The 129056-nt window shown below is 54.2% G+C and overlaps 9 protein-coding genes, 6 non-coding genes and 2 pseudogenes across 42 annotated transcripts; 4 read left to right on the top strand and 13 right to left on the bottom strand.

The window, feature by feature from the left end:
• Positions 1-12565: 12565 nt before the first annotated feature.
• RCN3 (reticulocalbin 3) lies at positions 12566-26662 on the bottom strand. Its single transcript, XM_024351565.3, has 7 exons — positions 26550-26662; positions 25858-26105; positions 21830-22032; positions 19029-19201; positions 17064-17124; positions 13476-13675; positions 12566-13096 (listed from the first exon to the last, which is right to left on the bottom strand). Exons 2-7 carry the CDS (start codon positions 26097-26099, stop codon positions 12989-12991), a joined length of 987 nt encoding a protein of 328 aa, XP_024207333.1. The 5' UTR covers positions 26100-26105; positions 26550-26662; the 3' UTR covers positions 12566-12988.
• A 1619-nt stretch (positions 26663-28281) lies between these two features.
• On the bottom strand, positions 28282-42147 carry FCGRT (Fc gamma receptor and transporter). 3 transcript variants are annotated; one of them, XM_054672793.2, is made up of 8 exons: positions 42018-42132; positions 41186-41272; positions 40515-40766; positions 40162-40437; positions 36129-36233; positions 29838-30107; positions 29041-29157; positions 28282-28605 (listed from the first exon to the last, which is right to left on the bottom strand). In XM_054672793.2, the coding sequence occupies exons 2-8, from the start codon at positions 41256-41258 to the stop codon at positions 28496-28498; spliced, it is 1203 nt and encodes a 400-aa protein (XP_054528768.1). In that variant the 5' UTR covers positions 41259-41272; positions 42018-42132; the 3' UTR covers positions 28282-28495. The 3 variants fall into 3 exon arrangements, with proteins under 3 accessions (XP_054528768.1, XP_024207330.1, XP_063658158.1); XM_024351562.3 differs by lacking the exon at positions 36129-36233 and having other exon boundaries at positions 42018-42147; XM_063802088.1 differs by lacking the exons at positions 28282-28605; positions 29041-29157; positions 36129-36233 and adding exons at positions 32796-32914; positions 38428-38513 and having other exon boundaries at positions 29844-30107.
• Positions 42148-52192: 10045 nt separating this feature from the next.
• Positions 52193-52399, top strand: LOC107969788 (cytochrome c oxidase subunit 6C-like; annotated as a pseudogene).
• Positions 52400-53405: 1006 nt separating this feature from the next.
• Positions 53406-54576, bottom strand: LOC134809118 (uncharacterized; annotated as a pseudogene).
• On the top strand, positions 53974-54056 carry MIR150 (microRNA mir-150). Its single transcript, NR_035683.1, has one exon. It is a non-coding gene; the product is annotated as a microRNA mir-150 (primary transcript).
• A 578-nt stretch (positions 54577-55154) lies between the features above and the next one.
• On the bottom strand, positions 55155-58585 carry RPS11 (ribosomal protein S11). The gene is made up of 5 exons (XM_001173045.7): positions 58371-58585; positions 57518-57649; positions 57247-57322; positions 56796-56925; positions 55155-55332 (listed from the first exon to the last, which is right to left on the bottom strand). The coding sequence occupies exons 1-5, from the start codon at positions 58383-58385 to the stop codon at positions 55209-55211; spliced, it is 477 nt and encodes a 158-aa protein (XP_001173045.1). The 5' UTR covers positions 58386-58585; the 3' UTR covers positions 55155-55208.
• On the bottom strand, positions 57036-57122 carry LOC112206491 (small nucleolar RNA SNORD35). The gene has a single exon (XR_002940851.1). It is a non-coding gene; the product is annotated as a small nucleolar RNA SNORD35 (small nucleolar RNA).
• A 3983-nt stretch (positions 58586-62568) lies between the features above and the next one.
• RPL13A (ribosomal protein L13a) lies at positions 62569-67371 on the bottom strand. 2 transcript variants are annotated; one of them, XM_512821.9, is made up of 8 exons: positions 67223-67371; positions 64945-65017; positions 64569-64634; positions 64290-64391; positions 64002-64087; positions 63767-63826; positions 63329-63451; positions 62569-63147 (listed from the first exon to the last, which is right to left on the bottom strand). In XM_512821.9, the coding sequence occupies exons 1-8, from the start codon at positions 67235-67237 to the stop codon at positions 63061-63063; spliced, it is 612 nt and encodes a 203-aa protein (XP_512821.2). In that variant the 5' UTR covers positions 67238-67371; the 3' UTR covers positions 62569-63060. The 2 variants fall into 2 exon arrangements, with proteins under 2 accessions (XP_512821.2, XP_054528783.1); XM_054672808.2 differs by having other exon boundaries at positions 64955-65017; positions 67223-67292.
• Positions 63606-63691, bottom strand: LOC112206492 (small nucleolar RNA SNORD35). The gene has a single exon (XR_002940852.1). It is a non-coding gene; the product is annotated as a small nucleolar RNA SNORD35 (small nucleolar RNA).
• Positions 63892-63962, bottom strand: LOC112206488 (small nucleolar RNA SNORD34). Its single transcript, XR_002940849.1, has one exon. It is a non-coding gene; the product is annotated as a small nucleolar RNA SNORD34 (small nucleolar RNA).
• On the bottom strand, positions 64167-64251 carry LOC112206486 (small nucleolar RNA Z195/SNORD33/SNORD32 family). The gene has a single exon (XR_002940847.1). It is a non-coding gene; the product is annotated as a small nucleolar RNA Z195/SNORD33/SNORD32 family (small nucleolar RNA).
• On the bottom strand, positions 64819-64902 carry LOC112206487 (small nucleolar RNA Z195/SNORD33/SNORD32 family). Its single transcript, XR_002940848.1, has one exon. It is a non-coding gene; the product is annotated as a small nucleolar RNA Z195/SNORD33/SNORD32 family (small nucleolar RNA).
• Positions 67372-68634: 1263 nt separating the features above from the next.
• Positions 68635-80784, bottom strand: FLT3LG (fms related receptor tyrosine kinase 3 ligand). Of its 23 annotated transcripts, none has more exons than XR_010153925.1 (11): positions 80658-80750; positions 80267-80336; positions 79036-79146; positions 78638-78691; positions 78305-78448; positions 75830-75968; positions 74390-74568; positions 74246-74314; positions 72789-72979; positions 72585-72706; positions 68635-68902 (listed from the first exon to the last, which is right to left on the bottom strand). XR_010153925.1 is itself a non-coding variant. In XM_063802104.1 (9 exons), exons 5-8 carry the CDS (start codon positions 78398-78400, stop codon positions 74267-74269), a joined length of 462 nt encoding a protein of 153 aa, XP_063658174.1. In that variant the 5' UTR covers positions 78401-78448; positions 78638-78691; positions 79036-79163; positions 80267-80336; positions 80658-80783; the 3' UTR covers positions 68635-68851; positions 74246-74266. The 23 variants fall into 23 exon arrangements, 14 of the variants coding, with proteins under 14 accessions (XP_063658174.1, XP_016792032.1, XP_063658171.1 ...); XR_010153926.1 differs by having other exon boundaries at positions 68635-68851; XR_010153929.1 differs by having other exon boundaries at positions 75830-75914.
• A 3574-nt stretch (positions 80785-84358) lies between these two features.
• Positions 84359-100774, bottom strand: ALDH16A1 (aldehyde dehydrogenase 16 family member A1). The gene is made up of 17 exons (XM_001172647.6): positions 100496-100774; positions 95345-95447; positions 94847-94973; positions 94085-94263; positions 93027-93104; positions 92522-92703; positions 92286-92438; positions 91565-91750; positions 90988-91083; positions 90677-90813; positions 90417-90522; positions 90177-90307; positions 89034-89201; positions 88656-88857; positions 86373-86558; positions 85953-86075; positions 84359-84639 (listed from the first exon to the last, which is right to left on the bottom strand). The coding sequence occupies exons 1-17, from the start codon at positions 100583-100585 to the stop codon at positions 84478-84480; spliced, it is 2409 nt and encodes an 802-aa protein (XP_001172647.3). The 5' UTR covers positions 100586-100774; the 3' UTR covers positions 84359-84477.
• A 699-nt stretch (positions 100775-101473) lies between these two features.
• On the top strand, positions 101474-107645 carry PIH1D1 (PIH1 domain containing 1). Of its 2 annotated transcripts, none has more exons than XR_010153924.1 (9): positions 101474-102442; positions 103079-103145; positions 104294-104473; positions 105883-105944; positions 106037-106118; positions 106478-106607; positions 106846-106921; positions 107151-107394; positions 107522-107645. XR_010153924.1 is itself a non-coding variant. In XM_016936533.4 (9 exons), the coding sequence occupies exons 1-9, from the start codon at positions 102353-102355 to the stop codon at positions 107561-107563; spliced, it is 873 nt and encodes a 290-aa protein (XP_016792022.1). In that variant the 5' UTR covers positions 101991-102352; the 3' UTR covers positions 107564-107645. The 2 variants fall into 2 exon arrangements, 1 of the variants encoding a protein (XP_016792022.1); XM_016936533.4 differs by having other exon boundaries at positions 101991-102442; positions 107251-107394.
• A 4654-nt stretch (positions 107646-112299) lies between these two features.
• On the top strand, positions 112300-124426 carry SLC17A7 (solute carrier family 17 member 7). The gene is made up of 12 exons (XM_016936532.4): positions 112300-112508; positions 117031-117283; positions 118546-118664; positions 118950-119064; positions 119143-119230; positions 119786-119872; positions 119964-120106; positions 120872-121021; positions 121182-121314; positions 122378-122488; positions 122684-122811; positions 123014-124426. Exons 1-12 carry the CDS (start codon positions 112447-112449, stop codon positions 123305-123307), a joined length of 1683 nt encoding a protein of 560 aa, XP_016792021.3. The 5' UTR covers positions 112300-112446; the 3' UTR covers positions 123308-124426.
• An 893-nt stretch (positions 124427-125319) lies between these two features.
• Positions 125320-128038, bottom strand: GFY (golgi associated olfactory signaling regulator). 2 transcript variants are annotated; one of them, XM_001157010.4, is made up of 3 exons: positions 126856-128038; positions 126166-126339; positions 125320-125688 (listed from the first exon to the last, which is right to left on the bottom strand). In XM_001157010.4, the coding sequence occupies exons 1-3, from the start codon at positions 128036-128038 to the stop codon at positions 125489-125491; spliced, it is 1557 nt and encodes a 518-aa protein (XP_001157010.1). In that variant the 3' UTR covers positions 125320-125488. The 2 variants fall into 2 exon arrangements, 1 of the variants encoding a protein (XP_001157010.1); XR_001711879.2 differs by lacking the exon at positions 126856-128038 and having other exon boundaries at positions 125595-125871; positions 126166-126249.
• Positions 128039-129056: the final 1018 nt, after the last annotated feature.

The raw sequence follows: 129056 nt of genomic DNA, 5'->3' as shown, positions 1-129056 counted from the left end.
ACGCCCCCACCTGTGGCAGCCTGAGGGGGAAAGGAAGAGGAAACCGCGAGTGCAAAGGCCCAGAGGCAGCAACGCACTTTGCAGATTTAAGGAGCAGAGGGCGTACAGGGGAGAGTGAGGGAGCCAGGGCAGAGCGGGGACCAGGAACCAGCCCGGTGGCGTCAGACTTGACTGGGAATGTAGGGGCTGTCCTTAAGGCCTTGTGTTTAATAACCATTGAGTCACAAAAGCAGCTGCTGGGCAGTGTGAAAAACAGCACGGAGACAAGCAAAGATTAAAACAAGACAGGCCGGGTGCGGTGGCTCACGCCTGTAATCCCAGCACTTTGGGAGGCCGAGGCGGGTGGATCACGAGGTCAGGAGTTCAAGACCAGCCTGGCCAACATGGTGAAACCCCCATCTCTACTAAAAATACAAAAATGAGCCGGGTGTGGTGGCCGGCGCCTGTAATCCTAGCTACTCGGGAGGCTGAGGTGGGAGAATTGCTTGAACCCGGGAGGCGGAGGTTGCAGTGAGCTGAGATCGTGCCACTGCACTCCAGCCTGGGCGACAAAGTGAGACTCTGTCTCAAAAAACAACAATAACAACACCACCAACAACAAAAAACACAGCATTCCTGCCTCGCAGAGCAATGCCACCTAGGTTCTGTCCTTCCTGTTCTTTATGTGAGTACACATGAGGTTTCAACCAAAGTGAATCACAGTGCATGCACCATCCTGTTCAGTGAGTAATACTTTTCCACTCCCCAGGCTGGAGTGCAATGGCATGATCGAGAAGGCACAACTTGAGCAAAGTCACACGTGCTCGAGGGAGTGACAGAAGCCAGGTTCCCCCAGGAGCCAGTTTCCTCTGAGACACCCCCAGACTTTGTCCTGGACTTCCCCCATCCTTCATGCCCTCCCTCCCCTAGAGACCCACTGGCCTCTCCACCTCCACAAGCTCCCACCCCATCCCTCCATACCCAGAGTTCCATGTCATACCCTTTCCTTCCACATCCCTAATCCTTGTCCTCTTTCCCAAGACCTCTCAACCACCCGAGTCCTTCCAGCTTTCTCAGCCATCTAAGAACCCCAGTCTTGTTCATATGTTGAACAGATCACCGGTGCCCCCAGTAACAACCTGAAGGGTTTCTAATCTTGCACCTGTGTTTTCCCAAAGGAACCCAAACACCACTCTGTTCACAGACTCTTTGTGCAGTGCAGGGTGGGGAGGTCAAAGTCCTGGCTCCAATCTGTTCTGTCATTTTTTTTGTTTGTTTTGAGATGGAGCCTTGCTCTATTGCCCAGGCTGGAGTGCACTTGCGTGATCCTGGCTCCTGCCTCAGCCTCCTGGGTAGCTGGGACTACAGGTGCTGCCAGCACAGCCAGCTGGTTTTTGTTTGTTTGTTTGTTTGTTTTGTATTTTTAGTATTTTAGTAGAGATGGAGTTCCGCCATGTTGGCCAGGCTGGTTTTTTTGTTTGTTTGTTTGTTTTTTGTTTTTTTTTTGAGACGGAGTCTCGCTCTTTTGCCCAGGCTGGAGTGCAGTGGCGCTATCTCGGCTCACTGCAAGCTCTGCCTCCCGGGTTTACGCCATTCTCCTGCCTCAGCCTCCCGAGTAGTTGGGACTACAGGCGACCACCACCATGCCTGGCTAATTCTTTTTTGTATTTTTAGTGGAGACAGGGTTTCACCGTGTTAGCCAGGATGGTCTCGATCTCCCGACCTTGTGATCCGCCCGCCTCGGCCTCCCAAAGTGCTGGGATTACAGGCGTGAGCCACCGCACCCGGCTATCTAGGCTGGTCTTGAACTCCTGACCTCAAGTGATCCACCCGCCTCAGATTCCCAAAGTGCTGGGATTACACATTTGAGTCACCTCACCCTGTTCTGTCATTTAAGGTTCTAAAGTACTTGGAGAGGAAGCAAGAGCAGAACCACAGCTTCAGCCGTAGCAGAAGAAAGAGACGGGAAGTGAGACAAATCTTGTCTTTTTTGAGCAGAGTTTCCTTAGACACTGGTCTAAAGTTTAGAGCAAGACCTGGGCTTGGTGGCGCTGATGGCAGGCGTGCCTGCCGAGGGCTCCAGTTTCAAGAAGCTCACAGGCAGCGCGTCCAGAAAATTACAGTTACTTGTAAAGATTTAAAAACGGGCCAGGCGTGGTGGCTCACACCTATAATCCCAACACTTTGGGAGGCTGAGGCGGGCAGATCATGAGGTCAGGAGATTGAGACCATCCTGGCTAACAGGGTAAAACCCTGTCTTTACTGAAAATATAAAAAATTAGCCGGGCGTCGTGGCATGCGTCTGTAGTCCCAGCTACTCAGGAGGCTGAGGCAGGAGAATTGCTTGAACCTGAGGCAGAGGTTGCAGTGAGCCAAGATCGCGCCACTGCACTCCAGCCTGGGTGACAGAGTGAGACTCTGTCCCAAAATAAAAATAAAAATAAAAAAATAAAAACGGGCCAGGTGCAGTGGCTCACACTTGTAATCCCAGCATTTTGGGAGGCCAAGGTGGGTGGATCACTTGAGGTCAGGTATTTGGGACCAGCCTGGCCAACATGGTGAAACCTCATCTCTACTAAAAAAAAATACAAACTTAATCGGGTGTGGTTGCACAGGCCTGTAATCCCAGCTACTTGGGAAGCTGAAGCAGGAGAATTGCTTGAACCCGGGAGATGGAGGTTGCAGTGAGCCGAGATCGCACCACTGCACTCCAGCCTGGGCAGCATGAGCGAAACTCCATCTCAAAAAAAAACTAAAAACTAAAAACAGGACGATGGCTGGGCCTGGTAGCTCACACCTGTAATCCCAGCACTTTGGGAGGCCAAAGCAGGTGGATTGCCTCAGGTCAGGAGTTGGAGACCAGCCTGGTCCACATGGTGAATCCCTGTCTCTACTAAAAATACAAAAATTAGCTGGGTGTGGTGGAGCACCCCTGTAATCCCAGCTACTCAGGAGGCTGAGGCAGGAGAATTGCTTGAACCCAGGAGGTGGAGGCTGCAGTGAGCTGCGATAGCACCACTGCACTCCAGTCTGAGGTACAGAGCGAGACCCCATATCAAAACAATAGAAAATAAAAACAGGAAGATTTATTCTGACACTGCAAAGGCAAAACTATACGAACCAGGAACAAAGCTTTGGTTGCCAGAGTAGGGGAAGGAGTTGACCGCAAAGTGGGGAGTAGCAAGAGAGATTCTGGGGGGGTGTGAAGGAACAGTTCCGGATTTTGACTGTGGTGGTTACATGACTCTGGTTTATCAGAATTCAGAACTGTTCACCAAAAGGAGTGGATTTTACTGTATGAAGTTTTCAAATGCAGAAAAGGAGCTGGGAGATTTCATGTGAAAAACTAGATTTCCATTTCTCTTTTTTTGTTTTTGAGACGGAGTCTCGCCCTGTCGCCCAGGCTGGAGTGCAGTGGCCTGATCTCGGCTCACTGCAACCTCTGCCTCCTGGGTTCAAGCAATTCTCCTGCCTCAGCCTCCCATGGAACTGAGACTACAGGCGCCCACCACCACGCCCGGCTAAATTTTTTTGTATTTTTAGTAGAGACGGGGTTTCACTTATGTTGGCCAGGCTGATCTTGAACTCTTGACCTCGTGATCCGCCCGCCTCGGCCTCCCAAAGTGCTGAGATTACAGGCGTGAGCCACTGTGCCTGGCTAATTTTTGTATTTTTTAAGTAGGGAAGGGATCTCACCACATTGGCCAGGCTGGTCTCGAACTCCTGACCTCAAGTGATCCACCTGCCTCGGCCTCCCAAAGTGCTGGGATTACAGGCTCCATTTCTCTTTTTAAAGAGAAATGCATGGCCGGGCGCGGTGGCTCACGCCTGTAATCCCAGCACTTTGGGGGATTGAGGCGGGAGCGGATCACTAGGTCAAGAGATACAGACCATCCTGGCCTCAAGTGATCTGCCCACCTTGGCCTCATGAAGTGCTAGGATTACAGGCGTAGCCACCATGCCCGACCAAGGGTTAATTTTATGGCCTGTGAATTTTATCTCAGCTTTTAAAATATCAGAAGATCTGACTTCGTTAGAAGCTCCACCTGGCTCTTTGCTCCCAGCGTGTTGTCAACAGCATGGGGATTTGATCTGCTGATCTGCAAGTGGGGAGGTCACCAACGGAAGAACTAAAAGCAAAAACAGTTCAAAAGTTTATTCTAATAAGCGTTAGTCAGGATGTGGAGAAACTGGAACTTGTCTACAACGCTGGTGGGCACGTAAACTGGGGAAATGAATTGGCAATATCGATTAACGCTAAAAATGCGCCTAGCCGGTGCTCCACTACCTCACTCCTGTGTGTGTACCCCAAAGACATGCGACGATGCTCAGCAAAACACGAGCTAGAATGGCTGGGCGCAGTGGCTCCTGCCCATGATTTCAGCACTTTGTGGGACTGGGGTAGGAAGATTGCTTGAGCTTAGGAGTTTGAGACCAGCCTGGACAACATGGTGAAACTCCATCTCTATTAAAAATACAAAAATTAGCTGGGCGTGGTGTTACACGCCTGTAATCCCAGCTACTAGGGAGGCTGAAGCACGAGAATCGCTTGCAGCTGGCTGAGATCAGTGAGCTGAGATCAGTGGAGTGCAATGGCACAATGTTGGCTCTCTGCAACCAGAGTGCCACAGTACTCTGGCCTAGGTGGCAGAGAAAGACTATGTCTTAAAAAATGCGGGCCAGGGCCAGGCGTGGTGGCTCATAGTTGTAATCCCAGCACTTTGAGAGGCTGAGGTGGGTGGATCACCTGAGGTCAGGAGTTCAAGACCAGCCTGGCGAACATGGTGAAACCCTGTCTCTACTAAAAACGCAAAAAGTAGCCAGCCACAGTGGCCGGCACCAGTAATCTCAACTACTAGGAAGACTGAGGCAGGAGAATCTCTTGAACCCAGGAGGCGGAAGTTGCAGTGAGCTGAGATTGAGCCGCTGCTCTCCAGCCTGGGTGACAGAGCAAGACTCCATCTCAAAAAACAAAACGAAACAAAACAAAACACACACACACAAAACAAACAAACAAACCAAAAAACGCGGCCGGAAGCGGTGGGTGACACCTATAATCCCAGCGCTTTGGGGGGCTGAGGAGGGCAGATCTCGAGGTCAGGAGTTCAAGACCAGCCTGACCAACATGGTGAAACCCCCTCTCTGCTAAAGATACAAAAATTAGCAAGACATGGTGGTTCACGCCTGTAATCTCAGCACTTGGGAGGCCGAGGCAGCCGGATCACCTGAGATCAGGAGTTCGAGACCAGCCTGGCCAACATGGCGAAACTCCGTCTCTATTAAGAATACAAAAAATGGCTGGGCGCGGTGGCTCACCCCTGTAATCCCAGCACTTTGGGAGGCCGAGGTGGGGCGGATCACGAGGTCAGGAGATCGAGACCATCCTGGCTAACACAGTGAAACTCGTCTCTACTAAAAATACAAAAAAATTAGCCGGGCAGTGGTGGCGGGCGCTTGTAGTCCCAGCTACTTGGGAGGTTGAGGCAGAAGAATGGCGTGAACCCGGGAGGCGGAGCTTGCAGTGAGCCGATATCGCGCCACTGCACTCCAGCCTGGGCGACAGAGCGAGACTCCGTCTCAAAAAAAAAAAAAAAAAAAACACACACACACACACACACAAAATTAGCTGGCATGGTGGCCCGTGCCTGTAATCCCAGTTACTCGGGAGGCTGAGGCAGGAGAATCGCTTGAACCTGGGAGGCGGAGGTTGCAGTGAGACAAGATTGCACCACTGCACTCCAGCCTGGGAGACAAATCGAGATTCGTCTTCCAAAAAAAAAAAAGACTATTTGTACATATTTGCTTAAATCTGTGTAGATTCTCCATGGAAGGAAACACTGGCTGTCTGTGAAGAGTTGAACTTAGTGGAAGGCGTTGTTTTTAGCTTGTAGCATCCTGTATATTTCGGGTTTTGCATCCTGTGAGAGTATGGCCATTATTTTAAAATAAAATATGCAAGAGTATTTTAAAACTAAAAAAATTCTGGAGAGAAGCAGTAAGTGTGACAAGATGCTGGGCAGTTTTTCACCATAAACTGTTCTGTGCAAGTAATTTGTTGCTATGTGTGGGTATTGTTTTCGATAAACAATGTTTCCAAACATGCAGCCCTCAGAGATTTACCAATATGCCCTTCCTCCCACATAAACCAGTTCTCCACATCCAGCCACTAGAGGGCAGTATGTTATCATACGAAAACGCTTGGAGTCAGACGCGCTTGGATTCAAATTCCAGCCCTCCCACACAGACAACAGCTATAAACCCTGGAAAAAACGTGGAAAACAATTACCCAAAGGCAAGGCACTGGAAGGTAAACAAAAGCAGACAGAGCAACTGGAGGGAACTTGACACTCAGAAAAAAGAAAGGCGAGTTTCTTATTTGTACAGCTTTTACTTGGGGGTGAGTTCTAGTTCATACCATGACTGGCAGCTAAAACACCAGAGGGAAATCCAGTCTTCCTAGCTTGAAGAACTACAGCAAAAGGAAGGTGAGAAGATAAATCCTGGAAAAGAAAAGCTGGAGAGAGGGTACCTGGAATGGTTTCTATAAACTCTACTCAAGTATCTTTTTTTTTTTTTTTTTTTTTTTGAGACGGAGTCTCCCTCTGTCGCCCAGGTTGGAGGGCAGTGGTGCAAACTCCGCCTACCGGGTTCACGCCATTCTCCTGCCTCAGCTTCCCGAGTAGCTGGGACTACAGGCCCCCACCACCACGCCCAAGCTAATTTTTAAAAAATTTTTAGTAGAGACGGGGTTTCACCGTGTTAGCCAGGATGCTCTCGATCTCCTGACCTCATGATCCGCCTGCCTCGGCCTCCCAAAGTGTTGGGATTACAGGCGTGAGTCACCGCACACGGCCCAACTCTACTCAAATATCTAGCTGACCCTGAACCACATCTGGCTGCATGGGTACACTCCAAAAAGCCCAGGTAAACCTAAAAAAAAAAGTGAACTGGCCAGGCGCGGTGGCTCATGCCTGTAATCCCAGCAATTTGGGAGGTCGGGGAGGGCGGATCACCTGAGGTCGGGAGGTCAAGACCAGCCTGGCCAACATGGTGAAACCCCGTCTCTACTAAAAATACAAAAATTAGCCGGGCGTGGTGGTCCATGCCAGTAATCCCAGCTACTCGGGAGGCTAAGACAGGAGAATCGCTTCAGTCCGGGAGGCGGAGGTTGCAGTGAGTCAAGATCACGCCATTGCACTCCAGCCAGGGCGACAAGAGCAAGACTCCATCTCAAAAAAAAAAAAAAAAATAGCTATTGGCCAGGCACAATGGCTCAAGCCTGTAATCCCAGCACTTTGGGAGGCTGAAGCAGGAGGATCATTTGAGCCCAGGAGTTCAAGACTAGCTTGGCAACGTGACAAAACCTTGTCTCTATTAAAAAATGCAAAATATTAGCTGTGCCCATGCCTGTAGTCCCAGTTACTCAGGAGGCTGAGGTGGGAGTATCACCTGAGCCCAGGAGGTTGAGGCTGCAGTGAACCATAATTTTGCCACTGCACTCCAGCCTGGGTGACAGAGTGAGACCCTGTCTCAAAAAACAAAAATAACTTTTTAAATTTAAAAATAGCCATTGATAGGGTGGCTGCAGAGGCTCACACCTGTAATTCCTGTACTTGGGGAGGCTGAGGCTGGAAGATCACTTGAGTCCAGGAGTTCCAAGACCATCCTGGGCAACATAGTGAAATGTCTTCTCCACAAAAAATTTAAAATTAACCCAGCATGGCCCGGCACAGTGGCTCAGCCCTGTAATCCCAGCACTTTGGGAGGCCAAGGCAGGTGGATCACTTGAGGCCAGGAGTTCGAAACAGCCTAGCTAACATGGCAAAACCCTGTTTCTACCAAAAAAGTACAAAAAATTAGCTGGGTGTGGTGGTGGGCTCCTGCAGTCCCAGCTACTTGGGAAGCTGAGGCACAAGAATCGCCTTAACCCAGGAGGTGGAAGTTGCAGTGATCTGAGATCATACCACTGCACTCCAGCCTGGATGACAGAGCAAGACTCTGTCTCAAAAAAAAAAAAAAGGTCAGGCGCGGTGGCTCATGCCTGTAATCCCAGCACTTTGGGAGGCCGAGGCAGGTGGATCCTGAGGTCAGGATTTCGAGACCAGCCTGGCCAAGATGGTGAAACCCCATCTCTACTAAAAAATACAAAAAAATTAGCTGGGCACGTGGCGGGCGCCTGTAATCCCAGCTACTCGGGAGGCTGAGGCAGGAGAATCGTTTGAACCCAGGAGGTGGAGGTTGCAGTGAGCTGAGATCACACCACTGCACTCTAGCCTGGGCGACAGAGCAAGACTCCGTCTCAAAAAAAAAAATAGCCCAGCTTGGTGATATGCACCTATAGTCCCAGCTACTCGGGAGGCTGAGGTGGGAGGATTGCTAGAGCCCAGGAGATCAAGGCTACAATGAGCTGTGATCTCACCACTGCATGATGCCTCACACACACACTGGGGCCTCACACACACACAAAGCTATTGTAAGAGCTATTATAACTATACTCAGGAATCTGAATGTTTATAATGCATAAAACGACAGGAAATGTCAGTGAATAAATAAAATAATAAAAAGGGATAACATGGAAATTCTAGAACTAGTAAGTACATTTGGCAAGTTCACAGCATATGAAGTTAATATCAAAATAATTCTTTTGTTTGAGATGGAGTCTTGCTCTGTCGCCCAGGCTGGAGTGCAGTGGTGCTATCTCTGCTCACTGCAAGCTCCGCCTCCCAGGTCCACACCATTCTCCTGCCTCAGCCTCTGGAGTAGCTGGGACTACAGGCTCCCGCCACCATGCCCAGCTAATTTTTTGTATTTTTAGTAAAGACGGGGTTTCACCGTGTTAGCCAGGATGGTCTCGATCTCCTGACCTCGTGATCCGCCCGCCTCGGCCTCCCAAAGTGCTGGGATTACAGGCGTGAGCCACTGCGCCTGGCCAATATCAAAATAATTCTATTTTATATATTGGAAGCAAAAACTTGAAATATGAAGTTAAAAAGCATTTTTATTTGCTGTAGCAGAGGAAAAAACCACGATACTTAGGGATTAATTTAACAACAACAAAAAAAAACTGAAAACTACAAAACATTGATGAGATAATTAAAAGACTTAAAGCAATGTGGAGATATACCGTGTTTATAGATTGGTAAACTTAATATTACTAAGATGACAGTTATCTCCAAGCTGTCTATAGGTTTACGGTCTAACCCTGGGTTATGTCTATCTCCTTTCCCAAGAGGGAAAAAAAATCTGTTAAATACGAGGGGATGGACCTATGGGACTTTAGTCTTGCAAAGGAGATATTTTTTCTTAGTTCCTTATGATTTTTTACATTAAGGAGCCTTAGTTTTAGACCAGTTTAGGTTAACAAAGAAGTGAGTAGAAAGTATGGAGTTCCCACGTGCCCTTGGTTTTCCTTATTAACATCTTGCATTAGTATGGTACATTTGTTCCAATCAATAAGCCAATATTGATATATTAACTCAAGTCCATGGTTTAGAGTTCATTCTTTGTGCTGTACATTCTATGAGTTTTGTGTAATATATAATGGCATGCATCTATCATTACAGTATCATACAGAATGGTTTCACTACCCTAAAAAATCAGGGGGATTTTTTTAATGTAATTTTTTTGTTTTTTTTGTTTTTTTTTTTTAGACAAAGTCTCGCTTTCTCGCCAAGCTGGTGTGCAGTGGCACAATCGCGGCCCACTGTGCCTGGCCTAATTTTTTTTTTTTAAAAAAAGACAGAGCTGGTGGCCAGGCGCAGTGGCTCATGCCTGTAATCCCAGCACTTTGGGAGGCCGAGGTGGGTGGATCACGAGGTCAAGAGATCAAGACCATCCTGACCAACATGGTGAAACCCCATCTCTACTAAAAATAGAAAAATTAGCTGGGCATGGTGGCGCGTGCCTGTAATCCCAGCTACTCGGGAGGCTGTGGCAGGAGAATTGCTTGAACCCGGGAGGCGGAGGTTGCAGTGAGCCAAGATCGCACCACTGCACTCCAGCCTGGTGACAGAGTGAGACTCCGTCTCAAAAAAAAAAAAAAAAGAGTCTTGCTCTGTCACCCAGGCTGGAGTGTAGTGGTGCGAACATGGCTACAGTCAGCCTTGACCCCCTGGGCTCAAGCAATCCTCCCACCTAAGCCTCCTGAGTAGCTGAGACCACAGGCAAGCACCACCACACCTGACTAGTTTTTTCAATTAAAAAGTAAATTTTAGCCAGGTGCGGTGGCTCATGCCTGTAATCCCAGCACTTTGGGAGGCTGAGGCAGGTGGATCACCTGAGGTCAGGAGTTCGATACCAGCCTGACCAACATGGAGAAACCCTGTCTCTACTAAAAATACAAAATTAGCCAGGCGTGGTGGTGCATGCCTGTAATCCCAGCTACTCAGGAGGCTGAGGCAGGAGAATCGCTTGAACCTGGGAGGTGGAGGTTGCAGTGAGCCGAGATTGTGCCATTGCACTCCAGCCTGGGCAACAAGAGCAAAACTCTGTCTCAAAAAACAAACAAACAAAAAAGTAAATTTTGAATTGAATTCTATCATGCATAAAAGGGCATACATCACATGTGGAGAACTGAATGAATTTTCATAATCTGACCACCCCTGGGAAGCAGTACCTAGATCAAGAATAGGCTATTTTCCAGCCTCCCTCTCCCAATAAGAAGCCCATGAGGTCCATTCTGGTCCCTCCCCCGCAAGGGTGAACAACATCCTGAGTTCTAATCCCCAGATTAGTTTTGCCTGTTCTTGAATTTCCTTTTTAAAAATTAATTAGTAAATTAATTTTTTTAGTAAATCAATTTTTTTTTTGAGACGGAGTCTCGCTCTGTCTCCCAGGCTGGAGTGCAGTGGCGCAATCTCGGCTCACTACAAGCTCCGCCTCCCGGGTTCAGGCCATTCTCCTGCCTCAGCCTCCCGAGTAGCTGGGACTACAGGCGCCCGCCACCATGCCCGGCTAATTTTTTGTATTTTTTAGTAGAGGCAGGGTTTCACCGTGTTAGCCAGGATGGTCTCGATCTCCTGACCTCGTGATCTGCCCGCCTCGGCCTCTGAAAGAGCTGGGATTACAGGCGTGAGCCACCGTGCCCGGCCATAAACTAATTTTTAAATAGAGATATGGTCTCTATAAATGGCGTGAGCCCGGGAGGTAGAGCTTGCAGTGAGGTGAGAGTGCGCCACTGCACTCCAGCCTGGGCGACAGAGCGAGACTCCGTCTCAAAAAAAAAAAGAAAAAAAAGATGCCATCTTTATAAAAGATCATCCCAGACTGGTCTTGAACTCCTGGCCTCAAGCAATCCTTGATTAATCCTTGGGATTACAGGTGTGAACCACTGCGCCCAACCCGACTCTTAAATAACTCAAAGCAGTTTATAATCCCTCCTCTGCTCATGACACTCCAGCGACTCTCATGTCACTCAGAATAAATTCTGTCTCTCTGGGTCTCTATCCCCATCTCTTTGGATCTCTGTCCCCCTCTCTCTGGGTCTCTGTTTCCCTCTCTCTGAGTTTCTGTCTCCCTCTCTCTGGGTCTCTGTTCCCCTCTCTCTCTGGGTCTCTGTTTCCCTCTCTCTCTGGGTCTCTGTCCCCTCTCTTTCCAGGTCTCTGTCCCTCTCTCTCTGGGTCCCCATCCCCTTCTCTCTGGGTCTCTGTCCATCCCTGTCTTGTGCCACCAAACAGGGACCACCATGACCTGCCTGCAGGGGCCTGCACAGTCTGGCCACTTGCCCCATCTGCTCTCAGCTCTGACCCTCTTCCGCTGGCTCATTCCCTTCCAGCCACTCTAGCCTCCTTGCTGATGCTGCCACACCAGGCCCACTCCTGCCTCAGGGCCATTTTACTTGCTCTTCTCTCTCCCTGGAATGCTCTCCCTCCAGATCTCTCCGTGGCTCCCTCCTTCACTCCATTTACCATTGAGACCTTTCCCAGCCTCTCAGTCATCAGAACATTGCCACACTGCTACACGCTTCCCCTGCTTCACAGCGTCTGTTGCGCCGTGCCATATTTTAGGTCGCTGTCTCTCTTCCTTACAGAACTGGAGCTCTGAGAGGGCAGGGCTTCCTGTCTGGTTTGTGCGCTGCAGAGTCCAGGCTTTTTTTCCCTTTTTTTTTTGAGACAGAGTCTCCCTCTGTCACCCAGGCTGGAGTGCAGTGGCGCCATCTCGGCTCATGACAACCTCTACCTCCCGGGTTCAAGCGATTCTCCTGCTTCAGCCTCCAGAGTAGCTGGGATTATAGGTGCCCATCACCACGCCTGGTTAATTTTTGTATTTCTAGTAGAGACGGGGTTTCATCATGTTGGCCAGGCTGGTCTAGGACTCCTGACCTCGTGATCTACCCGCCTCAGCCTCCCAAATTGCTGGGCTTACAGGCGTGAGCCACCGGGCCTGGCCCAAATTTTTTTGTTTGTTTGTTTTATACCGAGGAACGCCCTCCAATCCCTCCAACAGCCAGCACCCCTCCTTCAAATGCCTGGTCCCCTATTGCATGTCTCAGCCCCCAACTCCCAGTCACAGCCCCCAAACCGTCTCCAGGGCCCCCTTACCCTTCATAGAGACAGGCAGACAACAGACAGACACAGACACAGACACACAAGGTCCCGGCGCTGGCTTTTATTGCCTCCTGGCAGAGAGGAGGTGTCCCAGGCCGGGCCAGGCAGGAGAGGGCTGGGGCCAGGGGAGTTTCAGTCTATGTGGTGGAGGCTCAGATTTGGAGCTGGAGGGGTTGGTGGCGGTTTAGAGCTGAGCTTGGGGCCAGGGTCCCCGGGTCTGGGCTGGGAGACTCAGTCAGAACTAGGTATTGCTTATCCTCTGGGACTATGACAGCCCCTCCCTGGGGTTGGGGGTGTGACAGGGACAGAAGCCGACCCAGGGGGTCCCTGAGAGCCCAGGGGCAGGAGGATGCCTGGGACTGCATCTGCCTCCTGCGGGGCCTGGACAGGGAGGGGGCCAGACCACAGCGGCCCCTCCTCCGGTCATTGTGCGGGCCTCTGAGGCTGTGGCAGGTGCGCGGGGCTCACAGCTCGTCGTGGTGCCGGGTCAGGTCCTCGCCATAGTTGGTGGCCTGACTGCCCACAAACATGTTCCAATTACCCAGGATTTCTGCTTTGCTCAGCCGCCCGTCCTGGAGGGAGGGTCAGGGTTCAGAAGGGACAACACGGCCCTGCTTTCAAAAGCCCTCCCTGCATCCAAGCGTGTCCCGAAGTCTCTGGGACCCTTGTTCTCTAGGCCTCTGTCCCTTTCTCTCTGAATCTGTCCCCCTGTCTTGGTCCCTGTCCTTCTCTCTTTGGGTCTCTGGGTCTCTGTCCCCCTCTCTCTCTGGGTCTCTGTCCCCCTCTCTTTCTGGGCCTCCGTCCCCTCTCTTTTCCTCTCTCTCTCTGTCCCTCTTTTTTTATCCCACCTAAAAGGGACCCTGAGCTCCAGGCCCAGGTCTTGCTCCTTTCTGGAGTCTGGCCCGCAATGCCCACCCGCTCCTCGCTCCTGCCGAGGCCCCGTCACTGCACCTTGTCCGTGTCGCTCTCGTGCAGCAGGTGGTTGGCTTCCACCAGGGGCTGGTCCTGGGCAGGGGGCAGCACCCAGTGGCCCACCTCACTCCCGTCCAGGTGCCCATCCTTGTTCAGGTCCCGGAAGTCCCGGAACTGCTGCCTCTCCGTCTGCACCCACGCTGGTTCCTCCTCCCCGGGCTCGGCTGAGTACAGATCCGCTGGGGGCCAGGACAGAGGGGACAAGGTCAGGGGCAGCTCTGGGGGTCTAGTGGAGCTGGGGGCTGATCCTGGCTCTGATACTTCCTGAACCAGGCCCTTGAGCAACTCACTACCCTCTCTCTTGCCTCAGCGTCCTCTTCTGTTTCGATGGAATTAGTAACAGAACCTGACTTATAAGCAATCATTTGTGTTACAGGTGAAATTCATTTGATTGGTTGATTGCATGATTGATTGATTTCATTGACACACATGTGAAGTAGCGTGTGCATTGGCCAAGGCAGTGCCTGGCACATAGTAAGCAATGTCTATGCAGGAGGAACGTGCAAGGATGTTTCTGGCCAGTTAGCAGGTGACAGAGATGCCAGGTGCAGTGATGACTGTAATCCAACACTTTGGGAGACCCAGGCAGGAGGGTCATTTGAGGCCAAGATTCAAGACCAACCTGGGCAACATAGCAAGACCCTGTTTCTACAAATTTTTTTTTTTTTTTTGAGATGGAGTCTCGCTGTGATTACCCCACTGCACTCCAGCCTGGGCAACAGGGCAAGACCCCACCCCCTTTTTTTTTTTTAAGATGGAGTTTCGCTCTTGTTGCCCAGGCTGGAGTGCAATGGTGCAATCTCAGCTCACTGCAACCTATGCCTCCCAGGTTCAAGCGATTCTCCTGCCTCAGCCTCCCAAGTAGCTGGGATTACAGGTGCGTGACACCACGCCCAGCTAATTTTTGTATTTTTAGTAGAGGCGGGGTTTCACCATCTTGGCCAGGCTGCTCTCAAACTCCTGACCCCGTGATCCACCTGCCTCAGTCTCCCAAAGTGCTGGGATTACAGGCTGGAGTGCAGTGACACAATCTCAGCTCACTGCAACCTGCACCTTCTGGGTTCAAGTGATTCTCCTGCCTCAGCCTCCCAAGTAGCTGGGATTACAGGTACCCGCCACCACACCCAGCTAATTTTTGTAGTTTTAGTAGAGACAGGGTTTCATCATGTTGGCCAGGCTGGTCTTGAACTCTTGACCTCAAGTGATCCACCCGCCTTGGCCTCCTAAAGTGCTGGGAATACAGGCGTGAGCCATGGCGCCCACCCCAATTTTATACATTTTGATATGTTACTGGTTGGGGAGGAGTTAAGAAATAGGTGCCAGAGCCCAAACACCAAGGTTCAAATCCTAGCCCTGCCTCTTCCCATTGTCTTCAGCAGATCCCTTCAACCCCCCTGGGCCTCAGGTGTCATCTATATAATGGAGGATAGTGACAGTGTCTGCCTGGTAGAGCTGAGGAATGGAAGATGAAGTCTTAATGGGATGAAGTAATTGAGAAGATAGGCTGGGTGCGGTGGTTCGCGCCTGTAATGCCAGCACTTTGGGAGGCCGAGGCAGGTGGATAACCTGAGGTCAAGAGTTCAAGACCAGCCTGACCAAAATGGTGAAACCCCGTCTCTACTAAACATACAAAATTAGCCAGGCGTGGTGGTGCACGCCCGTAATCCCACCTACTCAGGAGGCTGAAACAAGAGAATTGCTTGAACCTGGGAGGCGGAGGTTGCAGTGAGCCGAGATCATGCCACTGCACTCCAGCCTGGGCGACAATAGCGAGACTCTGTCTCAAAAAAAAAAAAAAAAGAGATGGGGACAGCTGCTGGCATCTGGGGCCTGTGACCTCCTTGTTGTCAGGGTCTGTCCTGTGCACCGGAGAATGCTAAGGAGCATCCCTGGGCTCTATCCAGGAGACGTCAGTAGCATCCTCACCCCTCTAGAAGTGACAACCAGAAGTATCTCCAGAGGCCGCACTGTGCCTGGAGTCTCAGCTACTTGGGAGGCTGAGGTGGGAGGATCCCTTGAGCCCAGGAGGTCAAGGCTGCAGTGAGCCAAGATCACCCCACTGCACTCCAGCCTGGGCGACAGGGCAAGACCCCATCTCTCTTTTTTTTTTTTTTAAGATGGAGTTTCGCTCTTGTTGCCCAGACTGAAGTGCAATGGTGCGATTGCAGCTCACTGCAACCTTTGCCTCCCGGGTTCCAGAGATTCTCTTGCCTCAGTCCCCAGAGTAACTGGGATTACAGGCTCCTGCCACCAGGCCCGGCTAATTTTTGTATTTTTAGTACACCATCTTGGCCAGGCTGGTCTCGAACTCCTGACTTCATGATCCATCCATCTCAGCCTCCCAAAGTGCTGAGATTACAGGTGTGAGCCACTGCGCCCGGCCCAACCCCATCTCTTAAGAAAAAAATATAAAAATGTTCTCTCAGCCAGGTGTGGTGATTCATGCCTGTAATCCCAGCTCTTTGGGAGGCCAAGGTGGGAAGATTGCTTGAACCCAGGAGTTCTAGACCAGCCTGGACAATATAGTGAGAACCTATCTCTATTTAATAAAGAGAGAGAGACACACACACACACACACACAGACAGATAGAAAGAAAGAGTGACAGAAAGAAAGAAAGAAAGTGAGAGAAGGAAAGAAAGAAAAATGTTTTCTCATGTAGGATGTGGTCAGAAAAAAATAAAAGAATAAACAATGTTTTCAAACTTAAAAAAAAATTCCTGGCCGGGCGTGGTTGCTCACGCCTGTAATCCCACCACTTTGGGAGGCCAAGATGAGCAGATCACCTGAGGTTGGGAGTTCTAGACCAGCCTGGCCAACATGGTGAAATCCCATCTCCACTAAAAATACAAAAATTAGCCAGGCGTGGTGGCAGGCACTAGTAATCCCAGCTACTCAGGAGGCTGAGGCAGAAGAATCTCTTGAGCCCGGGAGGCGGAGGTTGCAGACAGCCGATACCACGCCACTGCGCTCCAGCCTGAGCAACAGAAAAAAACTCTGTCTCAAAAAATAAATAAATAAATAAATAATTCCTTGTTAGCATTCTCCTTGACTAAATTTTTTGCCCGCTAGGGGCAGGGACAGTGGCAGGGGCCCAGGGAGAACTCAGAACTCAGGGGGTATTGTGAGGATCCCCCCAACATCCCATGTAACAGGAAACAGTGTTTGCTGTGCAGACGCAGCTTCAAGACCAGCTTCCTGACCCCCATTCTCAACTAAACATAGCCCCTGAGCCTTGATTTTGTAGAAACTCCAGACCCCCAAGAAGGGATTTGTCTGTGTTATTGTCTGCTGTAGGCGCAACCACCCATATGCAGTAGGTGCTCAGTAAGTGTATCCTGGGCGTGACACACAGCAGGTGCTCAATAGATGCTTTTTGTGTCTGGTATAGAGTAGGTGCTCAATAAATGTTGGGTGGCTAAATGAACTCAAGCAGTGAGTGCCCCTGCCCCCATATCTGAGGGCCACTGCTCTCTGATGATGGGCGATGTACCTCCGGCTACCCCCACCAACCCTGCCCATGCCTGAGAGAGGACAGGCATCCCAAGAAGAAATTGGGGCCCACTCACCGATGTACTCCTCCACCTGGACATAGCCATCTTTGTTTCTGTCCAGGTCCTCCAGGGTTTCCTGGGGGAGAAAGGGGCATTGAGGCTGGGGGCCGATGACCCTGGCTCCTGGGGGAGGCTGGACCCCTGGGGTAAGAGTGAGAGGTTCTCTTGGAAATTTAGCTCCGGGCAGCTGTGGGAGGCAGGCAGTAGAGCAGTCTCAACAGGTGGCATGTAGGAAATTTGCGGGCTTTCTGGGATGTTATCATCAAACAGGCACCACCTGCATTTACGGGGCAAAAGCCCGGAGGCCCCAATGTCCAGCAGTGCACAGGTTTGTTGCTCACAAGGGGAGCTGTCCTGGGTCCCTAATAACTTGCTCAAGCCCCAGCAAACACCCTCCAAGGGGAGAAGCTCCTTTATGTTTAGCAGAGCCTAGAACCTACCTCTGCTTTATGTGTGAACATGGTGCACTTTGGGGCTTCTTCTGACACACTGGACACCTCCGCTCCTTGTTTTTGTGCCCTTCTGGAGCAAAACGACTTTTGTTCCCCAATTTATATCCAAACTCATTCACTATAAGACTGTGGGCTGGGCACAGTGGCTCACACCTGTAATCCCAGCACTTTGGGAGGCCGAGGCAGGAGGATTGATTGAGCCCAGGATTTTGAGACTAGCCTGGGCAACATGGCGAGACCCTGTCTCTACACAAAATTTAAAAATTAGCCAGGCATGGCCAGGTGTGGTGGCTCACAACTGTAATCCCAGCACTTTGGAAGGCCGAGGTGGGTGGATCACGAGGTCAGGAGATCGAGACCATCCTGGCTAACACAGTGAAACCCCGTCTCTACTAAAAAAAAAAAAAATTAGCCGGGCATGGTGGCATGCGCCTGTAGTCCCAGCCACTCGGGAGGCTGAGGCAGGAGAATGGAGTGAACCCCGGAGGCAAAGCTTGCAGTGAGCCGAGATCGCATCACTGCACTCCAGCATGGGCGACAGAGCGAGACTCCGTCTGAAAAAAAAAAAAAAAACATTAGCCAGACATGGTGGCTTGTGCCTGGTGGCCTCAGCTTCTCAGAAGGCGGAGGTGGGAGGATTACTTGAGCCCAAGAGTTTGAGGTTGCAGTGAGCTGAGATTGAGCCACTGCCCTCCGGTCTGGGTAACAGAGTGAGGCCCTGTCTCAAAAACTAAAAAAAAAAAAAAGAGGAAGGAAAGAAAAAAAAGCCTTCTTCTATAGAACAAAGCACATTTTGGGGCCAGGCACGGTGGCTCACACCTGTAATCCCAGCACTTTGGGAGGCCAAGGTGGGCAGATCACCTGAGGTCCGGAGTTCAAGACCAGCCTGGCCAACATGGTGAAATCCCATCTCTACTAGAAAAAAAATTAAAAATTGGCCGGGCACAGTGGCTCATGCCTATAATCCTAGCACTTTGGGAGGCTGAGGCAGGCAGATCACCTGAGGTCGAGAGTTTGAGACCAGCCTAACCAACATGAAGAAACCCTGTCTCTACTAAAAATTAGCCAGGTGTGGTGGTGCGCGCCTGTAATCCCAGCTACTCGGGACGCTGAGGCAGGAGAATTGCTTGAACCCGGGAGGCAGAGGTTGCAGTGAGCTGAGATCGCACCACTGCTTTCCAGCCTGGGCAACCAAGGGAGGCTATGTCTCAAAAAAAAAAAGAAAGAAAAGAAATTGTATAAGGTGGGGCACAGTGGCTGTCTGAGGGAAGGCTGGGGGCCTGGACCCCAAATGCGAGCACAGGGAGGGGGAGGCCAGACGAGGAGAGATCAGACCCCAGGGGTCTGAGATTGGAGGTGGGAAAGGTCACCGTCCTCTGACCTGTGTTTGCGGCCTGGCTTCCCCGGCAAGATGCTGGAGAGCCAGGTGACTGCCTGCCCCCAGGTCGGTGCTGGGAAGCAGGACCTGAACCGGAAGCCTGGGTCCCCGGAAGGGTGTGGGGGGCAGGGTTCCCCAGCCGCCACTCACAGCAATCACGATGTCCCGCATGTGAGGGAACTCCTCGGGGTGCAGGAAGGCTGTCAGCTCCTCTCGAGTGGCCATCGAGTCCCCATCCTGGTCGGCCACCCGGAAACGCCGCTCGTCCCGAGCCAGCATCTTTTTGTAGGTCTCTGCATCCTCCACGTCATGAAATTCTTCACCTGGGGAAGGACAGGTCTCAGTGAGATGAGCTTTAATGGAGGAAACGCCAAGCAGGTTAAAACAAAGACAAAGTAAATCCTACTGGGGTACAAAGATTTCTGTGGAGTTAATAAGTATATATCAGTAGGCTGGATGCGGTGGCTCACGCCTGTAATAGCAGCACTTTGGGAGGCTGAAGCTGGCAGATCACTTGAGGTCAGGAGTTTGAGATCAGCCTGGCCAACATGGCGAAACCCCATCTCTACCAAAAAAATACTTAGCCGGGCATGGTGGGGCACGCCTGTAATCCCAGCTACTCGGGAGTCTGAGGCACAGGAGTCGATTGAACCCAGGAAGCGGAGGTTGCCGTGAGCTGAGACTGCACCACTGCTTTCCAGCCTGGGCGACAGAGGGAGGCTATGTCTCAAAAAAAAAAAAAAAAAAAAAATTTTAGAAGGCTGGCACAGTGGCTCACACCTGTAATCCCAGCACTTTGGGAGGCCGAGGTGGGTGGATCGCCTGAGGTCAGGAGTTCGAGACCAGCCTCGTCAACATGGTGAAACTCCTTCTCTACTAAAAATACAAAAATTTGCCTGGCATGGTGGTGGGCGCCTGTAGTCCTAGCTACTCGTGAGGCTGAGGCAGGAGAATTGCTTGAACCCAGGAGGATGAGGTTGTAGTGAGCCGAGACCTTGCCATTGCACTGCAGCCTGGCCAACAAGAGTGAAACTCCATTCCATCTCAAAAAAAAAAAAAAAAAAAAAGTAGGCCGGGTGCGGTGGCTCAAACCTGTAATCACAGCACTTTGGGAGGCCGAGGTGGGCAGATCACCTGAGGTCGGGAGTTCGAGACCAGCCTGACCAACATGGAGAAACCCCATCTCTACTAAAAATACAAAATTAGCCAGGCATGGTGGCGCATGCCTGTAATCCCAGCTACTTGGGAGGCTGAGGCAGGAAAATCGCTTGAACCCGGGAGGCGGAGGTTGCAGTGAGCCGAGACCACGCCACTGCACTCCAGCCTGGGCAACAAGAGCAAAACTCCCTCACAAAAAAAAAAAAGCATATATTGATACTTTATATATAAGTTGTATATATATTTAAGTATATAATATGTTATATAACATATTATTAGTGTGTGTGTATATCTATATCTATCTATCTATCTATCTATATATATATATTTTTTTTTTTGAGACAGAGTCTCACTCTGTCGCCAAGGCCGGAGTGCAGTGGTGTGATCTCGGCTCACTGCAACTTCTGCCTCCTGGGTTCAAGTTATTCTCTTGCCTCACCCTCCAGAGTAGCTGTGATCACAGGTGCACACCATCACGCCCAGCTAAGTTTTTTTTTTGTGGTAAGACGGGGTTTTGCCACATTGGCCAGGCTGGTCTCTAACTTCTGATCTCACGTGATCCACCCACCTCGGCCTCCCAAAGTGCTGGGATTACAGGCGTGAGCCATGGCACCCAGGCTATATAACATATTATATCCACCCAATAAATTAGCTAACTTGTGAGAGATTATATGCTAAGCTCTTTATGCACAATATTGCATTTAATCATCACAAAAAAGCACATACAGTGGGTTTTTCCATGTATTCTACTTTCTGAATGCAAAAATTGATTCTCAGAGAGAAGAAATAACTGATCCAAGCGTGTGGAGACAGGAATGGCCGACTTTGAGTTGACAGTGGGCCTTTTGGCCCCAGACTAAGGCTGTGATGGGGTAGCTTACAGGGACTGAGATGGCTTGACTGAGAGGAGGGGACGGGCATTGTAACTGGAGGGAACAATATGGGCAGAAGGTAGAGGTTTGAAGAGTGTGGTGAGTTCAGGAAAACCACAGAAAATCCATTTGGTGCAGAAAATGCAGAAAAACAAAGCCACAGGAGGAAACGTCCCGGCTGGGGAGTGGGACTGTCTCCTGGGGGCCCAGGAGGGGGAGGGAGGGGCAGAGTCAGTGCTGGGCATGAAGACCCCCGCCCCCGGAGCCCTGTGGAGGACAGGCTGGACGGGGAGGCTGGGGCCAGGGACAGAGAGGAGAGGAGGGAGAGAATGAGGGCTGTGTGTGTGGCAGGGGGTGGGGCACTGAGGCTGGGACTTGGGACAGAAAGGAGGGATCTGAGAGTCAGGGGCTGAGTAACTGGCTTTGGGGTTCTCAGGATGAGAGGTCACGGAAGTTAGGGGTCAGGATGACAAGGCATGGAAAGTAGGTGTCCTTGGCCAGGGATCTCAAGTACCCTAGTCATATTGTCACAGAGGTGGTGAGTCCCAGAATGAAAACCCTGAAGGGAACCTGGGTAGCTTAGTTGGTAGAGCATTGGACTTTTAATTTGAGGGCCCAGGTTTCAAGTCCCTGTTTGGGTGCGTTCAGTGGCTTTTAGCACCTAATTGTGACTTCATGTTTGAAAAAAAGATCGTTTTTAGCATGCAGCTAAATACCAGAAAAATAAGCAGACGAAAAACAAAAAAGAGAAGCCAGAGGTGAGAAACTGAAGATCTCACAGTTATGGGCTCCTAAAAGTGGGTAGAGCCTGGTTAGGGGCCAGGGACTCCGGGTAAATGGGTTCAGGGTTCTCAGAATGAGGCGGTCCAGAAGGTCAGGGTCACGGTGTATGGGGAGCAGGGTCGGGGGCTCGCCGCGTACCGGGCGCGTAGTGGCCATAGGTGGCGTTGCGCAGCTCCTCCCAACCCACACGCCCGTCGCGGTCCGTGTCGTACGTGTCCCAGGCCGCGCTCACCGAGTCCCGTATGTGCCGCTGCTGCGTGTGCGCGATCCACGCGCGAAGCTCGGCCAGCGACACCCAGCCGTCGCCGTCCCCCGCGCGGTCCATGCGGTCCACGATCCGCCTACAAGCCGGGGCGGGCACACGTCAGGCTCTGGTCCCGCCCCCCAGGCCCCGCCCCTCGCACGGGGCCACGCCCCCTGGGACACTTCGGATCCGGGGCTGAAAATACAGTCCACGGTCCGCGGGCTAACTGGGGAGGGGCGCGGGTCAATTTCGGGACCAAGCCCACCGGAGGACCCTACCCCTCAGCCTAGGGTCCACCCCCAGGTCGAGTCACGCCCTTCTCCAGAATGAGCGGGCCTGCTGGGAGCACTGCGGGGGAGGGACCTACTACGATGCAGGGCCACCCTCTCCGCGCCGGCCCCGCCCTCGGCCTGCACGTGCTGCACCTCTCGCTGGGCCGAGCTGGGGTGGTGAAGGGGAGCGCGGCGTCGCACTGTGACCCTTGCCAAGGGGGCCCTGTTGCAAGATTGACTCTGAACCCAGACAGCCACGACCACACCCCCGATCCCCCGCTGTCTCAGGCCCCGATCCGCCCCATGCCCCTCCCCCTTACCAGGCTGCGCGTGTCAATTTCAGGCTCCTCTCCCTCCAGCCCTGCCCTGTGCTGAGCCCCGTGACTTTCCCCTGCCTGCTCCCGGCTGAATCAGGCACTGCCTGAGGACCATCACCCGCAACCCCGGGGGCTCAGTCTCCCTCTGCCCCTCCCCATGCTCCTCCTGGCTCCTGTGCCCCTCCCTGTCGCATGTCAAGCCACTTTAGGTTCCATCTCTCCCCTTCTCTCGGGCCACCCCTATCAGCTCTCGGGCCCCTCTCCTCTCCCTTGGTGACGCCTTGCCAGGCCGGTCCTCTCCCAATCTCTAATTAACAGAGACTACATGGAGCCCTCCTCCCTGTCACCGTCCCTAGGCCCCCGCGGCCCCCTCCCTAAGGTCGAAAATCCGAGACAGCAGAGCCCTCTCCAGGCCTGCCTGAGTCACCGCCCCACCTCCCGCACCAGGCGGTCTCTGCTCCAGTCTGTCTAGGGCCCCACTCTGTCCCCGGAATCACACCCTTCTCTGAGGTTCCTGGTGTTGTTAAGTGCTTGGGCTCCACAGCCAGACATTTTAGGTCCAAATCCAGCCACTTCCTCTTACTGGCTGTGTGACTGTGGGCAAGTGACTTAACCTCTCTGTGTCTCAGTTACCCCTCTGTAAAACGGAGGTAAAAAAAACGGTACCTACCCCAAAAGGGCGGTTGTGGGGAATAAATGAGTTAGGCCATGTAAAGCACTTAGGACAGGACAGGCGCGGTGGCTCACGCCTGTAATCCCAGCACTTTGGGAAGCCAAGACAGGCGAATCACTTGAGATCAGACGTTCCAGACCAGCCTGGTCCACATGGTGAAACCTTGTCTCTACTAAAAATACAAAAATTAGGAGGGCATGGTGGCACGCACCTGAAATCCCAGCTACTCTGGAGGCTGACGCGGGAGAATTGGTTGAATCTGGGAGATGGAGGTTGCAGTGAGCCGAGATAGTACCACTGCACTCCAGCCTGGGCAACAGAGCGAGACTCTGTCTCAAATAATAACAACAATAATAGGCCGGGCACGGTGGCTCACGCCTGTAATCCCAGCACTTTGGGAGGCCGAAGTGGGCAGATCACCTGAGGTGAGGAGTTCCAGACCAGCCTGGCCAACATGGTGAAACCGTCTCTACTAAAAATACAAAAAGTAGCCGGGCACAGTGGTGGATGCCTGTAATATCCACTACTCGGGAGGCTGAGGCAGGAGAATTGCTTGAACCCAGGAGGCGTAGGTTGCAGTGAGCCGAGATCGTGCCACTGCACTCCAGCCTGGGCAACAGAGTAAGACCTTGTCTCAAAAACAAACAAACAAACAAACAAAAAACACTTTGGAGGCCGAGGAGGGCGGATCACAAGGCCAGGAGATCGAGACCATCCTGGCTAACATGGTGAAACCCCGTCTCTACTAAAAATACAAAAAATTAGCCGGGCGTGGTGGCAGGTGCCTGTAGTCCCAGCTACTCGGGAGGCTGAGGCAGGAGAATGGCATGAACCTGGGAGGCGCAGCTTGCAGTGAGCCAAAATCGAGCCATTGCACTCCAGCCTGGATGACAGAGTGAGACTCCGTCTCAAAAAAAAAAAAAAAAAAAGGCCAGGCGCCGTGGCTCACGCCTGTAATCCCAGCGCTTTGGGAGGCTGAGGTGGGTGGATCACAAGGTCAGCAGATCTAGACCATCCTGGCTAACACAGCGAAACCCCGTCTCTACTAAAATACAAAAAAAAAAATTAGCTGGGCATGTGGGCGTGCACCCATAGTCCCAGCTACTCGGAAGGCTGAGGCAGGAGAATTGCTTGAACCTGGGAGGCAGAGGTTGCATGAGCTGAGATCACGCCACTGCACTCTAGCCCGGGAGACAGAGTCTCACTCTGTCTCCAAAAAAAAAAAAGGAAAGAAAAAAAAATTTGCTGGATGTGGAGGCGTTCAGTTGTAGTCCTAGCTACTAGGGAGTACGAGGCAGAACAATTGGTTGAACCCGGGAAGCGGAGGTTCCACTGAGCCGAGATCACGTCACTGCACTCCAGCCTGGGTGACAGAGCGAGACTCCATCTCAAAAACAACAACAAAAAAAATAAAAATAAAAAATAAAAATACAAAATTAGCTGGGCGTGGTGGCTAGCTCCTGTAATCCCAGCTACTTGGGAGGCTGAGACAGGACAATTGCTTGAGCCCAGGAGGTGGAGGTTGCAGTGAGCCGAGATCGCACCACTGCACTCCAGCCTGGGTGACAGAGCGAGACTCCATCTCAATAAGTAAATAAATAAATAAATAAAAATTGCAACTCCCCCCCCACCAACAACCTCTCCCCTCCACACTTTCTGACTCTCTTGCTTTATCTTTCTTGGATGCATTTATCTCTATTTGAGCCACTTTCTACTTATTGACTTCTTGCTGTTTCCCTCACCACAGTGTAAACTTCAGGAGGACAGATGTGTTAGCTGTTGTGACTTCAGCACCTAGAGCAGTGCCTGGCACATAGCAGGTGCTCGATAAACCTTTGCAGGCTCAATCAGTGTCAGGAGGATGCACAGAAGAAGGCGGCTGCTCCCATCGCGCCCCCCTGCGCTCAGGCCCGGACACAGAGGGTGGACAGGGCTCCATTCCACCCAGCTCACCCTGAAACTCAGGGCTCTGCCACTCTCCTGCACTGGCCGGGCTCCTTAAAGGCCAAACCTCATTTTCCACACCAGTCCCTGCCATTTACAGAGCAGGAAACTGAGGCTTGGGGAGGGGAGATGTCTGGGACAAAAGAATAAGGAGCGCTTAGGAGGCAGAATCTAACCCAGATTTTGCTGCCCTCAAAGGTCCTCTTTTTTATTGTTGTTGTTGTTGTTTTTTAGACGGAGTCTCACTTTGTTGCCCTGGCTGGAGGGCAGTGGTGCAATTTTGGCTCACTGCAACCTCCACCTCCCAGGTTCAAGCGATTCTCCTGCCTCAGCCTCCCGAGTAGCTGGGATTACAGGTGCCCACCACCACGCCTGCCTAATTTTGTATTTTTAGTAGAGACGGGATTTCACCATGTTGGCCAGGCTGTTCTCGAACTCCTGACCTCAAGTAATCCGCCTGCCTTGGCCTCCCAAAGTGCTGGGATTACAGGCATGAGCCACCACGCCCGGTCTCAAAGGTCCTCTTTAGGCCTCAATTTTAACTTAATTTCTTTTTCCCAAGGAGAGAAGGTAGAATTTCATTTCTCACAAAGAACTGAAGTTCAGTCCACGCCATTTCTCTGACCCCTGGCCATTTCTCTGACCCCTGTCGATACCCCCGCGTCTCTCTCCTAAGCCCCACCTCTGGACACGCCCCAACCGAATGTCTCTCTTACCCCAGACGGGCCTGGCTTTCCTCTGGGGTGAGTTGGTCGAATTCTTTGGCCACTTCCCGTCCCAGGAAAGCCTCATGGTCGTACTGGAAGTTCCCGTGGGCGTCATCATGGGGAGCGTCGCTCAGGGGGGCCGCCAGGTGCACCCTCCCCTGGCCATGAGGGCCTGCGTCTGGGGATGGCTTCCCCTGGGCCCCGTGCCTCAGTAGCAACAGAAGCAGCAGAACTGATGGTCGCCACATCATCGGTCCCTGGGGAGTGGCAAAGGCCAGGGGTCAGGGGTCACAGGGATGGGGACAGACACGGGATAGGAGAATGGCGGGGTGGAGGGGTTACCTAGGACAGGACAGGGAGTTGGAAGTGGGCTGCAAGCTTTCGGGCTCAAAAAGGGCGGGCGATGGGGGAAAAGAGGGCGGGATGCTTAGAGGTAAAGCCACCTATGGGGAGGACCGAATCTTCTGACGGAGTCTCAGGGGGGTCCCAGACCTGCCAGGGGGAATTACAGAGACAGACGTGGCGCACATCCCACGCAAGGTGCAGGGCATAGTTGTGGCCAGCGAGAGGTCAGGCAGGCTCCCCGTCATTGCTCCCAGTCCGGACCCTGGTCCTCGACCCGAGCCGCCCCGAGCCGCCCTCCCTGGACAGAGGCCCCCCACCCACTCCCTTTACCCTGTTATCCCACCCACTCCCTTTACCCTGTTATCCAGCTTCGCTCCGCTCTCCACGCTCCGCTCTGCGTTCCCGCAAATGTGCCCAATTCGGCCGCTCTCCAGTCAGGCCCCGCCTCTGGCAGCGCAGAGCCCCGCCCCCCGCCCAATGAGCTCGCACGAGCGTCTCACGGGGCGGGGCCAATGAGTGCACGGGGTGCCGCGGGCACTCCTCGCCACGTCCACAAAGGAAACCGCGGCCTGCCGGGGGAAGAAGGGTGGGCGACGCCGCAGTGACGCGGCCGGGGAGAACTACAACTCCTGGCAGTCGTCGCGGCACTCTGCCGTCCACCTCCAGCTGTTCTAGTCACAACGCCTCACGGGAAATGTATTTTTCCCTTTCCCTTTGTCAGGATGGTTTAAGAAAGAGGTGTACGTTCCAACACTTCTATACCAAACAAAACAACAAAACAAAAATAAACAAAAAGAACGAAAGAAAAGAAAAAAGGCCGGGCGCGGTGGCTCACGCCTGTAATCCCAGAACTTTGGGAGGCCGAGGCGGGCGGATCGCCTGAGGTCGGGAGTTCGAGACCAGCCTGACCAACACGGAGAAACCCCATCTCTACTAAACATACAAAATTAGCCGGGTGTGGTGGCGCATGTCTTTAATCCCAGCTACTTTGGGAGGCTGAGGCAGGAGAATTGCTTGAACCTGGGAGGCGGAGGTTGTGGTGAGCCGAGATCGCACCATTGCATTCCAGCCTGGGCAACAAGAGCGAAACTCCGTCTCAAAAAAAAGAAAAGAAAAGAAAAGAAAAGAAAACAAAAAAAAAAAGGGTGAGCAGAATCAAGGGGCCAGAGGAAATATCCCATTTCCTCCAAGAGTGAACAGTGCTCCTTGCTCCTCTTCGGCTCCAAGGATTCAGGTGGTCAGACAGTAGCCAAGAATTCCTCAAAATGCCTGGCATGGCAGTCATCCAGTAAATATTTGTAAAAGTTATGAATTAAAAATACATGACCTCAGGTTGAGCACAGTAGCTCAATGCCTGTAATCCCAGAACTTTAGGAAGCTGAGGCAGGTGGATCACCTGAGGTCAGGAGTTCCAGACCAGCCTGACCAACATGGTGAAACCCCGTCTCTACTAAATACAAAAAATTAGCCGGGTGTGGTGGTGCATGCCTGTAATCCCAGCTACTTGGGAGGCAGGAGAATTGCTTGAACCTGGGAGGCGGAGGTTGCAGTGAGCTGAGATCACGCAATTGCACTCCAGTCTGGGCAACAAGAGCAAAACTCTGTCTTAAAAAAAAAAAAAAAAAAGTGACCTTAGGCCGGGCGCGGTGGCTCACACTTGTAATCCCACCCCTTTGGGAGGCAGAGGCGGGTGGATCATGAGGTCAGGAGATCGAGACCATCCTGGCTAACATGGTGAAACCCCGTCTGTACTAAAAATACAAAAAATTAGCCAGGCATGGTAGCAGGCGCCTGTAGTCCCAGCTACTCGGGAGCCTGAGGCAGGAGAATGGCGTGAACCCAGGAGGCAGAGCTTACAGTGAGCCGAGATCGCGCCACAGCACTCCGGACTGAGCAACAGAGCAAGACTCCGTCTAAAAAAAAGAAAAAAGAAAAAGAGAAAGAAAATACATGACCTGATGTATAAAACTGGCAGGTTCCCCTGTGGCAGCATGATACCTGTAGGAGAGATCCGAGGCCCAGCCGCCATTCAGTCCCCCAACTCATTCCCTTACCTCCCCTGCCTGAAAAATGATGAGAACACACTGATTCGGGCCCAAACTCGTGTTATATTATCGAGGTGGAAAACAGCCATATGTATTAGGAGGGGAAACTGAGGCAGACCACAGGACGGGGCTCCAGAGGGAGGACAACTAGGCCCAGAACCCCTTCTGGAGGCTCAGAGATGCCAGTGTTCCAGGAGGTCTCACAGCATGAAAGGGGCCTGACTACATTCGCTTTTAGCAGTCGGAATGGCGGATGGTCAGGCGGTGGCTGGAATCACATTTACATCCTTCAAATCAGCATCCTGGGCCTCCCCCGGGGTGGGCAGGAGGACCCCGGTGTCGTCTCCACGAAGGGAGATCCAAGGGGCTGAGGAGAGAGAGAGAGGGAGAGGTCATCAGAATCTCTGAGGCGCTCTGGGTCTGACTGGCGTCCCCCATTTCTGTGTGTGTCTCACACACTCTTCCTCAGTCTCTATCCCCTTCCTTCTGGGCCTTTGTCTCCCCTTCTCCCAATTTTCCGTCCCCCCTCTTTCTACATCTTTGCCTCCCTCCTCTGGGTCTGTCTCCCCCTCCCTCTGTCCGCACCTCTCTCTGTCCCCTCTGGTCTCTGTTCCCCCGTCTCTGGGTCTCTGTCTCCGTCCCCCTCTCTCTGCACCTCTGTTCTCCCATCTCTGGGTTTCTGTCTCCACCTCTCTCTGATCTCTGTCCCCCCTCTCTGGGTCTCTGTCCTCCCAGGTCTGTGTGCCCCTCTCTTGGGGTCTCTGTCCCTCTCTCGGAGGCTCTTCCTCCCGCTGCCCCCCACCTGGCAGCCCACTCCTCATCCTTCTCCACAACAGAGCTCCTCCTACAGCCGCTGCCGTGAGTAGCAAGACACCGATGACGATTCCCACCACGAGCACGGAGGACTTGGCTGGAGATTCTGCAGCCAGAGAACGCTGTGAGATGTGGAGCAGCCCCTCCACCCCACCCAGTCAGGACACAGAACTGGGGCGCTCCCAGTCCCTCCCAGCCTCGGAGATTCCAGCACCAAGTGTCTGATGGGCAGAGGTAAGGCCAGGCAGGCGATCTGGGCAGACTGCCCCCAGGTTGGACGTAAGAACCAGCTACAGCACGAGCGGCCGCGGTCACACCGGCAATGGATCAGCAGCGGCAGGGCGGGGCTGTGCCAGTGCAGTGGGGAGAGGCAGGCAGAGCAGTGGGAAGTCAGTCTCATGGGCCCGGGCAGTAGCAAAGCAGCAGGCAGTCAGTCTTGGTGAGGACGGGCATAGCAGACAACAAATGGTCAGATTCCAGGAAGACCCGCAGCAGCAGCAGCAGCAGCAGCAGGATGGAAGATGGTCAGACTCAGGGAGGACTGGCCATGGTAGTTAACAGCTCTTCAGACTCAGTGAGGCCAGAAGCAGCAGGAGACGGAAGGCAGTTGGCCTTGGGAAGGACAAGCCATCAGGTTTTGGGGGCACTGACAGGCGCGAGGTTCAAGGCAGTCAGATTCAAGGAGGTGGCAGCAGTGGGGAGGAAGGTCAGACTCAGGAAGGACCGGCGCAGCAGTGAGACAAGGCAACGGGAAACCAGGAGCATCACCACCTGGCGGGGCCTCACCCAGCTCCACCCTGAGGGGCTGCGCCAGCCCCGCGTGCTGCACAATGCAGCAGTAGTGGTGCTCATCGCCACTTTTGACTGTTAGTGACGATGAGGCGTGGAAGGATCCGTCACTGTTGGGGCCGAAGTCACCCTGGCCGGTGCCAGCGGCCAGCCCATTCCGCAGGAACCGAAGTTGCAGCTCCGGAGGGTAGAAGGAGAAGGCGCTGCAGGTAAGCACGGAAAAGCCAGGGCTGCTGGGTCGGGCCTTCAGGCGCATGGAGGGGGGCTCTGCAGGAAATCAGGCAGACAGGCCTAAGTCGCGAGCCCAGCACTCCCAGAGCCAGGGCTGGATAGGGACAGAAAGAGGCCTCCATGTTTGCACTGTGCTAACCGCAGATAATACAGTGGTAAAAGGGGAGGCACTTCCTAGGTGACAGAGACTCAACCTATCCACCCCGAAGGTGTCCCCTCAAGATGTCACCTCCTTGGGCTGGGCATGTTGGCTCATGCCTGTAATCGCAACACTTTGGGAGGCCAAAGTGGGTGGATCACCTGAGGTCAGGAGTTCGAGACCACACTGGCCAACATGGTGAAACCCCATCTCTACTAAAAATACAAAAATTAGCCGGGCACCTGTAGTCCCAGCTACTCAGGAGGCTGAGGCAGGAGAATTGCTTGAACCTGGGAGGCAGATGTTGCAGTGAGCCAGGATCGTGCCACTGCACTCCAGCCTGGGTGACAGAGCGAGACCCCGTCTCAGAAAAAAAGAAAAAAAAAAAAGATAGAGGATAATTATGAAAAATTCCACAGCAACACATTTGAAAATTTAGATGAACTGAACACATTCCTGATAAATACAACCTTCTAAACTGACACAAGAGGAAATTTAAAATGTCTGTAGTCCTATAACTATTTAATTTTTTTTTTTTTTTTTGAGATGGAATCTTGCTCTGTCTCCCAGGCTGGAGTGCAGTGGCGCGATCCCGGCTCACTGCAAGCTCCGCCTCCTGGGTTCACGCCGTTCTCCTGCCTCAGCCTCCTGAGTAGGTGGGACTATAGGTGCCCTCCACCACACTTGGCTAATTTTTTGTATTTTTAGTAGAGACGGGGTTTCACCGTCTTAGCCAGGATGGTCTCAATCTCCTGACCTCATGATCCACCTGCCTGGGCCTCCCAAAGTGTTGGGATTACAGGTGTGAGCCACCACGCCTAGCCTTTTTTTTTGTTTTTGAGATAAGAGTCTCGCTCTGTCACCCAGGCTGGAGTGCAGTGGCACGATCACGACTCACTGCAACCCCCACTTCCTGGGTTCGAGAGTTTCTTCTTCCACAGCCTCCCGAGTGGCTGGGACTACAGGTGCATGCACCACCATGCCGGGTAATTTTTTTATTTTTAGTAGAGACGGTGTTTCACCATATTGGCCAGGCTGGTCTCAAATTCCTGACATTGTGATCTACCTGCCTCAGCCTCCCAAAGTGCTGGGATTACAGGCATGATGCACCACACCCGGCCTATTTAAAATTTTTAATCCATAGTTTAAAACTTTCCAAAAACTAAAATTCCAGGTCCAGAAGACATCAATTAGTGAATTCTTCCAATGTAGAAATGATTCTATTCCTACACAAACTCTTCAGGCCATAAAACAGAGGAAACACTCTCCCAACATATTTTATGAGGTCAGCATCATCTTGACAACAAAGGACATTATAAGAAAGAGAACTTGGCCAGGCGCGGTGGCTCACGCCTGTAATCCCAGCACTTGGGGAGGCCGAGGCAGGCGGATCACGAGGTCAGGAGATGGAGACTATCCCGGCTAACACGGTGAAACCCCATCTCTACTAAAAATACAAAAAATTAGCCGGGCGTGGTGGCCGGCGCCTGTAGTCCCAGCCACTTGGGAGGCTGAGGCAGGAGAATGGCGTGAACCCAGGAGGCGGAGCTTGCAGTGAGCCGAGATTGCGCCACTGCACTCCAGCCTGGGTGACAGTGAGACTCCATCTCAAAAAAAAAAAAAAAAAAGAGAACTTAAGGCCAATGTCTCTCATAAATATAGATTCAGGACAGGTGTGGTGGCTCACACCTGGAATCCCGGCGCTTTGGGGGGTGGAGGCAGGAGGATCACGAGGTCAGGAGGTCGAGACCAGCCTGACCAACATGGTGAAATCCCATCTCTACTAAAAATACAAAAAAATTAGCCAGGCATGGTGGCATGCACCTGTAATCCCAGCTACTCAGGAGGCTAAGGCAGGAGAATCGCTTGAACCCAGAAGGCGGAGGTTGCATTGAGCCAAGATTGCACCATTGCACTCCAGCCTGGGCGACAGAGCGAGACTGTCTCAAAAAAATAAAAAATAAAAAATTTAAAAAAATTAAAAAAAAGATTCAGAACTCTTAAACATAATATTAGCAGACAGGCTGGGTGCAGTGGCTCACTCCTACAATCCCAGCGCTTTGGGAGAATGAGGTGGGTGGATCACTTGAACCCAGGAGTTGGAGACCAGCCTGGGCAAACAGTAAGACGTAGTCTCCACTACAAATAAAAAAAATTAGCCAGTGTGGTGGATGTGCCTGTGGTCACACCTACTCTGGAGACTGAGGCAGGAGGAATCCTTGAGCCCAGGAGTTTGAGGCTGGAGTGAGTTATGATCACACCTGGGTATAGCCACTGCACTCCAGCCTGGGCGACAGAGCAAGACTCCGTCTAAAAAAAAAAAAAATTCATAAACTTTATAAAATGTATAAATTGAAGTCGATAAACTGAACTTCACTGAAATTAAGAATTTTTGTTCATCCAAAGGTTTTGTAAAGGGAATGAAAAAAGGTTGGGTGCAGTGGTTCATGCCTGTAATCCCAGCACTTTGGGAAGCTGAGGCAGGAGGATCACTGGAAGCCGGGAGTTCAAGACCAGCCTGGGCAACATGGAGAAACCCCGTCTCTGAAAAAGTTTAAAAATTAACTACGTGTGATGGTACACACCTGTGGCCCCATCCATTCAGGAAGGGTAAGGTGGGAGGATCGCTTGAGCTTGGGAGGTTGAGGCTGCAGTGAACTCTAATCCTGCTACTGCACTCCAGTCTAGGCAACAGTGCAAGTGCCTGTCTCAAAGAAAAAAAAAAAAAAGCCGGGTGCAGTGGCTCATGCCTGCAATTCCAGCACTTGGGAGGTCAAGGCAGAAGGATCATTATGCCCAGGCTTTCTTTTCCTTTTTTTTTTTTTTTTTTTTGAGACGGAGTCTCTGTCGCCCAGGCTGGAGTACAGTGGCACAATCTTGGGTCACTGCAACCTCCGCCTCCTGGGTCCAAGCGATTCTCCTGCCTCAGCCTCCAGAGTAGCTGGGATTACAGGCGCACACCATCACGCCCAGCTAATTTTTCTATTTTTAGTAGAAACAGGGTTTCACCATATTGGCCAGGCTGGTCTTGAACTCCTGACCTCGTGATCCACCTGCCTCAGCCTCCCAAAGTGCTGGGATTACAGGCGTGAGTCACTGTGCCCGGCCAAGCCCAGGACTTCTAGACCAGCCTTGGCAACAAATACCCCATCTCTACAAAAAATAGAAAATGTTAGCCAGGCATGGTGACGTGTACCTATAGTCCCAGCTACTTGTAAGGCTGAGGCGGGAGGATCTCTTGAGCTTGGGAGTCCAAGGCTACACGGCGCTATGACTGTGCCACTGCACTCCACTCCAGTCTGGGCGACAGAGCAAGATCCCAGCTCAAAAAAGAAAATAAAAGGCAAAGATTTCAGCAACTGCCTAGGACTGGGCATTACTGCCCAAGTTCCTTTCAGGGAGGGTGGATCTGGGCAATCGTGGGTCTTGGCTGGGATCTTGGTTTTGGTTGCTCAGCAGAAAACACATTTGCTGCTTCAGGAAAGCGCAGCAGCTTCTCCCTCCTGGAGCTGCCTCTCTGGCAAGTCGGCAGAATTTGCTGCACCGTCAGGTGGAATGGAGGGGCCGGGCTGACGGCCATCAGCAGTTCTGGCTTCTGCTTTATGTTCACTATTCTTTTCAGCAAATCTGTATCTTCCTGTGTCGTGCTCACAGCCATGTGCCCTCAGCCTCAAGGTACTTCCAATATAGACTAAATCCAAGCACAGAAAATCTGTCTGGCCTTTGGTTCTGTTTAACAAAATACCAAACCAGGCCAGGCATGGTGGCTCACGTCTGTAACCCCAGCACTTTGGGAGGCTGAGGCAGGCAGATCACCTGATGTCAGGAGTTCAAGACCAGCTTCGCCAACATGGTGAAACTCCGTCTCTACTAAACATATAAAAATTAGCTAGGCATGGCAGCGCATGCCTGTAGTCCCAGCTACCCTGGAGGCTGAGGCAGGAGGATCACTTGAATCCAGGAGGCGGAGGTTGCAGTGAGCTGAGATCATGCCATTGTACTCCAGCCTGCGCAATAAGAGTGAAACTCCATCTCAAAAAAAAAAAAAAAATCCATCCTGGCCAACATGGTGAAACCCTGTCTGTACTAAAAATACAAAAATTAGCTGGGTGTGGTGGTGCGTGCCTGTAATTCCAGCTACTAAGGAGGCTGAGGCAGGAGGATCACTTGAGCCTGGGAGGTGGAGGTTGCAGTGAGCCGAGATCGTGCTACTGCACTCCAGCCTGGTGACAGAGGGAGACTCCCTCTCAAAAAAAAAAAAAAAAAAAAAAAAAAGGCCGGGCGCGGTGGCTCACGCCTGTAATCCCAGCACTTTGGGAGGCCGAGGCAAGTGGATCACAAGGTCAGGAATTCAAGACCAGCCTGCCCAACATAGTGAAACCCCATCTCTACAAAAAAAAAATACAAAAATTAGCCAGGCATGGTGGCGCGCACCTGTAATCCCAGCTACTGAGGAGGCTGAGGCAGCAGAATCGCTTGAACCTGGGAGGCGGAGGTTGCAGTGAGCCAAGATCGCAACACTGCACTCCAGCCTGGGCGACAGAGCAAGACTCCATCTCAAAAAAAAAAAAAAAAAAAAAAAAAGATTAAGGCAATGGCCATTGCTATCCGCTAAAACCATCAGGAGAAAACCTGACAAAGAACTTCGTAACAACACCGGAATCCAGCGGTCCACAGAACAGCACAGAAGCAAGCAGATGTTTGCAGCCTATGCACACAGACATACGCACCAACTACCCAGAAAGTTTTCTTGCCATAAAAATTGAACCAGAATCTGACCAAGCTTCTAGATCGAGCTGCTCCTTTAAAGAAGAGAAGGAGAACTATTTCCAGCAACATCACAGGATGCAAAGGGCAAAATCCAGTCTAGGAGAAACTCAATAGGACATAAACTGACTTTCTTCAAACCACAATTACAGGGGGAAAACAAACAAACAAACAAACAAAAAAATGGGAAACCTGTAAATCAAAAGACACTCAAGATCACAAGTAACTCAAATTACCTCAAAATGAATCACAGACCTAACTGTAAAATGCAAAACTTTAAAACTCTTAAAATACACAGGAGAAGATCTAGCTGACTTTGGGTTTGGTGATTACTTCTGAGATTAAACACCAAAAGCATAATCCACGATAGAAAAAAAATAATAATAAACTGGATTTCATCAAAGTTAAAAACTTTTGCTTTGTGAAAGGCACAGTTAAAACAATGAAAAGACAACCTGGAGAGTGGAAGAAATATTTGCAAAACACCTATCTGATAAAAAATTGGAATCCGGCCGGGCGCGGTGGCTCAAGCCTGTAATCCCAGTACTTTGGGAGGCCGAGGAAGGCGGATCAGGAGGTCAGGAGATCGAGACCATCCTGCCTAACACAGTGAAACTCTGTCTCTACTAAAAATACAAAAAATTAGCCAGGCGTGGTGGTGGGCGCCTGTAGTCCCAGCTACTCGGGAGGCTGAGGCAGGAGAATTGGTGCAACTTGGGAGGTGGAGGTTGCAATGAGCTGAGATCGCGCCACTGCACCCCAGCCTGGGTGACAGAGCAAGACTCCGTCTCCAAAAAAAAGAAAAAAACAAAAATACGGCTGAGCGCGGTGGCTCACGCCTGTAATCCCAGCACTTTGGGAGGCCGAGGTGGGTGGATCACCTGGGGTCGGGAGTTCGAAACCAGCCTGGCCAACATGGTGAAACTCTGTCTCTACTAAAGATACAAAAAATTAGCAGGGCGTGGTGGCTTGCGCCTATAATCCCAGCTACTTGGGACGCTGAGGCAGGAGAATTGCTTGAACCCGGGAGGCAGAAGTTGCAGTGAGCCGAGTTCGTGCCTCTGCACTCCAGTCTGGGCGACAGAGTAAGACTTTGTCTCAAAAAACAAACAAAAATAGCTAGGCCTGATGGCGTGCACCTGTGGTCCTACCTCCTGGGGAGGCTGAAGTGGGACAATTACTTGAGCCCAGGAAGTTCAGACTGCAGTGAGCTATGATTGCACCACTGGACTCCAGTCTGGTGACAGAGCAAGAACCTGTTTCAATAAGGAAAAAAAAGAAAGAAAAATTCAACAATCAGAAAAAGACACTGAAAAGACAACAAAATGTGTGGACCTTGCTGGATGCTGATTCAAACTTTAAAAAACATTTACAGTCAGGAATATGGGAACAAAAACTGGACATCTGATGCCATTAAAGAGTTAGTTAATTGGTTGTAGGTGTGATGATGGTTTTGGTATTAATTTTTTTAAATGCCCTTACCTAGTAGAGTTACATACTAAAGGACTTATCAACAAAACAGTCTGGCTGGGCACGGTGACTCCCGCACTTTGGGAGGCTGAGGAGGGCGGATCACTTGAGGTGGAGGGTTCGAGACCAGCCTGGCCAACATAGTGAAATCCCGTCTGTACTAAAAATACAAAAATTGGCCAGGCGCGGTGGCTTATGCCTGTAATTCCAGCACTTTGGGAGGCCAAGGTGGGTGGATCACGAGGTCAGGAGTTCAAGACCAGCCTGGCCAATATGGTGAAACCTCGTCTCTACTAAAAATACAAAAATTGGCTGGGCGATGTGGCGGGCACCTGTAATCCCAGCTACTCAGGAGGCTGAGGCAGGAGAATTGTTTGAACCTGGGAGGCGAAGCTTGCAGTGAGCCGAGACTGAGCCACTACACTCCCGCATGACAGAGTGAGACTCCATCTCAAAAAACAAACAAACAAAGAAAAAAACACTGTGATGTCTGAGATTTACCAAAGCTTGATGTGAAGTGGGGTGGCGAAGTGAGTGAGGATGTGCGTGAAATTCAAAAAACCATGGGTTGATAATTATTAAGTCTCAGTGATGGGATGCTCGCTTCCTTCCTTCCTTCCTTCCTTCCTTCCTCTCCTTCCTCCTTCTCTCTCCCTCTCCTCTCTCTTTCCTTCTTTCTTTGAGACAGAGTCTTGCTTTGTTGCCCAGGCTGGTGTGCAGTGGCTTATCTCGGCTCACTGCAACCTCTGCTTCCCGGGATCAAGTGATTCTCCTGCCTCAGCCTCCCGAATAGCTGGAGTTACAAGCACCCACCACCGCACCCGGCTAATTTTTGTATGTTTAGTAGAGATGGGGTTTCACTCTGTTGGCCAGGCTTATCTCAAACTCCTGACCTTAAGTGATCTGCCCACCTCGGCCTCCCAAAGTGTTGGAATTACAGGCGTGAGCCACTGCACCTGGCCACCATATTTTTTTTCTTTTTGAGACAGGGTCTGGCTCTGTCATCTGGGCTGGAGTGCAGGATTGCAATCAGTTCACTACAGCCTCAAACTCCTGAGCTCAAGCGATCCTCCTGCCATAGCCTCCCCAGTGGCTGGGACTAGAGGCACATACCACCATGCCAGGCTAATTTTTTGAGTTTTTAGTAGAGATGCGGTCTTACTATGTTGCCCAGGCTGGTCTTGAACTCCTGGGATCAAGCAATCCACCTGCCTCGGCCTCCCAAAGTTCTGGGATTACAAGCGTGAGCCACCGTGTCTGGTCCGTTTTATACCATTGTTTCTACTTAAGTGTGGTTTGAAACTTTCCCTCCTTAAGCCAGGAGCGGTGGCTCATGCCTGTAATCCCAGCACTCTGGGAGGCCAAGGTAGGCAGATCACGAGATCATGAGTTCGAGACCAACCTGGCCAGCATGGTGAAGCCCCCGTCTCTACTAAAAATACAAAAATTAGCCAGGCATGGTGGTGTGTGCCTGTAATCCCAGCTGCTCAGGAGGCTGAGGTAGGAGAATTGCTTGACCCTGGGAGGCGGAGGTTGCAGTGAGCCAAGATTGCGCCACTGTACTGCAGTCTGGGCGACAGTGCAAGAGTCTGTCTCAAAAAAAAAAACAACAACGACAACAACAACAAAAAAAGCTGGGCGCAGTGGCTCACGTCTGTAATTCCAGCACTTTGGGAGGCCGAGGCAAGCGGATCACGAGGTCAAAAGATCGAGACCATCCCGGCCAACATGGTAAAACCCTGTCTTTACTAAAAAAAAACAAACAAAAATTAGCCAGGCGTGGTGGTGCACGCCTGTAGTCCCAGTTACTCGGGAGGCTGAGGCAGGAGAATCACTTGAACCTGGGAGGCGGAGGTTGCAGTGAGCCGAGATCGCGCCATTGAACTCCAGCCTGGGCGACAAGAGCAAAACTCTGTCTCAAAAAAAAAAAAGAAATTTTCCCTACTTAGGAAAGAAAGAAGACAATTAAAGAAAAACTACCTGGTTGAGTCTCAACTTCTCCTTTGTGGCACTTGGAATGAATATCTGTGCACATCCCCAGCTGGTATCTATCTTTGTCCAGCAGCCTGGGAGCCACAGAGGGTGAATGTGTGTCACTTCCCTCTTTGCTCAAGGCCCAGAGCAGCGCCTGGCAGTGCAAATGCTCTTGGCCAACAGTTGAATGAGTGGGGATCTGGGGGCCTCCGGGGAGGAAACAGTGAACTCTGCCCTACAGAGCTGAGGGAAGGCTTCTCAGAGGAAGTGATATCCAGCCCTGACCTTGAAGAATAAGGAGGGCTGGAGTATATGCAGAGAGGGGGAAGGGTGGAACAGAGAGGTGCCAGGGGGAACTGGATGAGCAAATGCCCAGAGGGAGGAGATTGCTTATGTTGGGTGGCTGGAGCGTAGACTCTGATGGCTGCGTAGAGACAAGTGCTGCTGCGTGGGTCTGATGAGGACATTAAGGCAAGGAAGGCCAAGCACAGTGGCTCACACCTGTCATCCCAGCACCCTGGGAGGCCAAAGTGAGAGAATCACTTGAGGCCAGGAGTTTGAGTCTGGCCTGGGCAGCATAGTGAGATGCCACCTCTACAACAAATTTTAAAAATTAGCCAGGTATGGCCAGACGCGGTAGCTCACTCCTGTAATCCCAGCACTTTGGGAGGCTGAGGTGGGTGGATCACTTGAGGTCAAGAGTTTGAGACCAGCCTAGCTACCATGACGAAACCCCATCTCTACTAAAAGTATAAAAATTAGCCAGACATGGTGGATGTGCCTATAGTGCCAGCTACTCATGAGGCTGCAGCAGCGGAATCCCTTAAACCCAGGAGGCGGAGGTTGCAGCGAGCTGAGATCACGCTGCTTCACACTAGCCTGGGCGACAGAGATTGTGCGGAAAAAAAAAATTAGCCAGTTATGGTGGTATGCACCTGTAATCTCAGCTACTCAGGAGACCAAAGCAGGAGGATCGCTGGAGCCTAGGAGTTCAAGACCAGCCTGGGCAACATAGTGAGACACCGTGTCTACAAAATATAAAGTTAACCAGGTGTGATGATGCTGGGCTGTGGTCCCAGCTACTTGGTTGGCTGAGGTGGGAGGACTGCTTGAGCTTGGGAGGTTCAGGCTGCAGTGAGCCGAGATGGTGCCACCACATTCCAGCCTGGGGTGACAGAGCGAGAATCTGTCTCAAAAAAAAAAAAAAAAAAAAAAAAAAAGGCGGCCAGGAGCAGTAGCTCATGCCTGTAGTCCCAGCACTTTGGGAGGCTGAGGTGGGCGGATCACCTGAGGTCAGGGGTTTGAGACCAGCCTGACCAACATGAAGAAACATGAAGAAAAATACAAAATTAGCCGGGCATGGTGGTGCATGCCTGTAATCCCAGCCACTCGGGAGGCTGAGGCAGGAGATCACTTGAACCCGGGAGGCGGAGGTTGTGGTGAGCCGAGATCGCGCCATTACACTCCAGCCTGGGCAACAAGAGCGAAACTCCGTCTCACAAAAAAAAAAAAAAAAAAAAAAAAAAAAAAAAAAAGAAGGCAAGGAAGGAAGCCAGGAGTTTGTCCTGGGGGGCGCTGGGGAGCCATGGGAGGGCTGAGTGTAGAAGGACCCCTGAGGAATGGGGGGGCAGAGCGTGGGCTGCAGTGGGAGGCTGACGGAGGGTCCTGGCAGGGGAACTGAGGCAGGTGGGCATGACGGGAGAGAGGACAGAACAGCCTGCGGCTGCAGATCCGGCTCACCCTTCCACTCCAGGTTTCCGCGGCCCCTCTCCAGGTGCTCCCGCAGGCGGTGCGGGCAGGAGAATAGCAGGAAGGTGAGCTCCTTGTTGGCCGCCTTGTCCTGCTGCTGCCACCGCTGACTGATAGCCAGGGCCTCGGGCCAGTCCCCACCCCAGGTGCCCTGCTTGAGGTCGAAATTCATGAACTCCTCGCCGTTCAGGGCGAACTTGGCGGTGGGCACCGAGGTGTTGTCAGGGCCCAGTTCACAGCCCAGCAGGCCCTGCAGAGTGTAGGGACCTGGGGCGCCCAAACACAGGTAAGCGGGGCCCCGGAGCATGGACCCGGCCCCTTGCCCCTCCAGACCGGAGTCTCACCTTTTCCCCCCAAAGCTTTGAAAGCTTCCAGAAAGAGCTTCTCCTTGATCCTCAGATCTGTGGTCTCTTTCTCCCAATACCAGGACACCTGGTTTTCCCAGACCCAAGCTCCACAGGGCTCCGCCTCGCCCCGCAGGCTATTGTAGCTCAGGTACTGCTGCGGGCCCAGCCAGCCAGACACCCAGAAGGCAGGAGTCCCCGGGGCAGGCGAGGACACCGCGGTAAGGTGGTACAGGAGGGAGAGGTGGCTTTCTGCAGACAGAAACAGAGCTGAAGGGAGCACACGGGCGGGGAACTAGACTGCAGTGGGACAGATACCCAGGGAGGGAGAAGAATCTATTATGGAGGAAGGGGGACAGATTCAGAGAGAGGGGACAGAAACCCGGGGGGGGGGGGGGGACAGAGACCCAGAGAGAGAGAGAGAGAGAGACAAGAGACCCAGAAAGAGAGGGGGACAGAGACCCAGAGAGAGAGAGGGAAACAGACACACGAGGCGACAGGTGGTTCCCAGCCTCAGGCCCAGCAGGAGACGTTGAGAAAGTTAATTGAGCGGAGAAGGCAGCGCCAGGGGCTCGCGGGGAACTCGGGTCCCGCTGGCTTCGCCCCTGCCTGCCTGGGGCCGCCTCCCGCCGCCCGCCTGCAGCAGGGCCCTGGCCCGGAGCGGCCCTCACCTGCGCCCAGGCTCCCAGGAAGGAGAAAGAGCAGGAGCCCCAGCGCCCAGGGCTGAGGCCGCGGGACCCCCATGCTGAGAGGACGACCTGGGGCGGGAGGGGGCACGTGACTCCTCCCGACCCCCGGCCCGCCCCTTCCTCCCGGGACACCGCGGGCACGGCCGGGACCAGGACGCCGAGGAGGGGCTCTGCGGGCTCGGTCCAGACTGACAACAATGCCCTCCTCGTACCTGAAGAACTTTCACCCCTGAACTGGATCTCAGTTGGTTAATTAATTACAGACACTTGATAGGCTGAGAGTCCCGGCCCCGAGCTCCGCCACGCCCCTTCCGCCCCCCTCAGGCCCCAGCCCCTCCTCCCTCAGACCCCGGAGTCCAGGCCCCCAACCGCTCTTCCCTCGGACCCAGGAGTCCGGGCCCCCAACCCCTCCTCCCTCGGACCCAGGTGTCCTGGCCTCCAACCCCTCCTCCCTCAGACCCAGGAGTCCGGGCACCCAGCCCCTCCTCCCTCGGACCCAGGAGTCGGGGCCCCCAACCCCTCCTCCCTCTGACCCAGGAGTCCGGGACCCCGGCCCCACCTCCCTCGGACCCAGGAATCCGGAACCCCGGCCCCTCCTCCCTCGGACCCAGGAGTCCAGGCCCCCGGCCCCTCCTCCCTCCTCCCTCAGACCCAGTGTCCAGACCCCCAGTCCCTCCTCTCTCAGACCCAGGAATCCAGGCCCCCACCCCTCCTCCCTCAGACCCAGTGTCGAGACCCCCAGCCACTCCTCCCTCAGACCCAGGGTTCCAGGCCCCCAGCCCCTCCTCCCTCAGTCGGGCCCTGGTCGGCTCACGTTCCCTTCAGCCTCGCTCCCTTCCTGCCTGCGGCCCTGGCCGGCTCCTGGCTCCCGTGACTGGAGACCCCAGTTCCTCTCTCACATCCTGTGGGAGGCTGCTGCTCCCTGACTCCAAGAACATCCAGCCCCACCCCCCAGTTGCAGGGCACACCCCAGGCCCTAGGCCCAGCCTGTTTGTTTCTCAAAACGCTTGTGGTTCTTCTTTTTCCTTCTCTGTGGTTCCCGTTTTTTACTTTGAGGGTGTCTGCCGCTCAGGGAATTCTTGACAAAACTGGGAAAGGAACTCGATGCCTCCGGAGTCCACAACTTGGAGGTCTCTGGATCCTCCTCCTACCCCTCTGTATCCCCGTGGCCTTCCCTAGCGCTCGCTGTTAATCAAAATCTTTTGGAAGCCTCCTTAGTTCCTCCTTCAAGCCCTTCCCCCGGCATCCCCTTTAAAAATTCCTGCAGGTGCTCTTTAATATCCTTCTGCGGGCCGGGCGCAGTGACTCACGCCTGTAATCCCAGCACTTTGGGAGGCCAAGGCGGGCGGATCACGAGGTCAGGAGTTCGAGACCAGCCTGGCCAATATGGTGACACCCCCGTCTCTACTAATAATACAAAAATTAGCTGAGCGTGGTGGCGGGCCTGTAGTCGCAGCTACTCGGGAGGCTGAGACAGGAGAATTGCTTGAACCCGGGAGGTGGAGGTTGCAGTGAGCCGAGATTGCGCCACTGCACTCCAGACTGGCAACAGAGCGAGACTCCGTCTCAAAAAAAAAAAAAAAAAAAAAAAAACCACATCCTTCTGCTAGGACTTCAGTGACCACATGGTCCCCATACAATGCTGCCTCACTCGAAGGCCCCTCCAGGCACCAGCCCCCGCCCACACTCCTGCTACAAAGCTTCCCATACACTTGTTTCATTGTGGTAAAATATTCAAAATATTTACCCTTACTGTCATTTAACACATTTACAGTGCTGTGCAACTGTCACCTCTATCAGTTCCAGAGCTTTTTTATCACCCCAAACAGAAGGTCTGTCCCCGTTAAACAGCCGCTGCTCCCAGCCCCCTGGCAACCATTCACCTGCTTTATGTCTTGATAGATTTGCCTATTCTGCACATTTCAAAGAAATTGAATCATATAATATGAAGTCTTTCCTTCCTTCCTTCCTTCCTCGCCTCCTTCCTTCCTTCCTTCCTTGCCTCCTTCCTTCCTTGCCTCCTTCCTTCCTTCCTTCCTCGCCTCCTTCCTTCCTTCCTTCCTCTTTCCTTTTTTTTGACAGGGTCTGGCTCTGTCACTCAAGCTGGAATGCCGTGGAGCGATCATGGCTCACTGCAGCCCCAACCTCCCAAGCTCAAGCACTCCACCTGCCTTAGCCTCTCAAGGAGCTGGAATTACAGGCACTTGCCACCAGGCCCAGCTAATTTTTGTATTTTTGCAGAGATAGCGTCTTGCTATGTTTCCGAGGCTGGTCTCAAACTGCTGGGCTCAAGACAGCCTCCCACCTTGGCCTCCCAAAGCGCTGGGATGACAGGTGTGAGCCACCCATGCCTGGCCTGTTTTCAGCTCTATTGAGCATACATCTGGGAGTGGAACTGCTGGTCAGGTAGTTCAGGTTCTCTAGAGAAACAGAATCCACAGAATGTGTATATGCATACACAGAAAGAGATTCATTTGAGGAATTGGCTTCCAGGATTAGTGAACGTTCAGCTGGTTCAGAGTCTGATGGGGGGGCCAGGTGTGGTGGCGCATGCCTGTCATCCCAGCACTTTGGGAGGCCAAGTTGGGAGGATCGCTTGAGTCCAGGAGTTTGAGACCAACCTGGCCAACATAGGGAGACCCTGTCTCTATTTAAAAAAAAAAAATTTTAAATGTCGGACGCGGTGGCTCAAGCCTGTAATCCCAGCACTTTGGGAGGCCAAGGCGGGCAGATCACGAGGTAAGGAGATCGAGACCATCCTGGCCAACATGGTGAAACCCCATCCCTACTAAAAATACAAAAAAATTAGCCAGGCATGGTGGCAGGTGCCTGTAGTTCCAGCTACTCAGGAGGCTGAGGCAGGAGAATGGCGTGAACCCGGGAGGCGGAGCTTGCAGTGAGCTGAGATCCCGCCACTGCACTCCAGCCTGGGCGACAGAGCAAGACTCCATCTCAAAAAAAAGAAAGAAAGAAAGAAAGAAACCCCAAAGTCTAATGGGGGGGCCAGCAGGTGGGAGACACAGTTGCCTAGCAGGACTCCCTCTCCCTCTAGGCAGACTTTTCTTTTTTTTTTTTTTTTTTTTTTTTGAGACGCAGTCTCGCTCTGTCATCAGGCTGGAGTGCAATGGCCTGATCTTGGCTCACTGCAACCTCCACCTCCCGGGTTCAAGCGATTCTCCTGCCTCAGCCTTCCAAGTAGCTGGGATTACAGGCACGTGCCACCACACCCGGTTAATTTTTGTATTTTTAGTAGAGACGGGGGTTTCACCATGTTGGCCAGGATGGCCTCAATCTCTTGACCTCGTGATCTGCCCGCCTCAGCCTTCCAAAGTGCTGGGATTATAGGCGTGAGCCACCGCACCCAGCCGAGACTTTTCTTCTATTCAGGGTTTCAACTGGTTGGATGAGCCTCCCTCAATTCAGGAAGGGGAACCTCCTTTACTCAAAGCCTAACAATCTAAACATAAATCTCAGCTGGGCACAGTGGCTCATGCCTGTAATCCCAGCACTTTGGGAGGCCAAGGCAGGAGGATCGCTTGAGTTCAAGGACCAGCCTGAGTAACAGAGAGAGCTTATCTCTACAAAAAATTAAAATATTAGCCGGGTGTGGTGGTGCGCACCTGTGGTCCCAGCTACTCAAGAGGCTGAAGCTGGGGGACCCCTTGAGCCCAAGAGTTGGAAGCTGCAGTGAGCCGTGATGGCACCACTGCACTCCAGCCTGGGCAGCAGCAAGACCCTGTCTCACAAACATATATGTAAATCTCATCCTAAAACACCCTCATAGAGACATCCAGAATAATGTTGACCGAATATCTGTTCACTCACTGTGGCTCAGCCAAATTGACACATAAAATTAACCAGGTAAATCTCTGTTCTCCTTGTCCAGAATGTCTTCATTTTTCTCATTCTGCCTGTGTCCTACTGTGTCCTACCTGATTCTCCCTGTGTCCTACTAGAAGGGAGATCCAGTGACACCCATCCCAAGGTCCACTCCTAAGAGACAGAAAGAACCTGCTTTAACTTCTTTTCTTCTTTTCTTTTCTTTTTTTTTTTTTTTTTTGAGACAGAGTCTTGCTCTGTCGCCCAGGCTGGAGGGCAGTGGTGCAGTCTCGGCTCACTGCAAGCTGCGCCTCCCAGGTTCACGCCATTCTCCTGCCTCAGCCTCCCGAGTAACTGGGACTACGTGAGCCTGCCACCACGCCTGGCTAATTTTTATATTTTTAGTAGAGACAGGGTTTCACCGTGTTAGCCAGGATGGTCTCGATCTCCTGACCTCGTGATCCGCCCGACTCGGCCTCCCAAAGTGCTGGGAATTACAGGTGTGAGCCACTGCGCCTGGCCACCTGCTTTAATTTCTTAAGAATCCTAATTACAGCACCCTCAGCTCTTCCCCAAAATACCCTGAGGCACCTGCCCTGTCCTTAGCTGTCCCCTCTAGTTTCCTTGGGATCATGTAATGTCTTCAGGACACTATTCCAGCAGCCCCTGGGCCCCATTTTAAGGTTCCTTGGACCCTGACAGAATCCTCAATGCCCTGTTACAGTGTCCCCCAGGAGCCTGCTATGCTTTTCCTGGAAGTCTGACTACCATCACTGTGGGGTCCTCTATAACCCAGCCTTAGCTCTCACGTCCCCACCCCCAGGGCCCTGCTGTAACATTACCAGGACATTCGTAAAGCTCCTTGGACCACCTATGATACTCACAGGTTTTGTGTTCCTTTTTTTTTTTTTTTTAGATGGAGTCTGGCTCTGTTGCCCAGCTTGGAGTGCACTGGTGCGAACTCGGCTCACTGCAACCTCCTCCTCCCGGGTTCAAGAGATTCTCCTGCCTCAGCCTCCTGAGTAGCTGGGATTACAGGCACCCGCCACCACACCCGGCTAATTTTTGTATTTTTAGTAGAGACGGCGTTTCACCATATTGGCCAGGCTGGTCTTGAACTCCTGACCTCGTGATCCACCCGCCTCGGCCTCCCAAAGTGTTGGGATTACAGGCGTGAACCACCGCACCCAACAATTTTGTATTCTTTCTGGAGGCTCCAGGGAAGAATCGGTGTTTTTGCCTTTCCCAGCTTCTAGAAGCTACCAGCATTCCTTGGCTCATGGCCCAGTCCTCCATCTTCAAGGCCAGCAGCACGGCATCCTCTCCCCTCTCTGACCCATATGTCGGTCCTCACGTCTTCTCTCTCCGACACCAACCCGCCTGCCTCCCTCTCCAAAGGAGTCCTGTGATTATGTTTAGGGCTACTTGGATAATCCGAGATCGTCTCCCCATCTGAACCTAACCTAATCACATCATAAAGTCCCTTTTCCCATATAAGGCCACAGCCAGAGGTTTTGGGGGATTAGGGCATGGACGTCTCTGAGGCCATGATTCAGCTGGCCGTGGTCATCTGGAGTGTCTTTCCTTGCCCCATTCTGATCTCCTCTCCTTGCTGTTGTAATGGCCTGGGGCTTTAACCAGGAGGCCTCCCAGGGGTCTGCCTAGACATTCCCCATCATAGCCCTCCTTCCTGTCACGGAAGAAAAAGGTCTCAGTCAACGTTGCAGTGAGCCATGATTGCATCACAGCACTCCAGCCTGGATGACTGAGCGAGACCCTAAAGAAAAAGAAAAAGAAAAAGGCCCCAAGGCCCCTTAGTGCCACCTGGGAAACCCTTGCAGATGCCCTGGGTTCCTGCAATGTCTCTGGAGCCCATTTATAGCATCAGCTGGTTGACTTGCATCAGATCCTCAGGGCTCTGTTCTAATGAGCCCTGACTACACCCTCTCTCCCCCTGGGATCCTGCTGTCATGTCCCCAGGGCTCTATTAGAACCCCCTTAGACTGTCACCTGGGCTCCCCCAGGACAGCTACAATGTCCTGAAGTCCGCACTATAATGCAGTAGAAAGCCCCTGGCAAGGCCGGGCGCGGTGGCTCATGCCTGTAATCCCAGCACTTTGGGAGGCTGAGGCGGGCAGATCATCTGAGGTCAGGAGTTCGAGACCAGCCTGGCCAACATGACGAAACACCATCTCTATGGTGCAAAAATTTGCTGGGCCTGGTGGCCTGTGCCTGTAATCCTAGATACTCAGGAGGTTGAGGCAGGAGAATCGCTTGAACCTGGGAGGCAGAGGTTTCAGTGAGCTGAGATCGCGCCACTGTGCTCCAGCCTGGGCGACAGAGTGTGACCCTGTCTCAAAAAAAAAAAAAAAAAGAAAGAAAGAAAAGGAAAAAGAAAAGAAAAGAGCCGGAAAAGCCGGGCGCCGGTGGCTCACGTCTGTAATCCCAGCACTTTGGGAGGCTGAGGTGGGCGGATCACAAGGTCAGGAGTTCGAGACCAGCCTGACCAACGTGGTGAAACCCCGTCTCTACTAGAAATACAAAAATTAGCCGGACGTGGTAGTGCGCACCTGTAATCCCAGCTACTCGGGAGGCTGAGGCAGGAGAATCACTCGAACCCAGGAGGCGGAGGTTGCAGTAAGCTGAGATTGCGCTATTGCACTCCAGCCTGGGCGACAGAGCAAGACTCCGTCTCCAAAAAACAGAAGAGAAGAGAAGAGAAGAGGAGAGGGGAAGGGGAAGGGGGAGGGGAAGGAGAAGGGGAAGGGAAAGGAAAAGCCCATGGCAGGACACACTCAGCATAAAACAAAAATGTGTTCCCCTTGGTTCCAGTTTCAAGATGGTTCAAGTAGAGCACTCACCAGGTGCTGGTCCCTTCTGATCCGCTCCTCAGACCGCACGAGGAGCTGGCCTTAAAGCCGGCCCTGGCCCCTGCCTCTGTGCCTAGAATGGCCCCAGGCAGCTTTGAGCTGTGCACCCTGAACCACCTAACCTCTGCCCCTCCTCTCCACCCTTACACAATAGTGCCCCCTACTGACCTGGGGGGCAATCACACCTGAGTTCAAAACCAAAACACGACTCTTCCAGGTACACCTCTCCCAGCCAAAGGTTCTTTATCTGGAAAATGGGGATAATAATTGTGTCTTTATATTAGGGTGGTGCAAAAGTAATTGCGGTTTCTGCCATTAAAACCCCAATTGCAGGCCGGGCACGGTGGCTCACGCCTATAATCCCAGCACTTTGGAAGGCCGAGGCAGGCGGATCATGAGGTCAGGATTTCCAGACCAGCCTGGCCAACATGGTGAAACCCTGTCTCTACTAAAAATACAAAAATTAGCCAGGCATGGTGGCACTCGCTGAATAGTCCCAGCTACTTGGGAGGCTGAGGCAGGAGAATCGCTTGAACCTGGGAGGCGGAAGTTACAATGAGCCGAGATCGTGACACTGCACTTCAGTCTGGGTGACAGAGCAAGACTCCATCTCAAAAAAACCAACAAACAAAAAATCCACAATTGCTGGCTAGACACGGTGTCTCACGCCTGTAATCCCAGCACTTTGGGAGGCTGAGGCGGGTGGATCACCTGAGGTCGGGAGTTTGAGACCAGCCTGGCCAACATGGCAAAACCCCATCTCTATTACAAATACAAAAATTAGCCAGACATGGTAGTGGGCACCTGTAATCTCAGCTACTTGGGAGGGTGAGGCAGGAGAATCGCTTGAACCTGGGAGGCAGAGGTTGCAGTGAGACGAGGTTGTGCCACTGCACTCCAGCCTGGGCAACAGAGTGAGACTCAAAAACAAACAAACAACAAACAAAAAACCACAATTGCTTTTGCACCAACCTATTTCTTTTTTTTTTTTTTTTTGAGACGGAGTCTCTCTCTGTCGCCTAGGCTGGAGTGCAGTGGTGCGATCTCGGCTCACTGCAAGCTCCGCCTCCCGGGTTAACGCCATTCTCCTGCTTCAGTCTCCTGAGTAGCTGGGACTACAGGCACCTGCCATCACTCCTGGCTAATTTTTTTTTTTTTTTTAGTAGAGACAGGGTTTCATCATGTTAGCCAGGATGGTCTCGATCTCCTGACCTTGTGATCCACCCTCCTCAGCCTCCCAAAGTGCTGGGATTACAGGCATGAGTCACCATGCCCGGCCCAACCTACTATTTCATTAGAGGCTTCAGCAGGCCAAAGGCTCCACGTGGCACACAGGGCATCCATAGTAGCCCCCAGTTCCTGTTAACGCCCCCACTCGGCAGCCAGGCTGGGCCCCCAGGGATCCCACTGGATTGCAGGCTCTGACACCAGGCCCTGGCTGGAGCTGTCTTGCTCACTCTTGCACCCATCCCTGGGGAACAGCACAATAAACATTTGTAGAATGAATGTCCCTGGGAAGGCTTGATGTGTTCCTCAAACTCATCTAGAACATCGTTGGTGTTCTGCTAGAATGTTCTAGCTAAATCTATACTGACCTCTGAAACATCCATAGGTCTTTTATTTTTACTTTTTTTCTTGAGACAGGGTCTCACTCTGTCACCCAGGCTGGAATGCAGTGGCATGATAATAGCTCACTGCAGCCTCGACCTCCCAGGCTGAAGCGATCCTCCCACCTCAGCCTCCCGAGTAGCTGGTACTACGGGTACTTACCACCACACCTGGCTAATTTTTAAGTTTTTTTTGTAGAGATGGGGTTTTTCTATGTTGCCTAGGCTGGTCTCAAACTGCTGGGCTCAAGAGAGCCTCCCATCTTGGCCTCCCAAAGTGCTGGGATTGCAGTCTGAGCCACTGTGCCTGGCCTGTCTTGCTATAATACATAATAGAGCCAGGACCTACTACAGTGTTAGACCCAGGAATTCCTGTTGGGCTCAGGGTAGTGCTGACACTCGGCAGTGGGCCTGCTTAACTACTGCTGGAACACACTCCAATTCCATTTCCAGACTCCACTCACACACCTTGGGACTAGTTCAATGAGCTCAGGTGCCTCCTATATAAATAATATATATATATATATATATATTTTTTTTTTTAGACGGAGTCTCGCTCTGTCGCCAGGCTGGAGCACAGTGGTGCAATCTCGGCTCACTGCAACCTTCGTCTCCCGGGTTCAAGCGATTCTCCTGCCTCAGCCTCCCGAGTAGCTGGGACTACAGGCGCCCACCACCACGCCCAGCTAAATTTTGTATTTTTAGTAAAGACGGGGTTTCACCATGTTGGCCAGGATGGTCTTGATCTCCTGACCTCGTGATCCACCTGCCTCCCAAAGTGCTGGGATTACAGGCGTGAGCCACTGCGTCCGGCCGATCACATATTTTATATTATATAATTATAAATATAGCCATGGGCTGGCCTATAATTTAACCTGAGTGTTGCAACCATGTAATATCAGCAGGGCCTGTCACAGGAGCCCAAGGTCTTACTTAGTATTATAATAGCCCACAGGAGGCTGCAGCAATGATGGCCATCTGGCTCTAATATCACAGACCCATGACCTGCTGCAGGAGGTGCAGGGCCGCAATACAAGATAACCAAGACCTGCCCTGTTTTCACACGGTAGGTTTGATGCCTGTCTTTTTTTTTTCTTTGAGACAGGGTCTGACTCTGTCACCCAGGCTGGAGTGCAGTGGTGTCATCCTAGCCTGCTATAGACTCGGACCTCTGGGCTCAAGTGATCCTCCTGCCTCAGCCTCCCGAGTAGCTGGGACTACAGACCCAGCAAATTTTTTTTTTTTTGAGATGGGGTCTCACTCTGTCACCCAGGCTGGAATGCAGTGGTGTGATCTTGGCTCACTGCATCCTCTGCCTCCCAGGTTCAAGCGATTCTCCTGCCTCAGCCTCCCGAGTAGCTGGGACTACAGGCGCCGCTACACATCTGGCTAATGTTTGTATTTTTAGTAGAGATGGGGTTTCACCATATTGACCAGGCTGGCTTCGAACTCCTGACTCGTGATCCACCTGCCTTGGCCTCCCAAAGTGCTGGGATTACAGGCATGAGCCACCGCACCTGGCCTAATATATTTTAAATAGAGACAGGAGTCTCCCTTTGTTGCTCGGGCTGGTCTCTAACTCCTGGCTCAAGCGATCCTCCTGCCCTGGCTTCCCTAAGTAGTGGGAATACAGGTGTGAGCCCCGGCACCTGGCCTGACCGCTATCATTATAAACCCAGAACCCCACTATAAAAGCTAACTTTCCTGTGAAAAGGCAAGGCCATTGGGGCCCCCTATAATAAGTATTCGACAGAATATTCCAGAAGCATGCTAAAACAGACTCAACATCCCGTGACAAACTACCAGAGCTTGCTGTAATGGAGCCAGGATTCCGCAACCATACAATAAATATTAAAATAAAAACCGTGGGTCCATTACAGCAAGGGCTGCTTGCCAGAGGCCCTGGTCCTTAAGCCTGCCCAAGGGGCCCCACAGGATGCTGTAACATGACACTATGGGCCTTTCTCCAACACCAAGCCGAGGGCCCCCGGCATTGTTACTTTCCAGTGTACACTTAATCAGGACTGGATCTATCCCATTATCACACATGAGCATTGTTTTTTTTTTGAGACTGAGTCGCCCTCTGCTGCTTAGGTGGAGTGCTGTCTCGGCTCACTGCAACCTCTGCCTCCCAGGTTCAAGCGATTCTCCTGCCTTAGCCTCCTGAGTGGCTGGGACTACAGGTGCGCGCTATCACACTGGCTAATTTTTGTATTTTTAGTAGAGACATGGTTTCGCCACATTGGCCAGGATGGTCTTGAACTCCTGACCTCAAGTGATCCGCCTGCCTCGACCTCCCAAAGTGCTGGGATTACAGCCGTGAGCCACGGGACCTGGCTCACATGAGCATATTGATCCTCCCAATAGGGCAGGGAGGCAAGAAGCCATTTTACAGGTTAGGAAACTGAGGCTCTGTGGTGGAGGAGTGGGTCTCTTTTCCAAGGTCACACACGGCTAGGGAGCTACAGGGCCAGAAGTTGGAAAAGGGCCTCAGTGGGTCTCTGCTACCTCTGGGGCCTCTGGCTCAGCTTTACTGCTTCCAGTTATTGAACCCCTGAAGCCTAGGGGTCAAGGTCCGCCCAGCCAGAATGTGGCAACTTCACATAATTCATTCCTTCACCATCCATTTTTCCATCAGTCAGGAAGGACGTTGGTATTGAGGCTGACATACGTTATCAAGGACAGTAACTACCATGGCTTCCAAAGTTTTGCCAAAACCTCAGATGTGTGGCCTTCTGGCCAAGCGTCTGTGATTTCATATTGTTGAAGCATCCATGGTATCCCTGGGGGCTGCAGCTTTCTATATGTTTGCTGTGGCTGAACCAAGAAAGAAGGCATATGCAGATTTCTACAGAAATTACGATTCCATGAAAGATTTTGAGATGAGGAAGGCTGGTATCTTTTTTTTTTTTTTTTTTTTTTTGAGATGGAGTCTCACTCTGTCACCCAGACTGGAGTGCAGTGGAGCAATCTCAGCTCACTGCAACCTCTACTGCCCGGGTTCAAGCGATTCTCCTGCCTCAACCTTCGGAGTAGCTGGGATTACAGGTGCCTGCCACTGTGCCTGGCTAATTTTTGTATTTTTAGTAGAGACGGGGTTTCACCATCTTGGTCAGGCTAGTCTCGAACTCCTGACCTCGTGATCCACCCACCTTGGCCTCCCAAAGTGCTGGGATTACAGGCATGAGCCACTGCACCTGGCTGGAAGGCTGGTATCTTTCAGAGTGCAATGATCTTGGAATATAAAGAATTTCTTCAGGTTGAATTACCTAGAAGTTTGTCACTGACTTGTTCCTGAACGATGACACATGAATATATGGGCTAAGAAACAGTTTCTCTTCATAAACAATTAACAAATTAAAAAATTAATTCATTCACTTAATTAAAGACAAAGAGAGTGAGGGAGGGAGCCAGGTGGAAACTCCAGGTCAGAGTATTCCACATAGAGGGAACAGATGGTGAGGAGGCTCAGAGGAACAGCAGGTCTGGTGGGCGCTGGGGGTGTGGGGCTGAGTGAGAGGGAGAGCAGGTGGGAGGGGAGACAGGGGAACCCGCTGACCTAGGAACTGTATCTCCTTGGGTTATCAAATAACCTATGGGCAGGGTGCAGTGGCTCACGCCTGTAAAATCCCAGCACTTTGGGAGGCCAATATGGGTGGATCATGAGGTCAGGAGTTCGAGACCAGCCTGGCCAACATGGTGAAACCCCGTCTCTACTAAAAATAAAAAAATTAGCTGGGTGTGGTGGTGCATGCCTGTAATCCCAGCTACTCAGGAGACAGAGGCAGGAGATTCGCTTTAACTTGGGAGGCGAAGGTTGCGGTGAACCAAGATCGCGCCATTGCACTCCAGCCTGGGCAACAAGAGCAAGACTCTGCCTCAAAAATAAAATAAAATAAAATAAAAATAAAAAAATAAAAAGAACCTATGGTCCTTATCCCCACTCTTCAGGTGGAAGGCCTGTCAAGGGGTCCGAGGGGGTCTTTTAAACTTGCTCTTTGCGATCTGGCAGGCCCAGCAGAGGTCCTTCCCCAGCACACACTCTGACCTCAGCACACCACCTGACGTGATGGGGTGCCAAGGAGACGCCCCAACAATCGGGGAGGAAACCGGGGAGCCGGGCTGTTGTTGTAAACACAGCAGCCCCACCCGAACGGAAACACCTGCGGCTGAGGGGAGGGGGCCGCAACCTCCTATTCCCCTCTGGGTCTCCGTCCCCTCCCTCTGGAGTCCACACTCCCTCTTTGCCCCTTGCTGGTTCTCTACTGCCCCCAGCATAGGGTGGAGTGGGTGTGCAGTTTCTGCGACTCAGGGCGGCGTCCCCCCAACCTGTCCCTGCCCCTTCCTGCCCTCTTTGATGCGGCCCCACTTCCTCTGGCAGGAACCCCCGCCCTCCCTGGACCTGGGTATAAGGCAGGGACTGGGCCCACGGGGAGGCAGCGTCCCCGAGGCAGCAGCGGCAGCGGCGGCTCCTCTCCCCATGGCCCTGTCTCCCAACCCTTGTACCAGTGCTGGGCTCAGACCCTGGTACAGGCCTGGGGGACAGGGACCTGGGGACCCCGGCACCGGCAGGCCCCAAGGGGTGAGGTGAGCGGGCATTGGGACCTCCCCTCCCTGTACTCCCATCTCTGCTGCGGCTTTTATGCGTCTCTCCCCTTCGGGTCCCACACATCCTCTGGTGCGCTCCTGCCTCACTGCCCCCACGCCATGCCTGTCGTCCCCACCTCTGTGTGATGCGCAAAGTACACCTGTTTCTCTTGTACCTGCCTCTCGCGGTGGTCTCTGTGCTCTCCCCAGCTCTGCAAAACCCCTCCTCCCCATGTGCCACAACCCTGGGCCACCGTGTCTGTCCTGTCCTGTTCCTCTCAAGGCCCCCATCTCTGTGGCCTGTGTGTGTTGGGCCATCTCCGGACGCTTCCTGCCCACTTCCTTCCCAGCAGCCTGGGCCCCGGTACCACTGAACGGGCTCCAGGGGAGCCTCATGATGCCACTTGCCCACACCACCGATTTCTTTACTGCGATTTTGAGGCAGCTGGCGCAGAGGAAGTTTCTAGAATCTGAGACCTGTAACTCAGCTACTCACTGGGACTTCAGGTGGAGAGCTTGGCCTCTCCCAGATGAGTTTCCTCATCTGCAGATAGGCCTGGTGCCCAACTAGGCGTGTGGTATGTGCACGGGGCCCCCATCCTTGGCTATAAGCAGGGATAGGAGGCCCAGGCTGAAGCCAAGACCTTTACACTTCACAGCCAGACAACAGGGCCTCAGCACATCCCACTCTACCTGGGTGAGCCCATGCCCACAGCACGGGGGGGCTGCAGCTTCTTCCCCTCCCCACCCGAGGTGGTCAGGAAAGAGACAGACCAGGGCCTGGAGGACCCAGGGGCCTCCGCCCTCACTCACTTCCTCCCCAGAGACCGGAGGGGGCGGGGGGACAGCGCAACGCCAGGTAATCAGCCTTATTCAGACACCGAAAAGGTGACAAAGACCAAAGAAGGAGACCCAGGGGAAGGCAGGCATCTCAGTTCAGGCTCCACTGTCCTCACCCACAGACACGGGCAGGCGGCCTCTCTGACAGCAGCTCTGCCCAATTCCCCGAGGCACACCCCCACCCCCACCAATGCTCTGGTAAAGGCGCGGAAGATCCCAAGTCTGGCCTGGGAATGAGAAAATAACTTTATTTCATTGTGGGGAGCGGGCCGATGTCCAGCCTCAGAACTTCTGGAACTGCTTCTTGGTGCCGGCAGCCTTGGTGACCTTGAGCACGTTGAAGCGCACTGTCTTGCTCAGAGGCCGGCACTCACCCACTGTGACGATGTCACCGATCTGGACGTCCCTGTGGAGGCAGGTAGGGCCATGTCCTCAGGAGGGGCCACCCCAGCAGACCCCAGGAGGCCCTCCCTCCCCTTCACCAGGCTGAAAGCTCTCTGCTTCGGCTCCACCAAACCCCAACCAAGCTCTACTCGCCAATTCAACCTGTCCCCTCCTTTCGTACAAATTTTGTGCCAAGCACCAAGCTCAACGCTGTACACAGAGCAGGCCACCACCCCTCCGAGGACCGCTGGGGTGGACGAGCTCCATTTCACAAGCAAACTGGAGGCCCCCAAGTTGTCAGCAGCCTCACCACCCTTCCCCAGCAGAGCAGCAGGGGGATCCTGCAGCACTGACAACCACAGGTCCCTTATCGCTCAGCATCAGTTTGGGCCACCCTCCTCCCCACCCACAGAACTCCTCACCTTGCTCCCAAGATCCTCCCCGCCCAGAGGGCCACCAATATCAGCTGCCCACATCCCCATTCTGGTTATATTTGGCTGTCATCTGGCACTCACACTGCTTGAAGGTGCCCTCTGAGGGAGCAGGACTTTGTTCCTGGCTCACCACTGAACCCCAAACATCTCACACCAAACCTGGCACGTGATAAGCTCTAACTGAAACATGCTGAGGGAATGAACAAACGTTTAATTCCAACATTTCTGAGGTTCCCATCTGGTATAACATCCTAACCTTTTGGTTCCAACGCACCTGCCTATTACAGGTTCAGCACCCTAATCCAAAAATTCTGAAATGCTGCAAAATCTGAATTTGTGTGTGTGTGGGAGAGACAGGGTCTTACTCTGTTGCCCAGGCCGGAGAGCAGTGCTGCCATCTCGGCTCACTGCAGCCTCCACTTTCTGGGCTCAAGCAATCCTCCCACCCCAGCCGCCTGAGGACCTGAGACTACAGGCACATGCTACCACACCTGGCAAACTTGTATTTTTTGTAGAGAGAGGGTTTTGCCATGTTGCCCAGGCTGGTCTCAAACTCCTGGGCTCAAGGGATCCTCCTGCCTCAGCCGCCTACAGTGCTGGGATTACTGGCTTGAGCCACGGTGCCTGGCTAGAATCTGAAACTTTTTCAATACCAGCGTGACACCTTTGCTTTCCAATGGTTCAATGTACGCAAACTTTGTTTCACACACAGAATTATAAAACGCACTGCGTAAGACTACTTTCAGGCTATGTGAATAAGGTGTATATGAAACAAATGAGCTTCTTGTTTAGACCTATGCCACATCCCCAAAACATCTATGTATGCGAGAACATTCCAAAATCTGGTTCCAAGCATTTCAGGTAGAGATATTCACCCTGTAGAACGCTTTGATTCTGAAGAACATATGATATACAAATCCTGAGATTCTGGGGCTTCCCAGAGATGCCACCTCAGTCTTTCCCTCCCTCAGTTGGCCTTAAATTGGTCCGACCTGGAATCTGAAGGCTGAGAGAGCGTGGCCTGAGCAACCTGATGGGCCACTGCGCTCACCTGAAGCAGGGGGACAGGTGTACAGACATGTTCTTGTGGCGCTTCTCGAAGCGGTTGTACTTGCGGATGTAGTGCAGATAGTCTCGGCGGATGACAATGGTCCTCTGCATCTTCATCTTGGTCACCACGCCTAGGAGCGGGGGCCGATCACAGGTCAGGTCCCATGGGAAAGAGGGCCACAGGTAACCCAGGGCATGCTGGGACTCAGAAGCAGCTGAGCTGGGATCCCAAAAAGCCCCATTTCCGGCATCAGTTTTACCAAGTGGCTTTCTCAGCAGTGCCCACGTGGGCATCTGAAGACCATCGTGAAAACAGACATCATCTGCCAATTTACCTAGACCTACAAGTTTGCATTCCTAACCACCCCTCTCACCCAGGACCCAGGAGTCTGGGCCCCAAGACCCTTCTTTCAGTATTTCAGGCCCCAGACACCAGTAACTCCCGCACTTACCAGAGAGGATCCGCCCTCGAATGGACACATTACCAGTGAAGGGGCATTTCTTGTCAATGTAGGTGCCCTCAATAGCCTGAAAGGATAGGAAAGATAAAGGAGTGAGCCTTGGGCGGGCGGTTCCTTAAAAGAGCCAGGGGCGTGGCCTCAGGGAAGCAACTACAATTCCCAGCAGCCCCAGAAGCCACTTAGATGCAGGCAGGGCAACTCGTCGTGGGCACACGTGCAGGAACGCCACGGTCCCCTTCTTTCTTCTGAGGTTCCCCCGCACCTCCTTGGGTGTCTTGAAGCCCAGACCGATGTTCTTGTAGTACCGCGGGAGCTTCTCCTTGCCAGTTTCTCCCAGCAGGACCCTCTTCTTGTTTTGAAAGATGGTCGGCTGCTTTTGGTAGGCACGCTCAGTCTACAGATATGAGGAGAAAACTGATGAGCTGCTAAGTTTGAAGCCGGCAGCCAACCAGCCCTAGAGACCTTCCCAGAACCTCCCAGACCCCATGCTCTACATTTACTTGCAAAGCGCCGGCGTCCAAGGCCTGGTGCCCCAGAATCACCCTCTAAGACATGACCACCCTGACCTTACCTGTAATTCATACTCAGATCTAAGCCCGAGGTTATTTCAATTGATATACTCCAGAAGGCCTCTCAGGGCTTGCAAAATTCATCCTCTAAACCAGGATCAACCCTCTCACACCCTGGACACCTTTCAGCGAGGATCATTCTCCAAGACCCAAGATCGCCCACCCAGCATTCACTCCTTATGTAGTACATAAGGATTCAGAATTAAATAACAGACGGCAGGCTCCCTGGATTAGCCCTTAGGAGTCCGTTTCCACAGAATTACCCCTGAAGACCGGAGAACTCCAAAAAAACCTTCTTAAACTTGGTTTTTAAGAAGGTAAGTCCTAAAACGCTGGAGCCTCCATTAACGCCAGGAGCCCCCAGGAATTAGGAAGCACTCATCTAGAAACAAAAGCAAGCGCCCTCCACTCCAGTTAATCTCTAGAAAATAATCACGGACGCCCGGAATTAACCCCCGAACTTGGCCGCCGGGCTCTGCCCTCCCGGACGCGCCCCTGAAGGCCAAGGCGGACCCCGTAGCCTGGCATCCAACCCCGAGCCCGCACCTGAATGTCCGCCATCTTCCCGGCCGCCTGAAAAAAAGAAAGCTGCAGCAGCGTCCGGGTTTCCTTATCGATTACGCAGGGGCTGGAGAGGAAGTGACGTAAGGAGAAACGCAGCACGGCCTTGGGCGGGGCCTCGAGAGCGGCTCTGATTGACAGGCTGCACTTAAACCAGCGGGCGATTCGGGCACCGTGAAGGACTGACGGGCGGGAAGTGGTAGACGGTGTCTCGCGAGAGTCTTAGGCCCCACAACGCCGGGCGCGATTATTTAGGCAGGGAAGATGTGACCAGCCTTCAGCCCGCCCGTATTATCGCGAGAGTCGTACGGAGTCCATCCTGTTTCGGCGTGGCGTAGGCTCCCGTGGGATTTGGATACCGCGTGGCTTTGTTCGTTCAGCCTTCAAACCGGATGAGGCGGCTGCCATCTTTTTGAAGGGCGGGCGGCCGGGGAGTGCTAGGAGCATGTGTGGCGGCGTCGCCATCTTTGTTAGGGGTAGGAGCTGCCCACGAACTTCAGAGGTGCAGTGAAAGTTACTCTCGGCCTAGCGCGGTGGCTCACGCCTGTAATCCCAACACTTTGGGAGGCTAAGGCAGGCGGATCACCTGAGGTCAGGGGTTCAGCACCAGCCTGGCCAACATGGTGAAACCCCGTCTCTACTAAAAATAGAAAAATTAGCCGGGCGTGGTGGCGGGCCCCTGTAATCCCAGCTACTTGGAAGGCTGAGGCAGGAGAATCGCTTGAACCTGGGAGGCGAAGGTTGCAGTGAGCTGAGATCGCGCCATGGCACTCCAGCCTGGCCGACAGACAGCCTGGGCGACAGAGCAAGACTCCGTATCAAACAAAACAAACAAACAAACAAAAAACGGGCTCGGTGGCTCACGCCTGTAATCCCAGCACTTTGGGAGGCCGAGGTGGGCGGATCACCTGAGGACAGGAGTTCGAGACCAGCCTGACCAACATGGAGAAACCCCGTCTCTACTAAAAATACAAAATTAGTCGGGCATGGTGGCGCATGCCTGTAATCCCAGCTACTCAGGAGGCTGAGGCAGGAGAATCTCTTGAACCTGGGAGGCGGAGGTTGCAGTGAGCCGAGATCGCGCCATTGCACTCCAGGCTGGGCAACAACAGCAAAACCGTCTCAAAAAAAAAAAAAAAAAAAGAAAGAAAGAAAGAAAGTTACTCTCGCCGAGTGCAGTGCGCCTCGCCTGTAATCCTAACACTTTGGGAGGTCGAGGGAGGAGGATCGCTTGAGCTGGGGAGGTCGTGGCTGCAGTGAGCTATCATTGCGCCACTGCACTCCAGCCTGGGCGACGGAGCGAGACCGTCTCAAAAAAAAAAAAAAAAAAAAGAAAAAAAGAAAAAGAAAGCTACTCTCTCCTCATTTCATCCGCAGACGATGATTTAATTGGTGCCAGGGGTTGGCGTGGAGCGATCCTTCTGCCGTTTTTCTGTAGATAACAGGATCGTCTAGTAGAACTTTATGTGATGGAAATTTTCTATATCTGCGCTGGTGGACACGGTAGTCACTGGCACTCGAAATGTGGCTTTTATGACTGAGGACATAAATGTTTAACTTTGTGTTATATCTAAATAGCCACATGTGGCTAAAGGCTACTGTGTTGAACAGCACAAGTCTATAGCTGAATATTACGGTTTTTTGTTTTTTTTTTTTTTTTTGGAGACGGAGTCTCGCTCTGTCACCCAGGCTGGAGGGCAGTGGTGCGATCTCGGCTCACTACAAGCTCCGCCTCCCGGGTTCACGCCATTCTTCTGCCTCAGCCTCTCCGAGTAGCTGGGACTACAGGCGCCTGCCACCACGCCCGGCTAATTTTTTGTATTTTTAGTAGAGACGGGGTTTCACCCTGGTCTCGATCTCCTGACCTCGTGATCCGCCCACCTCGGCCTCCCAAAGTGCTGGGATTACAAGCGTGAGCCACCACGCCCGGCCGGTATTTTATTTATTTTTAGAGACTCCCTAGGGTGTCTCTCTGTCGCCCAGGCTAGAGTACAGTGGCTCAATCATAGCTCACTGCAGCCTCGACCTCCCCAGCCTCAGGTAGTCCTCCCACCTCAGCCTTGCAAGTAGCTGGGACTACAGGCATGTGTCACCATGCCCAGCTAATTTATTTTATTTTTAGTAGGGACAAGGTCTCGCTATATTACCCAGACTGGTCTCGAACTCCTGGGCTCAAGTGATTCTCCAGCCTCGGCCTCCCAAAGTTCTGGGAACAGGTGAGACTGCCCCCAGCCTCACTCTATTCATATTTAAGTGCTCAGGAGCCACAAGTGGGGTTAGTGGCTTGTGTAGTGTGTATCAGTTAGTGCAGCTATAGAACATCTTAATAAAGAAAAAAAAAATTGGCCGGGCGCGATGGCTCACGCCTGTAATCCCAGCACTTTGGGAGGTGGAGGCGGGTGGATCACGAGGTCAGGAGAGCGAGACCGTCCTGGCTAACACGGTGAAACCCCATCTCTAAAAATACAAAAAATTAGCCAGGCACGGTGGCGGGCACCTGTAGTCCCAGCTACTCGGGAGGCTGAGGCAGGAGAATGGCGTGAACTGGGGGGCGGAGCTTGCAGTGAGCCGAGATCGCGCCACTGCACTCCAGCCTGGGCGACAGAGCCAGACTCTGTCTCAAAAAAAAAAAAAAAAAAAAAAAAAAAAAAAAATTCTTGTTAACTCAGAGTCTCCCTATGTTGCCCTGTCTGGACTCCAACTCCTGGACTCAAGCCAGTCCTCTCACTTCAAATGGTTGGGGTTACAGGTGTGAGCCACCACATCCTGTAAGAGTTTTTTTTGTTTGTTTTTTGTTTTTGTTTTTTTTGAGACGGAGTCTTGCTCTGTCGCCCAGGCTGGAGTGCAGTGGTGCAATCTCGGCTCACTGCAACCTCTGCCTCCCGGGTTCAAGTGATTCTCCTACCTCAGCCTCCCGACTAGCTGGGATTACAGGCACCCTGCGCCACGTCCAGCTAATTTTTGTATTTTTAGTAGAGGTGGGGTTTCACTATGTTGGCCAGTCTAGTCTCTAACTCCTGACCTCAGCTGATCCACCCGCCTTGGCCTCCCAAAATGCTGGGATTACAGGTGTGAGCCACTGCACTTGGCCAAGAGTTCTTTATAGCAGGATACAAGACCTTCAAAAAGAGATGACTTGTAAATGTTTTCTCCTAGTCTGTGGCTCGTCTTTCCTGCTGGTGTCTTCTCAGTCTTAAAAATTTTTATAAAGCCCACATTGCCATTTGCTAATGGATCATGCTTTTGGAGGATAATTGTGCCGTTTCACATGGAATTGGTGAAATTGAAGATTATGCTCTAAGTCTGGTTATTTCTGGAGTCGGCTTCTCTGGTGGATGAGAATCCATATGGGGACTCTGGCAGGGGTAGGCACCACCCATGTTCACTGATTCTCAGGGAAAACACAAGCCACTGTGGTCTCTTCAGACTTTTCTGGAAAGGTTAATAAGCCCCTGATGGAATGGTGTGGCAAGTTATAATCTGCCATCAACACAATGCACATCACTGTCCACTCATCTTTCTCTGGGGTAAGGTTGTACATGTAAGTATACAAGTACCAAACAGTTACTCCTGAATCTTGGCATCCAACCGCAAGGACAGCATGAATCTAGCTTCCTTTACTTCACAGCATGTTTACTTTTAGTGTTCAGGCTGTTTAGCGTGGAGACCTGGGTATGACGTATTACCGAACATGACTGCTAGACATCAGTAAAATGGGAACGGGGCCTGCCCCAGCAAGCTTTGACCAGGGACATTTTATGAAATTGCTACCTAGTACTAAATGCTCTGTATCAGTGCCCTTTCTGGGATTCAGACTGGCAGATCTAATGGGTTCTCTTAGTGCATAAAGCCTAGCGTTATCTGTTATTCTAGTGCTTATCATTTGCAAAATGCTAGTCTCTACAGACTGCCGGGACTACAGCAGCCTGGCAGCAGGGCATGGGTCCATACTTTGCAGCTGAATTAGAATGAGACAGCTTTACATTAACTAGGAAGCACCAGGCACTGCTGGCCACATTTTATGTATTTGGTTTGTAAACGGTGTCTATAAAGGATCATTCAATTTACAGCAAGTTACATATATTCTGTATATTAGCACAGCCCATTCTACCCTCTTCAAGCTCCTCACCCCCCATTTGCCAGGGGCCTGCCTCCACAGCAGACACAGTGCAAAGACGCCAGATTTCTTTAAAAGCAATTTATTTCTGATTACAAAATACAGGTGAGGAGCACGGGTGATGCCTGTAACCCCTTGGTTGTGCATCTTCCCAGTCTATTTCTGCTTCTAGAAATACCCTGTGTACAACAGCAAGCTCATGCTGTCCCCAAGTGCTTGCACATTCTAACAGCTGCAGAGTATATGACCAGGTGGAAAGTCCAACAGATGCCCCACTCACAAGATAGGGCCCTCCAATCAGTCTTCTGGCTCCCTTTCACTCATAGTAACTGGTTGCTCTTCCTATTGGTCATAGATAAATGACACCTGCACAATTCTCCAAGTGCTTTCAAGCAACTTCAGGAGGCAGTGACTAAGACCCTTTCCTTGCTCCCAGCTTCCTATGTCCCAGGCTGCCTGTGGCACCTGGACTGCTGCTGCCCCTGGGTCCCGTACATTCCAGGGCGACAATGGAGGAAGGGCAGGCAACGCATGAGGAATTAACAGTCTTTATTGGGCTCAGACCAGGAGTCCGTGGGTCTTGAGGACCTCTGTGTATTTGTCAATTTTCTTCTCCACGTTCTTCTCGGCCTGTTTCCGTAGCCTCTGCCAAGAATAAGTGCAGGTGGTGGTGGTCAGGAGGGGTTGCATTGCCCTCATTACACGGACTGCATCCCACCCCAACCCCGGCTGGCCCTTTGCCAGTTAAGAGTACTCTGTGGGCAAGGCACCTGCCAGGCCTGTCCAGGAGTGAGATGCCCCCCTCAGCACCAGCCCCTGGCCTCACCATGAGCTGTTTCTTCTTCCGGTAGTGGATCTTGGCTTTCTCTTTCCTCTTCTCCTCCAGGGTGGCTGTCACTGCCTGGTACTTCCAGCCAACCTCGTGAGCCAGGCGCCCCAGATAGGCAAACTGCGGGGGCGGTGAACAAATGAAGTTGTAAGGATATCTAAGCCCCCACACCCTGAAGAGCCGGAGCTGGTGAGAGCTGGGAGGTGACTGACAGCTGGGCATATCATAATGCAACTGTTCTCTGAAGGCCTGTTAGAAAAGCACCCACCCAAGCCTCCTGGCATCAGCTAAGCCATTGGCATTGTCGCCATTCCCGCAGGGACATCCGCAGACCATCGTGAGATAAGGACATCATCTGCCAGGCTCCGGGTCCCCAGGTCCCTCAGCAGGCCTGAAATCTCCCAAGTAGATGGTGCAGCATAAGCTGGGACTCACCTTTCTTGTAGGCTTCAGACGCACGACCTTGAGGGCAGCAGGAACCACCATCCGCTTTTTCTGTTAGAGAAAGAGAGGGGCTTAAGAGCCCGGGAGGGACAGACAGGGAAGGAGGTCGGCTGGACTGGCGTCTCAGCCAGTGCTGCTTTCATGAGGATCAAACAATGTAGGTAGTTGCGGAACATCACAGACGCCACAGGTAAGGCCGCTGCCTGTGGGGTTTGGCACAGCTCACCTTGTCGTAGGGCGGTGGGATGCCGTCAAACACCTTGAGACGGTCCAGAGCGGCCTGGCCTCGCTTGGTTTTGTGGGGCAGCATACCTGTTGGGTGACAGATAGCAGGCCCAGTCAGAGGGCCTCATAAGGACGCCCACCCTCCCCACTGAGGTGGGCCCATGGGGTGGCCTCAGATGGTAGTGCATGTGGAGTCATCTCATGGTCGGGAAACTCGAATGTGAGTGGGAGAAGTTCTCATCACCGGCCGCCTGCCCGTCACCACCTGCAGTCCCCACGCTCTGCTCACCTCGCACGGTCCGCCAGAAGATGCGGCTGGGGGCCCGGAAGTGGTAGGGGCCTCGGGAAGGGTTGGTGTTCATCCGCTTGCGGAGGAAAGCCAGGTACTTCACTAGGGAGAGGGGAGAGTGTGAGGCCTGCCCAGTCTACCAGCACCCTCAAAACCCCACTTCCAAGGGCCTTCTCAGAAACCCCAAGTAGCCTCTCCCAACACGGCTGCAATTGCTTTCAGAGCCTCAACACCCCACAGGGAGACCCTCTCCAGTGTTCCTCCCAGGTCCTAACTTACACTTGTTTCTGTAGAAATTGCCAGAAATGTTGATGCCTTCACAGCGTACGACCACCACCTTCCGGCCTAGAGGGAGGGAAAGGCTTAGCAGGGCCGAGCCGCCTGAGGGTCCCACCATTGCCTATGCAGTCAACCCTCCAGACACAGCGCAGTACTCGCCAGAGCTAAGTTCATGTTAAAATGAAAAACTAGCCTAATACATAATTACTTCTTGAGCCTGGAGTCCCCAACCCTGGGGAAGAGTGGCTGGCAGGTCTCAGAGCGGTGCATGGGGTTGATCTCATGGCCGTGAGACTCAAACGAAAGATGGTGAATGTTGCTCATCACTGACCTCCAGCGGGGGCCCATGACAGAGGGGCCGCGAGCAGCGACTTACCCAGCAGTACCTGTTTAGCCACGATGGCCGCCAGGCGGCCCAGGAGATGGCCTCGACCATCAAGCACCAGGACCTGTGGGAGACAAGGGCAGAAGGACTCAGAGACAAGGACAGCCTTTGATTGTCCTCACAAGCAAGCATTCCCTTCTTTTGTCCTACTGTGCCAACAGCGTGCCTTGCACCCAGCCATCAGAGCTGGGAACTATGCACGGAGCCCCGTTCTACAGATGAGGAACAGGGACTGAGAAAGCAAGGCTGCCTCAGGATCAGTGAGTGTGCAGTTTAAGAGGCCCAAACTCCCCTCATATCTGAGTTCTTCTATGAGTATTTTATGCTCAGATTGTATTTTGCAAAGCAATTGGATTTGAAGGAAGACCAGCAAGGCTCTGCCCACTGACTACCCAGTTACAAGACCTTGTAACTAATAAACTGTAGGATTTGGTTTTGAGACAGGGTCTCGCTGTTGCACAGGCTGTCCTGTGATCCTGTGACCTCCCAGGATCAAGCTATCCTCCCACCTCAGCCTCATGAGTAGCTGGGACTACAGGCGCGCACCACCACACGCAGCTAATTTTTGTACTTTTTTTTTTGTTGAGTCAGGGTTTTGCCATGTTGCCTAGGCTGCTCTTGTACTCCTCGCCTCAAGTGAACCGTGTGCCTCAGCCTTCCAAAATGCTCGGATTACAGACTTGAGCCACTGTGGCCAATCAATTGTAGGATGTTAACACAATCTAATTCTCTTCTAATGTATAGGATGTTTCTACCACAAATTTAATTTGGAAGAAAACCGAATTTCAGGTGGGATGAGATTAGGCAGAGTAGTCAAAAGCCCATGCTAGCTCTGCTATAGAGCACTCTGCTTTCCCCGCTAAACTGCTCAGGCACCGAACCTCAGCTTCCTCCAGAGTAGAAATCCTGGCCGGGTGCAGGGGCTCACGCCTGTAATCCCAGCACTTTGAGATGCCTAGGCGGGCAGATCAGTTGAGGTCAGGAGTTCGAGACCATCCTGGCCAATATGGTGAAACCCTGTCTCTACTAAAAACACAAAAATTAGCCAAGCGTCGTGGCAGGCACCTGCAGTCCCAGCTACTCGGGAAGCTGAGGCAGGAGAATCACTTGAACCTGGGAAGCAGAGGTTGCAATGAGCCAAGATCGCACCATTGCACTCCAGCCTGGGTGTCACAGCGAGACTCTGTCTCAGAAAAAACACTAAAAGTAGAAATCCTCATTGTTTTAATGCAAAAGCATGAAGCACACACTGGTTGTTACACATGCTTTGTAAGCGTTGGTACAAAGACTCTAAAATCCAGACAGACTTCCTGAAGTCGTGACCTTGGCCCAAAATCACCAATTCCAATTTAATTTCCTCCTCTGTAAAATAAGGATACCAATATCTGCCTCAGGAATATGGTTAACTGAACTACGCAAAACATTGCAAACTGTGCTAGGCACAAAGACACATGCTTGGTGAACACAACTTGCCTAGATCGGCCTGGCTCTGAAATGTCACCCGCCCCAACAGACTACTCACAAAGAAACCTTTCCAGGGCCAACCCCTCCTTTATACTTAAGTAGCTACACCAGGAGCCAGGGAAAGGGCCCCCAGGTGTCAGGCCCAAAAGATGTCCCATCCTTGTGGAACCATTCATCACACCTCTCGACTTCCAGTAACAAGCCTCAGGACAATCGCCAATCCCCAAAACGACGGAAAACGAGTTCATTCCCGAGTGCCCCGCAGCCAACAGCTCTCGACCCCCCGCAGAAAGGCATTGAGAATTAAAAGAACCGGAGCTGCAAGGGACCCCGATTAACACCTCCACGTGAAATCAAAGTAGCCCGCGCACTGAGCGGGATAAAAATACCTTCCATTTTGGCCAAAACTCAGTTTCTCATTGCCCCGAGACCGCCCAGCCACACTTCCGCGTGTTCCTCATCGCTGAGGACACACAACGGTCCAATTCGGCCAAGACTCTACCCCAGGGCCCCCACCCACTACCCGAGTTCCAGGTAAGCAAAATCTAGTTGTAAAATACCTGTCCTGTGCTGGAAGCTCTATCACCCTCGCCTCGAGAAGGAAATGCCACATTGTAGCCAACCCTAGGCCTAAAGAGAGCCGCGGCATTTCCTACAGATTCCCCTTATCCCAAAAGACTTCCATTTTGCTTCATTATGGATGTTAAGCTCCGCAAAACATGCAGGAGGACAGAGAGGATGCGACCCCATTCCGGCCTGGATCCCACCCGGCCCCTTGCCGCCCCGGCCCGCGCGGAGCACATACCTGCACCTCCGCCATCTTCGGCAGCCTCTTGGAAAAGGAGGAGGTATTGTCGCAGGGTTTCTTATCCCTTGAAACAGGGGCGGCAGAAGTGACGCAACGCGGTTGCGCAGCCCGCTTCCTGTGTTTTCATTGGTCGAAGCGTTCTGAGCGTGCGCAGAGATTCCCCAGGGAAGGCGGGCCCTCTTCCGAATGTCCAATCCGGACATTCTTCCGGTTGGACCTCCGCGGTCAGCGCTGTGCCCGGCGAGAGATCACGTGGGGCGCGGAGGCGGTGCTGCTGGGGCACGGCCGTCCAGCCTAGGCGGCCATATTTTTGAGGGGCTGTTCATCTCGTTCACACGCTCTGTCCGCCATGTTTGTGAGTGGAAGCGCCATTACCCCTTCAAGCGACTGAAGGCTGCAGGGCCTCTGGTGGCCCGCATGGGGAGACCAGACCCGCCAGGCCCGCCTTTCCGCACTCAGTCCGGGCTTACTTTATTTTGTGAGACAGGGTCTCGCTGTGTTGTCCACACCAGAGTGCTGTGGGGCGATCGTGGCTCACCGCAGCCTCCACTTCCCGGGCTCAAGGGATCCTCCTGCCTCAGCCTCTCGAGTAACTTGGACTACAGGGGCGCGCCACCATGCCTGGCATATATATATTTTGTTGTGGCCCGGGAACGGGGGGAGTCTTGACATGTTGGCCAGGCTGATCTCAAACTCCTGGGCTCAAGCGATCCTCCCGTTTCGGCCTCCCAAAGTGCTGGGATTACCGGCGTGAGCCCCGGCGCCTTGCCCATTCTAGGCTTAGAGATTTGGATTCCTGTGTCTGGTCGACTTCACTGTGACCTGGACAAACCCTTGGCCTTATCTGGGCCTCAGTTTATCCATCTGTAAAACAGATGGAGGTGGTCTTCCCCAGGGGCTCTAAGAGTGGATCAAGGAATGGCTTCTAGTTGCTTGGCTGCACCAATCCACTGAGCGTTCCTCAGAGGAACTTCTCACTTTCTGGACTGTCGGCCTTTGCTTCAGCTGGGTCCCTTGCCCAGGATGCCCTCCCCACCCCCTCCAAATCTGGCTTGTCACCATCGCAATGCCATTTGGCTCTGGAAAGCCTCTCTGCTCTCCCTGCCTGGGTGAGTTGCCCCCCGCGGGCTCTCACACTGCCTCTGTGCTATCTCCATAGGAGCCTATGGCATCCTGCACCCAGGCTCGCTGAGTCCCTTGTCTTCTCGTCCATAGCCAAGGAGACCTGGGGCGACTGGGCTGGTTCTGACTCAAATCCAGGCTCTGACATTGCCCAGTGCCGGCCCGGGGCTCCAGGGGACCTCAGAAAACAAGTATTGAATGAAACATTGCATTGCAATTCAAAAACCAAGATTCTGAAATCAAAACTACCCCATTCACACCCATCCATAGACAGACCTGGCCAGAGCTGGTAGAAAAGGATGATTTATATACAATTTCATGGGGACAAGGGCTTTGTACAGAGTTGGGTAAGTGGGGCCGGTGCTGGATTCTGGCGTTGCCTCCATCCTGGGGAGGGAATGAGAGGGGCCCAAGGAAGGGACCGGCCTCTAGCCAACTTCCTCTGTGTCCAGGCTATGCATCCTCTGGCTGGTGACTCCCCTCTGTGTGCCTCAGTATCCTCCCCTGTAAAATGGGATGATAGATGTCTGTCTCACTGGGTTGTTTAAGGATCCGCTGAGAAAGGAGAGGGAAAGTAGCTTAGCTTGGGGCGGGCCACAGACTCATGCCCAAAACAACTCCATTCCCAGCAAGCGCTTACTATGTACTAGGGCATTGCAGTCCAAGAGAACGTGGCCATGATAGAAATGTTCCCTATATTTCCCCGGGCGCGGTGGCTCATGCCTATAATCCCAGCAGTTTGGGAGGCTGAGGCTGGTGAATCACCTTAGGTTGGGAGTTTGAGACCAGCCTGACCAACAGGGAGAAACCCCATCTCTACTAAAAATACAAAATTAGGGCCAGGCACAGTGGCTCACGCCTGTAATTCCAGCACTTTAGGAGGTCGAGGCGGGCGGATCACCTGAGGTTGGGAGTTTGAGACCAGCCTAGCTAACATGGAGAAACCGTTTCTACTAAAACTACAAAATTAGCTGAGGCAGGAGAATTGCTTGAACCCGGGAGGCGGAGGTTGCAGTGAGTCGAGATTGCACCATTGCACTCCAGCCTTGGCAATAAAAGCAAAAGTCTGTCTCAAAAGAAAAAAACAAAAACAAAAAATTTGCTAGGCATGGTGGTGCACGTCTGTAATCCCAGCTACTTGGGAGGCTGAGGCAGGAGAATCGCTTGAACCCGGGAGGCAGAGGTTGCGGTGAGCCAAGATCATGCCATTGCACTCCAGCCTGGGCGACAAGAGCGAAACTCCCATCTCAAAAAAAAAAAGAAAAAGAAAAAAAAGAAAAAGAAACGTTCTCTATTTTTGCTCTTTAATACGGGAGTAACAAGCCACATGTGAATACTGAACACTTGAGATGGGGCCGGTGCACTACTCAGGAGGCTGAGGCAGGAGGATCACTTGAGTCCAGGAGTTTGAGGCTGGACTTAAACTTCTTTTGAGACAGTCTTGCTCTGTCTCAGGCTGGAATGCAGTGGCATGATCTCAGCTCACTGCAGCCTCTGCCTCCCGGGTTCAAGCCATTCTTCCTGCCTCAGCCTCCTGAGTTAGCTGGGATTACCGGTGCATGCCACCATGCCCAGCTAATTTTTATATTTTTAGTAGAGACGGGGTTTCACCATGTTGCCCAAGCTGGTCTTGAACTCTTAGGCTCAAGCGATCTGCCAAGGAGTTACAGGTGTGAGCCACCATGCTGGGTGAGATACAATAAAATTAATATCAGGTATTGGTTGGGCAGGGCGGCTCATGGCTGTAATCCCATCACTTTGGGAGGTCAAGGCGGGCAGATCACGAGGTCAGGAGTTCGAGATCAGCCTGGCCAATATGGTGAAACCCCATCTCTACTAAAAATACAAAAATTAGCCAGGCGTGGTGGTGTGTGCCTGTAATCCCAGCTACTCAGGAGGCTGAGGCAGGAAGAATGGCTTGAACGCGGGAGGCAGAGGTTGCAGTGAGCCGAGATCGTGCCATTGCACTCCAGCCTGGGCAACAGAGTGAGACTCCATCTCAAAAACAACAACAACAACAAAAGAAACCCCGTCTCTACTAAAAATACACTAAATTAGTTGGGCGTGGTGGCAGGCGCTTGTAATCCCAGCTACTCCAGAGGCTGAGGCAGGAGAATCGCTTGAACCTGGGAGGTGGAGGTTGCCGTGAGTCAAGATAGCACCACTGCACTCCAGCCTGGGTAACAAGAGCAAAAGTCTGTCTCACAAAAAAAAAAAAAAAAAAAATTATAATAAAAAATAAATTTAAGACAGGAAACAGATTGGACAGAGACTAGGTTGGGAGGAAAACTGCTCAATGTATTACCTTTTCTTAAAACAAAAGGCTGGGCGTGGTGGCTCACGCCCATAATCCCAGCACTTTGGGAGGCTGAGGCGGGCAGATCACGAGGTCAAGAGATCGAGACAATCCTGGCAAACATAGTGAAACCCTACCTCTACTAAAAATACAAAAATTAGCTGGGTGTGGTGGCACGTGCCTGTAGTCCAAGCTACTGGGGAGGCTGAGGCAGGAGAATCACTTGAACCCGGGAGGCGGAGGTTGCAGTGAGCCGAGATCGTGCCACTGCACTCCACCCTGGGCGACAGAGCAATTTAGATACTGGTCCTTGATCTTTTTTTTTTTTTTTTTTTTTTTTGAGACAGAGTCTCCCTCTATTGCCCAGGCTGAAGTGCACTAATTATTTTTGTTGTTGTTGTTGGATAGATACCGGTCTTAGCAATCATGATGATTCCCAGAGATAGCAACTGAGATTCTAAACTCTTCTGTGTGTTTTTTTTGTTTTTGAGACAGGGTCTTGCTCTCTCACCCAGGCTGGAGTGCAGTGGCACAATCATGGCTCACTGCAGCCTCAACCTCCTGGGCTCAAGCAATCCTCCTACTTTGCCTCCTAAGTAGCTGGGACTACAGGCATGTGCCACCACACCCAGCTACTTTTTAAAATTTTTTGTAGAGATGGGGTTTCACCATGTGGCCCAGGCTGGTTTAATGTATGTTTTGAACAACTTGACTATGTGAATCTGCTTTTGGCAACTGTAAATTTCATGAAATTTAAATATAGATGAAGCATTTCTGATAAAAATTTATTGTCTGGGCTGGGCGCGGTGGCTCACACTTGTAATCCAGCACTTTGGGAGGCTGAGGCAGGCGGATCACGAGGTCAGGGGATGGAGATCATCCTGGCCAACATGGTGAAACCCGGTCTCTACTAAAAGTACAAAAATTAGCTGGGTGTGGTGGCGTAATCCCAGGTACTCGGGAGGCTGAGGCAGGAGAATCGCCTGAACCAGGGAGTCCGAGGTTGCAGTGAGCTGAGATCGCGCCACTGCACTCCAGCCTGGGTGACAGAGCGAGAATCCATCTCAAAAGGAAAAATAAATAAATAAATAAACTATACAGTGGATGCTGAAGGCTTAGTATGACAAAAGAATGTAAAATATTCCAAAATGATGAATGATTCCAACTGATTAATGTCTCATTAATCATTGAGAAATACTGATTACATGTTGAAATAACAACATTTTGGATATACTGCATAAAATAAAGTTACCTGCTTCTTTTTCCTTTTTTAAAAACTGTGACCCCGGGCGTGGTGGCTCACGCCTGTAATCCCAGCACTTTGGGAGGCTGAGGCGGGTGGATCATGAGGTCAGGAGTTCGAGACCAGCCTGACCAACATGGTGAAATCTTGTCTCTACTAAAAACACAAAAAATTAGCTGGGCGTGATGGCGCGTGCCTGTAATCCCAGCTACTCGGTAGACTGAAGCAGGAGAATCGCTTGAACCCAGGAGGTGGAGGTTGCAGTGAGCTGAGATCATGCCACTGCACTCCAACCTGGCGACAGAGTGAGACTCCATCTCAGGAAAAAAAAAAAAAAAATGTGGCTACTAGGAAAGTGAAAATCGCACAGGTGGCTCACATGCCGTTTCCACTGCGTTGCTCTAAGAGCCTTGCCTGTGTCACTTCACTTCACCCCGTAACAACCCTATGGTGGAAGGACTATTATTAGAGCCTTTTGTACAGATCAGGAAACTGAGGCAGCAGAGTGAAGGGCACAGATGCTGGATCAAGACAACCTCGAGGCCGGGCGTGGTGGCTTATGCCTGTAATCCCAGCACTTTGGGAGGCTGAGGCGGGCGGATCAGCTAAGGTCAGGAGTTCGAGACCAGCCTGGCCAACATGGTGAAACCCCGTCTCTACTACAAATACAAAAATTAGCCGAGTGTGGTGGTGGGTACCTGTAATCCCAGCTACTCCAGAGGCTGAGGCAGGAGAATCGCTTGAACCTGGGAGGCGGGGGCTGCAGTGAGCCGAGATCATGCCACTGCACTACAGCCTGGGCGACAGAGCAAGACTCCATCTCAAAAAAAAAAAAAAAGACAACCTGAAGTCAAATCTTGGTTGTCACCCTTGAGCTGTGTGACTTTTGGCAAATTATTTACCTCTCTATGCCTTGGGATCATAATGGCACGAACTTCTCAAGGAAGTGAGTTCATTTGTGGAAAGCCCAGCATGGGCCAGGAACAGTGGCTCACACCTGTCATCCCAGCACTTTGGGAGGCTGAGGCGGGCGGATCAGCTGAGATCAGGAGTTTGAGACCAGCCTGGCCAACATGGCAAAACCCCATCTCAACTAAAAATACAAAAAATTAGCCAGGCATGGTGGCGGGCGCCTGTAATCCCAGCTACTTGGGAGGCTGAGGCAGGAGAATTGCTTGAACCTGGGAGGTGGAGGTTGCAGTGAGCCAAGATCCCGCCACTGCACTCCAGCCTGGGTGACAGAGTGAGAGTCCATCTCAAAAAAAAAAAAAAATAAAGCAAGCAAGCCCCACATGAGGCCTGCATTACCAAGGCACTATATGTGCGAGCAATTACTACAAAATGTTAGATTTGAAATGTTAGGGGACCCGCTGGGGCCTCCCCTCCTTCTTCCCTCCTGGCCCACCTGCCTACCTGCCTGCACCCTCCACACCTGTTCCCAGCTCCTTTCCTCCCTCTCACACCTCCCATGGCTCCTTGCTGCCCCACGCTGGCCCAAGTTACTGGAACACCCTGAGCTTTCTCATACCAAAGGGCTTCCAAAGGCAGTTCCCTCTTTCTGGAGTGCCATTTCCTTCCTGTCCCAGGAGGCTTGCAAACTCCCACATTCACAGATCTCCCCAGGGCCCCTTGCTCCTTCAGGTCCCCAGTGAGCTCCATGTCTTTCCCTAATCTGACTCCTCCCCCAGGTTCCCCCCTGTCCACCCTGTCACTGGACCAGGGCTATCTGTGCCAACTCAAGCCTGTCAGGCCCCAGGCCGGTCCCTCCTGATCTCTGACCCCTGACTCTCTGCCCATCCACTCCACTCCATCCCATGGTCCCAGCCCTGGCTCACTCATGGTCCTCACCCTGAGCCTTCCCACAGCCTCCGGCTTGGTCTCCAGTCTGTCTCCGTGGCCCCAGAGGGGTCTTTCCTTTTCTTTTCTTTCTTTTTTATTGATACGGAGTCTAGCTCTGTCACTCAGGCTGGAGTCCAGTGGCGCAATCTCGGCTCACTGCAACCTCCGCCTCCTGGGTTCAAGCAATTCTCCTTCCTCAGCCTCCTGAGTAGCTGGGATTACAGGCGCACACCACTATGCCCAGCTAATTTTTGTATTTTTAGTAGGGTTTGTATTTTAGTGGGGTTTGCCATGTTGGCCAGGCTGGTCTTGAACTCCTGACCTCAAGTGATCCACCCGCCTCGGCCTCCCAAAGTGCTGGGATTACAGGCGTGAGCCACCGCGCCTGGCCCCAGAGGGGTCTTTCTGCACCTAGAGCTGCCCCTGCCCCTCCACTGCTCACCACCCTTCCATGGCCTCCTAATGACCCTCCCAACCTGCAGACACAAAGTCCAGGCCCCATAGCCCAGGAAGGACTCACCAGGATGAGGCCTTGGCCAGGTCAGTGCTCCACAAGCAGCAGGTCCTGGGGACTGGGGACGGGGGGCACCTGTGGGCCCCAAAGTGTCAGCCACAAGTGGGCCACCCTCTCGGCCCCCTCACCCCCTCTTCCCAGCCTGCTCACCTGCTCCCCAGGGCGGGGTGTCCTCCGCCGCGTCCTCTGCCAGTGCAGGCACCAGGCAGCGGCCAGCAGCAGGAGGCCCACGGGCAGCAGCAGTAGGAGGAGCAGAGGGGGCTGTGGGGCTGTCGGGGCTGTGGCCTCCAGGGGCCGGGGACTCCATGGGGGTGGCAGGGTTGAGGAGTCTGGGGAGAAAGAGGAGGCTGGGTGACCAAGGAGAACGGCTGGGGTAAGGAAGGAAAGAGAGGCCTGGCTGCCACTGGCTGTGTGACCTTGGATGGGCTGCTTGGCCTCTCTGTGCCTCAGTTTGCTCATCTGTAAAACTAGGATAATCATTGTACCTACCTCATCAGATTGTCACAAATTAAATGAGTGAATAGGCTGAGCGCGGTGGCTCACGCCTGTAATCCCAGCACTTTGGGACGCCAAGGTGGGTGGATCACTTGAGGTCAGGAGTTCAAGACCAGCCTGGCCAACATGGTGAAAACCCATCTCTACTAAAAACACGAAAACTAGCCAGGCATGGTATGCGCATCTGTAATCCCAGGTACTCGGAAGGCTGAGGCAGAAGATTCGCTTGAACCCTGGAGATGGAGGTTGCAGTGAGCCAAGATTGCGCCACTGCACTCCAGCCTGGGCGACAGAGCAAGACTCCGACTTAGAAAAAAAAAAACAATAGGCTGGGCGCGGTGGCTCACATCTGTAATCCTAGCACTTTGGGAGGCCGAGGCGGGCAGATCACGAGGTCAGGAGATCGAGACCATCCTGGCTGACACAGTGAAACACCGTCTCTACTAAAAATACAAAAAAAAAAAATTAGCCACGTGAGGTGGCAGGCACCTGTAGTCCCAGCTGCTGGGGAGGCTGAGGCAAGAGAATGGCGTGAACCCAGGAGGCAGAGCTTGCAGTGAGCCGAGATAGCACCCCTGCACTCCAGCCTGGGGGACAGAGCAAGACTCCGTCTCAAAAAAAAAAAAAAAAAAAAAAAGGTAGGCTGGGCACTGTGGCTCATGCCTGTAATCCCAGCACTTTGGGAGGCCAAGGCAGGCAGATCACAAGGTCAGGAGATCGAGACCATCCTGGTTTAACTCGGTAAAACCCCGTCTCTACTAAAAATACAAAAAATTAGCCGGGTGTGGTGGCGGGCGCCTGTGGTCCCAGCTACTCGGGAGGCTGAGGCAGGAGAATGGCATGAACCCGAGAGGCGGAGCTTGCAGTGAGCCAAGATCGCGCCACTGCACTCCAGCCTGGGCGACAGCGCGAGACTCCGTCTCAAAAAAAAAAAAAAAAAAAAAAAAATTGGTAAACTGAGCTCCAGAAAGAGGAATAAGCTTGCCCTTGTCACAACCAATATGAGAAAGATGGGGTCTGGGATGCACTGTGCAGAGAGGAGGAGCGGCCGTGAGGACAGGAGGGGAAGGAGTGGGGGTGCCTGGAAGCCTTTACCGGGCTGACACTGCAGCTCCAGGCACCGGGAGAAGTTCTGGCGAGTGATCCAGGGCTTCAGCGCCACCAGCTGCTCGGAGGTCTCCTGCAGGAGGCGGGAGATGTTGGTCTGGACGAAGCGAAGACAGCTGGGGGGGGGCTGGGAGCAGGGGAGGGAGACGTCACCACCACGTCATCCCCCCACCGCCCCTCCGCAGGCCAAAGGCCCTTCCCTGCTGGCGATGCCCAGCAACAGGGCCCAGTGAGCTCTGGCTCTCAGAGTTTATTTATTTAATTAATTAATTTTTTTTGGAGATAGAGTCTCACTCTGTTGCCCAGGCTGGAGTGGTGAAATGCAACCTCTGCCTCCCAGGTTCAAGTGATTCTCCTGCCTCAACCTCCTCAGTGGTTGGGACTATAGGTGCCCACCACCATGCCCAGCTATTTTTTGTATTTTTAGTAGAGACGGGGTTTCTCAATGTTGGCCAGGCTGGTCTCGAACTCCTGACCTCAGGTGATCTGCCCACCTTGGCCTCCCAAAGTGCTGGGATTGTAGGCATGAGCCACCGTGCTTGGCCATATTTATTTATTTATTTATTTTTAAGACAGAGTCTCGCTCTGTCGCCCAGGCTGGAGTGCAGTGGCGCGATCTCGGCTCACTGCAAGCTCCGCCTCCTGGTTTCACGCCATTCACCTGCCTCAGCCTCCCAAGTAGTTGGGACTACAGGCGCCTGCCACCACGCCCGGCTAATTTTTTGTATTTTTAGTAGAGACGGGGTTTCATTGTGTTAGCCAGGATGGTCTTGATCTCCTGACCTCGTGATCCGCCCGCCTCGGCCTCCCAAAGTTTGGGATTACAGGCGTGAGCCACCGTGCCCAGCCTATTTATTTATTTATTTATTTATATTTTTTAGTAGAAACGGGGTTTCTCTATGTTGGCCAGGGTGGTCTCGAACTCCTGACCTCAGGTGATCCGCCCGCCTCGGCCTCCCAAAGTTATTTTATTATTTATTTATTTTTTGGGGACAGAGTCTCGCTCTGTCACCCTGGCTCGAGTACAGTGGCACGATCTCGGCTTACTGCAACTTCTACCTCCCGGGTTCAAGGAATTCTGCCTCAGCCTCCTGAGTAGCTGGGACTACAGGCGCGCGCCACCATGCCCAGCTAATTTTTGTATTTTTAGTAGAGACGGGGTTTCACCACATTGGCCAGGGTGGTCTCAAACTCCTGACCTCGTGATCTGCCTGCCTCGGGCTCCCAAAGTGCTGGGATTACAGGCGTGAGCCACTGTGCCCAGCCTTTTATTTTATTTTTATTTTTTTGGAGATGGAGTCTTGCTCTGTCGCCCAGGCTGGAGGGCAGTGGTGTGATCTCGGCTCACTGCAACCTCTGCCTCCTGGGTTCAAGCAATTCTCCTGCCTCAGTCTCCCGAGTAGCTGGGACTACAGGTGCCCACCACCATGCCTGGCTAATTTTGTTTTTGTATTTTAGTAGAGATGGTTTTCATCACGTTGCCGAGGCTGGTCTCGAACTCCTGAGCTCAGGCAATCCACCCGCCTCAGCCTCCCAAAGTGCTGGGATTACAGTCGTGAGCCACCACACACGGCCTATTCTATGTTTTGAGACAGGGTCTTGCTCTGTCGCTCAAGCTGGAGTGCAGTGGCCCAATCATAGCTCATCGCAGCCTCGACCTCCAGGGCTCAAGTGATCCTCCCACCTCAGCCTTCTGAGTAGCTGGGACCACAGGTGGGCACCACCATGCCTGGCTAATTTATTTTTATTTTTGTGCAGAGATGAGGTTTCACTGTGTTACCCGGGCTGGTCTTGAACTCCTGGGCTCAAATAATCCTCCCACCTTGGCCTCCGAAAGTGCTGGGATTACAGGTGTGAGCCACTGCACCCAGCCCTCAGAGAGAGGTTTTTGTTTGTTTGTTTTGTTTTTGAGACAGTTTCACTCTGTCTCCCAGGCTGGAGTGCAGTGGCATGATCTCGGCTCACTGCAGCCTCTGGCTCCCAGGTTCAAGCGATTCCTGTGCCTCAGCCTCCTGAGCCACCATGCCCGGCTAATTTTTGTATTTTTAGTACAGCCGGGATTTCATCATGTTGGCCAGGCTGGTCTCAAACTCCTGACCTCAAGTGATCCGCCCACCTCAGCCTCCCAAAGTGCTAGGATTACAGGAGTGAGCCACCACGCCCGGCCTCCTCAGTTTAGAGACCCCTTCTCCCCGTTTTTTTTGGGGGGAAGAACCCCTCAGTGGCACCCTTCATCATGGCCTAGGAAACCGGGGCCCCAGAATGGGACCAGACTGCTCCCCATCACCAGTGCCTGGGGACGTGTTGTTCTGTAGGAACAGGGCTCTGCAGGGTGGCGCTTCTCGCTCTACCTTCGTTGGGTGGCTATGGTCCAAATCGCCAATAAGGCCTAGCGGAGCTTTACTTCTAATTCGTAGGAAGGCATCTCCCTCCCCTCACTTGTCCCCTAAGTTGAGGGCTGACCTGAAAGGCACATTTGGTGACAAAGTGTATCTCCGTGTTCACGCGCTCCAGCAAGCCTTGCATCTTGGACCCAGCGACAGTCTTGAGCCGCTCCATCCAGCGCTGTGCCAGGACCAGCCGCCAGAGGGCCCCGCAGAGCTCCTCCTAGAGGGGAGAACCCACGGGTCTGAGGGAGGAGCTGGGCACGGGGCTGCTGGGTCTGAGGGAGGAGGGGCTGAGGACTCTGATTCCTGGGTTTGGGGAGGGGAGGGCCTGGTTATCCACTCGCCTCGGTGGAGCATCTTGAGTCTGTGGTCCCCACCTCCATCCCAGGTCCCTCCCAACATGACTCACGTCCTGCAGGTTGGAGGCCACGGTGACCGGGTAATCTTGAAGCAGGTAGTCAGACTGCGGGAGAAAACAGGATCAGGCCTGGCTGAAAACAGCGAGAAACAGAACTGTGGGGACCCAGAGGTGGCAGCAGAGATCCAGAGAGAGAGGGACAAGACCAAGAGAGGGGGAGCCCAAAAGAAGCCACAGAACCTTGCCCTTAAAAAGGGATGACACCCCTAAGCACAGTGGCTCACGCCTGTAATTCCAGCACTTTGGGAGGCCAAGGTGGGAGGATCGCTTGAGCCCAGGAGTTCAAGACCACCCTGGGAAACACAGGGAGAGAGACCCCATCTCTACTTAAAAAAAAAAAGTGGGGGGAAGGGGGATCACATGAGGGGGTCCGGGGCAGCGCCGCTCACCAGCTCACGGATTTTGACAGCGAAGTCGGAGGAGATGGGGCTGTGTTGGAAGGAGCAGTCCTGGGTCCCACTGAGTCCCGAGCTCAGCAGCAGCAGCAGGAGGAGATAGGTCTGCAGGGGAGGGGGTGCTGGGGGAGCCCTCCGCTGTTCCACACACAGCCCCCTCCTCCGGGCTTCCCACCTGTACTGTTCTGTCTTCCCCGCTCCTCCTTCCCTGGGTGTCCTTCTGCCTCTTCCACACTTTCTGGAGACATGGCCCCATCTCTGCCCGTCTTTCCCGGTTTCTCTCTGCCTCTGGTCCAATGCTGTCCAGTTTGCATCCCCCTCTGCCCCACCCCTCTCTCTCCCCATCTCCCCCACTCTGCTGGTCTCTCTCCAACCACCTCATCTTCATGTCTGGTTTCCTCGCCCAGGTTCCTCCAGCTCTGTCCCTCCCTCTGCCTTCTACACCACTGTTGCCTGCTTCTCTCTTGATCTTGGTCCACGTCCTCTTCATTCGTTCTTGGCTCTGTCCACCTTCCCTCTCCTCTGTCCATCTCCCCCCTTTTCTGTCCATCTCCCCCTCCTCTGTCCATCTCCCCCCTCCTCTGTCTCTCTTCCTCTCCTCTGTCCGTCTCCCTCCTCCTGTCCACCTCCCCCTCCTCTTCATCTCCCTCTCCTCTGTCCATCTCCCCCTCCTGTCCATCTCCCCTTTCCTCTGTCCATACCCCCTCCTCTCCATCTTCCCTCCTGTCCACCTCCCCCTCCTCTTCATCTCCCTCTCCTCTGTCCATCTCCCCCTCCTGTCCATCTCCCCTCTCCTCTGTCCATACCCCCTCCTCCATCTTCCCTCCTGCCATCTCCCCCTCCTCTGTCCATCTCCCCCTCCTCTGTCCATCTCCCTCCTCCTGTCCACCTCCCTCCTCTTTATCTCCCTCTCCTCTGTTCATCTGCCCTCTCCTCTGTCCATCTCCCCCTCCTCTGTCCATCTCCCCCCTCCTGTCCATCTCCCACTCCTCTCTATCTCCCTCTCCTCTATCTCCCCCTCCTCTGTCCATCTCCCCATCCTCTGTCCATCTCCCCCTCCTCTGTCCATCTCCTCTCCTATCCATCTCCCCTCACATCTGTCCATCTCCCCTCCTATTTTCTCGTCATCTGTCCATCTGTTCTCCCGTCCATCTCCCCTCATCTCTGCCCCATCCTGACATTGTGCCTCCCCTCTCCCCTGATCTTGTCCCTGGGGTTTACGCACTGTTGGGCTCCAGGCTGGCGCCAGCACTGTCATTTCGGCCGGGGGCCCCTCATGCCTCCTGTCGCCGGGTCTTGGAAGGGACAGAAGAACAAGTCTCGGACCCTCATGCCCCAGCCCCTGCCCTGCCCGCCCCTTTGCCTCCCCGCCCCTCCCGCGTCCCATTGATGTGGCTGAGTTTCCGCCCCTTCCTCCCCCAGGCTTCCTGCGTCTGCCCCAGTTACGGTGAAAACTCTTCATCTCCACTTCTAAGAACCTCGTCGTCTGGTCCCCAGAACCCTCCCCAGGTTAGGGACCCGGGAACCCAGCCCCCCACCCTCTGCTCCCCCTGCCCCAGGAGTGGGGACCCTGGCTCCGCCCCTTGGGGACCTAGAGTCCAAGTCTCCTCACGCACCAGGCTTGCCCCAGTTGGGTGTGGAAGGGGCCAAGCCGGGTGACAGCCAGAGACCGAAAGTGAAAGGAAATTTTTGGGGGGAGACAGTCAAGGGGTGGAATCTGGGCCCAGGCGGAGCGCGCCCCCTGGTGGTGAGAGGCGGCCGCTCACGCCGCAGATGGCGCGTTCCCCGGACGCCCCGCAGCGGGGGCTGCAGTGGGGCTGACTCCCTGGGTGGCACGCCCAGTGCATGGTGAGCTGGGGCTGGAACCCGGATCTGTCTCTGGGAACTCGGAGTTGCTGTGTCTTACCGTCCTCCGGGCCCCAACTTTGCCCCACCAAGGCTTGGCACACAGGACTCAGGATGCATCTTGTCACATTGGGCCTGGCAGGTGTCGCCCTAGCACTAGCTTTATCACTATGGGAGCTTGGCCAGCCCCTTGACCTCTCTAAGCCTCGGCTTCTCCAACTCCAAACTGAGGGGTGAGGTGGTACATGAGACAAAATAGAAGCTCTCTTCCACATCTGTGGATCTCTGAATCTCTGAAGCATTTTTTTTTTTAGATGGGGTCTCACTCTGTTGCCCAGGCTGGAGTGCAGTGGCACAATCTCGGCTCACTGCAACCTCCGCCTCCTGGGCTTAAGCGATTCTTGTGCCTCAGGCTCCCGAGTAGCTGGAATTACAGGTGCGTGCCACCATGCCCGGCTAATTTTTGTATTTTTAGTAGAGACGAGGTTTCACTATGTTGGCCAGGCTGATCTCGAACTCCTGACCTCAGGTGATCAGCCTGCCTCGGCCTCCCAAAATGCTGGGATTACAGGTGTGACCCATCACGCCCATCCTGAATCTCTTGCTCACCTATCTGATCCGTGGCAGACTGTCCTGAAACATCTGCTGCCCCCCCCCACCCCCCCCCCGCAGGAGGGTTCAAGGTCCCATCCTGGGGAACTCGGACATGGCCACACTCACTTTGGCCAGTCACATGAGGGTGGAGGTGACAGGTCACTTCTGAATGGAAGTCTAAGGGACCGGGGAGTGGATGGTGGAGGATGCATGGAGAGAGCGCCTCTATCAGCCAAGTTTCCTGTGCCACTCGGAGGAGCACAGGGATCCTGCCAGCCCCGGATGAGCACAGGGAGTGTAAGCAACAAACTAATGTTGTGGTTGTGGCCCACGCAGATTCGGGGGTTATGTGTTACTGCAGCAAAGCCTTGCCCGTCCTGGCCTTCACCATCCATTTCCCTTCCCTGATCCCTCTGCCTGCCTCACTTCCTGTTCAGCCTGGGTTAGCTGCCTTGTCGCACCGAATGGTCAGACCTTCCATCTGGCTAGAAAGATTTAAATGAAGCAGAGAGGCAGAGATACAAGCCCCAATAGCTCATGTGGCCCATGGACAAAGGACCTGCTCTAGCTCCTTCCTGACCAAGTCCTGGGGCCCCTCATTGTGTGTCCTGCCCTATCGCCCTATTGCCTCTAGGGAATCTCTGTAGCCTTCCAGAAGACTCCTCTCTCTCTCTTTTTTTTGAGACCGAGTCTCGCTGTGTTGTCCAGGCTGGAGTGCAGTGGCACGATCTTGGCTCACTGCAAGCTCCCCCTCTGCCTCCCAGGTTCAAGCAATTCTCCTGCCTCCCAGATAGCTGGGATTTCAGGCGCCGCCACCACGCCTGGCTAATTTTTATAATTTTAGTAGAGACGGGATTTCACCATGTTGCCCAGGCTGGTCTCAAACTTCTGACAAGTGATCCACCCACCTCGGCCTCCCAAAGTGCTGGGATTACAGGTGTGAACTGCCACACCTAGTCTGGAAAACTCTCATTTTTTTTTTTTCTTTGAGATGGAGCCTTGCTCTGTTGCCCAGACTAGAGTGAAGTGTGTGCTCTCAGCTCACTGCAACCTCTGCCTCCTGGGTTCGAGTGATTCTTCTGCCTCAGCCTCCTGAGTAATTGGGATTACAGGTGCCCGCCACCACACCCAGCTAATTTTTGTATTTTTAGTACAGACAGGGTTTCACTGTGTTGGCCAGGCTGCTCTCAAATTCCTGACCTCAGGTGATCCGCCTACTTCAGCCTCTCAAAGTGTTGGGATTACAGGCCTGAGTCACCGAGCCTGGCCTCTGAAAACTCCCTTTTATCCTAAACTAGTAAGAGTGGGTTTCTTACATCAAAAAGAATTCTACTTCAGGTGTGGTGGCTGATGCCTGTAGTCCCACACTTTGAAAGGCTGAGGCGAGAGGATCGCTTGAGGCCAGGAGTTCAAGACCAGCCTGAGCAACGTAGGTAGACTCTGCCTATTAAAAAAAAAAAAAAATTAGCCAGGCATGGTGGTGCGTGCCTGTGGTCCCAGCTACTCAGGAGGCTGAGGTGGGAGGTTTTTTTTTTTTTTTTTTTTGAGACGGAGTCTCACTCTTTCGCCCAGGCTGGAGTGCAGTGGCTCGATCTCGGCTCACTGCAAGCTCCACCTCCCGGGTTCACGCCATTCTTCTGCCTCAGCCTCCCAAGTAGCTGGGACTACAGGCGCCCGCCACCATGCCCAGCTAATTTTTTTGTATTTTTAGTAGAGACGGGGTTTCACCGTGTTAGCCAGGATGGTCTTGATCTCCTGACCTCATGATCCACCCGCCTCGGCCTCCCAAAGTGCTGGGATTACAGGCGTGAGCCACCACGCCCGGCCGAGATGGGAGGATTGAGCCCAGGAGGTCGAGGGTGGGTTCAGTAAGCTGTGACGGCGCCACTGTATTACAGCCTAAAAAACAGAGCAAGATCCTTTATTTAAAAAATCAACAGTCGTGCGCAGTGGCTTAAGTCTGTAATCCTAGCACTTTGGGGAGACCAAGACAGGCGGACCGCTTGAGGTCAGGAGTTTGAAACCAGCCAGGCCAAGATGGTGAAACCCCGTCTGTACTAAAAATACAAAAAATTATCTGGGTGTGGTGGCGCGAGCCTGTAATTCTAGCTACTCTGGAGGCCGAGGCAGGAGAATCGCTTGAACCTGGGAGGCGGAGGTTGCAGTGAGCCGAGATCACCCCGCTGCACTCCAGCCTGGCCGACAGAGAGACTCTGTCTCAAAAAAACAAAAAACAAACCAAAAAAACCCACCCACAACCAGAATCCTAAGGCAGTGGTGTGCTGAAGCGGCTTGTATTGGCTCATGGGAGCTGACCTGTTAACAATTCAGGATCTCTCAGGCAGTTGTTTAATCACCTGTACCTTGAAATCCTGCACGGTGGGAGCATTTACATTATGGAAATTGACAAAAGTCATATAGGAGGACTTTAATTTTATTCCAGAGAGTTCCTTTACTGCATATGGATTCTGGGGCCATGAAAAGGTAGAGAAAACCAGAGAACAAGAGCCACCAGATGGAGAAGACAAGAAGATATGAGAGTCCTAAGGCCCTGTCTGGGGTCCTCGGGGGTCCCCTTTCTCTGTTTCACAAACACAGCACTGTGCTGGAGCCGGCTCCTGAGCTGCTCAACCTCAGAACTAAAATGGCCTCGAGCCAGGTGTGGTGGTGCATGTCTGTGGCCCCAGCTACACATGAGGCTGAGGCATGAGGATCCCTTGAGCCCCGGAGGTTGAGGCTGCAGTGGGCCGAGATTGTGCCACTGCGCTCCAGCCTGGGTGACAGAGCCAGACGTTGTCTCAAAAAAAAAAAAAAAAAAAAAAAGCCTCATATCTGCCAGAAGTTGCTACACCCTTTCTTCTCGCAGAAGCACAGCTAGTGTTGGTCAGAGAGTTTATTGGGAGACACAGGAACCAGAAGGGGAAAGTCCCAGGTGTCCGTGGGGTGCATCTCCCCTTGGTGTGAGGTGTCCAAAATGCAGTAGGTGGCGCTCAGGCATCAGTCCCCCATAGGCAGCCACAGGGCCTTGGTCCGCGCCGCTCGCAGCCCCAGCTCTGGGCCTGCCCCCTCGGCCTCCTGGTCCCAGGCCCGCGGGCAGCCCCTGCTCGCCCACACCGGTTTGAGGTTTCCTGCCGAGGCCCACTCGACAAACTGGGAACCCTGAGGCGGGGGAGAGACGGGAGTAAGCACTTCTGCGGGCTTGTTGCTAAGCACCTGCTTCCTCCGCGATGAAGACTGTTACTGACGAGGGGCTCCAGGCTGGACCCAGGCTCTGCAGCTACAATGCCCAGCTCCTCCCAAGCAAAACTTCCAGATGGTAGGGAAAAGCATTTGACCCAGTGGTTAGGGAATTTCCTCTCCCTTAACAGCCCATGTTGAAAGGAATGGGCCCCAAGGCTTTTGTCAACAAGTTCACATCTGTTACCAACAGGAGGTTTAAGAGAGTGGATGGTGGGGCGCGGTGACTCGCTCCTGTAATCCCAGCACTTGGCGTGGCTGAGGCGGGAGGATCGCTTGAGTTCAGGAGTTTGAGACCAGCCTGGACAATATGGCGAGACCCCGTCTCCATTTAAAAAGTAAAAATTGGTTGGGCACAGTGGCTCACGCCTGTAATCTCGGCATTTTGGGAGGCTGAGGCAGGCAGATCACGCGAGGTCAGGAGTTCGAGACCAGCCTGGCCAATATGGCGAAACCCCATCTCTACTAAAAAAAACCCCCAACAATTAGCTGGGCATGGCGGTGAGTGCCTGTAGTCTCAGCTACTTGGGAGGCAGGAGAATCACTTGAACCCGGGAGGCAGAGGTTGCAGTGAGCCAAGATCGTGCCACTGTATTCCAGCCTGGGCGACAGAGTGAGACTCTGTCTCAAAAAAAATAAAATAAAATAAAATAAAATAAAAAACAGTAGACTCAACCAGTTGTGCTGGCTCACACCTGTAATCCCAGCACTTTGAGAGGCCGAGGCGGGCAGATCACTTGAGCCCAGGAGTTCAAGATCAGCCTGGCCAACATAGAGAAACCCCTGTTTCTGCAAAAGAAAAAAATTAGCTGGGCATGGTGGTGCACGCCTGTGGTCCCAGCTACTCAGGAAGCTGAGGTGGGACGGTGGCTTGAGCCTGGGAGGTTGAGGCTGCAGTGAGGTATGATTGCATCTGGGTGACAGGGTGAGGTTCTGTCTCAAAAAAGAAAAACAAAGCGTAGACTGTGGGCCTCCAAATCTAGGGTGTGGTCCTTAGCAACGGGCTGTCCACTGAGACGAGGTCTTTGGGCTAGGCAGCTCTCAGGCCCTTGTTGCTAAGGACAGCCTCTTCCTTAGTAACTTGAGTCCTAAGGGCGGGGCCTCAAAACCTTCTTGTCAAGGAGTTTCTCCCCTTAGCAACAGGAGTTCTAAGAGGGCGGGGCTGTGTTTCCAGAAAAGGAGGAGCCTGTTTGAAGTTTGAGATGCTGAAGATGGCAAAACAGAACAAAGAGCACCTGGGCTGATCCGAAATACCACATGGCCTGGATGTCCTGGTGCAAGGCCAGGCAGCGGGTCAGATGGTCCCGGTCTCCTGTCACCACGTTGGCCAGGCCTGCTGGGAACACGGTGGCCATGTCCTAGGGGATAGAGAGAGTGAAAGGTTGGGAAGGCCGTGGGGGCAGGGCAAGGAGTGGGCATTCAGGGGGTGCCCATGGGAGGGAAGGGGATGGGGGGTCATGCAGGAGAAAGCCCCAGGCCTAGGGTGAAGAATGGGCACTGGGTCCCCAAGGAGTGAAGGTTTGGATGCTGGGGCTGGGGGCAGCATGGGTACCACGGAGGGTGGGGTAAGAGACAAGCTCCTGCTGACTTTGGGGCGCCTTTTTCTGCTGCCCTGAGGCTACGGGGAGGAGAGGCAGGAAGGCAGGGGGCTATACCTGGCAGACCTCCAGGGCCAGCAGAGGACAGGCCGCACTGGGCACCATGACCACAGTGTTGCCGTAGGCCAGGGCGGGAGCCAGCAGGGACACGAAGGCAAGCAGGGGCCACTCGTCCGGACACACCACAGCCAGCACACCCAGCGGCTCCCGCAGGCGCAGCACAGGGCCTCTCAGCCCCGCTACCTGCAGGGACAGGTGGGTCACGTGTGGGGCAGGGGCGCCCCGCCCCCAGTAAATGACAGATCCAGTTCCTCTACATTCTCCCCAACACTTGGTGTTGGCCCAAACCGCACCACTGTGGAAGCCCCTGCCATTTCGCAGACGCTGGTCAAAGTGAATCATTCCACGGGGGTTCGGGCGGTGAGAAACATCCTGCATAACCGCCTTTCTTTTTTTTTTTTTGAGACGGACTCTCACTCTGTCGCCCTGGCTAGAGTGCAGTGGCGCGATCTTGGCTCACTGCAACCTCCGCCTCCCGGGTTCACGCCATTCTCCTGCCTCAGTCTCCTGAGTAGCTGAGACTACAGGCACCTGCCACCATGCCCGGCTATTTTTTTTTTTTTTTTTTTTGTATATTTAGTAGAGATGGGGTTTCACTCTGTTAGCCAGGATGGTCTCGATCTCTTGACCTTGTGATCTGCCCACCTTGGCCTCCCAAAGTGCTGAGATTACAGGCGTGAGCCACTGCGCCTGGTCTATTTTCTTTTGTTAAAAATAAATATGGTGTTGAGGGGTGGGAGGCAAGGGGAGGGAACTTAGAGGGCAGGTCAATAGGCGCAGCAAACCACCATGGCACGTGTATCCCTATGTAACAAGCCTGCGCGTTCTGCACATGTATCCCAGAACTAAAGTAAAATAAAATTTAAAAAAAAGAAGGCTGGGTGTAGTGGCTCACACCTGTAATCCCAGCAGTTTGGGAGGCCAAGGTGGGCGGATCACGAGGTCAGGAAATCGAGACCATCCTAACATGGTGAAACCCCGTCTCTACTAAATATACAAAAAAAAAATTAGCCGGGTGTGGTGGTGGGCACCTGTAGTCCCAGCCACTCGGAAGGCTGGGGCAGGAGAATGGCATGAACCTGGGATGCAGAGGTTGCAGTGAGCTGAGATTGCGCCACTGCACTCCAGCCTGGGCGACAGAGCGAGACTCTGTCTCAAAAAAAAAAAAAAAAAAGAAAGAAAGAAATATGGTTTGGCCCATGATATAGTTCAGACGTCCCACCCAAATCTCATGTTGAAGTGTAATCCCTGGCCAGGCGCGGTGGCTCACGCCTATAATCCCAGCACTTTGGGAGGTCAAGACAGGCGGATCACTTGAAGCTAGGAGTTCAAGATCAGCCTGGGCAACATGGCGAGTCTCTTGTCTCTGCAAAAATACAAAAACACCCAGTCATGTGTGCTGGTGTGTGCCTGTGATTCCAGATACTCAGGAGGCTGAGGTGGGGGGCTCACTTGGACCTCGGAGGTTGAGGCTGCAGTGAGCCATGATCGTGGCACTGCACTCCAGCCGGGTGCCAGAGGGAGACTGGTGCCAACATGCCCAGCTAATTTTTCTATTTTTTGTGGAGACAGGGTTTCACTGTGTTGCCCAGGCTGGTTTCAAACTCCTGGCCTCAAGCGATCCACCCACTTTTGCCTCCCAAAGTGCTAGGATTACAGGCATGAGCCACCATGTCTGGCCAGGTATTTTTTGTTTTTTTTTGTGACACAAGGTCTCACTCTGTCATTCAGGCTGGAGTGCAGTGGCACGATCTCGGCTCACTGCAACCACTGCCTCCTGGGTTCAAGCAGTTTTCCTGCCTCAGCCTCCTGAGTAGCTGGGACTATAGGTGCCCACCACCGTACCCAGCTAATTTTTTGTATTTTTAGTAGAGACCAGGTTTCACCGTGTTGCCCAGGCTGGTCTCGATCTCCTGACCTCGTGATCCGCCTGCCTCAGCCTCGCAAAGTGCTGGGATTACAGGCGTGAGCCACTGCGCCCCCAGGTGTTTCTTTACAGCAATGCGAGAACCGCCTAACAGCCCACTAAATTGATTTTAGGGTCCAGGAATGGGTCGCTATCCATCATCTGGTGAACGCTACTCTACGAGGCGGGTTGTGTGCCCACTCACTGTACAGATGAGGGAACTGAGGTAGGGAGAGGTGAAGCCTCTTGCTGATGATCCTGCCGTGGAAGGCGGTGGGGCTGGGCCCGAATTCCAAGCCTGGGTTATCTCACAGCCTCTGGTCTGAGCCCCACCCCGCCTGCCCAGCTGGCCCAGGTGCCCACAGACCCTTCACCTGCAGGGTGTGGCCTTGGGCCTGTACCCGGGCCCCCCACGCCCGAAGTCGCCTTGCGCTCAGCTCCACCTCCGCCTCCGCAGCCTTGAGCTCCGCTCCCTGCCTCTCCAGCCTCGAGGCCAGGGTAGACTTCCGGCGCTCCAGTGCAGCCGCCAGGGCCCACAGCAGGGCTGCCCGGGCTCCTGGGGACTGGCCCGCCCAGCTGTGGGCAGACAGCGCACAGTGGGGGTCGGCATCCTGGTCTTGGCTCTCCCGACACCCACCCTCTGTCCACAGCCCCTACCCTGGGGGCCCAGCCTCCCAGTCCACCAATTGCTGGGGGCAGGCTCCCCTCTCTGCCACACCATGACCCTTGGGCTTTCCCGTGTGACCCCTTACCCAGGGAAAGCCTGGTGAGCGGCCTCCACAGCACCTCGGATGTCCTTGGCTCCACCCTCAGCCACGTAGCCATGGAGGTTGCCAGACGAATCCCGGATGGGCCTGGAGCTTCGGGCCCCAGGAGCCTGGAAACGGCCCCCAACGAAGAGCCCATAGGGGGGTGCTGGGCTGGAGTAGGGTGGGACATGAGGAGGAGTCCTGGGGCCTCAATCTGCTCAGACCCTATGCTGTACCGCACTGGGAAGACCGCCTTGGCTCCCGTGAGCCTCTGAGGCACCCCAAACCCCTGTTCCCATGAGCCTCTGGGGGACCCTAAAACTCCTGCTCCCATGATTCACTGGGGGACCCTAAACTCCAGCTCCCATGAGCCTCTGGGGGACCTTAAACTGCTCCCATGAGCCTCTGGGGAACCCCAAATTCCTGCTCCCATGAGCCTCTGGAGGACTCAAGTTTCTGCTCCCATGAGCCTCTGGGGGACCCCAAGCCCCTGTTCCCATTAGCCTCTGGGTACCCTAAACTCCTGCTCCCATGAGCCTCTGGGAGACCCTAAACTCCTACTCCCATGAGCCTCTGGCAGACCCTAAACTGCTCTCATAAGCCTGTGGGGCACCCCAAATTCCTGTTCCCATGAGCCCCGGAGGACCCAAAGCTTCTGCTCCCATGAGCCTCTGGGGGACCCTAAGTTCCTGCTCCATGAGCCTCTGGGGGACCCTAAGCTCCTGCTCCCATGAGCCTCTGGTAGACCCTAAACTGCTCCCTTGAGTCTCTGGGGGGACCTTAAACTCCTGCTCCCATGAGCCTCTGGAGGACCCCAAGTTTCTGCTCCCATGAGCCTCTGGGGGACCCCAAGCTCCTGCTCCCATGAGCCTCTGGGGGACCCCAAGCTTCTGCTCCAGTGAACCTCTGGGGGACCCTAAGCTCCTAGACCCATGAGTTTCTGGGAGAGTACAGACATTCATGGGGCAGAGCTGAGAGTCTCGGCAGGCCTGGGGTGGGGAAAGTGTGAGGCCACAACGTGGTACTCAGCAGGACTATGAGATGGCTTGGATGGACCTCGCGCCAGCCCTCCAGTCCACGGGGAAACAGGCATCAATTCCCCTCTCCCCGTTCACACTCCCAGACCACTGGCCCCCAACGACTCACCTGGGCCCTATTTCAGGCCCAGCTGGCAGGGTTGAGGGAACAGCGAGGCCAAAGGTGTCATAGTTCAGGTTCTTGGAGAGGCAGGACAGCTGGGCAGGGGTCCCTGAGGGCCGCAGATACTCATACAGCCCCTGTGAGAGGGACGGTGTCAAGAGGATGCAAGGGGCACGCGAGGCCGGATGCAAGTGTCAAGGGCATGGGGCGGCGGGGGGGCTGGTGACGGGGAGGGGATGTGCTCACGTCTGGGCCCCCGTGCCAGGAACACCCACTCTCCTTGCAGCCGCCTGTGGGCACTGAAGGGTCTCTGAGGCCGTGGGCGTTGATCCAGACAGTGCCCACCTGGAGCCTGTGGGGAAGATGAAGGTGTCCAACAGAGGAAAACAGACGGTGGCAGGCCGGGAGAGGGGTGAGTTAAAGGCACGGGGAGCGACCCAGGGAGAAGGGAGATGAAGACGGGAAGAATGAGGAGAGGAGTGAGCGCCCGGGCCACGCAGACTGACCCATAGCCCAGCTCCAGCGCCTGCCCCAGCCTCTCGCTCCACACACTGGCGCTGCCCCCGCGGGGCGTCCCGTTGGCCACCAACAGTGCCTCCTTGGCTGTGCGGAAGGGGGAGGCCACAACCACAGGCCACGGCACCTGCAAGGGGTGACCGGGAGGCTCAGCCCTCCAGGGCCCACCCACCAGGGAAGGAGCCTAGAGCAGGCAGCAGCCCCCATGCCCAGGTCACACGGTCACCCCAAGGGCTTCCCCAGGCACAGAGCTGCTGCCCTTGGCTGGCGGTGGGTAGCTCTGCAGCCTTAAGGGTCTCACCTCCACCTGGGCACATGGGGAGGCTGGGGGCAGGTTGGAGACCAAGGTTGGGGGACAGAATGGGCGTTCCGAAGGCACATCGCCAGCCTGGAACACCTAGGGAGAGAAATGATCTAGAAGTCGACTTCTGGTCCCTTCCTGCTGAGACTGAGGACTCCAGGACCCCAGCCCCTCCTCCCTCAGACCCAGGAGTCTGGACCCCCAGCCTCTCCTCCCTCAGACCCAGGAGTCCAGGCCCCAGCCCCTCCTCCCTCAGACCCAGGAATCCAGGCCCCAGCACCTCCTCCCTCAGACCCCGGAGTCCAGGCCCAGACCCTCCTCCTTCAGACCCAGGAGTCCAGGCTCCCAGCCCCTCCTCCCTCAGACCCAGGAGTCCAGGCTCCCAGCCCCTCCTCCTTCAGACCCAGGAGTCCAGGCTCCCAGCCCCTCCTCCCTCAGACCCAGGAGTCCAGGCTCCCAGCCCCTCCTTCCTCAGACCCAGTTGTCCACGCCCAGCTCCCTCCTCCCTCGGACCCGGGAGCTGGGTCTCCAGGCCCCTCCTCTTCTGACACCCTCAAGTCTCTACCCCCTGCCTCACCTGTGCACCCTGGCTCTGGGCCTCACACACAAAGCGCTGGACCAGGTCACATGCGGCAGCCCCCCGGGCCCCCATGTCCACAGCCCCATCCAGCCCTCGGCCACTCCGAAGCCGCCCCATCCGCTCCTGCAGCCGTCTCATGGCTTCATCCCACACAGACTCCTGGATGAGGAGCCTGAGGCCACCCTGTGAGGAAAAGGGGCATCAGGAGATCACACCATTGCACTCTAGCAAGTTGGTGATCTGAAGAGTGAAGACAGAGGCTGGAAAACTAGGGACATGGACACTCAGATAAATCAACAGAGTCCTAAAGAACAGAGAGGCCGGATGCGGTGGCTCACACCTGCAATCCCAGCACTTTGGGAGGCCGAGGTGGGTGGATCACCTGAGGTCAGGAGTTCGAGACCAGCCTGGCCAACATGGTGAAACCCCGTCTCTACTAAAAATACATAAATTAGCCAGGCATGGTGGTGCCCGCCTGTAATCCCAGCTACTCGGGAGGCTGAGGCAGGAGAATCACCTGAACCCGGGAGGCAGAGGTTGCAGTGAGCCGAAATCGCGCCACTGCACCCCAGCCTGGGCGACAAGAGTGAAACTCCGTCTCAAAATAAATAAATAAAATAAAATAAAATAAAATGAACAGAGACTCAGGACCCCGAAGACTGGAGACAGACACCAACAGCCTCCAGGGTGTGAGGGGACAGGAGTGCATGGGTCTCACCGGGCCGCGGTCGGACCAGGCGGCGTCCACGACACCCTCCACGGCCGAGTCTATGTCCGCTGTGTCCGTCAGCAGCAGCAGCGACTCCGTCCCCAGTGCCAGGCCCAGCTCCGCACACTCACCCGCCAGGCTCCGTCGAAGGGCACGCCCTTCCTAGGGACCCCCCCCAATTCAGCTGCAGGAGGAGCCTTGCAGCCCCCAGCCGCGTTCCACCACAACCCCTGTCCTGAAGGTACCTCCAGGGCTCCGCAGAAGGCCACCTTCTGGATTCCAGGCTGGGAGGCCAGGATGGGCACCAGGGAGGCAGGGCCACTGATGACATTCAGGACTCCTGGGAATGGGCCTAGCTCCCCTGACAGCTGGGCCAGGAGGAGGGGCGTTGGGGAGGCTGGGGGCACGAGGGCCACCACGGTGCAGCCTGGGGAAGTGGAGCAGCTCAAAGACTCAGGAGTCCAGGTCCCAGCCCCTCCTCCCTCAGACTCAGGAGTCCAGGTCCCAGCTCCTCCTCCCTCAGACTCAGGAGTCCAGACCCCAGCCCCTCCTCCCTCAGACCCAGGAGTCCAGACTCCAGCCCCTCCTCCCTCAGACCTAGGAGTTCAGACCCGCAGCCCCTCCTCCCACAGACTCCTTCCACAGAGTCCAGGCCTCCAGCCCCCTTGTCTCTCAGACTCTGGAGTTTGGGCCCCACGATCCCCTCCTTTCTCAGACCCAAGAGTCAGGACTCCCCAGGCCATCATTTACCCACAGCCAGGGCAGGGCAAATCCTCCACATCATCTCAAGGAAGGAGAATGTGGGTGGCAGGATGAGGCCAATTACTCCTGCAAGAAAAAAATGAGGCAAGAGGATCCCTTGAGGCTAGGTGTTTAAGTCCAGCCTGGGCCACATGGCAAGACCCCATGGCTACATTAAAAAAAAAAAAAAAAAAAAAAAAAAAAAAGGCCGGGCGTGGTGGCTCATGCCTGTAATCTCAGCACTTTGGGAGGTCGAGGTGGGTGGATCACCTGAGGTGGGAAGTTTGAGACCAGCCTGACCAACATGGAAAAACCCCATCTCCACTAAAAACACAAAATTAGCCAGGCGTGGTAGTGCATGCCTGTAGTCCCAGCTACTCGGGAGGCTGAGGCAGGAGAATCACTTGAACACGGGAGGCGGAGGTTCCAGTGAGCCGAGATCGCACCACTGCACTCCAGCCTGGGCAACAAAGAGCGAAACTCCATCTCAAAAAAAAACAAAAAACAAAAACTAGTCAGGTGTGGTGGTGCATGGTCGTAGTCCCGGTTACTTGGGAGGCTGAGGTGGGAGGATTTTGAGCCCAGGAGGTCGAGGTATCAGTGAGCTATAATTGCACCACTGTACTCCAGCCAGGGTGACAGAGAAAGACCCTGTCTGAAAAAGAAAAAAACAAAAACAAAAACAAAAGAAAAAGAATGAGGGGACCGGGCACGGTGGCTCATGCCTGTAATCCCAGCACTTTGGGACGCCAAGGCAGGTGAATCATCTGAGGTTAGGAGTTTGAGACCAGCCTGACCAACATGATGAGACCCCTCTTCTCTAATAAAAATATAACAATTAGCCAGGTGTGGTGGTGGGTGCCTGTAATTCCAGCTACTCAGGAGGCTGAGGCAGGAGAATCACTTGAACCCGGGAGGCGGAGGTTACAGTGAGCCGAGATCGCGCCACTGCACTCCGGCCTGGGCGACAAGAGCGAAACTCTGTCTAAAAGAAAAAGAATGAGGGGACTAGAGCTAGCACTGCTGAGTCATGTGGGAGGATAGGGCTAGGGACTCCAGGGTCTCACCCATGGGCTCCCAGCCTGCCAGTGCCTCCTCCTGGGTGGATGCCTGGATTGCATGGTAGTGGAGCAGCTGCTGGGCCAGCTGGACGTCCCCGTCTCGAACCTCTCGAACAGCCCGCCCAGTCACCAGGGATTCCAGGGTCCACAGCAGCCGCTGGTGCTTCTGGATCACCTTGGCCAGCCTGTGGAGAAAGCAAGAGGGTGCTCATTTTCCAACGGCCCTCAGACTCGCAGAGTCCTGGGCTGCTCCTATATACCTGGACTACAATCCCCATGAGCCCCTGAGGCATCCCCACCATTTACCTGGGGCAGAGGGCAGTGAAGATTTATGAGAATTATAGTCATGGAAACACAAACCCTGAGGATGCTGTGTAAAGGTCTTGGCCGCTGGAAATCCCTGAAGCTTTTGGGAAATTGAGTCTTAGCTTCTAACCTCAATTGTGTTTTGGGAAATGGAGTTTTTGTCTCTAGCTTCCCCCCAAGCAGCTAGGAGATGGATTTAGGGGCTTCACCAGCCCCAGTGAACTGAGCCCCAATGCACTCCAAGAATGTCCTGGGAAATAGAGGCTTTGTGGCTTCTAGTCCCAGTGAATAGTGGACAACGGATGCATGTTTCAGCCACGACTGCCTCCAGCACATACTGGGAATCTGAGCCTTAGCTGCAAATTAATTCAGTGGGATCTTGGGAAATAGCCTTTGTTCCCATGGTCTCGAGTGGATGCTGGGGGTCCCCACCTCCCGGGGTCCACACCTCAGCTGCATCACCTGGTCAGGTGCTGGGCCCGGACGACGCCGGGGTGCGCACTCCAGCTCTTAAATGCCATCCTGGCTGCCTCCACGGCTGCAGCCACGTCCTCGGCCTGTGCCTGCAGGCAACTGGCCAAGTTCTCTCCTGGGGAGAAAAGTGGGGGGACTCAGATGGGAGGAGTAGCCCATGTCATATCTGGAGGGGGCTGAGATTTTCGGAGCCTGGATCAGCCCAAGAGTGTAAAGCTGGTCCCCATTCTCTGCTGGGTCACGGCTATGATCACCTCCAGAGCAAGGAAGGGATTTTCGCAGACAGCAGTCTCACAAAGCCTCCACAGAGACCCGGAACCATAATTAGGGTGACTGGTTTCAGAAGGAACCAGACATCGCAGCCCATCTCCCACCACCAGCTGTTTCCTGCCCTTAGGGCCCTACGCAAGGGGAATGGGTGTTGGTGGGTAGGGCTAGAGGGCACAGATACCTCCCTTCCACTAATGACTGGGGGACATCTCGTACCTGTGATGGGATCCTGGCAAGGCACTGAATTTCTGTGTTCAGGCTTTAACCACTTCCCATTCACATAGTGGCCCAAGCACCGGTCCTGGGTGTCCAGCCAGGCCTGGGGGAGGTAGAGACAGTTTGGAAAGGGGTTCGGGAGGAGCTGGGGCAGTTCAACCCCTACCCAGAATCCTCTAGGAGGGGACGTCTGTCTCCCTCTGCCCCATCAGCTAATTCTTTTCCTCCTATTGCTTTAAAAAAAAAGTTTGTGGTAAAATAGAGCATTTCAAAGTGTATAGTTCAGCAGTTTAGTGGCATTCTGCACATTTACAGTGTTGTGTAACCATCACCACTCTAGTTCTAGAACATTTTTTCATTTTTTTTTTTGAGACTGAGTCTTGCTCTGTCACCCAGGCTGGAGTGCAGTGGCATGATCTCAGCTCACTGCAAGCTCCGCCTCCTGGGTTCTCGCTATTCTCCCGCCTCAATCTCCTGAGTAGCTGGGACTACAGGCGCCCGCCACCACACGCGGCTAGTTTTGTTTTTGTATTTTTAGTAGAGACGGGGTTTCACCATGTTGGTCAGGCTGGTCTTGAACTCCTGACCTCAAGTGATCTGCACGCCTTGGCCTCCCAAAGTGCTGGGATTATGGACGTGTCAACATCTTTAATTCATTCAATTAGGGTCTCAACTGAGTCCTTGGGCTGGTGCCACAACAGTGGCACCTATTTGGAGTCCACTTTGGGAGGCCGAGGTGGGCTGAGCCTAGGCGTTCAAGACCAGCCTGGGCAACATGGTGAAAGCTCATCTCTACAAAAAATACAAAAAGTTAGCCGGGTGTGGTGGTGAGTGCCTGTAGTCCCAGCTACCTGGGAGTCTGAGGTGGGAGGATCACTTGAGCCCAGGAGGTAGAGGCTGTAGTAAGCCAAGATCACGCCACTGCACTCCAGCCTGAGTAACAGAGCAAGGCTCTGTCTCAAAAAAAAAATTTTTTTTTACCACATCTCACTCACCACATCTCCTCCATATTTCTTTTTTTTTTTTCTGTTTGAGACGGAGTCTCGCTCTGTCACCCAGGCTGGAGTGCAGTGGCGCGATCTCTGCTCACTGCAAGGTCCGCCTCCTGGGTTCACGCCATTCTCCTGCCTCAGGCTCCCGAGTAGCTGGGACTACATGTGCCTGCCACCACGCCTGGCTAATTTTTTTGTATTTTTAGTAGAGATGGGGTTTCACTGTGTTAGCCAGGATGGTCTTGATCTCCTGACCTCTTGATCCGCCTGCCTCGGCCTCCCAAAGTGCTGAGATTACAGGCATGAGCCACCGCGCCCGGACTTCTCCTCCATATTTCTTTCTCATCCTGGTCACGTCTTCCCTGCTGCTAAATCCAAAGCACACTGCTCACTTGCTCCTTCTACAGACTCCCCTAGCATCTCTGATGTCACATATTCCTGATTTTTCTCTTACTGGCCCTTCTTTCTTTTTTTTTTTTGAGATGGAGTCTTGCTCTTGTCTCCCAGGCTGGAGTGCAATGGTGCGATCTCAGCTCACTGCAACCTCCGCCTCCTGGGTTCACGTGATTCTCCTACCTCAGCCTCCCAAGTAGCTGGGATTACAGGCGGCCGCCACCATGCCCAGCTAATTTATATATTTCTAGTAGAGACGGGTTTTTACCATGTTGGCCAGGCTGGTCTCGAACTCCTGGCCTCAGGTGATCCACTCGCCTCAGCCTCCCAAAGTGCTGGGATTACAAGCATGAGCCACTGTGCCTGGCTTCTCCTTTCTCTTTAAAGCAAAAAAGTTACTTAGAAGTTCCAAACTCAAACGCCCACAGGGAGAGAGACATCTGTGAGAAAGTCAGGGATATTTGAACATGAACTGGGCATCAGATGACATTAAAGAATGATTGTTGGCCGGGCATGGTAGCTCACATCTGTAATCCCTGCACTTTCCCACGCTGAGACGGGAGGATTGCTTGAGCTGAGGAGTTTGAGACTAGTCTGGACCTACACAGCAAGACCCCATCTCTACAAAAATAAAAGTAAAAAATTTGCCAGTCATGATGATGCACACTTGTAGTCTCAGCTAGTCAGGAGGCTGGGGCGGGAGGATTGCTTGGGCCCGGGAGTTTCAGGCTGCAGTGAGCTATGAACGCTACTGAACGCTAGCCTGGGCGACAGAGTGAGATCCTGTCTCAAACAAACAAACAAAAAACAAAAAGAATGACTTAATGTTAAGTGTGGTAACAGACCATGGTAGTTTTGTAACAAAATGAGCCCTTATCTGTTAGAAGAAAGGATTCAAATATTTATAGGAAAATACTGTGACATCCAGGATTTGTTTAAATTACTCCAAAGAAAATACAGAAGGAAACAGCGCTGGGATAAATGTTGATGATGGTTGAGGCACAGTGATGGGTAAATAGGAGTTCAAAATACATGCTAATTATTCTGTGCAAGTTGGAAAGTTTCCCCCCAAAAGAAAAATAAAATTCCAAAAGAATGTCCAGAGGGTTCCAGGAGGCCTGAGAAGAGGGCCTGGATGAGAAGAGGAGCTTACGATTCATGGAAAAGACAGGAGCTATTGGTCCCAGATGACTTTTGTCAGGGAAGTTGAGCCAAATGTTGACACATTTTGGAATTTTATTTTCAAGAGGACCTCCCGGATGTTTACATGGAATCAATTGTCCAGCATTTCACATAAAAAAAAAAAATAAAGTTCAGGCCAAAGAAAACATGTTTGTTGGTTGAGTCTGGCCCAGAGACTGTACGGTTGAGAACTTTGCTGGTGTAGGCAAGACCATGGGTCTGAAATGCAAGGGCTCAAGTCCAAGTCTCAACTTCACTTTTTATGTTTTATTTTTATATTAATAGAGATAGGGCCTCACCATGTTGCCCAGGCTGGTCTCAAACTCCTAGGTGTGAGTGATCCTCCTGCCTCGGTCTCCCAAACTGCTGGGATTACAGGTGTGAGCCACTTGCCTGGCCTCAACTTCTTTTTTTTTCAGGGGGGACAGGGTCTTATTCTGTCACCCAGGCTGGAGTTCAGTGGTATGATCACTGCACCTCCCAGGCTCAGGTGATCCTCCCACCTCAGCCTCCCGGGTAGCTTGGACTACAGGTGTGTGCTGCCATCCTCGGCTAATCTTTTGTTTTCTGTTTCCTTTTTTTTTTTTTTTGAGATGGAGTTTTGCTCTTGTTGCCCAGGCTGGAGTGCAGTGGCGTGGTCTCGGCTCACTGCAATCTCCACCTCCTGGGTTCAAGCGATTCTCCTGCCTCAGCCTCCCAAGTAGCTGGGATTACAGGCGCCTGCCACCACGCCCAGCTAATTTTTTGTATTTTTAGTAGAGATGGGGTTTCACCATCTTGGCCAGGCTGGTCTCGATCTCCTGACCTCATGATCTGCCCGCCTCGGCCTCCCAAAGCGCTGGGATTACAGGTGTGAACCACTGCGCCCAGCCATTTTTGTATTTTTTTTGGAGACAGCGTCTTGCTCTGTTGCCCAGGCTGGAGTGCAGTGGTGCAATCTCAGCTTACTGCAACCTCTGCCTCCTGGATTCAAGCAATTCTCCCACCTCAGCCTCCCAAGTAGCTAGGATTACAGGCAAACACCACCACGCTCAGGTAATTTTTGTATTTTAGTAGAGATGGGGTTTCACCATGTTGGCCAGGCTGGTCTCGAACTCCTGACCTCAGGTGATCCGCCCGCCTTGGACTCCCAAAGTGCTGGGATTACAAGTCTGAGCCACCACGCCTGGCCCAATGTTTTGTATTTTAGTAGAGACGAGGTTTCACTATGTTGCCCAGGCTGGTCTCGAATTCCTGAGCTCAGGCGATCTACCCGTCTTGGCCTCCCCAAGTGCTAGGCTGTGCCAGGGTTCTGATCCAGTTCCTTCCACTTGGACCATTGCTCTGGCCTCCTGCCCTCCCCCTCAAAGAAGCCTAAGCTCCTCTCGCCTGGGTGCTGGGGGACCCTGGGGGATCATGAGAGCCCCGTGAAGGAATTCTGAGAGTGCCTGGGGAAACGACAGAAAGTTTGAGGTGCCCTACTCATTTGCAGGAACCCCACGAGGGTTCTGGGGGCCTCTGAGGGGTCATGGGAGTCCTAGGGAGGTTCTGAGGACCCCCAGGGGATCATGGGACCCTCACGAGGACTTCAGGGGTTCCTGAACAATCATGGGAACCCTATGGGACATTCTGAGAGCTAGAGAGATCATAGGAGCCCCGTGAGGGTATTGTGAGGGGCCATAAGTAATTACAGGAAGTCCTGATGTGGCTGGGTGCAGTAGCTCACGCCTGTAATCCCAGCACTTTGGGAAGTCGAGGTGGGTGGATCACTTGAGGCCAGGAGTTCGAGACCAGCCTGGCCAACATGCTGAAACCTTGTCTCTAGAAAAAGTACAAATATTAGCTGAGAGTGGTGGCGCGCGTCTCTGGTCCCAGTTACTTGGGGGGCTGAGGTGAGAGGATGGCTTGAGCCCAGGAGATTGAGGCTGCAGTGGTGTGATAGCGCCAGTGCACTTCAGTTTGGGCGACAGAGTGAGACCCTGGCTCAAAAAAAAAAAAAAAAAAAAACCAACCCAAACCGGAAGTCCTGATGTATTCTAGGCTCCTGAGAGTTCCGATGAGGTCACATGAACCCCACGAGTATTGAGGGGTCCTATGGGATCACGGGGGCTCCAGGAAAGTTCTGAAGGTCTCTGGGTAATCAAAGGGATGAAGGGAGTCCCTCAGGAGGTCTGGGGTGCTCTGGAGGCCCATGGAAGCCATAGGATGTTTTGAAGAGTCGTGGAAAGACAATGGGGGTTGTGGGTCACTGGAGCCTCACAGGAATCCTAAGGGGTCTGGTGGGTGGCGTCAGGTTCTGAGGGGACCCTGAGGAATCACGAGAGCGTCTAGAGGAGTTCAGGAAAACCGCGGAAACACTACGAGGAGTTCAGGATCAAGGGGCAAGTGAACCAGTGGGGAAGACCGGAACAGACTAAAAGGCTGCCACCGCCAAGGCTCAAGGGAGCGTCCTACAGGGCGCGATCCTATTCGGCGGCGGGAATCACGGGGACTAAGAGAGGCGGAGCGGCTGAGCTACCGCAGTGGATGACGGGACTCCGCGCGAAAAACCGGGCGCCCAGGCCTGGGGAACGCGGCGGGCAGCGCCGGCCGGGCAAGCTCTCACCAGTGCGCATGCGTGGCTCTCCGGCACCGGTCCGTACTCCAGCGAGGTGAAGATCTCGCGGGCGCGGGGCCCTGCACGCGTCGCAGCCATCGCCTACCCCGAACGCTTTCCGCGAAGACTGCGGGGCGCTCTGTATTAAGGGGAACCTTGAGGTCCGAAGAGCGACACCTCCCTTTCCAGCCCAAAGGGGCGGGGCTAATGGCAATGGGGTGGGGCTACAAGATACAGAGAGCAGCCACGCCCACACTTTTTGCCTTAGGACCCGATGGCCCCGCCTACGTCCCCCACGGGGAAGCGTATTTAGGAGCATGCGCACTGCTTAAAACGGGGAGGAAGGGGAGACGGCGATGTGGGTACTTTGCGAATAGTTAGGAGGGCTCCGGATTTAGAAGGATCGGCGTGGCCGGGCACGATGGCTCTTGGCTGTAATCCCAGCACTTCGGGAGGCCGAGGCGGGCGGATCACCTAAGGTCGGGAGTTCGAGACCAACCTGATCAATTTGGTGAAACCCCCGTCTCTACTAAAAATACAAGCATTAGCCGAGCTGTGGTGGTGCGCGCCTGTAATCTCAGCTACTCAAGAGGCTGAGGCGGGAGAATCACTTGAACCCAGGAGGTGTACGTTTCAGTGAGCCGAGATCGCGCCACTGCACTCCAGCCTGGGTGGCAAAGGGATACCGTGTCTAAAAAAAAAAAAAGTAATAAAGAAAAAAAGGGTCGTCCTATTGATGCGTCTTCCCAGTGCCTTGTTTTATAGTAGCAGGAAGTGCAGGTTTTATTTGTTTTACCTTTTATTTTCTTGAGACAGGGTCTCCCTCTGTCGCCCAGGGCTGGAGTGCAGTGGTCCTATCACGGCTTACTGTCGCCTCGACTTTTCGGGTTTAAACATTACTCCTGCGTCAGCCTGCACAGTAGCTGGGACTACAGGCACGTGCCATCAAGCCTGGCTAATTTTTTTTTTTTTTTTTTTTTTTTGTAGAGACAGGATCTTGCTATGTTGCTCAGGCTGGTCTCGAACTCCTGGGCTCAAGCGATCCTCCTGCCTCGGCCTCCCAGCCTCAAAGTGCAGCTTTTAGTTCTAATTATATTGACTAGAGGTCTAGATCTAGATCTGGCGGGTCTAGATCTGGACGTATTAGTATCTAGAGCTGGCAGGAAGTGATAATTCAAAGATAAAAAGGGTACCTTTTAGGATGGACATTGAGATTAAGGTTTGGAAAATGCAACCTTCACTGCAAAGTAAGGGGGCCAGTTTTGGTTGTGGAAAGAATGGAAGTCTGGCGCTTTTTTTTTTTTTTTTAAAGAGATGGGGTGTGGGACGTTATCTCATTGTATTGCCCAAGCTGGTTTCGAACTCCTGGCCTCAAGCGATTCTCTTGCCCTGGCCTTCCAAAGTGCTGGGACTACCGGTAGGAGCCACAGCGCCCAGCCGGAAGTGTGGCTTTCATAGATACAGGAAGTGTGGCATTCAGGGATCCGCCTTGGGGTTTATTTTTGATTGATGCGAGGGGCGTGGCTAGTCGATAACGCGATACCAGCTTGTGAATGAACACTGGGGTACTCGGAAGTGTGGCGTACTCCAGTCCTGTGTTTACCGATAGACCGGAAGTGTGGCTTCGTTTACAGTTCGGCACGTTGGACGGAGGGTAGTACGTCTAGAGACACATATTCCCAACGGATTTGACGATGGTGTTCGGTCTTGAATGGAAATGTAGTCTTAGGCCAGTCTTAGGTTTCTGAACAGGATAGTAGGTATCCGGAGTCGATTGAGGGCCAGAGCAGGCACTGGGGTTCGGATCCTGGGCAAAGTTTCCCACGTTGAGGGTCTCGAGGACGCCTAGATCTCTTTCCCAGGGCCATGGCGAACCCGAAGCTGCTGGGACTGGGGCTAAGCGAGGCGGAGGCGATCGGTGCTGATTCGGCGCGATTTGAGGAGCTGCTGCTGCAGGTGCAGTGACCGGACCCCTGGATCCTTGAGTATTCGGGGATTTTGGCGGGGTGCTCAAAGATGGGATTGCAGTTCCCAGAATGCACTAAGGCGGGAACCAGGCCTCGGGGAATTGAGGTTGATGGGCTTCAAGTTTGCTAAGAAATGGGAGTGGGGGGCCGGGCGCGGTGGCTCACACCTGTAATCCCAGCACTTTGGGAGGCCGAGGCGGGCGGATCACGAGGTCAGGAGATCGAGACCATCCTGGCTAACACGGTGAAACCCCGTCTCTACTAAAAATACAAAAAATTAGCTGGGCGTGGTGGCGGGCGCCTGTAGTCCTAGCTACTGGAGAGGCTGAGGCAGGAGAATGGCGTGAACCCGGGAGGTGAAGCTTGCAATGAGCCGAGACCGCGGCACTGCACTCCAGCCTGGGCGACAGAGTGAGACTCCGTCTCCAAAAAAAAAAAAAAAAAAAAAGAAATGGGAGTGGGGTTGGGGTTGTTCTTCTAGTTCTCAAAGGAGAAAGGGGACCTAAACCGTCTAATTTCTCGCGTTATCCACAGCTCTCATGCATAAGAATTGCTCCATTTGAGGAACAAATGAGGGGTCTGATGGCACAGACTCCAAGCCTGGAGGTAGTTTTCCTTTATACAGGCCTCCAAGGAGCTCCAGCAAGCCCAGACAACCAGACCAGAATCGACACAAATCCAGCCTCAGCCTGGTGAGAAAGGACACCGGAGAGAGAGGGACAGGAGACCCAGGGAGAGGACAGAGAGAGGAGGAAGGAAAGAGACACGAAAATAAAGGCCTAGGGTGGGGGTGGGGTGAGCAGACACCCACAGAGATCATCCTAGGACAGAAAGGAGTTGGAGGACAGAGTAGGAGTAGGTAGGGGGCCAGAGAATCAGAGATAGGAAGAGGCCAGGTGCGGTGGCACGTGCCTGTAGTCCCAGCTACTGGGGAGGCTGAGACAGGAGAATTGCTGGAACCCATGAGGCAGAAGTTGCAGTGGGCGGAGATCGCACCACTGTACTGCAGCCTGGGTGACAGAGTGAGACTCTGTCTCAAAAACAAAACGAAACAAACAACAACAACAAAGATAGGAAGAGAGGCTGGGCACAGTGGCTCACATCTGTAATTCCACCACTTTGGGAGGCCGAGGTGGAAGGATTGCTTGAGGCCAGGCGTTCAAGACCAGCCTGTGCAACATAGTGAGACCTCATCTCTACTAAAAATAAACAAAATTAGCTGGACTTGGTGGGTGCGTGCCTGTAGTCATAGCTACTCACGAGGCTGAGGTGGGAGGCTCACTTGAGCCAGGTGGAAGAAACTGCGGTGAGCCAAGATCGTACCACTGCACTCCAGCCTGGGTGACACAGTGAGACCCTGTCTCAAAAAACAAACAAGGAGAAAACAAAGAAGAGAGGGGGCCGGGAGCGGTGGCTCACGCGTGTAATCCCAGCACTTTGGGAGGCCAAGGCGGGAGGATCACCTGAGGGCAGGAGTTTGAGATCAGCCTGGCCAACATGGTGAAACTCCATCTCTACTAAAAATACGAAAATTAGCCGGGCGTGGTGGTGGGCGCCTATAATCCCAGCTACTTGGGAGGCTGAGGCATGAGAATTGCTTGAACCTGGGAGGTGGAGGTTGCAGTGAGCCGAGATCACGCCACTGCATTCCAGCCTGGGTGACAGAGTGAGAGTCTGTCTCAAAAAAAAAAAAAAAAAGAGAAGTGAGGGATCTCAGGGGTGGGGAGTGGAACAAAAAAGGGGGACAGGGCAAAAGGAAAAGAGACAGAGCCTGGAGAGAGTGGATGGGGACTGGGACTTGTGCAGAAAAGGATTGTCATGACTAACCCACTCCCACCAGGTTTCTGCATAAAGACCAACTCCTCGGAAGGGAAGGTTTTCATCAACATCTGCCACTCCCCCTCTATCCCTCCTCCCGCCGACGTGACCGAGGAGGAGCTGCTTCAGATGCTAGAGGAGGACCAAGCTGGGTTTCGCATCCCCATGAGTCTGGGAGAGCCTCATGCAGAACTGGATGCAAGTCAGTGCCCTCAGAGGACCCAGGAGTCTGGCCCGCTAGGCCCCTTCTTTCCTAGAACCCAAGAATCCTGGGCCCAGGACCCTCCTCCCTCAGCTCCTGGAGATCTGGCCCCTCGATCTGATTCTTTTCCCTATGGCAGATCTCTAGTGCCCTGGACATCCCACACCCGGGCAGTCCTGGTTCTGCCACCTGGCCAGGCTGGCACTTTTCCATGCCCCACTCCAGGGCCGGGAGGCCTGGGCAGAGTGCTCTTCGTGCATTAGCGGATCTCCTGGCTTTAGTCCTGAGCCTGCTGTCTCCTTCATTTTTCTTTCTTTTTTTTTTTTTCTTGTGATGGAGTTTCGCTCTTGTTGCCCAGGTTCAGACAATTCTCCTGTCTCAGGCTCCCAAGCAGCTGGGATTACGGTGTGCTCCACCACACCCAGCTAATTTTTGTATTTTTAATAGAGACGGGGTTTCGCCACGTTGGCCTGGCTGGTCTCAGACTCCTGACCTCAGGTGATCCACCGCCTCAGCCTCCGAAAGTGCTGGGATTACAGGTGTGAGCCACTGCACCCAGCCTGCGGCTCTCTCTTTCATCCTGTTTTCTCCTTTGCCCTTCTCCCTTTCTCCATCTCTGTCTTGCCTCACCTCTGTCCCTGTTTCTGCCTCTATATCCTTTTTTCAATATGTCTCTTGAAGCTTTCTGGGACCAAGCTCTAGGCAGTGCCCCGGGGAATAAGGACCTATGAAATGCACATTCCACGTTCCAGAAACTCGCTGTCATGGGTGGGGCTCAAGGAGATGGATGCAGTATCAATAGGGTGTGATTCACGCTGCTTTGGAGGGGGGCACCCAGCACAGCCTTGAGAGGGCTCGTCACCCACATGAAGGGGTCAGGGAAGGCTTCCTGGAGGAGGGGGTGTGGGATAAGATTTGAAGGAACAGGAGGAGTTCAGCAGGCAGACAGAAGAAGGTTCTAGGGAGAGCGGCCCAGAGCTGGGAGAGAATGATTGGATTGGATCAGCCAGTAATGGAGAGTGACTGAAAGAAATTCAGTGGGCCGAGGTTGCTAGAAGAATGAGGTCTTCTCCAGAGGTGGGAGGGGCAGACCACACAGGGTCTCCAACGCCAGGCTTGTGGGGCTCAGACCTTCACTTGGGAGCACTGGGGAGCCAGAGAAGAGCTGTGAGCAGGGAAGGGATAGGGTCAACTCTAGTGACATCACACTGATGGACAGGAGATACGAGGCCAGGGAGGAGGCTGGGCGGAGAGTCCAGAGCGGAAAGTGAGTGCCCAGCTCTCGCTTCCTTATGTCTCTCTCTGCTTCTTACGGCCGCTGTCCCTGAATGTTTCTTCCCTGTCTGGGTCTGGGCTGTGGGCTTCCTGCAGAGGGCTGGGGGGTCCTCACCCCCTTTTTCTCCCCGCAGAAGGCCAGGGATGTACCGCCTACGACGTAGCTGTCAACAGCGACTTCTACCGGAGGATGCAGGTTGGGGGCGGGGCTGCGGTTGAGGCCTGGGCAGGGGTCTCTACCCCTACCCTCCCTGCCACCGCCTGTCTTTTCCCTCTCTGTCACCCCAGAACAGCGATTTCTTGCGGGAGCTCGTGATCACCATCGCCAGGGAGGGCCTTGAGGACAAATACAACTTGCAGCTGAATCCGGGTGAGGGGCAGGTCCTGGGCCCTCGGGAAAGAGTGGAGCCAGGAGCGGTTTGGGGAACACCCCTAGGAGAGGAGGGGCTGGCTTGGGCAGGGTGCCCTGGAGTCTGTGCTACTAGGAGGGGGTGGAGTCTGGACGCCCTGAGGGGGCGGGGCCAGGAACATCTCCAGGGGTGGGTTTTATTGGGGCATATCATGGGAGGGGCGTGACTAAGGTGGGCGGGCTTCCTGGAGCCAAGCCTGCGGGGTGTGGTCAGACCCCAAGAGTCCTGGTGAGCCGGTGGAGCCTATCCCGGGAGGCTCTTGGCCCCCACAAAGGGAACCCTGACCTGTACGATGTTTGACGGCGCTCCTGACCCTCAGAATGGCGCATGATGAAGAACCGGCCATTCATGGGCTCCATCTCGCAGCAGAACATCCGCTCGGAGCAGCGTCCTCGGATCCAGGAGCTGGGGGACCTGTACACGCCCGCCCCCGGGAGAGCTGAGTCAGGGTGGGCCTTCGGTAGATCCCCGGTCTGATGTTTCTTCAACGCTCTTGGGAATCCCTCCCTCCATCCTCCCACACTGGGTGATGTCCTGGGGCCCTGGGCACTGACAGAGGGAGGAGAGAGAACTCCTGACTGGGAAGGCGTCCTGAGGCCAATAGGGCTGGTTGGAGGGAGAAAAGGGACAGCACGCCAGGCAAAGACCTGGCAGCTGTGCTCAGCCCTGGACCTTGTTCCTCCTCAGCCCTGAAAAGCCTCACCTGAACCTGTGGCTGGAAGCCCCCGACCTCCTCTTGGCTGAAATTGACCTCCCCAAACTGGTGAGTTTTGCGCGCTGGACCAGAGCAGGGGAATGAGGTCTGGAAAGGTCAGGGACTGTCTCTGAGTGTGAGTGACAAGGGGTTGTTGCTGGACTTGTCAGTTGCGTCCTCTCTGCCAGGAGGCCCACAGGCCACCTTCTGGTGCTGTCCTGAGGGCGCCCAAGGGATTGTAAGTGCTCGGTCCTTGAGACTTGTAATTGCTGTCTTCTGTCTCTTCCTGGGAGATTAGACCCTTCAAATATAGTTTCCCAGCGTGTGAGGCTACCATGCCTGGTCCAGGTGATCATCCTGTTGCTGGGAAGGGTGACCTGATTCCGCCACCTCTCCAGGATGGAGCCCTGGGGCTGTCGCTGGAGATCGGGGAGAACCGCCTGGTGATGGGGGGCCCCCAGCAGCTGTATCATCTAGACGCTTATATCCCGCTGCAGATCAACTCTCATGAGAGCAAGGCAGCCTTCCACCGGAAGAGAAAGGTGCCTGGGGGAGGGGCTTGGGGAAGCTGGGACATTGGCGGGGCCTGGACTCTGTCTCCCAGGGAGGGGGGCTGGGAGCTGGACTTCTGGGTCCTGGATCCTCATTCTCTTTGCTCTGTCTCCTCAGCAATTAATGGTGGCCATGCCGCTTCTGCCGGTGCCTTCTTGATCAGGGTGTCTCCTTGTGCTTCTGAGATGTGGAGAAGAGGCTGCTGGCTTCCCTAAAGTTGAAATAAAAGATTTTTGCCTTTGTTCTGTCTCTGACTGGGGATATGTGGGTGTTGGGAGGGAAGAGGGACATTGGGCTGTGCCCCTCCAGTCCTATAGAGGTCACTGCCCCAGCTCAGGCCTCATCCTTCCCCCTGGATCCTCCCTGAAGCCTCCTGGCCTCCAGTCTCCCCTTGTTAGTCCTCCCCAGGCCCCAGAGCTGGCCCTGCACTTTCCTTCTTCACAGCCCTCCTGTGGCTCCCCAGCCGCCCTGGGAGAAGGTCCAAGCCCCTCAGCCAAGCACTCAAGGCTCTGTGTGATCTGAGCCCCGGGTCATGGCTCACTTTTATGTTTAAGAGACAGGGTTGTCAGGCACGGTAGTTCACACCTGTAATCCCAGCACTTTGGGAGGCCGAGCTGGGTGGATCACCTGAGGTCAGGAGTTCGAGACTAGCCTGGCCGACATGGTGAAACCTGGTCTCTACTAAAAATACAAAAATTAGCCGGGCATGGTGGCGCAAGCCTGTAATCCCAGCTACTCGGGAGGCTGAGGCGGAGGTTGCAGTGAGCCGAGATCGTGCCATTGCACTCCAGTCTGGGCTACAAGAGCGAAACTCCGTCTCAAAAAAAAAAAAAAAAAAAAAAAAAAGGATCTCACTCTGTCACTGGAGTGCAGTGGTGCAATCATGTAGCTCACTGCAGCCTGGAACTCCTGGGTTCAAGTGATCCTCCCACATCAGCCTCTGAGTAGCTAGGATGACAGGCATGCACCATTGTGCCCAGCTAATTTTATTTTTTGCATTTTTTTAGAGATGAGGTCTTGCTATGTTGCCCAGGTTGGTCTTGAGTTCTTGGCCTCAAGTGATCCTCCCACCATGGCCTCCCCAAATACTGGGATTACAGGCGTGAGCCACTGTGCCCAGCCTAGTTTTGACCTCTTCCTCTAACTGGAGCCCAGTCATACTGAACAGTGTCCTGACCACACCCATTTTCCCCCATCTCTTAGTTTCTGCTGTTCCTGCTACTTTGTATCCTCTTCCCAGTACATCTGCAGAAGTTTCTTTCTTTATTCTTTCTTTCTTTTCCTTCCTTCCTTCCTTTCTCTCTCTCTCTCTTTCTTTTTTTTTTTTTTTGACAGAGTCTGGCTCTTAGGCCCACGCTGGAGTGCAGTGGTGCAATCCTGACTCACTCTGCAACCTCCCGAGTTCAAGTGATGGTTGCACCTCAGCCTCCCAAGTAGCTGCGACTACAGGTGCCACCATGCCCAGCTAATTTTTAAATATTTTTTATAGAGACGGGGTCTCCATCTGTTGCCCAGGCTGGTCTCGAACTCCTGAGCTCAAGTGATCAGCCCTCCTCAGCCTCTCAAAGTGCTGGGATTACAGGAACGCCCTGCCTTGATAAATATTTCTTGAGTTAATAAGTGATTGTTGAGGCCGGGCACAGTGGCTCACATCTGTAGTCCCAGAACTTTGGGAGGCCAAGGCGGGCGGATCACCCGAGGTCGGGAGTTTGAGACCAGCCTGACCAACATGGAGAAACCCCGTCTCTACTAAAAATACAAAATTAGCCTGGCGTGGTGGCAGGCGCCTATAATCCCAGCTACTCGGGAGGCTGAGGCAGGAGAATTGCTTGAACCCAGGAGGCGGAGGTTGCTGTGAGCCCAGATGGCGCCATTGCACTCCAGCCTGGGCAACAAGAATGAAACTCCATCTCAAAAAAAAAAAAAAAAAAAAAGTGATTGTCTATACCCTCCTCTTTAGTGAATCCTAGGATCATCAGTAGATGGAGGAACTTCAGTGGTAAATGCTCAAAGCACAATGTGAGTTAGTGGGGCATGGTGGTGCACACCTGTTGTCCTCAGCTACTCGGGAGGCTGAGGTGGGAGCCCAGGGAGGTTAAGACTGCAGTGAGCTGCCCCTGGGCGACAGAGTGAGACCCTGTCTCAAAAAGGAAGGAAGGGAGGAAGGAAAGGAGGAAGGAAGGAACGAACGAAGAAAGGAGGAAGGAAGGAAAGAAGGAAGAAAGAAGGAAAGAAAAAAGAAGAGAAAGAAAAAGGAAGGAGGAAGGGGAAAGGAAGGAAGATAGAGAAAGAAGAAGGAATGAAAGAAGGAAAGAAAAAAGAAGAGAAAGAAGAGGAAAGAAGGAAAGAAAAGGCAGGCAGGCAAGCACAATGTGTCTGCAATGGGGTGAATTGTGAGGGAGGGGGAGAAAAGACGGGGAAGAGGTCAGGGTGGGAGTGACTTCAGGTAGGGTCTTTCCGGCCGCGGAACGGATGAGCGAACGTGGGCGCCGTGTCCACCAGAGGGCGCAACGTATCCCTGCCCATCGTCTCAGAGAACTACATCTCCCAGCGGCCCTCGGAGTGCGCGGCCCTTCTCAAACGAGCGCTGAGGCTCAGAGGCCGCTGGGACTTGTGGTTGGAACGGTGAGCCGCTGGAGGGGGCCGAGTAACTCATTCCCAGGTCCTGAAAAAGTGTGGGGCTGGGTCCTTTCCTCCTTCCTCGGTTTCCATGGCGATGGTTTCGGCAAAGGCCCAAGTTTTGGCAGCGGCGGGGCCCGCTTCCCACTCCCTCCTCTTCACCATCTGCTCCACCCTCACACCTGGCCCCGAGCCGCAACCACCGCCTCCGCACCCGGGCCGGGGACTCTGCAGCCACTGGGCGGCGCGTGTGAGCGGCTCCCGCGCTGCTACTTCAGCCCCACGAGTCCCGGTTCCTACCTCCCTCCTGTCTCAGACCTGCAGCGTCCTCCGTTCTGGGGTCCCAGGGGTTTCTCAAAGCTGTGAGACCCAGAGACCCAGCCAGTCAAGGCTGGAAGCGAGAGGCTGCGGCGGTCAGTGGCTTCCCGGCCACCCCGTCCTTGGCGCCCGCCCGACGCGCCGTCTGCTCCTCCCACCCCACCGCGGGCCGCATCATGAAAATTTAATACCAAATGCATTTGCGGCCCGACGCGGGGAGGTAGTGGGGAAAGGATCACCCTCCTGGGGCCTGGATCTGGAGGTGGACTCAGCGCCGGGAGATGGGCTGGTCTGAGGACAGGAGCGGGGCGGGACCCTGTCTGCGGGCCCGGGACAGGGAAGGGCCGGGCTCTACCCAACGGGGTGGCGCTGGAATTCCGGCGTGGAGACAGAGTTCGGTGGGCGGGGACAGATTCCGGGGGTGGGAGCAGGACTGGGAGGGCAGGGACAGATCCCAGAGGCGGAGGCGGTGGGCGGGGGACAGATCCCATGGGGCAGGGGCAAGACTGGGAGGGCGGGGACAGATCTCAGGGGCGGAGGCCAGAGCTCGGTGGGCGGGGTCAGATTCCGGGGGCGGAGGTAGGACTGGGAGGTCGAGGACAGATCCCAGTGGCGAGGGTCAGAAGTCGGAGGGCGGGGACAGATCCCATGGGGCCGGGGCAAGACTGGGAGGGTAGGGACAGATCCAGGGGGCGGGGAGAACTGGGTGGGCGGGGACAGATCCCATGGGGCAGGGATAGAACACAGAGGGCGGGGACAGATCCCAGGGACGGAGGCCAGAACTCGGTGGGTGGGGACAGATTCCAGGGGGCAGAGACAGATCCTGTGGGGAAGGGGTAGAACTCAGATGGCAGGAACAGATTCCAGGGGGCAAGGACAGAACTGAGAGGGCGGGAACAGAGCCAGGGACAGATCCTAGGAGAAGGGGACACAACTCCAACGGTGGGGAGAGAACTCAGAGGGCGGGGGCAGAACTCAGGTCAGCGACAGATCCTAGGGGAGGAGACAAATTCAGAGGGCGGGTGAGGATGCCAGGGGGTGCCGATCACAATTTAGGGGGCGGGACAGATCTCAGGGGGTGGAGACAGAACTCAAATAGAGGAATGGATCCCCCGGAGCTAGGGAAGAACTCAGAGCGCGGACAGATCCCAGAGGAGCGGAGAAATAACACAATGGGGAGACTATGGGGTCGCAGCTGGCACTGGCGGGGTGTGTGAAATATAACTGTGGGGGGCGGAAGCCAGAGGGAAGAAAATCGGGGTTAGGGAATGAAACTCAGGGAGAGAAGCAACAGGGAGGAGAGAGACGCCGGAGGGAGAATAGAGCTGGAGGAGTATGGGATTCAAAGGGGAAAGATGGAAACTAAGGAGGAGATGGAGCTCAAGGGTGAAGAACCCGGGTGGCGAAAGGGACTAGAGGGGGACGACAGGTGGATCGAAGTAGGCGTTGGACTTGAGGGGAAAGAATTTCCCTTGAATGAGAAAAGAAAGAACTCCCTGGATGAGACTATTGGAACTGGGGACGAGGTGGGATGGGGATGGAATTGCGGGGTGGGGGCGGGGAGGAGTGAAGGAACTGGAGGATGAACGCAGAGGGAAAGTCAGAGAAGACAGGATTGTAAGGGACGAAATTAGGGGGAACAGAAGTCGGGGAGAGAAATGATGGGGATGAGAACTCAGGAGAGGAGAGAAAATCTGGGTAGGAACCAGGGGTGATGGAACAGGGATAGGGGGAGTAGCCTGGGAAAGGAACAAAACTGGGGGGCGTGAACTCGGAGGCGTGAGTTCAGAACCCACAGGCGTGGTCTTGGAAGGCTCAGGAGGGGACGGGACGAGGATGAAAGGGCTGCGAGAGGGGCGGGTCTGACAGACGAGGGGAGGGGCCTGGTGGGGCCGGGGCGGGGCCTCCCGCGCCCCGCCCCCGGCGCTGAGTCCTGTGACAGCCCCCGGGCCGCCTGCACTTGCAGCCTCCTTCCCCCCGAGCGGAGCTGCGGGGCCGGCCGGGCCGGGGCGGACCCCGGGAACCCGGACGCGGCCGCCCGGGCCCGCGGGCGGGGGGATCGGCGGGGGGGACCGGCGGGGTGACCGGCGGCAGGAGCCGCCACCATGGAGTTCCGCCAGGAGGAGTTTCGGAAGCTAGCGGGTCGTGCTCTCGGGAAGCTGCACCGGTGAGCCTGGCGGGGGTCCCGGGAGAAGAGTGGGAGGATCTGAGGAGGATGCTAATTCCCACCTGGGCGCAGACTGACAGATGAACGGGCGATACCCCGGCATGGGGGTCCACCCATCTGTCCAGTTTTCTGCCGTGGGCTCCGACGGCGCTGTTCTCCCTGGTCGAGCCTTGTCCATTATCCTGTTCATTTTTCTGCACCCCACCCCACCCGGCTCCACTCTTTCTCTGGTGCTGTAAATGCCTCTCTCCCGGGTCTCTGGCTCCTCCCCCACCACTTCTGGGTCTCTGTCCCCGTCTCTTTCTGGATGTCTCTGCCCCCTTTCTCTCTGGGTCTCCGTCTCCCTCTTTTTCCAGATCTCGGCTCCCTTCTCTCTGGGCCCCTCCTTCTCCCTAGATCTCTGCCTCTGCTTCTTTGCGTCTCTGTGCCCCTCTCTCTGGTTCTCTGGCCATTGCTCTCACTGGATCTCTATCAACTCCTGACTCAGAGTCTCTGTCCCCCTCTTTCTGGGTCTCTCCTCTTCCCTGGATCTCTGGTCCCCACTTCTCTGGGTCCCTGTCCCCGTCTCTGTGTTTTAATTCTCCCACCATGGGTCTCTCCGTCTCTCTGTGTCTTTTTCCGTTTCTGTCTGGCATGGAGTTTAATCTGCAGCTAAAGCGGATTGGGGCTCATAGCCCGTTGTCCTTGAGGGGGTGAGGCTGGGTGGAAGAGGTCACAGCACCCTGGGTCCCTGGGAGAGAAAGGAGTTAGAGGCCAAAAATTTCAGTTCCTGGGGTAGGACAGCCTTCCCAAAGGATATAGGCTGGGGCTGACAGGGACTCCCTCCCAACCAGGTTGATGACCCCAGTGACCCGAGTGTCCCTCAGGATAATCTGGACACCTCCCCACAGGCTCTCACCCCCAACCCCAGCTTTGGCTCTAAGTCAGATAAATTACTCAGCTGCGGAAAAGCCTAAAAATATATCTGGCCACAGTGCACGAAGGAGATGGCCTCATCAGCACCATGCCCCTGCCGCCGTGCCCTCAGGCCCTGTCCCCTTGGCCCACAGCCCTGACCCTGTGTTTCGCTGAGCTTCAGTCCACCTCGCTAGGCCATGGGGGTCCTTTGCTAAGTCTAACATCAGTCTTGCTTGCTGCAGATCACCGCTTAGCTCCAAAGTTACCCCACCCTCTAGTAACATGAGAGACAAGAATAAGGCTGGACAGAAGTGGGGGGAGGTGGGCAGGAGGATGGTGCAGTGACGGAGGTTGGCGGTGGAGGGGAAGCTGAGATAACCTCACCCCTTCTTTTTCCAATTTTCCAGCCCCTCCCCACCCTTTTTCTCGCCTCCTTTCACGAGTTTCTCAAAATACATCAGTGTGAAGTCAGGAGAATGAGAGAGAGAGAAAGAGACGTGCTGGTGGAGGGGGCTGGGGGGTGGCAGCGGGAGGGATGTGTTCCTCAGGCCCCTCCCTCAGTCTCTGCCTCTGTTTCTCATCTGTGCTAGGGTTTCTCACAGTCAATCTCTCTCTGGCTCTCACTCTCTGAGTTACCTCTTGGGTCCCCAGAGACACCCGGGCTCTGGCCAGGACCATCAGCAGGGAGTTTGTGCAGAGAAAAGCATTTGCTTCCAATGCCTGGGGTTTGCTCTGATGGTTGGAGGGAGAGGGGAATACCCCATATTAGAGACAACAGGTTGATCTCATTCAATCCTCTAGACAAAGATGGGGAAACTGAGGCTCCATTCTGGGGTTGGGGAGATCAGTGGATGAGTATGAGCCCCATGATTTGAACCCAGGTCAGTCTCCCTCCCAAGCCTAGAACAGAGCTCTTCCTTGAGATGAGTGATGCCACAGCTGGTGGGGAGCTTCCTTGCACCCAGGGTGACTTGGAACAAGGACATGGGGGAATGGGATGCCAGAGAAATGAGAACCCAAGGTGCCTCCTTTCTGAGAGCCAGGTCTTGGGCAGGGGGATGCCGAGGGCCAGTAAGGGATCAAGTCCCATTGCTGTTCTTGTCTGTGACCTTGGAGTGCCACTTCAGCTCCCCGAGCCTCAGTTTCCTTAGTTGTACAATGGGAAGAGAAGAGAGAGCAGAGGGACATAAGGAGACAAAGACGTGGGGGAGTGGACAGAGATCCTGAGAGAAGCAGAGAGAGAGAGAGGGAGACACAGAGAAGTTGAGACATCTCGATTTGGGGTAATGGCCTCCTACGTGTTGCTTTTCCTCATCGCCAAGTCCCCAGGCCTGAGTTTGGGGTATCCAGGGAGGGGAGGGGGATTTGCATCTAGGGTCTCCCTTCTCTGTCCTTGTCCCCTGCAAAGCATCAGGGCCACCTTCATCTCTGTGTCCTTGGTCCTCTTGCTCTAAAATGATTGATATCACCTTGAAGTTCCCTCTTTATTCTCTTGCATTTTTGCCCTTGTCCCCATTTTATAGATGTGGGATACTGAGACCCCCCTGCTTAGACAGCCTTGATTAGAGATCTGACATCTCCTCATATTAACAAGGAATCTCACATCAGGGGCTGCAATCACATCTTGAGTTTCAGGGTCAAATATCATCCGATGTCAACCTGGGTCAGTCTAATCTCTTTGGGTGATGTGTGCTGATGGGTGGGGGGAGTTACTGCCATCCTGTACTATTCGTCCTAGTGGCTTCAATCCCCCCTATCTCTGGCTCTCTGTCTTCTTCCTCTTGGGGTCTCATTCCTACTCCTTCTGGGTTCTGTCCACTCCCTGGCTTCTCCCACCCATGTTTCTTAACTGCCCCTCCCCACCTCCTTAAGTTCTAGGACGGGGAGGGGTTGCTGTGTTCTCGCAGCTCTTCCACCTCCCTCCCCCTGGACCGTCTGGCTGTTCCTTCCTCCCCCGTCCCAGTCTCCCTCGCCTCCATCTGTTCCAGCCCCTTCCTGGGATCCAGCCCGATCCCCTGGCTGCCTACCCACCTCAGAGAGGGGCCGCACCTCACAAATCACGTCCCCAGCCTGTCTATCCTCCGTCTCCCAGGCTCTCCATCTTTCTCTTGCATTCTGGATCTCTGTTCTCATCTCTCTGCATCTATGTCCTATCTCCTGGGTTTCTGTCCCCGCCTCTCTTTGGGACTCTGTCTGCTTCCTTCTCTAGGTTTCCATCTCTTCCCTCTCTGGGTCTCTGTCCCCCTATTTCTAAGTCTCTCTCCCCCTCTCTCTGGGTCTCTGTCTCCCTCTCTCTGGGTCTCTGTCATCCTCTGTGTCTCTGACCCCTCCATCTCTGGGTCTCTGTCCCCCTCTCTATCTGGGTCTCTGTTCCTCTCTCTCTGGGTCTCTGTCTCCCTTTCTCTCTGGGTCTCTGTCCCCCTCTTTCTGGGTCTCTGTCCCACTATGTCTCTGGGTCTCTGTCCCCCTGTTTCTCTGGGTCTCTGTCCCCCTCTCTCTCTGGGTCTCTGCTCCCCTGTTATTCTCTCTCCCTCTCTCTGGGTCTCTGTCCCCCTCTCTATCTGGGTCTCTGTTCCTCTCTCTCTGGGTCTCTGTCTCCCTTTCTCTCTGGGTCTCTGTCCCCCTCTTTCTGGGTCTCTGTCCCGCTATGTCTCTGGGTCTCTGTCCCCCTGTATCTCTGGGTCTCTGTCCCCCTCTCTCTCTGGGTCTCTGCTCCCTTGTTATTCTCTCTCCCTCTCTCTGGGTCTCTGTCTCTTCCTCTCTAGATCTCTGTCCCCCTTTCACTGGATCTCTCTCCCTTCTTCTGTCTGTGACCCCCTCTCTCTGGGCCTCTGTACAACTCCCCCCATCTCTGTCACCCTCTTTTTGGGTCTTTCTCCACCTGTCTGAAGGCACCTCTCTCTCTCTGCAGCCTCTCTCTGGGTTTGAGGCAGCCCTCCAAATACCCTCTTCGTCATCACAGACTTGATTCTGGATCCAGAACGGGCGGGGGCGAGAGTCACGCTGGGGAATGAGCCAATCCCCCTACCAGGGCCATCTGTCCCCTGCCAGGACACCACCCGCCACTCCCCCTCCCTACCCCCTAGGCTGGCAGCCTGGACTCAAGGTTCCCTAGGGATGCCTGGGACGGGCTGCTGGATTCCCAGGGTCCTGGACATCTCCCTACCCCCTAGCAAACGTGGCTGAGAAGCATCTGTTCTTTTGACACCTTTGCTGAAGCATCTCCTTAGCACCTTTTGCTTCCTCGAATAGACTCTTATCTGGGAGAGGCGGCTGGAGAGTCTTTGGGCCTCGGAATGGGGGCACAGGCTCTTTAATCCCAAAGGGTTGTCTGGGGTCTAAGTCTCCTGAGTTGAAGGATTTGACAGAGCTGGGAGAGGGGGACTGAAGACCGTCAATGTGAAGAAGGAGGGGGCTGGGGGCCTGAATTCCCGGTCTGAGGGAGATGGAGGATTTCTGGATCAGGGGGGCGAAGGGAGCCAGGGACCTGGACTCTTGGTGAAGGAGGAGGTGCGGGCTTAGAATTCTGGATGTTGAAAAGCAGGTTTTGCCCTGGATCCTGGTCTTGGGGGTGAGGGGGCTGGGGGCCTGGACTTCCGAGTCTCTGGCTCTTGCTGTCCCGCAGCCTTCTGGAGAAGCGGCAGGAAGGCGCGGAGACGCTGGAGCTGAGTGCGGATGGGCGCCCGGTGACCACGCAGACCCGGGACCCGCCGGTGGTGGACTGCACCTGCTTCGGCCTCCCTCGCCGCTACATTATCGCCATCATGAGTGGTCTGGGCTTCTGCATCAGCTTTGGCATCCGCTGCAACCTGGGCGTGGCCATCGTCTCCATGGTCAATAACAGCACGACCCACCGCGGGGGCCACGTGGTGGTGCAGGTAGCTCAAGGCCTGAGCCCTTGCAGAGCCCCGCCCCGCTCACCGAGCTCCGCCTACGCCCCCATGACGTCACATTCACCCACCAGACGTCCAGGCCACGCCCCTTCCGAAACGCTGTCGGAATAGCTCCGCCCAATCCGTGCGCCCCTTAGTTCTGACCTCGCCTTAGGGGCCGCCTCCGTTTCCTAAGCCCCGTCCTGATCTAAATGAAGTCCCGCCCTTATTTCCAGGGGCTTGATTGAAAAATGTAGAGTCCGCCCCAACATCAGGTTCCCTAGGGGTTGCCCCTGCCCCATTTTGGACCTACTAGCAATTTTGCTCACGCCTGTACCCCAAGCTCATGTCCCCGGGTCACATCTATTTAATCTCAGTCCCATCTCAGGTTCCTCCCTGAATGTGATCCTTTTTTGAAACCCTGCCACTGCCTACGTCCCACTGCATGTGTTGTGTCCCTTATCTAAAGACCCACAGGGTCTCCCAGGCTACGGTGCAGTGGAGCCATTGCTCTGTCGCCCAAGCTGGAGTGCAGTGGCACCATCACTGCAGCCTCGAACTCCTGGGCTCAAGTGACTCTCCTGCCTCAGCCTTCTGAGCAGCTGGGACTACAGGCGTGCGCCGGCATACCCAGCTAACATTTTAATTTTTATCTTTGTAGAGACAAGGTCTCCCTATGTTGCCCAGGCTGGTCTCGGACTCCTGGGCTCAAGCGATCCTCCTGCCTCGGCCTCCCAGTCCTGGGAGTACAGGCGTGAGCCACCGTGCCCTGTCCTTTCTCCTATTTTAATTTCAGCATAGGCCTTGCCCCTGCATCAGAAAAGAGTCCTGATTTGTGCCTTTGTCCTACCTGAAGTTCCTCCCCTTGCTCCCTTCCAATCTGGTCCGCCCCCTTGGCTGCTTCGTGTCCCCGCCTGGACCCTGTGCAGGTCACTCCGCAAACGCTCATAAGCTGGATATAAGTGGAGAGAGTCATCATCATACATGGGCCCCTAGGCTTTCATGGAGGCAAGGAAGCAGGCAAAGCAAGGCGTCTAGGTGGTGATGGACTCCATTGTTAAGGCAGCATAGGCCCTAGCAACGTGGAAGAGCGGAGTTTGTAGACTTTAATTGACAGAAAGATAGTGTGAGCTTTGATTGGCAGGCGTTTGGAGGTGGGAGGGGTTCCTCGTTGCTGATAGGTCGAGACGCTAAGTCTGTGGGTGCTGATTGGTGGAGCGGCAGAGCCTGGACAGGGCGGCTGATTTAATGTACATTTTGGCCCGCAGAAAGCCCAGTTCAGCTGGGATCCAGAGACTGTCGGCCTCATACACGGCTCCTTTTTCTGGGGCTACATTGTCACTCAGATTCCAGGAGGATTTATCTGTCAAAAATTTGCAGCCAACAGGTACAGTGGTGGGGTCTCAAAGTGGGCGGTAACTACAGTTGTGTGGGTGGAGTTAGAGGGCGTGGTCTTGAATTTGCGGGCTGGCTCTGGTAAATGGGAGAAGCCTGGATTTGGGGGTGGGTCTTAGAGAAAGGTGGGGCTTGCGATTGAGGAAGGTGTAAGTCAGAGAGGTGGTGGGACCTGGGGTCCCGGGGACCACTGGGCCTAGCTTGCTGTGGGCGGGAAAGGCAGAATCCCGGGCATGGCTGGATAGCTTGGATTCTTTTCTCTGACCCTTCCCATCAGAGTTTTCGGCTTTGCTATTGTGGCAACATCCACTCTAAACATGCTGATCCCCTCAGCTGCCCGCGTCCACTATGGCTGTGTCATCTTCGTGAGGATCCTGCAGGGGTTGGTAGAGGTAAATCCCCGCCTGATATGACCCTGCCCTCGCTCGGACCCTGCCTCTTCTCAGTGACCTTGGTTTTCTCCTCTTTAGGGGGTCACATACCCCGCCTGCCATGGGATCTGGAGCAAATGGGCCCCACCCTTAGAACGGAGTCGCCTGGCGACGACAGCCTTTTGTGGTGAGAGGAAGAGGGATCCTCACTCCTGAATCTGAGGGAGGAGGGGTTGGGGCCTGGACTGTTGGGTCTGAGCGGGGAGGGGCTGGGGGGGCTGAACTCCTGTGTCTGAGGGAGGAGGAGAAGACTCTGGACCTGGACTCCCAGGTCTGAGGGAAGAGGGGCTGGGGCTGGACTCCTGGGTCTGAGAGAGGAGGGGCTGGGGGCCTGGACTCTTGGGTCTGAGGGAGGAGGGACTGGAGGCCCGCACTCCTGGGTCTGAGAGGAGGAGCTGAGGGCCTGCACTCCTGTGTCTGAGAGAGGAGGGGTTGGGCCTGGACTCCTGGGTCTGAGGGAGGAGGAGCTGGGGGCCTGGACTCCTGGGTCTGGGGGAGGAGGAGCTGGGGGCCTGGACTCTTGGGTCCGAGCGAGGAGGGGCTAGGCCTGGATTCCTGGGTCTAAGGGAGGAGGGGCTGTGGCCTGTAATTCAGTGTCTGGAAAGGTGGAAGTGGTGGGGGTCCGCACTCCTTGATCTGAGGGAAGATGGGCCTGTTCTCTCCCCCGCATCCTCCCCCTTAGGTTCCTATGCTGGGGCGGTGGTGGCGATGCCCCTCGCCGGGGTCCTTGTGCAGTACTCAGGATGGAGCTCTGTTTTCTACGTCTACGGTGAGGGACCCGGATGCCTGGTTCCGGGTGGCGCTGGGGCGGAGCGGGGCCGGTCCTCACCTCGCTCCCATCCCCCTCCTGACCCCCCCAGGCAGCTTCGGGATCTTCTGGTACCTGTTCTGGCTGCTCGTCTCCTACGAGTCCCCCGCGCTGCACCCCAGCATCTCGGAGGAGGAGCGCAAGTACATCGAGGACGCCATCGGAGAGAGCGCGAAACTCATGAACCCCCTCACGGTCCGGGACCAAATCTTCGGGGAAGGGGCGGGGAGAGATAGCAAGCCACGAACCTGCACAGCGTGTAGATCAGGGAGGGTTCCTGCAGACTCTAGAGGAGACGGGACTGGAACGCAAAGAGAGGGCTAGAACCTAGGAGGCGGGTTGCAACCCGCGGAGGACGGGATTCTCAGGTGCTGGGGGCAGGGTTAGGTCGGGAGTTGAGCAGGATTAGAACCACTGACAGGGCATGGTTAAAGCCAGCAGAGAAGGGATTAGAATGTGGGGGGTTTTGCTTAGACCTTGAGTTGAGGCTGTATTTTGGGAGCATTTTTGATAAAAAGAGACTCCTAGGGCAGGCTCAGTGGCTTCCGCCTGCAATCCCAACACTTTGGGGGTGGAGACTGCAGGATCGCTTGAGCCCAGGAGTTCCAGACCAGCTTGGGCAACATGGCGAAACCCCCGTCTCTACTCAAAATACAAAATACAAAAAGTAAAAATAAAAATAAAAAAAGAAAAAGACAGGTTCCTGAGGGGCCCGGACACCTGCGGACCTGAGAGGCTACCATAGGGCCAGGACCCCTTCATCACTCAAGTGTCACCTTGAGGCTAGGATCCCTGGGTCCCCACTGCAACATGGTGTAGCCCGCGCCTTTGGGTCCATAGAAGTTTCAGTGCGGTCGGGATCCTTTGGTCTCTGCAGAACTACACTGTGGTCCCTGAAGGGACTCGGAGAAGCCCTCAGCCCCGCTCCCCGTCTTAGCGGCCCTCCCCTCGCCCCCACAGAAGTTTAGCACTCCCTGGCGGCGCTTCTTCACGTCTATGCCAGTCTATGCCATCATCGTGGCCAACTTCTGCCGCAGCTGGACGTTCTACCTGCTGCTCATCTCCCAGCCCGCCTACTTCGAAGAAGTGTTCGGCTTCGAGATCAGCAAGGTAGAGCCCAGGAGGAGAGGGCAGGGGGGCGCGGAGGGGTCGGCGGGAGGGAACTGGCGGCGATCCCGAGGCAGGGAGGAGCCGGTGGTGCACGGACCGGGCAGAGACGCCGAGCCGGCGGCCCCGAACCCTAGTGTCCCCTGTACACCTGTTCCCGCAGGTAGGCCTGGTGTCCGCGCTGCCCCACCTGGTCATGACCATCATCGTGCCCATCGGCGGCCAGATCGCGGACTTCCTGCGGAGCCGCCGCATCATGTCCACCACCAACGTGCGCAAGTTGATGAACTGCGGAGGTGAGTGGGGAGGGGCCTGGGCCGGCTCTAGGACAGCCTGGGTGGAGCAGAGCGGGATTGAGAGGTGATGGGGAGTGGTTACAGGCGGAAACCATCCAGCCTGCCCCAGGAGTCCCTTTCTATGCAAAGGGCCGTGGCCAACAGGGTGGAGCCGGGGCAGGGCAGGCCTGGATGAAAGGGACTGTCACGCGGCCGTCCAAGGGGCCACCGCGTGGAAGGGCAGGGTGAGCGAGACTTCCCGGGTGGAGCAGAGGCAAGACCGAGTTGGGCCTGGAGGGACAAGGCCTGCACAAAGTTGGGTGTGGTAGGACACGAACTAGGTGATGAAGAGGCGCTAAGAGTAAGGCACCTGGAGAGACAGGGTCTAGGGGGCCTGCTGTCTAACAAGTGAGATTTGCTAGGCGTGGTGGCGCGCGCCTGTGGTCCCATCTACTTGGGAGGCTGAGAAGGGAGGATCGCTGGAGCCCAGAAGTGCGAGGCCGCAGTGAGCTATGATCGCGCCGCAGCACTCCAGCCTGGGCGACAGAGCGAGACTTTGTTTCTAGAAAAATTAAAATTACAATTAAAAATTAAAAAACAGGCAGGGCATGGTGGCTAACCCCTGTAATCCCAGCACTTTCGGAGGCGAAGGCCGGTGGATCACTTGAGCTCAGGAGTTTGAGACCAGCCTGGGCAACATCGTGAGACTTTGTCTCTTAAAAAAAAAAAAAAATCAAAAATTAAAAAAAACCCCAAAAACTCATGAGTGGGGATTGAGGGGAAGGTGTGAATGTGCACAGCAGGGATCCTGCGTGTTCGGGGAGTGGCCTAGTCAAGGGGTGGAGCTACGGGAGGGGCGATGGAGCTGGTGGGCGTGGTCAGGGCTGGGTCTTGGAGAAGTAGGGGCCTGGTTAGGGTGGGTGCGGGTGGCGTGGAGGGCGCGAAGAGGCCTGGGCGTGGAGGTGGCCAGACTGGGGCGGATAGAAGCGGTTTGGGGCTGGAGCAGTTCTGGAAGGGCGGTGTGGGGCAGCCTGCGCCCTGCTCCGGCCGACACTCAGGAGACGCGGGCCCCCCCTCCCCGTAGGCTTCGGCATGGAAGCCACGCTGCTGTTGGTGGTCGGCTACTCGCACTCCAAGGGCGTGGCCATCTCCTTCCTGGTCCTAGCCGTGGGCTTCAGCGGCTTCGCCATCTCTGGTGAGAACCGCGGATCCGCAGCTTGGGGGACTCTGGTCAGCTCTGTAGGGAACTTCCTGGCTCAGGAACGGGGCTTCTCAGCCTCACAAAAGGTGGAACATGAGTGGCGGGGAGGGGAGAGGGTTGAGAACGTCCCAGTGGGAATCACTCGAGTGAGATTCTGGTGTGACGCCTTCCGACTTGTCTTTCCGCCAGGGTTCAACGTGAACCACCTGGACATAGCCCCGCGCTACGCCAGCATCCTCATGGGCATCTCCAACGGCGTGGGCACACTGTCGGGCATGGTGTGCCCCATCATCGTGGGGGCCATGACTAAGCACAAGGTCGGTGCCGCAGTCCTGACTCAGTCTGCCTCCAAGTGTGTGCTTCGTACCTAACTGACCACGTGGTGGCACTGTCTCTGGGGTGCCATCCCTGCCTTTTCAGCCTCTCTGGGTCTCTGCCTCCCTTCCTCTAGGCCTCCCCCTCTCTCCGCCTCTGTTTCTTTGTCCTCCCATTTGACCTCAGCCCTATTGTCCCCTGCAGACTCGGGAGGAGTGGCAGTACGTGTTCCTAATTGCCTCCCTGGTGCACTATGGAGGTGTCATCTTCTACGGGGTCTTTGCTTCTGGAGAGAAGCAGCCGTGGGCAGAGCCTGAGGAGATGAGCGAGGAGAAGTGTGGCTTCGTTGGCCATGACCAGCTGGCTGGCAGTGACGACAGCGAAATGGAGGATGAGGCTGAGCCCCCGGGGGCACCCCCTGCACCACCGCCCTCCTATGGGGCCACACACAGCACATTTCAGCCCCCCAGGCCCCCACCCCCTGTCCGGGACTACTGACCATGTGCCTCCCACTGAATGGCAGTTTCCAGGACCTCCATTCCACTCATCTCTGGCCTGAGTGACAGTGTCAAGGAACCCCGCTCCTCTCTGTCCTGCCTCAGGCCTAAGAAGCACTCTCCCTTGTTCCCAGTGCTGTCAAATCCTCTTTCCTTCCCAATTGCCTCTCAGGGGTAGTGAAGCTGCAGACTGACAGTTTCAAGGATACCCAAATTCCCCTAAAGGTTCCCTCTCCACCCGTTCTGCCTCAGTGGTTTCAAATCTCTCCTTTCAGGGCTTTATTTGAATGGACAGTTTGACCTCTTACTCTCTCTTGTGGTTTTGAGGCACCCCCACCCCCCCGCTTTCCTTTATCTCCAGGGACTCTCAGGCTAACCTTTGAGATCACTCAGCTCCCATCTCCTTTCAGAAAAATTCAAGGTCCTCCTCTAGAAGTTTCAAATCTCTCCCGACTCTGTTCTGCATCTTCCAGATTGGTTTAACCAATTACTCGTCCCCGCCATTCCAGGGATTGATTCTCACCAGCGTTTCTGAGGGAAAATGGCGGTTTCAAGTCCCCCCTTCCTTGCCCACTTCACATCTCCCCTACCAGCAGATTCTGCGAAAGCACCAAATTTCCCAAGACCCTCTTCTCCCTAGCTTAGCATAATGTCTGGGGAAACAACCAAAATCGCAATTTTAACAATATGCCTCTCCACCCCCGTGCACTTTTTCTGACATGGTTTTCAGGTCTAAATAGCGGCTGCTCCAGTCCATGAACTCAAAGGTTTGAAGCTACCACCATTGAACTCCCCCATGGTGGTTTCATGATGCCCCCTCCCCAATTCCTCGCACTTTATTCTCCTGGGTGGTTTCGAACTACCCTGTTTCTCAGTGGCCATTTGTTGTGTCCCTCAGGGGCTTAATGACTCAAAATCTGGGATCCTTCCCCTCTCAGACACCCCTCTTTCAGCTTAGAATTTGGGGAACCTATAGAGAAGTCACAGAATCCCATGAAAGGGAATGGGGCAGGAGACAGGGGTGTTTTTTCCCAGTGCAGGGTTGTGTCTTTGTGTCTCTGTCTCTGTGACTGTAAATCCTGCCCTGCCCCACTCCCAATAAAAGCTTTGGTGTACAGGCTCAGTTGTTCTTGGCTGTGGAGGTCACACAGGCATCCTGGTCCCCAGCCCCGTCCTCCCTCAGACCGAGGAGTTCAGGCCCCTAGCTCCTCCTTCCTCAGTTCCAGGGATCCAGGCCCCAGCCCCTCCTCCCCCAGACTCAGGGGTCCAGGCCCCCAGCCCCGCCTCCCCCAGACCCAGGGGTCCAGGCCCCCAGCCCTGCCTCCCTCAGACCCAGGGTTTCAGGCCCCCAGCCCCTCCTCTCCCGGAACCAGGAGTCCAGGCCCCAGCCCCTCCTCTCCCGGAACCAGGAGTCCAGGCCCCAGCCCCTCCTCCCTCAGATCCAGGAGTCCAGGCCCCAGCCCCTCCTCCCTCAGATCCAGGAGTCCAGGCCCCAGCCCCTCCTCCCTCAGACCCTGGGGTCCAGGCCCCCAGCACCTCCTCCCTCAGACCCAGGAGTCCAGGAACCCAGACCCTCCTTCCTCAGATGCAGGAGCCCAGGCCCCCAGCCCCTCCTCCCTCAGACCCGGGAGTCCAGATCCCCAGTCCCGCCTCTCCCAGACCCAGGGGTCCAGGCCCCCAGCCCCGCCTCCCTCAGACCCAGGGGTTCAGGACCCCAGCCCCTCCTCTCCCAGACCCAAAAGTCCAGGCCCCAGCCCCTCCTCCCTCAGATCCAGGAGTCCAGGGCCCCAGCCCCTCCTCCCTCAGACCCAGGAGTCCAGGCCCCAGCCCCTCCTCCCTCAGACCCAGGAGTCCAGACCCCCGCCCCTCCTCCCTCAGACCCAGGAGTCCAGGCCCCAGCCCCTCCTCCCTCAGACCCAGGGGTCCAGACCCCAGCCTCTCCTCCCTAAGTTTCAGCGGTCTCAGACTCCAGCCCCTCCCACCCCAGGGCTCAGGCCAGAGGAGGGGTCTAGCCATGGGAACATGATATTTATTCGGTCTCAGACCTTGTTCTCTGATCACAGCGCAAGCATCTCTGTATATTAGACCCTTTATCCGGGGGACTACTCTAGCTAAGCATGCCAGAAGCGCAGGGTTTTCCTTCACTGTGGGGATGTGCAGGTCCGGCAGAACTCGGTGGGGCTCACACGAAGTTGTTGGGGAGCGTGGCGGGGGACAGGGCCTCCAGACGCTGCGGGCGACCCCCGCGGGGCGGCGGGGGCAGCTTTGGTGGCAGAGGAGGTGTGGGCGGGGGCTGCTTGGTGGCGATGTGGGAAGGGACCCAGGTATCCGGAGCATAAAAGTAGAGGTCGTAGGGGTCTTTCGGGGCGTCCAAATGCAGAACTGTGGGTGCAAAGGGGCGTGGTCATCTCTGGGCTGACCCTCCAGGGCCGCTTTTGTGCGGCCGACCGATCAGGAGGCCGGAGAGAGGATTCCGATTCTGCATTTGAACTGAGTTTTCAATAAAAAGGGTGGGGGCCGCTCCAGAAACCAGGAGGCGTGGCGTCCGAGCAGCAGCGGCGGGGCCTGCAGTGGAGGGCGGGAAGTACAGGGCTCCGGGCCGCGTACCTGGAGGGGCAGGGGCGGGGCTGGCGGGGACGGCCGGCTCTGGGCCTGAAGCCGTTTCCAACCGCATTGGGAGCGGCACTGGGCTCTTGGGTGAAATTGCAGACATTTAGGGGGCTGGACGTTGCCATGGAAGAGCCGGGGCTTTCATTGACCTTGGGTGGGGGACCTGTGCTTTTTTGGCTGGGCGCCCTGTAGTGCCGGGAGAGACCAGGTTATGGAAAAGTGCAGGCATTCAAGGGGCAGGGCGCTCACCCGGTTCATCTCCGTCGTCCGGAAGCCGGTGATGTGCGAAGGGCCGCTGTCTAGCTGCCCGGCGGTAAAGACACCACAGCAGCACAAAGATGCCGATCAGCAGCGCGGTCCCCGCGAAGAACAGGCAGAGGGCCCCGCCTGCTGCGCCACGTGGTCGCCCCACCAGAGTCACGCCTGAAGGGGGATACCAGCAATCTAAGCTCCTAACCCCCTCCTCTCTCAGACCCAGGGGTCCAAGCTCCTAGCCCCTCCTCCCTCAGATCCAGGAATTCCTGTTCCCAAACCCTTCTCCCTCAGACCCAGGAGTCCAGACCCCAGCCCGTCCTCCCTCGCACCCAGGAGTCCAGGCCCCCAGCCCCTCCTCCCTCGCACCCAGGAGTCCAGGCCCCCAGCCCCTCCTCCCTCGGACCCAGGAGTCCAAACCCCAGCCCGTCCTCCCTCGGACCCAGAAGTCCAGGCCCCCAGCCCGTCCTCCCTCGGACCCAGGAGTCCAGGCCCCCAGCCCGTCCTCCCTCGGACCCAGGAGTCCAGGCCCCCAGCCCGTCCTCCCTCGGACCCAGGAGTCCAGGCCCCCAGCCCGTCCTCCCTCGGACCCAGGAGTCCAGGCCCCCAGCCTCTCCTCCCTCGGACCCAGGAATCCAGGCCCCCAGCCCCTCCCTCAGACTCAGGAGTCCGGCTCCTGCCCCTCACCGGTCTCCTTCACTCGCTCCACCACGATGATGGTGTTGACTCCCTCACCTCGGCTGTGCCTCTGGGGTGCCCGCAGAGTGGCAGGGGCCAACTGACTGGGGCGCCCTGGAAGAGCAGGGGGACCTGCAATCCGGGCTGAGGGAGGAGGGGCGTTGGACTCCTTAGGGCCAGAGTTCTGGGGGGCCTTCAGCTCAACCATTCCTGGAGAATCTGAAGTGGGCAATTTTGGGGAGTCGTGCTGGATGGCTGCAGGTGTTCCTGGTTTGGGATTCAGGGACAGCTCATTTAGAGCAGTAGCGTCATCCTTGAAGGGCACAGGTGTTTCTGGGTAGAGACTAGTGGAGATTTGAGGGTCGGAGGTCCTGGGTACATCTGTTGCATTTTGGTAGTAGGTTGTGGGGAATTCTGTTTGGGAAATTTCGGTGGGGCTGGGATTGTGGGTCACATGGGATTCTGGGTGGGGGGTTTTAGAAGGGTCAGGATGGAGAGCTTGGAGAAATTCAGAGTTTGGGGTCTCAGTGGAGTTGAGGTCATGCTTTTCTGGGGATTTGGGGTCAGGGGTCTTGGTAGGGTTAGTGTTTGAGGTCTCGGGGAGTTCTGCCTGTGAGACTTCAGTGGCATTAAGCTGCAGAATCTCTGGGGATTCTTGGGGTATAGTTTGCATAAGGTCAGTGTTTGGGGTCTCAGGAAATTCTGGGCGTGAAGTTTTGGAGAAGTTAGGTTTGGGGGTCTCAGGGGATCCTGGGTGTGGCATTTCAGTTGGGCCAGGTGTGGGGGTCTCAGAAGACTCTGGGTGTGCCATTTTGGAGAGGTTAGTTTTGGGCATGTCCAGGGATTCTGATATTGAGGTTGTGAGTGAGTCAGCTTTGGGGGTCTCAGGAGACTCTGGGTGCGGGGTTTCTCGGAGGTCAGGGTTGGGGGGCTCAGTGAAGTCAAGTGGGAAGCTTTCCAGGGAAACCGTATGAGGTGGTTTGGAAGGCTCAGGGTAAGGAGTCCCAGGAAATTCTGGGTTAAGACGATCTCGTGTGGAATTTTCAGAAGCACCCTTCAGAGGGGAAGTCTCAGAGGGGTGGGCCATGTCCGGAAAGCCACAGCCCAAAGGCAGAGGGGCTGAGGGAGCGGCCTTGGACCTCAGGCCGGCGAGGAGGAAGACGAGGAAGAGGATCCGGCTGAATGATTTCATAGCTGTGGGAGATACCTATAGCTGCGGGGGGGAGCGGGAAGGAAGGGGTTAAGGCCGAAGGCTCCCAGGAGCCCCGCCCACTCCCGGAGGCCACGCCCACTGGAACACAGGTGGACCACGTCCGTCCGGGGCCCAGCTTGGCGCCAGGGATGGGAAGATAACTCAATCGCAAGTCCCTTGGAGGCTTGTGGGGCGATGGCCCAGGTAGCCAAGGGAGACTGAGGCGCGGGGCTACTTGGGAGTCGTAGTTAATTTCCTGATCTGTTTCAGCGAGGGGTCCTAGAAAAATTGGGAAAGAACGACACTTCTCCAGGCCCCAGATCTCCTCGACTTCGACTTTGGGGAGTGTCAGGGCTTCGAGGGGACGTGGGATCTCCTTCCTCTCCGAGGTCCCCCGGGACACCTTGACTCAACAGTTGTTTACACTACAGGAGGCTCCTAACGGCTGAGGGCTGGACTCATGGATTTGAGAGAGGAGGGAGACATTTGGGCTCTGGGTTAAGAAGGTTGCTGGGGGTTCAGACTCCTGGGTCTTGCAGGGTGAGGGGGCTGAGGTTCCTGGCTCCTGGTTCTTTAGAGAGGAGAAGGCTGGAAGTTCAGGTGCCTAGAATTTTGAGGGAGCAAGGTTTGGGGGCTGGATTGCAGGGGTGAAAGGAGATAAGAGGCCTTGAGCTCTTGGTTCCTGAGTTAGAAAGGAATTGGGAGCTCTGAGTCCTCCAGAAATAGGGTCTGGGGTCTGGGCTCTGCAGAGTGGAGGGGTAGGGACTTGAAGAAGAGAGCTTTGGGGCAGGACTCTCAAGTCTGTTATTGAAGATGGAGCTAGGATTTCAGCATCTCCGGGGCCAGTCTGGACAGAGAAGCATAGGTCTGTGTTCAGGTGGAGGTGGAGGCGGCCGACACATCGATGGGACAGGCTTACTTGAGGTCCTGGGGTCTCTTACCTGCTCTGGTGTCCAAGGTAACAGCAGATAAGCAGAGCTGGATGCAGAGAACGGTGAATGTTGCAGAACAGATCTGG

Source organism: Pan troglodytes, chromosome 20 (assembly GCF_028858775.2).
Source record: "Pan troglodytes isolate AG18354 chromosome 20, NHGRI_mPanTro3-v2.0_pri, whole genome shotgun sequence".
In the NCBI taxonomy this organism is placed as follows: domain Eukaryota; kingdom Metazoa; phylum Chordata; class Mammalia; order Primates; family Hominidae; genus Pan; species Pan troglodytes.
The sequence above is the reverse complement of the archived record's forward strand: the minus strand, read 5'-3'. Positions and strand labels throughout refer to the sequence as shown.

What these genes read in the sequence shown, in the direction of transcription:
- RCN3 (XM_024351565.3), bottom strand. Translation starts at nt 26,099, where the DNA reads ATGATGTGGCGACCATCAGTTCTGCTGCTTCTGTTGCTACTGAGGCAC. An exon ending in CTATGGCCACTACGCGCCCG is followed by an intron (nt 19,202 to 21,829) that starts GTACGCGGCGAG and finishes GTCCTTCCCCAG; the next exon opens with GTGAAGAATTTCATGACGTG. An exon ending in CCAGGTGGAGGAGTACATCG is followed by an intron (nt 13,676 to 17,063) that starts GTGAGTGGGCCC and finishes CCTGGCCCCCAG; the next exon opens with CGGATCTGTACTCAGCCGAG.
- FCGRT (XM_054672793.2), bottom strand. Translation starts at nt 41,258, where the DNA reads ATGGGGGTCCCGCGGCCTCAGCCCTGGGCGCTGGGGCTCCTGCTCTTT. An exon ending in CACTTCAGCCTCCCCAGGAG is followed by an intron (nt 30,108 to 36,128) that starts GTAGGACCACAG and finishes GATTTCCTGCAG; the next exon opens with AGCCCCCCTCCATGCGCCTG. An exon ending in GATGAGGAGTGGGCTGCCAG is followed by an intron (nt 28,606 to 29,040) that starts GTGGGGGGCAGC and finishes CTCTCTCCTCAG; the next exon opens with CCCCTTGGATCTCCCTTCGT.
- RPS11 (XM_001173045.7), bottom strand. An exon ending in GCTTCAAGACACCCAAGGAG is followed by an intron (nt 57,323 to 57,517) that starts GTGCGGGGGAAC and finishes CTATCCTTTCAG; the next exon opens with GCTATTGAGGGCACCTACAT. An exon ending in CACCTGTCCCCCTGCTTCAG is followed by an intron (nt 55,333 to 56,795) that starts GTGAGCGCAGTG and finishes CTGCCTCCACAG; the next exon opens with GGACGTCCAGATCGGTGACA.
- RPL13A (XM_512821.9), bottom strand. An exon ending in GGCTAAACAGGTACTGCTGG is followed by an intron (nt 64,635 to 64,944) that starts GTAAGTCGCTGC and finishes CCCTCCCTCTAG; the next exon opens with GCCGGAAGGTGGTGGTCGTA. An exon ending in CTTCTGGCGGACCGTGCGAG is followed by an intron (nt 64,088 to 64,289) that starts GTGAGCAGAGCG and finishes GTCACCCAACAG; the next exon opens with GTATGCTGCCCCACAAAACC.
- FLT3LG (XM_016936541.4), bottom strand. Translation starts at nt 80,299, where the DNA reads ATGACAGTGCTGGCGCCAGCCTGGAGCCCAACA. An exon ending in CTGTCAAAATCCGTGAGCTG is followed by an intron (nt 78,692 to 79,035) that starts GTGAGCGGCGCT and finishes TTTCTCCCGCAG; the next exon opens with TCTGACTACCTGCTTCAAGA. An exon ending in TCACCAAATGTGCCTTTCAG is followed by an intron (nt 75,969 to 78,304) that starts GTCAGCCCTCAA and finishes CCCTGCTCCCAG; the next exon opens with CCCCCCCCCAGCTGTCTTCG.
- ALDH16A1 (XM_001172647.6), bottom strand. Translation starts at nt 100,585, where the DNA reads ATGGCTGCGACGCGTGCAGGGCCCCGCGCCCGCGAGATCTTCACCTCG. An exon ending in TTGCCAGGATCCCATCACAG is followed by an intron (nt 94,974 to 95,344) that starts GTACGAGATGTC and finishes TTTTCTCCCCAG; the next exon opens with GAGAGAACTTGGCCAGTTGC. An exon ending in TTGCCCTGCCCTGGCTGTGG is followed by an intron (nt 92,704 to 93,026) that starts GTAAATGATGGC and finishes CCACTTCCCCAG; the next exon opens with GCTGCACCGTGGTGGCCCTC.
- PIH1D1 (XM_016936533.4), top strand. Translation starts at nt 102,353, where the DNA reads ATGGCGAACCCGAAGCTGCTGGGACTGGGGCTAAGCGAGGCGGAGGCG. An exon ending in ACTTCTACCGGAGGATGCAG is followed by an intron (nt 105,945 to 106,036) that starts GTTGGGGGCGGG and finishes CTGTCACCCCAG; the next exon opens with AACAGCGATTTCTTGCGGGA. An exon ending in AAATTGACCTCCCCAAACTG is followed by an intron (nt 106,922 to 107,250) that starts GTGAGTTTTGCG and finishes CCACCTCTCCAG; the next exon opens with GATGGAGCCCTGGGGCTGTC.
- SLC17A7 (XM_016936532.4), top strand. Translation starts at nt 112,447, where the DNA reads ATGGAGTTCCGCCAGGAGGAGTTTCGGAAGCTAGCGGGTCGTGCTCTC. An exon ending in GGGGCCACGTGGTGGTGCAG is followed by an intron (nt 117,284 to 118,545) that starts GTAGCTCAAGGC and finishes TTTGGCCCGCAG; the next exon opens with AAAGCCCAGTTCAGCTGGGA. An exon ending in CTCTGTTTTCTACGTCTACG is followed by an intron (nt 119,873 to 119,963) that starts GTGAGGGACCCG and finishes TGACCCCCCCAG; the next exon opens with GCAGCTTCGGGATCTTCTGG.
- GFY (XM_001157010.4), bottom strand. Translation starts at nt 128,038, where the DNA reads ATGAAATCATTCAGCCGGATCCTCTTCCTCGTCTTCCTCCTCGCCGGC. An exon ending in GGAGCGAGTGAAGGAGACCG is followed by an intron (nt 126,340 to 126,855) that starts GTGAGGGGCAGG and finishes ATCCCCCTTCAG; the next exon opens with GCGTGACTCTGGTGGGGCGA. An exon ending in GGACGACGGAGATGAACCGG is followed by an intron (nt 125,689 to 126,165) that starts GTGAGCGCCCTG and finishes TTGCACCCACAG; the next exon opens with TTCTGCATTTGGACGCCCCG.